The sequence below is a fragment of the Girardinichthys multiradiatus genome, chromosome X (genome assembly GCF_021462225.1).
Source record: "Girardinichthys multiradiatus isolate DD_20200921_A chromosome X, DD_fGirMul_XY1, whole genome shotgun sequence".
NCBI lineage: Eukaryota > Metazoa > Chordata > Actinopteri > Cyprinodontiformes > Goodeidae > Girardinichthys > Girardinichthys multiradiatus.
Window position 1 is genome coordinate 26,851,065 of NC_061817.1, and position 129,374 is coordinate 26,980,438.

General features: G+C 40.5%; 5 protein-coding genes across 7 annotated transcripts; 1 reads left to right on the forward strand and 4 right to left on the reverse strand.

Annotated features, from left to right (window-relative positions):
• The first annotated feature begins 661 nt into the window (after nt 1-661).
• LOC124862874 (calmodulin-regulated spectrin-associated protein 3-like) lies at nt 662-29,575 on the forward strand. 3 transcript variants are annotated; one of them, XM_047357055.1, is made up of 18 exons: nt 662-1,191; nt 7,843-8,105; nt 14,444-14,584; nt 14,772-14,858; nt 15,518-15,550; nt 16,273-16,411; nt 17,557-17,696; nt 17,779-17,863; nt 17,954-17,996; nt 18,093-18,148; nt 18,356-18,428; nt 18,505-20,602; nt 20,692-20,816; nt 26,108-26,373; nt 26,471-26,564; nt 26,830-26,954; nt 27,053-27,171; nt 27,278-29,575. In XM_047357055.1, the coding sequence occupies exons 1-18, from the start codon at nt 1,059-1,061 to the stop codon at nt 27,575-27,577; spliced, it is 4,320 nt and encodes a 1,439-aa protein (XP_047213011.1). In that variant the 5' UTR covers nt 662-1,058; the 3' UTR covers nt 27,578-29,575. The 3 variants fall into 3 exon arrangements, with proteins under 3 accessions (XP_047213011.1, XP_047213013.1, XP_047213012.1); XM_047357057.1 differs by having other exon boundaries at nt 18,392-18,428; XM_047357056.1 differs by lacking the exon at nt 15,518-15,550.
• Nucleotides 29,576-29,736: 161 nt separating this feature from the next.
• On the reverse strand, nt 29,737-33,743 carry LOC124862886 (nuclear receptor subfamily 5 group A member 2-like). Its single transcript, XM_047357077.1, has 7 exons — nt 33,419-33,743; nt 32,862-32,977; nt 32,608-32,749; nt 30,884-31,614; nt 30,619-30,738; nt 30,349-30,496; nt 29,737-30,207 (listed from the first exon to the last, which is right to left on the reverse strand). The coding sequence occupies exons 1-7, from the start codon at nt 33,516-33,518 to the stop codon at nt 29,963-29,965; spliced, it is 1,602 nt and encodes a 533-aa protein (XP_047213033.1). The 5' UTR covers nt 33,519-33,743; the 3' UTR covers nt 29,737-29,962.
• Nucleotides 33,744-35,610: 1,867 nt separating this feature from the next.
• Nucleotides 35,611-37,499, reverse strand: LOC124862909 (heme-binding protein 2-like). Its single transcript, XM_047357111.1, has 7 exons — nt 37,404-37,499; nt 37,241-37,300; nt 37,046-37,127; nt 36,790-36,910; nt 36,253-36,389; nt 36,004-36,167; nt 35,611-35,901 (listed from the first exon to the last, which is right to left on the reverse strand). Coding segments are annotated over exons 1-7 (645 nt in total). The 5' UTR covers nt 37,406-37,499; the 3' UTR covers nt 35,611-35,822.
• A 12,895-nt stretch (nt 37,500-50,394) lies between these two features.
• LOC124862867 (neurogenic locus notch homolog protein 2-like) lies at nt 50,395-77,452 on the reverse strand. The gene is made up of 33 exons (XM_047357047.1): nt 77,212-77,452; nt 76,316-76,388; nt 66,161-66,303; nt 65,750-66,085; nt 64,989-65,111; nt 64,671-64,904; nt 64,425-64,580; nt 64,145-64,330; nt 62,912-63,025; nt 61,837-61,950; nt 60,700-60,933; nt 60,465-60,575; nt 60,175-60,367; nt 59,734-59,879; nt 59,360-59,587; nt 59,102-59,254; nt 58,755-58,983; nt 58,467-58,668; nt 58,222-58,378; nt 57,950-58,134; nt 57,675-57,807; nt 57,303-57,560; nt 57,104-57,216; nt 56,460-56,986; nt 56,042-56,368; nt 55,804-55,952; nt 55,488-55,713; nt 55,281-55,371; nt 55,023-55,191; nt 54,595-54,899; nt 54,329-54,476; nt 54,141-54,238; nt 50,395-54,023 (listed from the first exon to the last, which is right to left on the reverse strand). The coding sequence occupies exons 1-33, from the start codon at nt 77,270-77,272 to the stop codon at nt 52,554-52,556; spliced, it is 7,392 nt and encodes a 2,463-aa protein (XP_047213003.1). The 5' UTR covers nt 77,273-77,452; the 3' UTR covers nt 50,395-52,553.
• Nucleotides 77,453-119,492: 42,040 nt separating this feature from the next.
• LOC124863027 (retinol dehydrogenase 8-like) lies at nt 119,493-128,395 on the reverse strand. Its single transcript, XM_047357267.1, has 6 exons — nt 128,027-128,395; nt 125,353-125,514; nt 124,303-124,482; nt 120,834-120,927; nt 120,544-120,727; nt 119,493-120,416 (listed from the first exon to the last, which is right to left on the reverse strand). The coding sequence occupies exons 1-6, from the start codon at nt 128,130-128,132 to the stop codon at nt 120,189-120,191; spliced, it is 954 nt and encodes a 317-aa protein (XP_047213223.1). The 5' UTR covers nt 128,133-128,395; the 3' UTR covers nt 119,493-120,188.
• Between the last annotated feature and the right edge of the window lie 979 nt (nt 128,396-129,374).

Below are 129,374 nucleotides of genomic sequence, written 5' to 3' on the forward strand. Positions count from 1 at the left end.
TCATGTGATGACGTGCTCTTGGGTCTGCTGTTTACCGAGGCTGTAGGTGCTGCAGGAAATGGCTATTTTGCCGTCATTGCCTGACATAAAAGTACATTTGTTTTTTTTTGCTGGAATGATATATTTTAGTGTACAAAATGATAAAGATGGGGAAGTATCAAAAAAATTTAATAAAATACACCATGTTGTGATGGGTCCATTAGCTTCTAACTAAAATATATTTAATTTCTGCATATATATATCCATTCACAATAGAGCAGTTTCCTACCAAGTTAGTTAATATGACAGACTATTTTAATAAAATATTGTGAATTAACTCCAGCAAAACACACCGCTGCAATATTGCAATTCATTATATTCAGTTCTGGGTTGGAGGAAACTTGCTTGTTGACTTCCTTTTAGCATGTTTTACTATGTCCTTTTGTATATGATTACGATTATTTTGAATTCAGTACTTTGGCTTTGTTAATGGAGTTTGTAACACTTTAAAAAGTAATACTACAAGGATTGCACTCCTCTCCCCTCGGGTTCAACCACATACCAAATGCACCTGTAGCAAAACTACCACCACACCTCTACCTGCTGTCTGCTTGCACAAGGAGGGCCCGCCCTCATTGTGCAGGCTCAATTTCTATTGGCCGGTGGGGTGAGCGAGCGATTCCAGTGTGGAGCACCTGGTGGTCACTCATCGGCTGGACTAAAGTGGAGCTGTGTACGGTGAAGTGACAACGCAGCAATGCGGACGAAGAGGGGCAGAAACAAGAGGGAATAGTCCGGCTTTCTGGAGCATCTCGGCATCTTTTAGCTTCGTTCGGTGGTAAACTGTAACTGTAACGGACATTTTTGTCGCAGAGAAGTACATTAGCTGGCTTTGAAGCAAGACCGGGGCGGATATTTCCCGAGGAAAACCTGGAACCACATCCGTATTCCCAGCCCTGCGGTCGTGTGGAATACTGACCTGAAATAATGATTGCCTGAGGATTTTTATACCTTCTTGAATACCTTTTTTTTTTGCCCGCATCGCTTGCTATTTTTTTTTTTTTTTTTACAGTGTCGCTATGGTGGACTCCCCCACTAAGAAGAAGACTTTTTTGGTCCGAGACATAAAGCCATTGGATTTGTATGACTGCAGTAAATCAAAAATATGTGCAAGTGTAGGATGGCTGCTGGCGAAGTCCTACGGGAGTTCAGGTAGGGTTTTTTTTTTTGTTTTTTGTTCGGGCCTGGTGGCTTAAAATCCAGTTTTACTCAGGACCATCATTCTTTTGTTGTCTGGTAGTGTGTTTACATTATATTAGTGAAACGCACATGCTCTGAAAGCAACTGCAGTGCTTGTGTTGTTCGGTGATTTTAGCACAAAGAGCCGCAGTTGAAAAGAGGACGCTGGCACTGTATGCATTTTTGGACTGTGACACATGTCATTTGTTCTGTTTCTATGGGTATGTATGTAAGAGGAACGGGCCTCCTCATGTAGGCCTCCCTTATCAAGCTAACCACTCTGTTCTAATACCAGTCCTGAGGTCTGAAATGACAGGCTACACAGACATGGTACACAGGGCATTTGTGTTCTCAAATATGTTCTTTCATCTGTGACAATGGGAGTTTACACCGGACAGACTAAACTATAGTCTCTGCTGTATTTATTACCAATGCATATAAATTAAATCCAGTGTTTGGAAGTATTCAGCATTATTCTATGGCAACTTAATTTACTAGACGTTCTCCTCCAGTATCTTCAGTCAGTAAAATTCCTGATTGACAAACCACTCAGTCACTGTGATGCAAAAAAAAAAACTTCCAACGTTATATAAGTAGTATTTTACACACCACACAAAGATCTATGTTTGGGTTGCTTGAAATATTGTCAGTTTTAACCCTGATATGTTGACACGTGGGTTTGTTTTAGAATACCAGCTTGGAAAAGATTATAACTTCAGGAAAGGAGACACCATACGTGCCTTTTCATTCCAGTTGACTTTACATTTTACAAGACTACTTTCTCACCAGTCAAATGATATGTCATTGACTTGAAGGTAATGTAATCGTATGTTCTAAAAAGGGTTGGAGAAGATCACAAGTGTTGCTCATCTGGCCAGTAAAGGTTTTTTTTTTTTTGTGAACTCCGTTTTTCTTCAGTAATTTAACCTTTGTGTTACACAATCCCACACAAGTCTTGGGTATAAGACTGCAGGCTGTTGCCACCTTTGTGTACTCAATTTAGCACCTTAGCCACACCCTATGGTCAAAGTCATGTCAAGCCACAGGGATATGACAACAAACACTCATCATGTTTAGTTTCTGTCTTAATCAACTCAGTAGCCTTGATGATAGTCATGCAAATTCAGGGTGACATCACCAGATCCTTTCCCAGAAATTCAGCTGGTTAGGAAGGGTAGCCAAGGAGGAGCCAGGCTAGGTCATCTTAGCTTTTCAAGCGCAATTAACTTGATTAAAGTAACAACAGGCAACATTTTAAAACATTTCTAATGAACCAGTGTGTTAAATAAATCAAGTTCTTTTTAAGATATGTGGCAAAACCAAATGCTCTGTCATCTAATATATAAGCTACTCAAACATAAATCTCTATTTAGTTATGAAATGCTTAAAGGGTTGAATTAAAATATTTATGTTGGCACTAAAAAAAGGTATTAAGGCTTAGAGACCAGGACAGCCAGAAGGTTGAACAAAATTCCACCATCAGTATTCATTTATGCCTAAACAAAGTAGCATGGAGGGTAATGATTAAAAAGCTAAAGCAATGAAATGAAATTCCAATTTCCTGTTTTACCTTTAGGCAAGGACTGGCAGGTGTGTGGCTTTTATACATAGGAGATTATAACATTCATTAGTGAACTTGTATTCTAAATATGTAGCAAAACAACTGATCCAGCTTGAAGGTTGAGGGGGGAAATGATTGACTAATTATCTAAGGGTGACTCAAGCTAGTTTGTTCCATTAGGCTGGAATGAAACTCGAGACTTACCTGTTTAGGCTAGGAGGAAGCTTGTTTTTAATAAGCAACACTTACAGGCCTTCAGTTTTTCTCCTGAGTTCACGCCATTGGTTTAAACTGTGCGTCAGTGTTATGTCTATTTTACTGCCGTTAAGTAAAACCAGGGTGTACTTTAAAACAAAAAAATTGTTAAATTGTGATAAATAGTAAAATCCTGGAAAAACCAACCAGTGTTAGTTTTATGGTCCAGATGAAATACAGGCCCATGAGGATGTATGCTTGTTGTTAGTGTTCAGTCAGAATGTTTAAATTGTGTACAAGGTGATATTCCTTAAGGCCAATCCCTGGACACGGTTGCTGTATTTTATTTTGTATTTCAGTGGCTCCAAGCCAGTTTTTCCCTTTGCCAAGTCATGCTGCCATTTTGTGCCTATATATTCCCATTTCTAACCTATAAACAAATCATTGTCTATCCATGGTCTTGAACCATTTTTTATCAGTGTTAATGGAAAAAACAAAATGCAACTTAAAAAACTCGCTTAACAAGGAGAACGATGACAATCAAAGTGGCACTTTTATTAAATTACTGCAAGATCAGTGTAAATTTAATTGTAGTTAGGTATTTTCATGAGTGGTAGACATGTTATGGTATAAATAACTATAAGAACATTCACTCTACTTATTAAAGGTCCAAGTAGGCTTTAAGTAATTGCATCCAGATATATTTTAGCGTTTGATTCTAACATCTCTTTAAAGTTCTAGCATCTCTTTATATTGCATCTCAATTATTTTTATATTTACTTGCCTTCTCCTCTAGTGTTGTCCTGTTTACTTCTGAAGCGGCTGTAATGTAATCACTTTCACTCTGTAGGATGTTATTCAGTGTACACCGGCCCTTTAATGCAATTAAGCCTACTGTGCTGCAGTGGAGCAGTTCCTGTGTTAATGTTACAGGATATGATGGGCTTTCAGGGATAGCATGTTTATGGTAAGTGGATCTTTGAGGGCATGTGAAGACGAGGAGCTTCATATGTTGTGTGCTTTATCTCCCAATCAGACTGTGGTCCAGTGATCAATAGCTGATTGCTGTCTATGCCATTTTAGCCTCTGACCAATAAAGAAAAGGTACTCCTTTTGTTTTGTTTTTTTTCTTAAAATAAATTAACAGTAATTTTTTAACTCACAGACCTGGCCACTGCACATTGATAGTGATGTCGATCAGGGTGTGCTGCATTTTGAAACATTCTGAAATAAAGTTATTAAAAATGAGCTAAGGTGACCTCCTTGATGCCATTTTTCTGAGTTTGAGTGGTTACATGGAGTGTGGGCTGCTAAAATTGCTCTTCTGACTAAAGCTAAAGGTTTTTGCGTAACAGAACAGTACCTACTTTGTTCTTAAAATAAAACCAGATAATCATATGTGTTTGATCTTTTCAACCACATGATGAACATTTAAAACAACAAGCAGGAATACACTGGGTGTCACTGAATTATTTAGTAAATAGCAGAGTTCCTGAAAGTTTTCAGTTGGCATCTTGTCTTCTAAAGGGATCATGAAGCCTTCTTAAAATCAGCGTACATTTTTATTCTTAAAGGGTAATAACACAAAGGCCGCTGGTTCTTGCTGAGCTATTTCATTCTGAAGAACCTTACTCACCTTGAACATTTGCTAGGTGCTAATGCTTTGTATAGAAGCCTGTCTTGCTGTGTGTTATGAGCACTTTGAGACATGTGGTGATGTTCTATGACCCAGCCAGTATACAAGCTCAATCAGTCAATGAAAAGGGACATGTCTCCTGTTATCTAACTTTGCATGTCAGTTTTAGATACCAGCTAACAGAGCAAACCTGACTGCAGCGTTGCTTGTAAACTATAACAGTTCCACTAGACCTTTTTAAAACTTGTCCAATTTTACATAAATAACTGTTTTGCATATCTGCTCAGTTGCTTCTTCTCCCAGTCTGAATAGTAAGAAGTCAGTGAGCTGTTGGGGTTGTCAGGGTTTACCATGTTTTGTGCTCAGATGGAAAGTTGCTGGACTACTTTTTACCTGGACTGATCTGCCAGTGGTACTGACTGAGTCAATAAACTTTGCACACGTTTGACTTTTGCCTGTTCACTCAAACCAATAGATAAAGCACTGACTCCATGACCTGTAAAAATGACAGGGAGGTTCTTGCACCAGTTTAAGCAAATACGTATTTTTGTAAAAATGAAAATACATCCAAAGAGTTGTATTTAATTCAGTGTTATGTTAGCTTTTCTTGTCTTTTTACCATTATTTATACAGCTTTAAGCTGCATTTTTTTCATACCTTCCCATCGGTTTGCTGTCATTACTTGAGGTTTATGTAGTAAACATTTGACTTATGGGCAGTTCTTTATGGACCTGCTACTTGAAACTTGTACCTAGTTTTATATTTAATATGTCATGGACTGTCATTGTTTATGGTAAGTCACACAGGGAAATTATTTTCATAACAGTCTTTCTCATATCACCAAGCTGTGGCATTTGCATCTGCTTTGCCTTCTAGGGGAGTTTTTAGCACATCATTCCCGGGACCTATTTTTCTTACATATACATTAATTACTTCAGCTTTCTGTTTTGTTAATATGGAAAAGAATATAACAAGTTATAATCAGTTTTAGACTCAAAGTTTAAAATATGTTTTCTGTTTTTATGACTGATTTTTCAATTTCTGAAGACCTTTTAAACTCTTAGACACTTAAGAAGGTTTATACAGACACACAAATGGATTCGGTGAAACTGGTTTCTTTGTGGGTTTGTCAAATACAGTCATAAAACATTTGGTGTAGGATAATTGTGATAGTTTAGGTCTTAAGTAGTCATTGACCAGTCTAAAAGCATTGTCTACAATTACACCTAACAAAATCTTTTAACAAAATAATCTACTATTAATAATCTATTTACTTTTAAGTTATTCAGATTTGCAGGGGAGAGGTCTGTCACCACTCGTGGTGCGTTATCTGTTAGTGGGAAATGGGAAGTTAAAACATTTGGTTTGTTGCTTATGTTTGGATTCTTTTCATTTTTTTTATTTGACATTTCTCTTTAATGTTCTTTCCAGTAAGCTTAGTCATTTAAAATTTAGAAAGTGTTATTTATGTATTTTTGTGTTTTAATTTGAATCATAAGTTTTAAAAATCAATTTCTGTCAGTTGTTTAATACCCAAATTAATATGCAGCTACAGAAGAACAGAATTATGATGTACATTTTGGCGTCCACTATTGTTCTGGATGTTACTTTACTTGGGCTTTTGAGACTGTCGTATTTTTTTTTGGTCAAGCAAATGTGATAAGATTGCGCCTGCGATCAGTAAACATGGCAAAGAAACTTGTATCTGCCTGAAAGCAACTTTTTAAACTAGCCAACATGTTTGTGTTCATCCTTGCCTGAAGAGTTAGTTAAAATTGGTAAGGGTGAGCATTTTTGTTTTTAAATTTTTAGACTTATGCTTTGGTGTAATAAAAAAAACCATAGATGCCAAGCGACTGTTTATTGAAGTTTTTTGTTAATTATTAAGGTAAGTCATGAAATGCAGGGGTTGGACAATGAAACTGAAACGCCTGTCATTTTAGTGTGGGAGGTTTCATGGCTAAATTGGATCAGCCTGGTAGCCAGTCTTCATTGATTGCACATTGCACCAGTAAGAGCAGAGTGTGAAGATTCAATTAGCAGGGTAAGAGCACAGTTTTGCTCAAAATATTGAAATGCACACAACATTATGGGTGACATACCAGAGTTCAAAAGAGGACAAATTGTTGGTGCACGTCTTGCTGGCGCATCTGTGACCAAGACAGCAAGTCTTTGTGATGTATCAAGAGCCACGGTATCCACGGTAATGTCAGCATACCACCAAGAAGGACGAACCACATCCAGAACTGTCCGTTGGGAGCTCCACAGGGTCAATATACACGGCCGGGCTGCTATAGCCAAACCTTTGGTCACTCATGCCAATGCCAAACGTTGGTTTCAATGGTGCAAGGAGCACAAATCTTGGTCTGTGGACAATGTGAAACATGTATTGTTCTCTGATGAGTCCACCTTTACTGTTTTCCCCACATCCGGGAGAGTTACGGTGTGGAGAAGCCCCAAAGTACCACCCAGACTGTTGCATGCCCAGAGTGAAGCATGGGGGTGGATGGGTGATGGTTTAGGCTGCCATATCATGGCTTTCCCTTTGCCCAATACGTGTGCTACATGGACTGCCAAGGACTACCGAACCATTCTTGAGGACCATGTGCATCCAATGGTTCAAACATTGTATCCTGAAGGCGGTGCCGTGTATCAGGATGACAATGCACCAATACACACAGCAAGACTGGTGAAAGATTGGTTTGATGAACATGAAAGTGAAGTTGAACATCTCCCATGGCCTGCACAGTCACCAGATCCAATAGGCTTTGAGTTGTGTGTAAAATAATTTTGTTGTTGCAAAACGTGTTTTGTTTATTTATGGCTAAATTAAATGTGCTTTCTGCCACTTGTTAAAGTGTAGTTTTGCTCATTTAGTTGAATGGCTCATCTAAAAATTCCTCAGGCCTGTTTGTTTTTTTGTTTGTGAGCAGGTGTGGTTAACAGTGCACCACTTCTTCGACCTCTGAATCTTCCTAAAGGTGTTTCCTGGTTAAACAGGATCCTAGATTTGCCCTTTTTGTATTTTGCTTTGTTCATGTTTTATTTTTATTTCAAAGGTGATTTAAGATAGCCGGTTTATGCAAATTATTTGCCGAGTGATTTTTTTTTTTTTTTTTTTGTCACTGTTTTCCAGTTTGTTACATTGACCTTTACCAACAATGACTGTTACCAAGCGATAGTTTTAAAATTCTAATCAGTCTAATCATTATCTGTTTTTCTCCATCAATAGAAAATGTCCCTGCAGAGCTGCGTGACCCCTTCTACTGTGACCAGTATGAACAGGAGCATCTCAAACCTCCAGTCACGCGCCTGCTGCAGTCCTCAGAGTTATATTGTCGCACCTACAGCATTATTATTGGGAGTACTGGATCTGAGGCACAGCCCAAAGACAACATCGCCCTGCTGCAGCTCCTCACACAGAGAGGCATAGTCGCCAAAGATCAGGAAGCCACAGTTACTGAGGCAGACCTTCAACATAAACCCATCAAAATGGTAATGTCTGATATGTGATTCGCCAAACTCTTTCAGTACTTTTTGTGCAGAATATAAATATTTTGTGGGATTAAAGCAGGATATACCTTTAAAAGCCACCTGAATTTGCCTGCACGTCTACATGTGGTACCAAAATTAAATACATATCCTATGGTTTTCAAAGTGTCCACAATCTGACTGGTCACGTCGCGTTTCATCCGACTTCTACGTTATTGTCCTGGCTCCAACTACGCATCCAAACAGACTTTTCTACAGAAGTAGCAGCCACTGCTTCACAAAATGCCATTGTTAATAGATGGACTCTCTGTTTTCATACCTTTGTCTTGTTATTATGTGGTCCTAATATTGCATTGCCCAACAAGTTAAAAGATGATACACAGACGCCGACATCCGTTTTTGTTTCGGTAAACTGTGCGTTTGGGTCGTTATGGGGTCCTGAACCATTCTGACTGAAGTCCGATGGTAGCTGCGATTAAATAGTAGTGTAAACCACCATGCAAAAAAACGGATTTCAGCAAAAAATCAGAAATGAGCTTCAAGACCTGCAGTGTGATTGTAGCCTTCCTTGCTCACCCCACTGCCCACAAACTCCAGTGTTAGTGTTCAAATTGAGAAAAGTAATGTAAGGAACAGTGGTACGTTGTGTGCACGGTTTCCTTATTCTTATATTTTTGCGTTAGGTTTATTTACTGAAACCAACTCTGTTATTTAGAAATCTGCAGAAAAAAACAGGAGGTCAGGATCACGTGGTTGCTGTTATTGGGCCATGTTTAGGCTTTGATTCTGGGGATTAAAGGACATCAAAAAGACCCTTCAGCCATTCAGCCCTTCCCCCAACGTCGTATACTTCCTCAACTGATCTCAAAACATGAGTGGTTCCAGCTGCGAGGACAACGGCATGACTACTTTACTTTCAGGGTGTGAGAGGGAGATGGAGTATATGTACAATTGATTCAGATCACAACAAAAGCTAGAGATTTCTAGTGAAACTTTAGCTCCTGTGTTGAGAGAATACAATGAGCTGGCTCAGTGAGTTTAAATCAAGAGAAACAGGTTTGTCCTCTTAGCCACTGGCAAAAGATCTCTATATGTCTTTCAGTCTTGTAACATTATATTGCTCCAAACTCTTCACCCGGAAAATGATTACAAACTACATTTATTAAATCCTAAAAATTGAATTTCTGTATACAGTTTGTATTTGGCTGATGAAATTTGAAACCGCTTACAGTAGAATTGGTATTAGCCATACTTTTCACTCTGATCAGAAAGACCCCAAATCTGTGCACATACACGCTGTTTTTGAAAGTGATGGCCTCCTCAGGGATTTGTTGTGTACAGTGTTGTGTTGTTAGCTCCCCTGCAGCTGAATGCTTGGTACCACAACTTGTACTGTACACCTGATGACTGCACCGTTTTTTCCTTTCCTTTTTCACTAGTCATTTGTTGCATCTCAACAACATAAAAATGAAACTCCTTTGGAAGCCAGGGCTGTTCACGTATGGTAATTTACATGAACCAAACAGAGATGGCTCAATGCAGTGCCAATATGTGCTTACACACAACAAAAGGCAGGAATGCTCAATCACAGGACTGACATTGTCATTGGCTATAGTACAGTCCTGGTATGTTTGCCTCCATATGCAGCACTTTGAGTTTGCGTGACCTGGGCAAAGGATGCTTATTAGGCATACGAGTTGATGTTTAAAAGGAGCTAGTTTTCTGATGGTGAGCTAAATCATGAGCTTGGATCAATATGCCCTTTTCTAAGCCGAAACGGTTCTGGGAGAAAGCTGGTTAGTACACATTTCTTTTTCCTTAATTTTAGTTTCTTTACCCTTTTTTTGATAATTTTAATTTACATCGAATCCCTGTTTGCTCTTTAAAGCTGGATCCTTATTCTAGTAGAGAGACGTCCTAAGCAGTTCACGGCTGTATAAAGCTGTTTACTGTGTTATTTACCCATTAACATACATCTGTACAGTTTTTCTTTTTCTTTACATAAAGCACCTCATGCTTGTACCATGGCAAGTGCATTGGAACATCAAGAGTTTTCTTAAACCTTATACAAGCTTTCTGATAATTACCATTGGTGTAGATAGTTTAGGCTTTATTTCATACTGTTTCACTAAAACACATTAAACAACTAACCATTTTAAATGAAAGCAAAAAGGTAGCTAAATTTAAAGACACAGGTATCTGTTGTTCATGGTCCTTTAATGCACAATATTTAATTTCTTCTGCCCAGTTAAGTTAGGTCTTTCTAGTTGAGACAATGCCTGGTCGGTTTCTGATGCTGCTGCAGTTGCTATGTGCTACTTTAGTGTATGATCCCCCAGTTACTGACTGCTCTCTGAGTTTGTCTGCGAGTGACTGGCAATGCAGCTTGTATGGCAAGTGAAGAAAGTGGGTCATGCTGCAGTGTTACAGGGATGGAGCATCAGTGTGGGCCCTGGCCAGTAAAACAGCTTTGCAGCAGTGGCAATCTGCTGCAGGTTGACTGTTTAAGGCTTCACATTTTTCTAGATTAAATGCATGGTTATGCTTGTCACCAATACTACTGTCAAGTAATCTGCCTTCTCATTGTTGGTTTCTTTTGGATAAGTAAAGGTTGTTGCCTTAATGCTGTTTACTAATGTTTGTGAAATTAGGTTTACATTTAAATCCAAACACAACAGATCAAATAAAGTGGCTGTTGTTTTGGCTCGTCTTGATGCACCTACCTATACCTAAGGTGGAGTATTTGTAATCTGCATAAAAGAGAGACATAGCCACCCTGTTATTTATTTCTATATATATATATATATATATATATAGAAATATAGAAAAAAAGGTTATTTGTTTTGTCATGATCAGGTCTTATGTATTTTTAGTGACTGAGGTTCTATAAATATTTGGGTTGTCCTGCTTGCATCTGCCCAGCCCCCATCACTCCTCCATTTGAGGATAAAGATCTTTGAAGATTACACATAATCCACTACATAGGCTGAATGTCGTCATTCATGATTGGTTGACATCCCAGAGATGACCAATGACCCCCTCTATACCCCAGTTTGTCTCATGTTGAGTGCCCGATTACAGTGCTCTTGAAACAATAATTGTGCCACAAAATGCTCTCTGATGCCTTTACTTCAGTAAATCTGAGCTGAACAACCATGTGCTTTATAACAGGAGTTATGTTGCTGGGATTGTGAAATGAGAGGTGTGACTTCTTACCCAACAGCCTTGTTGTCTAGCTGGCTTCTCCCGCCATGCCAGCTATTCCTCTCATCTTCACGTTGGGTGGTTGCTAGGATGGGTGGTTGCAACAAAAACCCTGCAGTCACACCTTGAACGAGTTTTACAAACTCTGATATTAACAGTGAAGATGTGATTAATGTTAACTATAATGTATCTAGATTTTACTCTGGTCCGCTGTTTCTTTCGTAGTGCCAGGGACACTTCGGCAGGTTTTTGGTCAAGTGAACATCAGTCAAGAGCTTAGCTGGAAACAGAAGTGGCAGATTATCAGAAACGCTAACCATCATCTTGCATCATTTATTTTTCTTTGGTCTGTTGCTGCTCTGAACATAATTGGTTTTCAATTCAATTCGGTTTTATTTATATAGCGCTAATTCACAACACATGTCGTCTCAAGGCACTTCACAAAGTCAATTTGCTAGAATCATACAGATTTCAAGTCGGGTACACACATTCCAAATATTCCTAACTATCAAACTGCAGTTGGATTCAGTTTATTATTCAAATTGATTAAAGGGTTTTTTATCTAAGGAAATTTTGGTAATTATGCTTTGAAATGTGCCCCAAATTTGGTGTAAATTCATTTTGAGCTATATTACCTTATGTAAGTGTACACTTCATATACATATGAGTATTAACCTCTTTTCCAAAATCCCTAGTTGGGCCCCAGGCCTGCTTGATCCCCCTGTTTGTCTCCCCATCATACAGGAACAAGGCAGGGATGGGGGATGGGGTTAAGTCATATTTCAGACAAAATCCCCTCAACATGAATTTGTCTGATGATATAACTTTTTCTTACTTTCGTTAACAAAGATCACATACGAGCAGTTTTTTTGTCTCCCAAATTATGTTTTAAATGTCAACGGGATTAATCGATGTTTATTTTTCCTCTCTACAAGATATTGCAGAGGTGCAGGATGTTTCAGAGCTGAGAATCGGGGCTAAGCCAGGAGCACAGATAAGTACTGCAGTCAGGCTTGTACTCGGATGCATTATGGGTCAGCTGGTTGGTTGTTATGGTGATCTGGCAGGCTCAGAGCTGTGTGCTGGAGTAGCTTCTCTCTTTACTCATTAGGGAACCTTGTGATTTAGCTTAGCAAACTCCCCTGGGTCTGCAGTGGCAAATCCGCAAGTGGCTACAACTCATTCGTCCTGTTTCATTTAGCTTTTTTATTGTCTTAAATTATCTTCCACTGTCATTTGAAAACTACAGAACAACACAGCAAAGGTTTTATAGATCTTAATTACATTTCTGTACTTTATTCTAATTTTTTCTAGAATATTTCTCTTTTGAGTACGTCTTACAGTATACATTTTAAATACTTCTTGTTTTCTTTTTTTATTACTTATTGTACTGTGCATGAATAAAATGATGAGTACATTTTACTGCATATTTTAATTGTATGACAGTGCATGAATCTATTAGATCAATAAGCAAATTTGGGAATAATGATGTGCATAGTATTTTATGTAATATTGATGTTGGTTAACAGCACCATGCGAACATTTCTCAAATCCTTTCAATTTCTTGATACCCAACATATCATGGCATTTGTAAAGTCACCCTTTGTATTTGCTGAAAAGGCAAGCCGTATTTCATGAACACAGAAGCGACAGCCTCCTATTTTGTCAACAGTATTTGGAGGGCAAACCAGCTATGGCCGCAATCCTTGCAGTGAATGACACATCGACAGAGCTTGCCCCAAAACTATCTGACAAGCCTTTCCTGGCATAGCCTGCTCTGCCAGGGGTCTGCCCAGGTCAGCGCTTTGCAGCCGGGTTCTGTAGGCAGACATGTATACCGCGCTCATTTGCACAGCTAAACTGCTACTAGTCCCTATCTGGGCAAGCATAAAAGGCTGGCAAAGAATGTCTGGCAACTGAGGTAGAATTTGTTAGTATTTAAAGGGTCAAGGTATTGATTTTCACAGATTAGGCTCAAACGTGTGGATTAACTGAGTAGGCCTTTGGCTGGAATGGATTGCTTTTTGACCAGTCTTTTCTCTACTAAGTTCAAATGAATACTCATCCCTAAGGGCTTTTGCAGTGAACTATTCAGGAGGGAGATATACTGATGACTACTAAAAAAATAAAGACTGAAACAGAAACAAATTTAGAAACTCATTATAGATTTGAGGCAAAGGCTTTCTTGATAAAGGACGATGAGCTATTAAAAGAATAACATTACATAGAAAATTATTTTAAGCTTTTTAAACTTTTTTGATAATTGGATAACTCTATAAAGTCTAGTCCAAATGTAAATTTCTCGTTTCTGGAAATATACTGATGAATAAAAACAATAGGTATGAAATTTGAATAAACGCTATCAAAATAGGTTAAGAAAGTTTAAGTTGTAACGCTGCGGTGCAGACAGAGCACAGCTTCTAACAAGTTAACAGGTTTAAAGAATTAACATTCTCGCTTTGACTGAGCTGTTAATGTTGGTACTACATTTTAATGAGCTCAGAGTATTTGATCAGACTCTGTAAGGGTCTCCTGTGCATGAAGAAAAAACCTAAAGGTAATGGTTTTAAATATAAATATGTTTGTATTTATGTTCTAAAATTTATTTCATAATAATATTTATTGTAATAAAAATAATACAATTAGATATGAACACATTCTTTTCTAATTATGTTTTCTTGTCGTCAAGTAACAGCCTCTCATTTCATCTGGCATATCCTGCATGTTTGTTTTAAGTGAGTCATATTGAAATGTTTTACTGTGCAAAAGGTAAGTCAATTAAAGGGAAAGTAGCTGAAGAATGACAGTTCCAGGTCTTGTGTGTAATCATATTACAGGTCTGCTGCCTATTTAATGATTTAATGGATGCACAAACATGGGTCCAAAGTTCACCCACATCTACTGTTGTCTGTGTTTGCCTGGTGAAAAAGTTTGTTGAAAGTTTTTGCTGGTCAACCACTGGATTGTAGTGACCTCTAGAGGATACTGCCAGTATACAATGAAAAGGGCTGCAGCACACGAGATAATATCCGCTGTGAAGTAAACACTGTCTTTCAAAACTAATCAAGCGATTTTCCAGCAATATTGGTTTCTCTAATTGGTTGTCGCCTTATCTTTTTCCTTTGGGATGTTTGCAGAGTGCTCATCTGGCCGTGATAGATGCCTTGATGACAGTGGGAGCCATAGAGACTGTGACTGCAGTGAAGACATGTGGCTCTGCTGATCTTCTAGACGGAGCTGCCAGTTGGGAGGATGCTCTGCTTCATTGGGTTAATGCGGTAAGGAGCAATTCAGAAGAAACACGGCATGTTTTAAATTCACATTTTTGTTGTATTTCCCAGGTTTCTGTTGCAGACGATGTAGTATTTATTTAATATTTTCTAGTAATGTATGACTTATTGTATGTTTTATTAAAAATATCTATGATTGGTATGGATTTTAACAGTTGTTATATTCTGTCCTTAGTTAAACCAGAAGCTGCGAGAACGTACAGAAGGAGCTCAGAATGACTCGCCTCAGTCAGCAGCAGAACCCCAACCTGTTGAGCCTTCTGTGAGTACTGCCGATATCCCGAACAACATTCAGCACATAAACCTTTATAATCTGTTTTAGGATAATTCAAGAGAGTTCTGTTTAAATGGGAAGAAAGAACATTTGCCAAAAGAAGCACAATCCTGAAATGGTGTTTTTGGGAGCAACCAGATATTTTCGCTTTTGCAAATCAATTTTTTTTTATTTTGTTTTTCGAGGTGCAGTTAACTCTGGTAATCTGAAGAGGTTAAAGTGCGCTTCAGTAATGGCCAGTACTTATACTAATGTCATGAAGACTAGTTTATGCCTTTTTAAAGATAAAATACTCAAGTTTACACAAGAACTGCTTTTTTTTTCTCCATTGGAACAAAAACTGTTTATAGAAATGCAGAATCCGTAAAATCTTTTTTATAAAATAAATCAACAGAGCAACAGGAGAAAAAAACACAAATGTAGGGTAAAATTAAACCTCTGCAAACCTTACAAGCAGAGTTTTACCAACTCAAATATTGAGCACCTGATAAGCAAATTTCCTTTGCAATTTTAAGAAACATTTGTGATCTCTTGTCCGGTTTGTCTTGTTCTTCTACTGCATACTTAATAGCTGTCCCTGTGCTCCTGTTTTCCATTCCTCTTTCTTTGTCTATTTTTTTTTGTTACTTTTTCCTTTGCTCTGACAGTGTCCTACACGCTGGTATTGGAAACTTGTTCCTGTAAGTTCCCTCCTTTTCTCTGCATCCTCCCTATCCGTCCATCCTTCCAGTGTCCTCATCAAATTTCTCAAAATTCTGATCAGGTCGGTTTTTTGTTTTTAAATCCCCATGAGCTGGTTTGAGTTTGCATTTTGCATCAAATATATTTGTCTGCACTGAACAGCAACTGCAGTATAAAACTAATGCTGTTGCAGGACGGGGCCAAAAGTTATTATTTATAAAGGCATGAGTGATGCATGAATCATTGTTTAAAAAAAGCTGGACTTTGAAGCTGCCATGTGTAAACTGGTTTCTCAGGTGCTGTGTGTTTGCATGGGGTTTTATCAGAGATGAGTTTAGTCAGATGGCCCCTGCTTTGTTTTTTCTGCAGTTAGACCTGAAATGTTTTCTCTCTCCTACTTCTCTACCTCTTGAGACCCTCTTGACCCCATTTCTCGACTTCTTTTAGCACTGATTTAGTGTTTGTCTTCTGTCACCAACTCAACCATGCTCATCCCATTTTGCATTTCCTTAGCATGACTTTTTGTTTGTCCTCTTTGTCTCACAAAGTAATTCCTGACGTGTCATAAGCAACACTAAGTCATAAAATTAGGGGTGCCCATTTGTGTTTTTAAAATTTTTACTTTGAATTTTAATAAAAACATTAACCAATACATAATTTGATTCTGGCGTTTGTAAAGTCACAGTATTTCATTTGATTTTCTTGTTTGTGTATTTTGTAGCTCCGATACAGGAAGGATAAAATTCCGTTCAAAGTGAAGCCGATCTTTCCAGAGGTGAAGGAAGTTAAAGACCTCTCCAGTGGTTGTGCTCTGGCTGCTGTCATACATTACTATTACCCTGGGCTACTAAGGCTTGAAGGTACTGACACGCTTTTTTAACCTGTGCATTAAGAGGCTTTTCAGCAGGATGCAAATAATAACTCAAAAGTTGGTGAAGGGTCAGCTTTTTTCCAGATTATGAAAACAGACTAATGCCACACAGGCATGTACTTCAGTCTTATTAAAGTACTTTTATCTGGAGCAAAACCGATAAAATCAGACCTTCAACAACAAGAGCCGTCAGGTATACTCTGCCACATCCAAAAACCACAAACAGGACAAAGAGGGAGATGTTACTCACAAGGAATCCAGTATTTGTTTTAATTTCCTGTTGGGGTTAATAAAATATATTTGAAGTTGAATTTAATTTAGAGCAACTTTGCTCCTCACCAGCAATAAAAGCATGGTCCAATAGTTTTTCGCCAGCTGTTTAATTAATTATATAAATGAGGACAAAACACAATGTTCTGTTTTTTAACCTAATAACAATAAGAGACCTATAAAGATTCAAATTATTAGTGAAACATATTTGGTAAGTTAACAACTGATGAAATTGAACTTAAAATAATGAAAAGCTTGATCTTGAGTGTCACGTTTAGCAAAAGACAAAAAGAAAGACTTATTCTTTATGCTTAACAAGTTTAATATAAATGAATAGTTAAAATAATCTGTGTATTTTTACATCTAGAGAACACAAAACATGAATGATGATGGGTCTAGACATTTAGAAGTTTTTTTGAAAGCTATTAATTTATTTTCAACCTGCCATGGATTCTCCTTGGCCTGCTCACAGAGGAAAAGCAAATCAGAAACCATTCACCTGGTTTACACCTGTGAGGATGTTCACACTTTCAGTCCCACTGATGTGGGTACAGTGAAGTCAGCATCTTATTTTAAGCTTCTAGTTCAATAATTAAATGAATGAAACAGCTCTTCAAATAGCTACCTCAGAAACCACAGGCTGTTTACTTATGTCAGCTCATAATTAAATTCATTTTTTATAGCCCCAGTTTACAACAAATGTGATCTCAGGGCACTTTACAAAAGAAAGTAAAATCAGTACAATTGACAGTAAGATTTCAAGTCAATTACATACATTCCAAATTGATTCTAGTTATTCATTCAGTTTATATAATGATAACAGGCCATGCCTGGAAAGGTAACATTTTTACTCCTGTGTGCAAGATGTTTCAATGAAGGACTCCATGTCAGCAGCAGACAGCCTGTACAACCTGCAGTTCATCCGTGAGTTCTGTGACAGCTGTTTGAAGGGCTGCTGTCACCTGGCACTGGAGGACATGCTATACACACCACAGGAGCTTCAGGTACCCTCTCTATCATTATTTGACTTGTACATTAAACAATGCATAATAGTTCTGATGTCTGGCCTAATGTGTCATCCTGTAGCTCAATTTTCTGAGTTTCCTGTCTGAGCTGCTTTACTGGTTAGAAGTGCAAAGGCCAGAATTTGTTCAGCCAATAGATACGTTAGGTAAGTGTCACAGGTTTGTGTTCACCGTTACCCCAGGATAGAATTTAATTGGTCTTACATAGTCATAATGGGGGTCTCCCATTTCATCAGATGGATCCACACCAGTGACACAACATGGCATCAGTGGTAACAGGTACAAAAATATCTGAATTTGAGTTTAGAAGTTATCAAACAATTGTTGAGAATGTTTGTTTAAGCTAGACTAAAACTACATTTTTCCACTTTTCAGTACTTCTCCTTCCATCTTCAAGAAGCCTTTTCTCCCCATTTCATCTTCTGCATCAGGTACAAAGGCAGCACTTGTCACCATTAAGTCAATCAGTTTGATACCCCTATTTCCCTCAGTCATTTTCTTTGTTTCGGTTGTTTTGTGGTGTTGTTTACTTATTTTTGTACAGTTTTGTTTTCCATTGATATTTATTTTGAATATTGTGTGCATCCCTGTGATGTTTGCATGCCTTTACATGTTTGTCTGTGTCCCATTGTACTCAGGACCTTTGACTCAGTCTACCTCAATGTCTCATATAGAAGGAGTTGGAAAGACATGGAGCAAGAAACCTCTCAGGTAGTGCCAAAACATTAAAAAACTGTTAAGTCAACTACTTTAATTTTAGTTTAACTTGCTTTTCACGTTTTCCTAGCCGGCCCTTGTCAGCGGTGTCCTTCAGCATTCCTTTTGGTCTCGACAGTGATGTAGATATAGTGATGGGCAACCCTGTAATAACCCGCTCTATGAGCTCAGATCAACTTAACCCAGCAGGCCAAAACATGAATCAGAAATACACTCCTGCTGAAGACATCAGTCATTTGGTTGGTAAAGCCCCTGGACCAAATGGTCCACAGAGGGCATCATGGGCCTCACAGACTCCTGTTATCCCAAGGCTGGCTGAGGAGAATGGACTTGAGACAAGTGAAACTGGTGAGCTGCCTACCATTGAAGAGGCTCTCCAAATAATTCACAATGAAGGCAAGATGGAACCTCGATTACACCCTGATGGTGCTCCTGATGGCTTCTACCTCCACTCACCTGATGATTCTGTTAGTTCTAGATATGATAGCAATCTGGCACCCATTAGCTGCTCTGCCCCTACACGTTCAGGAATGATGTACCAGCCTAAAGAGTCCATGGAGCCAGTTCGTACCAGAAACACCTCAGGATGTTCACGGGATGACGACTCAGTCTTGAGAGATGGCAGTGTAGATTCAGATGCCTTAGAAGACCTGCCAAAGGCCCAATCGACTCCAAACACACCAGCTTCCCGTGCAAATTCTGTCATTGGCTATATTAAGGACGCACCTGACAGTGGAGTGAAGATGACCAACTTTGCGGAGCGCAAAAAGAGACATAACATGGATTCTCCTAAAGCTAGCGACCCATCTTCCGCTCAGGTGACCACATGGGCACAAAAGTCTGAAGAAAGCCCGAGCAAGAGCCCACAACTAAATAATGAGATGTCTGAACTAGGAGCTCGGCTTGAAGAAAAGCGAAAAGCCATTGAAGCCCAGAAAAAACGCATTGAGGCAATTTTTGCAAAGCACCGCCAAAAGCTGGGGGAACGTGCCTTTATACAGTTAAAAAATGAGCAGTATGAGGTTGGCAGTGGAGAGAAAGGAGAAAATGGTCAAGTTAGTGCCTCATCCACAGAGGAGGATCTCTCATGTTTGGCTTTGGAGGAAGGGCTTGCTCGAATGGAAGAAGAGAAAGAACAAGCTCAACAGCGCCCCTTTGTGGCATATGACTTAAGTGTTGGAGAAGGACCTGTTCTCATAAAAGAGGGCAGTCAGTTTAAAGAAAAGGCAGCTTTGCCAGGGCCGAAGAGCTCTGGGACACCTGGTGAAAAAATGGGAGCTCCTTTAGGAGATTATAACAATGCTGTGTCCAAGTTAACCGCTGCGCTGTCCTCCCTGCAAACGGACATGCAGCGGCTGAGTGACCAGCAAAATCAACTCGTCAAGAAGACACCTGCAGCATCCACGAACCAATCCTGGGTTATTCCTGCCAAACCTAAACCTTCCAGCCCAGCTCCTCCACGCCTCTCACGAGAATCCACCCGTGGTTTAAACGTAACCTCCTCCTCTCCATCACCATCCCGCAAAATGACAAACCATACCGCTCCTCCAAAATCTCAAGTTCATCGGAGAGCTCAGTCTGTACCCCCTAAAAGTCCGAAACACAGTCGCCAAATGGACACAAAATTTCCAACCTTGTCAAGGGTTCTCACCCCACCTCAGAATGTGGACCGCATCCCTCATCTTCGTCGAGTAAATCCTTGGCAGTCTCAAGTTCAGACTTCATCATCCTTTTCTATAGGGGACTCTGGCAGCCTGGATGAGCTGCGCTCATTTGGAGCGACTCCTATCCCCACACCTTCATTGACTCCTATACCAACTCCACCTCCGCATACTGCAGCAGATGACACCCTGTCAGAAGTAGGCTCCAATGATGGACAGAGTATTTTTAGCATGGACATGGAGGCAGGGCGCTTTATCAGTCCTCTGATAAAGAAAGAAGGCCTTGCTAGTGCAGGCTGCAGCTCTGGTGCCCCTTCAGAGTGCTCCTTTGAGAGTGAAGCCCCTGCTGGAGTGTCAAATGGCAATCGCAGTAGTTTAATAGAGAGTTCTCTCTCTGCTTTGGGAGCAGAGAAGGAGGAGGATGATCAAGTGCCTGATGCATTATCAGATTCAATGAGTGACCGAACTGAGCCAGAATGGAACGCAGGAGTTGTTTTGTTTTTTAAGGTTGGTATTACCTCACGTTTTTCTGTTAAGTCATGTTTTATTTGAGTGCATTCATGCTTATTCACCACTACTTGTTGTCCGGATGATAGGATGATAAGGACCGACCAGAGGATGAAATGGCACAGCGAAAAAAAGCTCTGCTTGACAAACAGCAAAGGAGAACAGAAGAGATGAAGAGACGCAAACTTGAGCAGGAAAAGGAAAAAGAATCAAAGTAAGACTTCATTATTTTTCCTCTTATATAAACTGCTCAAAAAAAATAAAGGGAACACTCAAATAACAAATCCTAGATCTGAATGAATGAAATATTCTTATTGAATGCTTCGTTCTGTACAAAGCTGAATGTGCCGACAACAAAATCACACAAAAATCATCAATGGAAATCAAATTTATTAACCAATGGAGGCCTGGATTTGGAGTCACACACAAAATTAAAGTGGAAAAACACACTACAGGCTGATCCAACTTAGATGTAATGTCCTTAAAACAAGTCAAAATGAGGCTCAGTATTGTGTGTGACCTCCACGTTCCTATATGACCTCCCTACAACGCCTGGACATGCTCCTGATGAGACGGTGGATGGTCTCCTGAGGGATCTTCTTCCAGACCTGGACTAAAGCATCCGCCAACTCCTGGACAGTCTGTGGTGCAACGTGACGTTGGTGGATGGAGCGAGACATGATGTTCCAGATGTGCCCAATTGGATTCAGGTCTGGGGAACTGGAGGGCCAGTCCATAGCTTCAATGTCTTCATCTTGCAGGAACTGCTGACACACTCCAGCCACATGAGGTCTAGCATTGTCCTGCATTAGGAGGAACCCAGGGCCAACCGCACCAGCATATGGTCTCACAAGGAGTCTGAGGATCTCATCTCGGTATCTAATGGCAGTCAGGCTACCTCTGGCGAGCACATGGAGGGCCTTGCAGCCCTCCAAAGAAATGCCACCTCACACCATTACTGACCCACTGCCTGTCATGCTGAAGGATGTTGCAGGCAGCAGATCACTCTCCATAGTGTCTCCAGACTCTGTCACGTCTGTCACATGTGCTCAGTGTGAACCTGCTTTCATCTGTGAAGAGCACAGGGCGCCAGTGGCGAATTTGCCAATCCTGGTGTTCTCTGGCAAATGCCAAGCGTCCTGCACGGGTTGGGCTGTGAGCACAACCCCCATTTGTGGACGTCGGGCCCTCATACCATCCTCATGGAGTCGGTTTCTAACCGTTTGTGCAGACACATGCACATTTGTGGCCTGCTGGAGGTCATTTTGCAGGGCTCTGGCAGTGCTCCTCCTGTTCCTCCTTGCACAAAGGTGGAGGTAGCGGTCCTGCTGCTGGGTTGTTGCCCTCCTACGGCCTCCTCCACGTCTCCTGGTGTACTGGTCTGTCTCCTGGCAGCGCCTCCAGGTTCTGGACACTACGCTGACAGACACAGCAAACCTTGCCACAGCCCGCATTGATGTCCCATCCTGGAGGAGCTGCACTACCTGAGCCACTTGTGTGGGTTGTAGAGTCCGTCTTATGCTACCATGAGTGTGAAAGCACCACCAACATTCAAAAGTGACCAAAACATCAGCCAGAAAGCATAGGTACTGAGAAGTGGTCTGTGGTCCCCACCTGCAGAACCACTCCTTTATTGAGTGTTTCTTGCTAATCGCCAAAGATTTCCTCCTGTTGTCTATTCCATTTGAATAACAACATGTGAAATTGATTGTCAATCATTGTTGCTTCCTAAGTGGACAGTTTAATTTCACAGAAGTTTGATTTACTTGGAGTTATATTGTGTTGTTTAAGTGTTCTCTTTATTGTTTTGAGCAGTGTACTTGGATGCATTAACAGATATGGACAGAAATAGCAGTGCATACGATAAAAACACTTCAAGGTTAATCAGCGTTCCTAAGTGATGATAGTACAGACATACAATGGATATATTTTTTAGGTAATGGTTTTTAATTCTGCAAGGTGGCGCAGTTGGTAGCACTGTTGCCTTGCAGCAAGAAGGTCCTGGGTTCGATTCCCGGCCTGGGGTCTTTCTGCATGGAGTTTGCATGTTCTCCCCGTGCATGTGTGGGTTCTCACCGGGTACTCCGGCTTCCTCCCACAGTCCAAGGACATGCCTGTTAGGTTAATTGGTCACTCTAAATTGACCTTAGGTGTATGAATGACTGTGTGCGTGGTTGTTTGTGTGTTGCCCTGCGATGGACTGGCAACCTGTCCAGGGTGTACCCTGCCTCTCGCCCATAGACTGCTGGAGATGGGCACCAGCTCCCCCGCAACCCATTATGGAATAAGCGGTAGAAAATGACTGACTGACTGGTTTTTAATTCATTCAATTCAATTCAAAAATACTTTATTAATCCCAAAGGGAAATTAAATGTTGTAGCTCATATTATGCAGGTTTCCTCAAAGAGACGTTGTAGATGCTGATGGCTGTGGGCAGGAAGGATCTCCTGTAGCGCTCCGTCTTACAGCAGATCTGAAGACGCCTTTGACTGAAGACACTCTGTTGTTGTAGGACAGTCTCATGAAGAGGATGCTCAGGGTTCTCCATAATGTTCTTCATTTTATGAAGAATCCGTCTTTCCACAATGATCTCCAGAGGAGTCCCCAGAACAGAGCCAGCCTTTTTTATCAGCTTGTTGAGCTTTTTTAAGTCCCTGGCTCTGATGCTGCTTCCCCAGCAGATAATGGTAGAGATCACACTCTCCACAACAGACTTATAGAAGATATGCAGCATCTTGCTGCAAACACCAAAGGACCTAAGCTTCCTCAAGAAGTACAGTCTGCTCTGTCCCTTCTTGTAGATGGCTTCACAGTTGCATCTCCACTCTAGTCTGTTGTCCAGGTGAACACCGAGGTATTTATACTCCTCCACCACCTCCACTTCTTCTCCCATGATAGAAATAGTTTTTGAGTTATTCCTGTTTCTCTTAAAATCTACAATTATCTCCTTTGTTTTAGTCACGTTCAAAATGAGATGATTGTTTCCACACCATGCCACAAAGCGGTCCACCACCTTCCTATACTCAGCTTCTTGTCCATCTCTGATCCACCCCACGACTGCAGAATCATCCCGAGTATTTCTGCAGATGACAGGATTCTGTCTTGTACTGGAAGTCTGAGGTGTACAGAGTGAAAAGTAATGGTGAGAGTACAGTCCCTGTGGTGCCCCTGTGCTGCTGACTACCTGGTTAGACTCACAACCCTTCAGTCTCACAAACTGTGGTCTGTTTGTCAGGTAGTCTTTGATCCAGGAGATTGTTGAGGCCTCCACCTGAGTCTTCTGGAGTTTCTGACAAAGCAAATCAGGTTGGATTGTATTAAATGCACTGGAAAAATCAAAGAATATGATCCTCACAGTGCTGCTGGCTTTGTCCTGATGATAGTGGGTTTGTTGAAGCAGGTGTATGATGGCATCTTCAACTCCAACTCCACAGCGATAAGCAAACTGAAGGGGGTCCTGATGGTTTACTGTTTGCTTACTCAGGTGGGCCAACAGGAGTCTCTCTAGGACCTTCATGATGTGAGATGTCAGGGCAACAGGTCTATAGTCATTGAGGACTGGTGGGTGAGTTTTCTTTGGTACCGGAACAAGACAGGAGGTCTTCCACAACACAAGAACCTTCTTCTGGGCCAGGCTAAAGTTGAAGAGGTGCTGCAGAATTCCACAGAGCTGCTCTGCACAGGCCTTCAGGACTCTAGGGCTGACATGATCTGGACCTGCAGCCTTATTCATATTCAGTCTCTCCAGTTGTCTCTTCACCTGACTTCTTGAGACACACAGGTGGAAGGGGGAAGCAAAGAAAGTATCAGCATCTTCTGATATGGTTGAAGGCAAACATGTAGAAGCAGAAGGGTCTAGGGCTGAGGTGGAAGATAAAAAATGTGAGGTGTTACTGGACAGCTGTGGGTCCTGTGGGTCAAAGGAAGGTGGGATGTCTGTTTGGCTGTGAGCAGGAGAGGAGGATGCGAAGCTTGTTTCTGAACTGAACCTATTGAAGAATGTGTTCAGTTCATTGGCTCTGTCCAGACCTCCATCGGTCTGATCATCCTTCTGCTTGAAGCCTGTGATCTTCTTCATCCCTGTCCACACATCTCTGATATTGTTTTGCTGGAGCTTGCTCTCCAGCTTCTTCTTGTACACCTCCTTGCTGTCTCTTATCTTGACTTTAAGTTGCTTCTGTAAACTCCTCAATAATTCTCTGTCTCCCTCTCTGAAGGCTCTTTTTTTTCTTGTTAAGCAGGTCCTTCAGGTCACTGGTGATCCAAGGTTTGTTATTGGGGAAGCATCTCACGGTTCTGGTGGGGATGATGTTATCCACACAGACGTTTATATAGTCTGTTACACACTCAGTCATGGCATTGATGTCCTCTCCATGTGGCTGGCACAGTGCGTCCCAGTCTGTACCCTCAAAGCAACCTTGCAGAGCTTCTTCAGCTTCCTGTGACCATTTTCTCACAGTCCTCTTTATTACAGGTTGCCTCTGAACAAGGGGCTTATATTTCGAGTAGAGAAAAACAAGATTGTGATCTGATTTGCCTAGAGGAGGTCTTGCTGTAGAGATGTATGAGTCCTTGACATTTGCATAAAACAGATCCAATATTTTGTTTTCTCTGGTAGAGCAGCTGACAAACTGTTGAAACATTGGAAGTGTAGCAGAGAGTGAAGCGTGGTTAAAATCACCAGAAATTGCCACAAAAGCATTGGGGTTTTGTGTCTGTAGCTTAGCAACAACTGAGTTGATGGCATCACATGCAGCGTTGGCAACAGCGGAAGGTGGAACGTAAACAGTTGCCAAAATAACACTGGTGAACTCTCTGGGTAAATAATATGGACGAAAATTTACTGCCAACAGTTCAATATCTGGACTGCAGAGATGACACTTCACAGTTACATGTCCTGGATTACACCATCTGTTGATACTGCCAGTCCACCTCCTTTACATTTGCCGCTCCTCTTTAAATCTCTGTCTGCTCGTATGGTTAAAAAGCCCTGCAGAGAGACGCTGGAGTCGGGGATATGATCCTGCAGCCATGTCTCAGTAAAACACATGATACTGCATGCCCGGTACTCTGGCTGGGTCTTTTGTAGGGCTTGGAGTTCATCCAACTTGTTTCCCAACTCACATTTCCCATCATAATCAACGGAAGAGATGGTTTGAACTTCCTCCTTCTCTCTCTTCTCTTAGCTCCTGCTCTGCATCCACGGTGTCTCCTTTTCAACTCATCAGGGATCTGGGGTTGTAGTTGAAGTATTATTTGAGCTTTTGAGATATTAATCAGCTGCTCCCGGTTGTGAGAAACAACCCCGTTGCCATGGCAATGCATCATAACAAATGTCCAAAAATAGAAAGTATTAGGAAAAATCCTCCAAGCTGCACAGCATCTGACACCGGAGAGGACAGTTGTCCAAAAAAAAAAAAGAAAATCATATTTGCGTGTGTAATTTTTGTATTGTCAGTAATCATACATTTTGATGTTGTATTCCATATCTCACTCTGCTTTTAGCAAACCCCAGTGGATGATCATTGAAGGCTGGAGCAATAAGAATGAAGAAACACCCCAGACCCCAACCACCCCACCAGCAGAAGGGACTCCCCAGCGCAGAGGAGACTTCACCAGGCAGGAGTATGAGAGGCGACAGCAACTGAAGATTATGGAAGATCTGGACAAAGTGCTGAGGCAGAAACCCACCACAGTCCGTGGTGTAAAGAAACAGAGACCTAAGACAGTTTTCAGAGATGATTCAGTCTTGTCCAATAGTCCTGTCAAGGGTAAATGCTTTTGACACTACCACCATAATGTTTAAGGTATAGTTACCTTATCTCTGCTCTTGCTTTTTATTGTAATGTGCTCCGGTTCTCTCTGTAGGAAATAGATTGAACAAAGTGTACTCCCACTCAACGTTGAACCTGTCCTCAATGGCTAATGACTCTCGAGGTCTGACTGTCAGGAAATCTCCAAGGTAACCTGCACAGACATTATGGTGGAGGTTTATTTATGTGGGGGCTTTAAAAGTTGGAGCTGTGGATATTTGCTGTTGGAAGCTCAAATAACATTACAATAAATGTCAGAGAAAGAGGACCTGGATAATGGATTTTTACAATGACCATGTATTTGCTTGTGTTTATCCGTCTCTAGCTGCAGTTGCTTTGGTAATTATCAGGTGCAAAGGTGATTGGGACAAATAATGTCTGTAATAAACTTCTGTGACTAAACCTTTGTTTTAGCCAATCACACTCTCCCTCTCGGTCACGGCTAATGTCACCAGGGCGAATGAGTGCCCAGAATGGTGAAAAGGACTGGGAAAATGGTTCCACCATTTCCTCCCCAGCCTCCATCCCAGAATACACAGGTCAGTGACAAGTTTGAGGCTAAAGATTGTTTAAATAAAAAAAGTGAGCACTGTTTTATATTTAGAACAGAATACCATGTGTGAAAACTGTTTTTCAGGACCAAAGCTATACAAGGAACCTAGCTTTAAGTCCAACAAGTTCATCATCCATAATGCAATCACTCGGTGCTGCCTGGCTGGCAAGGTCAATGAACCACAAAAAAACAAGATTGTGGAGGTAAACAATGCTGTAATGTCACAGTCCTACTAATATGCCCACGCTACCATGGTTAACATTCTAATACTTACCAACTCTTTTTCTCTGTTGATGTTTGGCTTTTCAGGAAATGGAAAAAAGCACAGCCAACCACTTCCTAATCCTCTTCCGAGATACCAGTTGCCAGTTCAGAGCAGTTTACACCATGAACCCTGAAACTGAGGAGATGGTACGGCTCACTGGCATTGGCCCACGTAACATCACACCTGAGATGGTGGAGTCTATTTACAAGTATAGCTCGGACCGTAAACAGTTCACTGTCATCCCGTCCAAAACCATGTCAATGAGTGTTGACGCCTTCACTATCCCTAACCACTTCTGGCAGAAGCGCCCAGGAACTCCTAAAAAGCTTAGCACTCCAAAATAAAGATTTGCCTAAAGTTGGGACGGATGGTATTTTTCAGGAAATCAACCCAAATTGACTCAGCTTCTTTTTTATTTTGGTTTCCTGGCCAGTGTGGAGTGTCAGATTGTTGTGTTGGAAAAAATGGCATGACTTCTCAGACATTGGTCAATTATCAACTTGGACCCGGAGAACCAAACAGGTAAAAGAGAGAAAAATGAGACAATAGAAAATGAGTCAATCGCTCCTTAAATGTAAGTAAAATAATTAATCTACAGAGATTCTAACAGGCTCTGCATGATCCACTCAGATTGTAAAATGTGATGGGACAAATTTCATTTGGATAAAAAAAAAAAAACTACTCTTTTCCCCTTTTCTCCTCATGCCTTGCCTTACCTTGCCATGTCTGAGTCATGTTTTTTGACTCGAAAAGGGAGGGGGAAATTACACTACCTTGGCCCGCACAACAGTAGTTTGGGCAAACGCAGCTCCCACTTCCTCTCAGTTTTGCCAGGATTTCCTTTTGCTGCCTTTTCTTCTTCCAGGGCTCCGTTTCCCTCCAGTCTACTGAGACAAAAGGCTCAGCTGTGATTGGAAATGTATAGGTAGTTAACGCTGCTCTCATCTGAATGTAGGGCGCACACTACCCGCTCTTTGTCAGGACCAGAAAATACATGTACCATCATAGGTGGTCCCACAGTGGACTGCACTGTCAGAGGCTACTTCCACTGCAGATCATTTGACGCATAAGAAACTGCTTGTGCCCCATACTTTCTGCACTCCAGTCCAACTCTTCTTCAGCCGTAGACATCTGGATGTTTTTTTGATACTTTTTTGACATGTTTTGCTAGCCACTGATTGAGTCTTTGGGAGCTGGTATAAGAAAAAATCTTCTGTGATGTTTATGTCTTCATTTGCTTTTTCATGGAAATAATACTTGAGAAAACGGAAAAAAGACAGACATGAAGGAGGGCTTCGTGTTTCTCAGTACCAGAATAAAGCTCTGTATGACAATGATAATCAGTCTTAATTTAATATATTCTGAATGCTGAATTCATTTTTTGATGATTTGTAAAAATTAAGTTGACCTTTGTAAGCTACAAATAAGCTAGCCTGCTGCTTAAGCATTAGTAAGATGTATGTTTGAGATGACGGTGAGTGAATGAGAATGAATATGAGTTGTTCAACAGGAGAAATTGCTGATTCTGTTTTAGGATAAATAAATCCTTTAGGTCACTGATCTTGTTTCCAAATGCATTATTCCCTGTTTATATGTCCAGGCATATGAACAGTAGGTTTCTTAATGAAGGATCATTTTGGACTGTAACAGCCCTCGTCTACCCCACAGTCTCTTGAGACTCCTTCATGTACAACTGGGGAATGTAAAATGCCAAGTTTTGTTTCACAGAAGAAGAAAAAACTCCAGAATTGTTTGTTTGATTAATTTAATATTGGCACAAAATCTTGTAAATTAGTTTTTTGTTTGCAGTCTTGCAGCACTACCACAGTTGCCATAGGGCAGCTATGTTCTTTTAAAATCACAGAATGCCTCCATGTAATGTGGTGATTGAAGGGGATTCCTGTGGATGAAATGTTGAAATCGTAAATGAGAAATAAACTGTTTAAAGAAGTGTTTGTTGGGGATTGCATGTAGATTAAATGGATATTTGTATTTATGTACTTGTGAAGCTGCATATGTGGTAGTAAAGACCATATATTGATTCTGTGCAATTCTCCCCAAAGTTCCCTACATCACCCAGAGGTATATTTATTTCCTTTTGATTTATTTGACAAATTTATTTTTTAGTTTAAGGTTCTACTTTGTCCTTTTCTCACCATTTCTTCTCTGTTGCTTTTTTTTAAAATTAGGGTTATGTGTCAAATTTCCATTTCAAAGAAAATGTCATACATTTGTTTTGTTTCTTCTGTTTTCTAATCTGTGCCAGCACATTTTGTATGTTTATTTCATCAAGTGACTCCTTGGCAACTGGACCAGAAAAATAAAATCCTTTTTAAATCATCCATATAGATTTATTTTTATATATCTGTATAATCATACTTATTTTTTAAGACATAGAATCTGCATGTAGACGGGAGACCTTTTTTTTTTTTTTTTTTTAAGAGATTATCCTGCAAAGTGAACATTCTCTATGCACTTAAGTGAAACAAAAGTTATTCGTAGACACAAGATTACTTGCCTTTATTAACAGTGTATTTTATTTGCATTTGAACAGTTTTGCTTTTCCAGTTTATATAAAGTAAGATGATGCTTGGATCCTAATTTTTACAACTCTGCCAAAAGAGTACAGGATTATTTGGTTGTGGTAACACTGATAGAAACCTTCTCATAGCATGATCCATCATCTTCATAGAACATCTTTGAAGTTGATGACAAACCGCAACACCGTCCTAGTGCTTGCCATGCAGCATCTCCGCAATTAGAGAGTTGCAGGGTAAATCTCCAAGGAGGTGGCGCTGGTACAAATAGTCCTCGACTTGCAAGCTAATGCTGCGTACTTCTGGGAGACGAAGAAGCAACTGCCCAAACTTGTCTGAGTGTCCCGGGTGTCTTTGCTGGGTATGTTCCATGAGAGCCCTGTTCACCCTCTCCTGAGTCTGCTCTACTTGTCTGCGGTTCTGCACTGACTTCACATCTGATGCATTCAAAAACAAAAATGGTTTGAGCACTGACAGCAGCTGCGTTTAAGACAGACAATATGGTCAACGATAAATACATGACTTTAATGTGTTAAAATTAACTAGTTTAACAACTGTATTTGAATAAAAACACTAACCTGGGTTGAATAGGACAAGGTATTTAAGACAGACAAACTCATGCCTGTCAAACTGGAGTGCCTTAAGTTTGAATACAAGGTCTTGGGTCCTTAATACTAAGCTACTTAATGTCATTCCAGCCTGGGAAATAATGGTTGACACTTCAATCTGCGTCAGAATAAACCATAGTTAGTAATCAAATATGTGAGTGATGAAAATAAGCACAATTATTCTAAAACTGTCGAGTGCAAGATTGCAGCTCTTAGTGCAATGTGTGTCTTATACTTAACCTGTTGACCTGTGACCAGATAAATACAACCTTCTTTGCCGTAAGTGACTTGTCTGCAGAGGTGATCTAGGACCAGCAGCTCACTCCAACAGCTTTGCAGCAGCACCATCTGATCATCCACCTATCAGAAGCACCATGTTGTAGTGTAAATTAAAGACTAAAACCCCCAGTGCACAGGAAAATACAGAACTCCAGAAGCTACTATAGATATAATGCTGCTGCTAATGGGTATGTGTGTATATTCTAATAAAGCAAAGTTTTCTCACCTTGAGCTCTTTGAAGAGATTGCTGTTTCTGGCCCACTCCACAAGTCCAAATAGAGTCTGGTCAGCTATTTTGCACATGATACTGAATGTATTTAGACAGTCATGCTTTCCTCGATTGGCCTGCTCCCTTTGTAGACTAGCCAGGACTTTGGTGCATAGCTGACCCTCATCTTGTTCACCCTCCAAAAGCTGGTTAAGAAACCTGGGAGGAGTGGTCGGTGGAGGAGTTGTTGATGTCTGAGTCGCAGCCTGGGAAATAGCAGGGGCTGAGCTTGGTGTGCAGCAGGGGGGTGTTGTTGGTGTTAATGAATGTTTTGGGTTTGAATGGACTGGATAGTGTGAGGGAACTGGGCTATAGCTAAAGCTGGGCTTCCCTTTATCCTGTGAGTATTCAGGGACGGTGCAACAAAGTCCACGGAAAGGCATGGATGGAGGTGTTAGCACTCGATGATTGCTGATTGTACAGTCCAGAGTTATAGGTTGACAACTTTGCTCCATTCCAGATGGATACACAATGTGGGATAAATGAAGAGCAGCAGAAGATGATGAATTGCTTGTTGGGCCACTTATCCGATGAAAGTCATTTGAAGACTGGGGACCAGGTGTTTGCCTAGTGTCTATCTTAATTCTGTAGGGATCAGTATTCGCCTTTTGCTGTTTCATCTGCCTGTCCCGTCTGTACAGGGGCCCAAATCTATTCCTGCCACCTCTCATACGATCTGCTCGTACAGCTGAAGGCAGAACAGAAGTCATATTTAAAAGGGTTTTAACCAGGACTTAAAGCATCTTTGGCAAAAGTTTGAAAATATTTGTCAGTGCCTAAATGCAGTAACACACTAAATTAAGGTATTATACTAAACCCACAATACACATTCCTTGTACGTAAATTTAGCTGACTCTAGAATGATTTATTACTTTACCAAGAGATTTGCAAGAACTGTAGTTTTGTTTTTTGTTTTTTAACATCACTATGGAGAAATTCGTCCCACTCTTTATTTTCAAATTCTTTTAATTTTCCTATCTCAATCCAGGCTTTGACTAGGCCATTCCAAAACTTTAATTTTTGCTTGCTATTCTGGGATGGCCTTGCTGGTGTCCTTTAAATGCCCTTCTGTGTAATCCAAGTCTGTCTGAGGTTACAAACTAAAGTCATACATGTACATGAAGAACATGCAAACTCTATGCAGAAAGACCCCTGGCCAGTCGAACCCAGGACCTTCTTGCTGCAAGTCAACAGTGCTACCAAATATGCCACTGTGCAGCAGCAAAAGTCCCACTTTTGTTTTATCTGTCTACACAATATTTTCCCAAAAATCATGAAGATGCTTTTTTGGTAAATGTGAAACAGGCATTTGGATTTTGTTGGCCAGCACTGCTTTTTATCCCTATAGGTTTTATTTTGCCCAGATTTTTTTTAATATGGAACAATGAGCACTGCCGTCAATCAGATATAATTAATGATTTTTTAAAGGGGGCAATTTATTTTCACAAAAGATCAGATTGGTTTTGGTAAGCATGTTTCCCTTAATAGATGAAATCCTGCATTTAGTACATACTCAGGTTATCTTTGTCTGATATTACAATTAATTTGAGGATCTGAAAAACTTTAAGTATAACAAAAACAATTTTGAAGAATACATCTGTAATAGCAGAAATGCTTTTACACAACCTTGCGTGTCACAAAGAAGCAGAAATCATGTTAAAAGTGGTGAGAGCTTAAATACCTTCTTTCCTCATGCCTACAGCCAAACACTTCTGGAAGCGGCAGAAAGGACAGCGCTTTCTTTGGGAAAGGTTCATTGGGCAGCTTTGTTGCTCTGAACAGGTATAATGCTTGTTATTCTGAACTGAGCGTTTAAAGAAGCCCTGTGAGAGAAAGAAACATTGCTAGTACATGGCTTCTGTGGTAGGCGAAAAACTAATAAATTTGGATCCCCTTGATCACAGAAAGACAGCAAATCAACAGCTTATCCCATACCTTGCAACTCTCACAGGTAAGCAGTCCATAGTGGTATCCTGATACTTTGTCACCACAAACCGGACAGCTCTCCTCTGACTCTGGCCTGCTGCCTGCTGCAGTCTTTTGTTCCTGAGCTGCCCAAAAGACAGCAGAAACATTAAACGTTTCATTTTTTTTTTTTTGACACTGATTATGGGTGAAGGAATGTAGTAAGACCAATGCCGTTGACATGAAATGAGGTTTATTGCTCAGCTGTGGAGAGAACATTGAATAGTGCAGGACCATCCCTCTGTTGCACAAAGTACCTTATCACTCATCTAGATTTGTTCGACTCTGATAACATGTATGACCCTTACATAATTTCTAGACCCTGTAACAAGTGAAAACTGTTGCATTTACTTTAAAGTTTCAAAAAACCAAAATATTTTTAAGTAATTATTTTCTATGCAAAACAAACAAGGTGTTTTAAAAGCACTCATTGTTTTTTGTCAGCAATACATGTACATTTTATGAAATAATTAATATAAAAAGTATTTTTACAGATCCAATAAACGTGCAATCTATCTTGTACTTACGTGTTGATGAGCCCTCCTGTATTAATAAAACTTCTGGATGGTTACCAGAGTAATGGGCAGGAGGCTGGGGCTGTTGTACGAAAAAACCATCTATGTCCATCTTCTTTGGACATTAACTTCTCAGTCAGCTCAGTTTGATCTTCATTGTTGCAAAGCCCAGGAGACAAGACAGTCACAACGGGACAGCCAGAAAAAAGCCAGGCAGTGGTCAGGCCCAGCAACTTTGATGGACTGACAAGTGTTAGAGGCCCACATTTGGACTTTGGTCCTTAGTGGGTGTCATAAAACCTCTCCTGATTGGCACTCCTAACCAGTCAGTATGTCAGCAAGCAAGCTAGTCGACCGACCCCGTCATAGGAGACAGATAGCCACCTGCTGGAATCCTACTAAAGTGAAATCACTTCTGGATCACTGAACCATTCTGAAACCCAGCAGATAAGATAAGAGCCCATTAAACAGAACACAGGACCACTGCCAAACTACAGACATTCTGAATTTATGTCAGGTTCTCTTGTAATCCTGTTTTTTAGGCTTTGCTAATTGTGGAAAAAAGGTGAAGGAGCACCAAAATTACATTTAAGCACAAGCACTGTACTTTCCAAAACATACTATAACATTCTATCCAGCTTCCTGCAAAAATGTGCAGTGCATAAAAATTTCAGAAACACCGCAATAAAATTGCTCATTAATTTACTAAAATGCGAATTCAGATTTTCCATTTGCTTGCTAAAGTCTCAGCTACTTCATTTGCTAATTTTTTTTATTAGTGTTCAGTGTAAGAGTAGAGTTAGTTCTTTATTGCACTGAGCATCAGAGGTTTTGCAAAAATCACTTGTTTCTAAATGTCACCAACACTGATGATAAGTGTGTTTAGGTGTTAAGGAGAGTTTGATATTCTCTGAAAGATTTGTTTATGTTTGGTGTGATAAAACACCCTTCCAAGATTCATTCTTACCTTTTATAATCTCATACGAGGTCACCATAAAACCCTTAACTATACTCTAGCTGTTGCATAGAAAACAATTTCTGCAAAAACATCTGGTTATAAATGTTTTAATGCACTGCCCGTTATATTTTCTAGTCATCAGTCAGTCATTTTCTTCCGCTTATTCCATAGTGGGTCGCGGGGAAGCTGGTGCCTATCTCCAGCAGTCTATGGGCGAGAGGCAGGGTACACCCTGGACAGGTCGCCAGTCCATCACAGGGCAACACACAAACAACCATGCACACACTCATTCATACACCTAAGGGCAATTTAGAGAGACCAATTAACCTAACAGGCATGTCTTTGGACTGTGGGAGGAAGCCGGAGTACCCGGTGAGAACCCACGCATACACGGAGAGAACATGCAAACTCCATGCAGGAAGACCCCCAGCTGGGAATCAAACCCAGGACCTTCTTGTTGCAAGGCAACAGTGCTACCAACTGCACCACTGCCACCAATATTTTCTATTGAACATTAAACATTTAATTTTAGTGGAAACCTGTTGAAAGAACATAGTAGCAACTGTTTTAATATTTTGCCGTGTATTTGAAAAGCAAGCATTTATTTAAAACTGTATGGTTACAGTAATTTGTATATAAATGAAAGGGACATATTTTCCCTGCAGAGTAGCAATATTGCAAAGGTAAGGCTATACTCCCATTTAGTTCTACAGAAAATTTATAAATTGAGATTTGGTAAATTCGTCCAACATTTTTCAGGGTCAGCTGAGGTTAGACAAACCCCAAACTTCAAACCAATAAATGTGTTATTGCATTGCAGTATATAACAGGTTGTATAACAAAATTTGAATATATTATCTTAACCTTCCAGACAGTGCTGCTAGTGATAAGATACGCTCAAACACATGAACCTAAACTGATCCAGTCGCAGAGTGACGTCAACAACCTAGGGCAACATAAGTGAATGGTTAACAAGGCAACCTTCAAATATTATATATCATTTCAAAATAAGTTCTCGATTTTCTTTCTTAAATTAAATATTCAACATAAGGTTGCATGTATATAATTTTCCTAAAATTGCTTCATAAAAGGTTTTTATGGAATCCAGGTTGCATGAACTTGTTCGACCTTAGTAGTGCCATCTTTTGGTTTGGATGTGCAAAGCTCTAGTATACATATCTTTACCCATTTGCTTTTTAGCATGTCTAAAATCATTCAAAAATACAGGACTTGAAGAATAAAACAATTGCTGCAAAAGACTACTTTATTTTCCAACAACACCAAAAATGAAAGCAAACACAAAAGTTAAACTACAAAATTCTTGTAATCATGTATTTGTTGTTTTTGTATTCAAATAGGGGTTATATTTTATTTTAGGTGAAGTTTAGCCACACCATAGGCATTTCCTGCAGTGATATATGCAAAGGATGTGTCCTAGGGATAGGGGGGTTGACCTTGTCACTCACTGCCGAAGCACACTGGATCCCCCTCAACAACGTACCACACCTCACTGTGTCTGTTTTTCTTGGGCTTTGGACTGCCAGAGAAACATTAAAAAAACACACAGAAATGTTAGAATATGAGTTCCATACACTAGGCTTGTTTTAAACTTTGTTTCCAATTGTTGTCATTTTATTACCTGTCATATCCGGCTGTGTAGTGGAATCCTTTCCTGTACTGTGCTCTGGCAGTGTCAAGAGCGGTGGAGAGTTCCTTAGAGTACTTATTATCAGAGAAGGTGTGCATCATTTCTCCATGGCTGAGCACATAGACATTCATAGCTGGCATCTCTTGGATGTAAACCTGCAAGTCAGCAAATTTTCCTGATCAGCAGGAGCCAAAAGAATGATCTCAGAGAAAAAGATTAAAGCTTCATCATAAGGTTTACAGCATTATTAGTTGGTTTTGGGGGATTCATCTGATATTCCTCTGGCAGCAAGAAACTCATGGTATAGACATCCCTCTTAAAAATGCTCTTTTCTGGAATTTTCATAAGAACAGGAGCAGTCATATTGATTTTTTGGCCTGCAAGAGAACACAAATCACAACAAAATATTGTAAATTGCATTTATTTACCAAAAAGCAAATACATATATTGTGTCAATATACAAAACAATTGGGTTAAATAAAATTCAAAATTTAGACAGAACCCATATTTACAAAGAGTGAAAAATGACCTCAATCTTTCAATATGTCAAATCAAACCATTCACTGACAACTTTTGAATGAAAGACACCAAAGAAATGAGATCAAATGTTTTCTGCAGTGTGTTCTGTATGCAAATGTTATGTTGATGTTATCTCTATTGTTGTTTATGTGTCACGTTGTGTGGAGTTTTATTCTTCAAATTAAATCTTTTGTCTCAGCAATAGCTGTAAAAAACAGGGTGAGTGAAAACAATGGTATGCTCCAGTCACATACTAACCTTTTTCATTTTCACCAGTGATATACCCATACAGTCGCCAAAAAGATGGTACCATCATCAATTCCATAGAGAAGGTGGTGTAATCAGTTGAAACCCATTTCACAGAGTCATAATGACGCACCTGAAACATTTTGTGTCATATTTGAAAACACTCTCCATCAAACAATGATAGATATAGGCACCAGACAATGAATGCGCTTCCAAACATATATGCACCATTTTCATTTTCATTCAATTTGTTCTCAGAGACTCGCACCTCATATTTAGGGGTCTTGCAAATCAAGTCAAACAGCAGGCACTGCTCTGTCTCACGACAGAATTCCAGCAGGGAAGAGTTTCTGTAAAGTCAGAAAATAAATAATATTGTCTATGCATACATAAGAACATGTTAAAGGACTAACTACTTGTGGCAGATGCTGAGTTAAAGCGTTACTGAGTTAAACATTCATACCCAACTCTTGCCTCAGCTGTTAGAACCAGCAGAAGACCAATAAAACCTGAAAGACAAATCCTGAAACACACATGTGAAGTTTTTTTTTTCTTTTTCTTTACTAAATTGAACTTTAATGCATTTCAGGTAACCAAGAACAGTGGTAATGTAAAAATGTACTTACATTGCAGCTCAGTGTTGAGTTGTCAGTGTCCCAAACAGGAATCTCCTTACACTGACCCAAAGCAAGTATTTATTCCCCTCTGGTTATGAAAGGAAAACAAGCCACTCCCTTAACTCCTAACTCAAACCAGACAACAGAGAGGCAGGACAAATCTCCAGAAATATAAGAATGTGGAAATACTTGTCTCATTTATATGTTTTGGAACCTAGCCTTTTTATAAAATAAAACTATAGATATTCACATAACTTAACATAACTTCACAGAATGTTGCAGAAAGTCCTTTGGTTGACTTCAGACAATGTGACATAAAGGTCAACAACAGTAACCTTGACTGTCACATTATGCAGTCATCAAACCAGTAACAATTATGCACCATATTCCTGTCTCTTTGGACTAACAAGAGAAGTGTGATTTTCTTCTGGCTGTACTGTAGCTTCTGGCAGAAATGCACAAATGCTTTTTTAAACCAGAAATACCAAACAATCTAAATATGATCTTTCTAAAAGTTCAATTTGCTTTAAATATTACCAGATATTTCTTTCTTGTTTCTCCTGCCAAGACATAATTAAGTGGGCACAGCTTGTTGGATTGACACTTTATTTTACAAAGATAAATAAATACATTGTCATGACAGAACATTCTCTGATTGTCTTGTTCACACGCAGTTTTATTTAACAATGGACTGTAGACAAAATATTCTAAAAACACCTCGGATCAGGTTCGCAAGTAGACTAAAGGAATTAGTAACACTGATAAGACCTTTTCTAAAACTCTCACAATACCTGTTTTGTTCCTGCAGGACACCCAATCTGAACTGGGAGACAGAATGGTCAGCTACGCCCACGTGTATAATGGACAAGAAACTATTATGCAACTGAAAATACTAAAAGATAGTAAGAATGTTAATAATGAATATAAATTTTAAATATATAAATATAGCTAAAATATTCAGTAGGGAAGCAGTTACTACCACTGTGGGCTCCATCCTCACCGACCACTGGAGTTTGAGGCTAGCCCCTCACAACCATTTAAGAATTAGGTGGGTGAAGAAGATGGATGGAAGGACAAATGGATGAGTCTTCTTTTTTTTTTTCTAAACTGACACAATGAAAAAACTATATATAACAATGTTACATTTTAACAAAATCAAAATAAGTAAGAAATAAGAGCTCAACGAAATACAAATATCTACAATTGACAGCATCTCTTAGTGTTGCAAGGCACATTTTTTGAAGTTTTCATAACACTGAAAAAAACTACTGTCAGCAGAATGGTTTGTGTTATAATGTGTACTTTTTCAATGATGAAATGTTATTTTAACAAGTGTGGGTGCTTCTAGGGAATGTATTACCACACTCCCTATTCTTGCAGAAAGGAAACCTCTTAAAAAATTACAATTGCAATAAAATGATCACACAACAGGGGTGTCACATTCATTATTTTAACTCCAGGGAGAACTATACCTGTTACAGTGACTGATTAATTTTTCTTTTGTTCAAATGATTCAGGGAGCAGGAGATGTTTCAAACCTTTTGGCAAAGACAAACAGCTGTTAAACATCTAATTCAAATAAATATATGCTTCTTTGTCCAACAGTTTGCCCAACCCTTAATCAAGGAAAATAACTGCAAAAAACTGGTTTAGAGCAGTTTAAATTGCATACTAGTGGGGATATGTAGATGTTATGTAACCTTCCAGAAAGGCGTGATTGATTTTGCTTTTGTCACTGAGAAAAAGGATAGAAATGAAAACACTCCCAGGGTTACAAAACAAACATGTGGCAGTTTTTCCTAATCCTAAAACAAAGTATTTATTTGAACTAAAAGTGCAAAAATAATGTCATGTAACGTGTTTCATAAAGGTCCAGTGGTTGTGCAAGTTACTGCATTGTTTTGGCCTTCTGGGAGCAGTGAAGCTGAGTCATTAATAAATTCACTAGCACCATCTGTTCTTTATCCATATGAAACTCAACATGGGAACTTCTTTTTTTTTTTAATCTTTAACACTTCTCTGTGACACAGCTGACCCTGAAAATGATCTCTTTTGGCATCAGCTGTAAAATATACATTGATTTTTGATATTTATTAACCTAATTTTACTTTGGGCTTTGGATAATGTGTTGGGAGTAAATAATTGTTATTATAACTTCAATTAAGATAGCTTTTTGAGAATTGTTGGAAATTATTATTATTGTGATTACTGTAAGGTCAGAAATATTCATATAGGCTTAAATGTTAATTATACATTAGTCCTTACTTTGACAAGATCAAGGCCTGTTACCTTTTTAGTATAATGACTGACGGTAGCTGGTAGTCTCATTTTGCCAGCAATAATAGGATTGCATTGTCTAAAAAGCATAAAAAGGATTGCATTGTTTGATAGCACTCTCTGGGCTGAATAACAACATTCAAAACACTGGGAAAGTCCAAGAAACACTGTTAAGCTTCAAGAAGGAGAATTGGAGATTCAAACAAAATGGCGTCATTTGAGCCATCTCATTAACAACAGCAGATTCCAACATGATCAGGTTAAACAACTGTATGCAAGTACTAGTTATTCATCCTTGCTACCACTTTGGTAAGGTGTGAAAGACACAAGCTATTCTATATTTTACATTTTCATGGACTGACAAGATGTGGATGAACCACAAAGCCCCTGTTTCAAAACAAACCCCTTCAAACCAGACTGAAATCTGCTGCTGCTCACATGTAAAAGCCCAATATCATCTGGAGAAAGGTTCTATGGTCAGACAAGACAAACATTCAGCTCTTTGGTCTACATTATAACAAAAGGTATATTTTTAAGGTGTCAAACTTAGACCTTTGGACCTCAAAACGCCATAGCCACAGTCAAGCATGGTGGTGGTAGAATCATGCTAGTGTCATTTCACATTTCACAGTAATAATTTCATTGCTTCTGACAGTGAGTCCATTACTTCTTTTTTGAAAAAGTATGAAGAACATAGAAGAAATTCACAAATGTTATCTATACAATATGTCTGCTAGACACTCTGGTAACATACCTAAGTAATTTAAAGTGATCTTGGGGAACTAGTGCAAAAAATAAGATTTCAAAACATAAAATGCTTAATAAAAAACTACTTTGCTCACCTCAGTGCTTTCAGTAAAATGCTCTGGTGATGGACATTATATTTGTTGAAGAGAAAGAGGAAGTTTCCTGAACCCTAACCCTATAATTCTGGTGTCATTTAAAAGTGCTAAATGTCCTCTACAGAGAACAAACTAAACAGTTAGCATGTGTTCAGCATGCTTGGACCTTTTTAGCATGGCCTTTGTTCACATTTGTTTACATGAATGACAGGAGCCAGACAGATTTCATTTGAGAAGTGTTATATAGATACAATAAGATATTGGGAGCACATCTCAACAAAAGGGAAACTAACTCCACCTGGGGTAACAGTAAGCTATCATTTTACCAGATTACAGGAGGGAGGGTTGAACATGAACTGTATTATTACACTGAAAAGACAGAGAATAAAATAACATTTGATTCAATTGTTAAACTGGGACTATGATTATTGTATTTGTTCATTCTCTGGACCTTGTGCTGACATGTGGCATTGAGTGTAAAGACATAACAATATTTTCTCTTAACCCTGTCCTGTCTGACCATTTTTTAATAACCTTTGAGTTTAATTTAACCGAGTACTCCACACCTGAAAGAAAATTTCATTATAGTAGATCTTTATCAGACAATGCTGTAACAACCTTTAAAGAATCTGTTCCACTTTTAATTTCCTCATTATCACAGAAAAGCACAATAGAGGGCAATAAGTTTGTTTCTTCCCCTTCACAAATTGATTCTCTTGTTCATATTGTTACTTCATCATTGTGTGGTGCATTAGACAATGCAGCCCCCTTGAAAAAGAAGGTAATTATTCATAGGAGGCTAGCTCCTTGGTTTAAATCAGAGCTGCGTACTTTAAATCAGAATCAGAATCAGCTTTATTGCCAAGTTCGTGCATACAAACAAGGAATTTGACTCCGGTACACTTTGCTCTTTTGTTCTGTTTTTGCATTACAGAATATACATATTTACAATGTACAATATACAATGTACAATGCAATATTCTGCATTACAGAATATACAAATGTACAATTTACAATGTACAATATACACATATCTAATAGAAAAGGTGCATTTGCAACGTCTGTATGCTGTTGTTCTGTACTGTATTGAATGTTCAACAGAGAAGCAGCCTGGGGGAAGAAACTGTCTCTGTGGCGGCTGCTTTTAGTAAACAGTGCTCTGTAGCGGCGGCCTGAAGGTAAAACTCTAAACAGTTTATGTGCAGGGTGTGTGGGGGTCTGCAGAGATTTTGGCAGCTCTTTTCTTGACCCTAGACCTGTATAAGTCCTGGATGGAGGGAAGGTCAGCCCTGATTATTCTCTCTGCAGTCCTGATTATTCGTTGCAGTCTGGACCTGTCCTGTTTTGTGGATGAGCTAAACCACACTGAGATGGATGAAGACAGGACAGATTGAATGATGGCAGTGTAGAAGATGACCAGCAGCTCCTGTGGAAGGTTGAACTTCTTGAGTTGCCTCAGGAAGTACAGTCTCTGCTGGGCCTTCTTTCGAACAGTGTCTATGTGTGAAGACCATCTCAGGTCCTCAGAGATGGTGGTTCCTAAGAACCTGAAGTGGTCCACGGCCGATACAGTGTTGTTGAGGATGGTGAGGGGGGTGTATGGGGGTGGTGTTCTCCGAAAGTCCACCACCATTTCCACAGTCTTGAGTGGGTTGAGTTCCAGGTAGTTCTGACCGCACCAGTGTACCAGCCGATCCACCTGCTGTCTGTATGCTGACTCATTACCGTCCTGGATCAGACCAATGACAGTGGTGTCGTCTGCAAACGTAAGGAGTTTCACGGACGAGTCCGATGAGGTGCAGTCATTTGTGTACAGAGAGAAGAGGAGTGGGGATAGAACACACCCCTGGGGGGCACCAGTACTTATTGATCTGGATCGGGAGAAGATGCTCCCCAGTCTCACCTGCTGCTGTCGGTCCGTCAGGAAGCTGTTGATCCACTGACAGGTGGAGGCTGGGACGTTGAGCTGGGTGAGCTTCTGGTGGAGGATGTCTCGTAAGATAGTGTTGAAGGCCGAGCTGAAGTCTACAAACAGGATCCTGGCGTACGTCCCTGGGTGGTCGAGGTGTTGCAGGATGAAGTGTAGACCTAAGTTAACAGCATCATCTGCCGACCTGTTTGCTCGGTAAGCAAATTGCAGGGGTTCCCGCAGGGGGCCTGTGATGTCTTTCAGGTGCTTCAACACCAGCCGCTCAAAGGAAGTTAGAAAATTGGAGAGAAAATGGCGCTCTACACACCTAGAGGATTCCTACTTACTCTGGAAAAATGGCCTACTGTTGTATAAAAAGACACTTCGCCAATCCAGAACAGCTTATTTCTCATCATTAATAGAAGAGAACAAGAATAATCCTAGGTTTCTCTTTAGTACAGTAGCTAAACTTACAGAGTCATAACTCTGTTGAGCCATCCATTTCCTTAGCTCTCAGGAGTCATGACTTAATAGGATTCTTCCAAAATAAAACTGATTCTATTAAAAAGAAAATTTTTGACATACTCCCGAAGATAATTACTTCATCCTCAGCAAGTGAGACAACATTGGAAAGAACTGTAGAACCTGATCTGTGTTTGGACTGTTTTGATCCTGTGAAGCTTCCTGAGTTATCAGAAATATTAGCTTCATCTAAACCTTCAACTTGTATGTTAGACCCAATCCCAACCAAATTATTTAAGGAAGTGTTCCCACTGATTAACAGCCCCATTTTAGATATGATTAATCTATCTTTAGTAAATGGATATGTACCACAAGCTTTTAAGGTAGCTGTAATTAAACCTTTACTTAAGAAACCTTCGCTTGATCGAGATGACTTGAAAAATTACAGACCTATATCCAATCTTCCATTCTTATCTAAAATTCTTGAGAAAACAGTAGTTAATCAAATGTGTGAGCATTTACACAGCAATGACCTGTTTGAAGAGTTTCAGTCAGGCTTCAGAGCTCATCATAGCACTGAAACAGCTCTGCTGAAAGTCACTAATGATATTCTTATGGCCTTAGATAATGGACTTGTGTCTGTTCTGGTTCTGTTAGATCTCAGTGCTGCATTTGATACAGTCGACCATAATATTCTCTTAGAAAGGCTGGAATAAGCTGTAGGGATCAGGGGAACAGCGCTAGGCTGGTTTAAATCTTATCTGTCTGACAGATTCCAGTTTGTTCATGTAAATGATAAATCATCTTTAAACTCCAGGGTTAATTGTGGAGTACCACAGGGTTCAGTACTTGGGCCAATTCTCTTTACTATATATATGCTTTCAATTGGTCAAATTATCAGGCAGCATAGGATACATTTTCACTGTTATGCTGATGATACTCAGCTTTACTTATCCATAAATCCTGATGAGCCCAACCAGTTTGATAGACTACAAGCATGTCTTGAAGATATAAAAACTTGGATGACTTTAAATTTTTTGCTTCTAAATTCAGACAAGACAGAAGTTGTCGTCTTTGGACCGGAGTCTTTAAAAAAGAAACTGCTCAGTCAATCACTTAACCTGGATGGCATTAAATTGACCTCCGATAATAAAGTAAAAAACCTTGGTGTTATTTTTGACTAGGACATGCCATTTAAATCCCATATTAAACAGGTTTCAAGGATTTCCTTCTTTCACCTCTGGAACATTGCCAAAATTAGAAATATCCTGTCCAGGAGTGACGGTGAAAAACTAGTCCATGCATTTGTTACTTCAAGGCTGGACTATTGTAATTGTTTACTATCAGGATGTCCACAAAATGCAGTTAAAAGCCTTCAGCTGATTCAAAATGCTGCAGCAAGAGTTCTGATGAAAATTAAAAAGAGAGATCATATTTCTCCTATTTTAGCTTCCCTTCATTGGCTCCCTGTTAAATCCAGAATAGAATTTAAAATTATCCTCCTTAATGATCTAGCTCCATCATACATCAAAGATCTGATTGTTCCATATGTTCCAAACAGAGCACTTTGTTCTCAGACTGCAGGTTTACTGGTGGTTCCTAGAGTCTCTAGAAGTAGAATGGGAAGCAGATCCTTTAGTTATCAGGCTCCTCTCCTGTGGAACCAGCTCCCAGTTTTAGTCCGTGAGGCAGACACCCTGTCTACTTTTAAGGCTAGGCTTAAAACTTTCCTTTTTGATAAAGCTTATAGTTCGAGTGGTTTAGGTTATCCTGAGCTATCTCTGTAGTTATGCTGCTGTAGGCTTAGGCTGCTGGAGGTTTCTTCCTGTTAAAAGGGAGTTTTTCCTCTCCACTGTCGCTACATGCATGCTCAGTATGAGCGACTGGTGCAAAGTCAACGCCAGTGACTGTCCACTGTCTCTACATGCTCATCCAGGAGGAGTGAATGCTACAAGTCACTGACTGGATGCAATCTGCTGGGTTTCCTAAAATAGAAAAACTTTTTATCCAATTTGAATAAATACCTGAATCTGAGTGTACTGTTCAATGGTTAGTTATTAATTGGAATGCATGTGCCGGACTTGAAATCTATATGATTCGATTGAATTGACTGCCCATTTTAACGCTACCCACCTTTCACACAATGCAACAGGAAACAACACTCTCCAATTATTTTTACCTCTGCCTTCCTCCCTCCCTGCTGGATGGAGTAAGGGGGAGTCAGGTTTAGCCTAAACCGGCTCAGTTATGGTTGAGGTGCCAACACACCCTCCATTTCTGCTACCTGTATGACCCCTTCTCTTTTCTACTGGTTATAATCAGTCTGACAGAGAGAGGTATCCCCAATCCTTGTGGTTTTTAGTATAACAGTGGCCACCAGTGGGCTCTACATGGACACACTTTATCAGTGTATTATTTTACTTAGTACCCCTAAACATGCCCCATTCTAAAATGGCCACACCCTAACGCTAGGGTTAGAGCAGAGCACTAGCGTTCTGGAAATGCTGCAAGTACCTTGGTTAGAATCCCACAGACTGCCACTTTGGATCCCTGAGCAAGACCCGAAATGCTTCCCGGGCGCTGCACCGCCGCCCACTGCTCCCTAAGGGATGGTTTAATGCAGAGGACATATTTCATTGGAAGTTACAATTGCAATGACAAATGCAGCTGTATACTGCAGTAAAATAATCTGCCTCCGGGAGTGATGAACTATCTGTTTTAAGAAATATCACTGACAGTGACAGGAAGTGTAGAGGCAACAAAAGCTCACTCTTTCTGAGCCTAAAGATACGGTTCTCGAAAAAGAACCGTAGTTTCGCTCATTGCATAACAGAGTAATGGAATGATGAGTCTGCCCTCCAGTGGCGAAAGCAAGAACGGCAGCACTGAGTGACATTTTCTGAGTTCGGGGCGGTGTTTTTCATAAAGCACATTTTGAAATATTTAGAATTTTTGTGTACACAGTAGAGGGAAATTTTCGTATTTTAAATAAGATGCCATGAAGTGTTGAAGGATGAAAAACTAAATTTAAAAGATACACAGAATGTCCTTCAGAATGGAAAATGCCCACCAAGAAAAAAACATTAACAGTAATGATAATTTTTCCAAAGTTTGTTTAGTTGTCAACCAAAAACTACAACTCTCATAGTGGATCAATAAACCAACACAGAATGACAAAAATAGTCATAGTTTATCTTTATGATTAGGTATGCATAGGCAATGGGCCTCTATACCACAGCTTAGATTGGTAAAATCGACATTTTGTTCATAAAAACCTATACAATGGATAATTTGGCATACAGACCATCATAACCCAGAATGCTTAATTCAAATTGGAACAGGATTATTCTTAAATGGAAGAAGATTTGAATCAGTTTGTGGTTTGTCAAACCTTTCTAAGACAAAATTTCCATGGTTATAGGATTAAAATCAGCAGAAAAATCCAGATCAGATAGAACAATATATTGTACAACAGTTTTTAAAATGGACCACGTCTGAGGTGGTCTACATGACTTTTTCTATTTCTTGTCTTATTACAAAATAACAACAATTTCTTTAATAATTTAAGATTTCATTATGCAGTGCAGGATATTCCTGTGCAAACCTGACCAATTTATATGTATCCTGTACACTATGTCCTATGTGTATGTATATATATATTATTTCATTTGGTCATGAACATTTGTTGATGTTGCCTCTGCTTTTACTTGCTGAACCTCTCATTTGGATGACTTTTCTTTTGTTGGTTTTTGTTCATTTGCCTTATTGCACTTTAGGATCTTTTATTATTTTATGTTAAGGGGATGTTCGACCTTGCTATTGCAAGGACTTTAACTTTTAGTATCCTAGTAGTAGTTTTTTGGTACTCCCCCCCCGAAACTATACACAAATGCTTATAGTGAATATGCATGCTGTTTACGATGTCTTTCACTGGGCTGTTGTTAGTGATTTTCTTTAATCTGCTGGCGTAACTTTAAGATAAAAACAAGAATCATCTGCAGCGTATTTTAAACGAATGCAGTAAAATTGCTGGCATATCCCTGAACGAACTGCGTGACCTCTACAATACTAGATTTTTAAAGAAGGCTAAAATATTCTTGACATACCCCAGCCATCCATTATGGGAGAATATTCCCTGCTATCTCTAGGAAGGGGGTACAGGACACCATGGTATAGAACAATCAGACTAAAAAAACATATTTATGTTTCTGTCAGCTTGGTGAACTCGAAAATATGAGGAAGAACTTAGATTTCTTCTTCTTTTAATATTGTTGCTGTGTGATTGTTTTTATGTGACTGCTGTCCTCACAACTTTCTCCTCAGAGATAATAAAGTTTATCTTTGACCTTTAACCTTTAATATTCCACCACACTTTAATCAAGCTGTGATGGACTGCCGACCTGTACAGGTTGTACCCGCCTCTCGCCCATAGACTGCTGGAGATAGGCAACAGCTTCCCCACGACCCACTATGGAATAAGCGGTAGAAAATGACTGACTGACTGACTTTAATCAGGTTATGAACAATGTGCTCTTTGCACATAAAAAACAGATTATGTGCTTATTGGTGACCAACAATAAAAATAAAGTTTATTTCAACATATGAAATAATTGTTTCTTTTGAGGGTAAGGATTTATTTTTAAATAAACAGAAAAAATGTTGTTATTGGTACCTTTCCTATTATATACTCTAAGAAATTTGTATGTATGTTCTAAAAGTCTTTTTGAATTTATATGTATCATATTTTAGTTGTTACAACGAGCAATGAATGTGAGTAAAAAATAAAAAAAGGAAAGCTACAAGCTTTGACTCACTTAGAGCATAGGGAAAACACCAGTAGATTTAAGTAAGTTATTCCAAACCTTTGGCTTCTCACACTTTGAAGCACAAAATAGCCATAACAGTGTGGCAAGGTTCTTTGAGCTATTTTTTTCTTTTCATTTATCAGAGTTATAAAGAGTCCGCTTTAGGTTTGAGGTTCAACATTGACACTGTGGGGACCATGAGAGTGCTGTTTACAGGTTGCTCCTCCGGCATTGGCTTGGCTGAGGCAGTACGCTTGGCCAAGAATGAGACCAAACAGTTTAAAGGTCAGTTCTTAATGTTCCTTGCTGCACCTAAAAACATATGCAGTAGATAAGGACAAGTATCTAAAATGAGTGACATCCTGTGTGTTTGTCTGAGCCAGTAGTTGCCACAATGAGGGACCCTGAGAAATGTGACCCTTTGGAAAAAGCAGCAGGTGATGCATAAAATAAAGTTGAATGCCTACAGTGAAGAATTCATTAGAGTGCATCAACAGACTTTTCAACTGACAAGTGGATGTCCTTAGTCTGTTTCCTTCGCTAAGGAATGTTCAAAGGGAACATCACTAAACAAGCAGAGATTATTGAAAGAGGACATTGTTTTCTTGTAGTGAGCAATGCCAGTGTTGGCATTGGGCCATTCGAGTGCCAAAGTATTACTAAAATGAAGGAGCTCCTTGACGTCAACCTTTTTGGCCAAGTGAGGTTGGTGACAGAGGTGATGCCAGACATGAAGCAAAGACAGAGTGGCCATGTTGTGGTAATGGGCAGTGTCATGGCAATACAAGGTGTGTTTTTTGACTGAATTTCAGACTAACCTAATAATTGAAAAACACATCTGATGTTGTTATTAACTCTCCTAAAGTTTCCACAAAGGACTTATGTTCAATGACATCTACTCTGCCTCCAGGGTTGCTCTGGCAGGATTTTGTGAGCATCTGGCAGTACAAGAAATGAAATTTATCATTGAGCGATTACATGTCCTGAATAATACTGCATACTACAGTGGTGGAACCTGGTCCTGTGATGACAGAGTTTGAAAGAAAAGTGTATGAGGATGTGGAGAACATAGATTTGTCTGAGATAGATAAGACTGCCAGAATCTATTTATTTAGTCTAAAAAAGGTCTTCACAGCATTAGGTCATACACCAGAAGAAGCGGCTGAGGCAAGTGATAACAATGTTCTCCTTAAATCTCAGATTTAAAGATCGCAAATGTCTTTTTCAGTTAAATAATAAAAAAAAAAGAAGTTGGCTTGTTCCGATATAAAGTTATTTTCTTTTCCCACTATTTAGCAAACAAATAAAGTTTTTTACAGCCAAGGACCAAACGACCAACCAACTGTACATGCCCACGACTGCACTGAAGCATGCAGATCCGACTGGCAGACTCCCCTACAGGCTTTCTATAAGATGATCTTTAAACAAGACAAGTGTTTTTAATGCCACATGGGGGGTTTTGCACATGGTGCACAGGAGGGGAAGTAAAGGCAAGACATTTTTGATTAGGGTTCATGCAGTGTACTACACCTTAAAGAGGATTTTTTGGCGCGGCGCTGATTTTAAAGCTAGTAAAGAAAAGTACACTTATAATGTTATTTTGACAGATTCCCTGCACTGTGACCCAAAATCAGATGTTCATATTTTAAATAATTAAACTACAGATCAATAAATATCACTGCAATCACTTTCAAAGTATTTCTACATCTATTCTTAAAAATCAATTTCTCTTCAGTATGTAACATTTGTTTCCTGTGCAGAAAGCATTTTTTTTTTTTTTTTGCTTGGAATCCATAAAGCCTGTCTTACATCTGTTACAGTTTTACTGTCTTTAAATGTGTCTTTCACTCAGGCTGCTCAAGGATTATATAGATCATCTCTTAAAAGTAGGTCAACAAATTTTCAATCTGAGCCTTAATCTGGACCAGTTTCCATATTTGCTTATTTTTTCAACTTGTTTATTTTCTTTGTTATTTACATACAAATTATTAAAGTATATTTCACAGCATGTTAAATTAGGAAGGTATTTTAGCCTGTTAAACCTGTCTTACATTTTAAGAAAAGAGATAGAGCCTTTATTTTAAAGTGGACAAAAGTCTATGGCATTATTTATCTTATAGCATCTTATCTGAAGCTATGTGCTGCACATAGGTGTGATGCTGGCGTCTTTGTCTTATTCTAATTACCCCAATGAAGAATACACCGAACCAATAACAGTGTGCCGATACGTTCTGTTGATCCATCTTCTAAGGCACAGCTTTTACATTCACAAACTCCTCCAGTTTTGAGTTTGCAAAACAGAAATTATACATGCATTCTAAAGTCATAACAAATAGCTCTTATATTTCTGCAGAAGACTCTTGTGTTTTGGCGATTTCTGCTACTTAACTTACTTTTACCCAATTTGAATAATAAACTGAATCCGACTGCATTGCTTGATGGTTAGGATTAATGGGAATGTATGTATCTGACTTGAAATCTGTATAATGCGACTGAATTGACTTGTGCCTTGAGACGACATGTTTTGTGAATTGGCGCTATGTAAATAAAACTGAATTGAATATTATTATTAATATTACTTTTTGTAAATAAGATGAGAGATCTCAACTCTGTAAGATATAAATTGCATATGCTGTTTTAATATTTTCTTTGGAGCTTTTTCACAGCTAAAAACAAGAAACAACACTAACAATAATATACTGAAATGTAGTTCCCTATAGTTTTTATTATAAACGTATTAAACAAGTTTGACCAAAAAAAGAAAAACCGCTGAGAAATGTTGTTGACAATGACGTTAAACTACTTTTGAACAATTATAGAAATAATATTAAGATATATCAACATGTGCTGTTGTAACAAGATTACTAAAAAATGTTCATTACAGTCTCAGCTTCAAATAATGCTAAATGAAATACACTTTATTTCTGTCATTTTAGTACATAACAATCACTTTAGGAAAATAAGACTTCTTAAGCAATGATCTACCCAAAACAAACATATTTACAGTCTGTAACTGAAATTCTGTAATTGAAATGGTGAATGTACAAAACACTTAGTGCGAGCTGGCAGGGAAGTTTTAAGACCAGTTATAAGAAATTAGAACAAAGTCAGACAAACCAAATGTTTCACCTGCAAATAAAATGCAAACTGGTACTGTAGATCAGTACCTGGTTCTACAATGGACAAGATAACAGGAAAACAAAGATAAACTCAGTTGATAACTCAACTAAAGGCAGTGTTTAGGCAGTGCCACTGTAAAAGGAACAACTAGAAGTGGTGGGGAATTTCATCTCTGCTCATAAGAATGAAATGAAAATGCAAAAGATTCTGTCTTAATATGTTTTGATAAAAGAAGTCTGGGATGTGTACAATATGTTATTGAGATGTGACCCCCCACCCCCACCTATATGCCCAGGTTACATAAAAACAAAATATTTGTTCAGACACAATACAAGTGTTAGCTGAATGACTCTGAGTTTCTTCTTAGAATTATGCAACAACAAAAACGCTACATAGTAGTGTTTTTCCCCCCTCATTCTTTTTTCACCACCACACATCTTTATGGGCCCTGGATGTGTTATCTACTGGAATATGCAAGGGAACCATCCCTCTGCATGCCATAAAAGACCTCCCTGAGGAGTGACAGGGCATCAGCAGTCACAGCCCAGCAGCCCCACCTTCACACCGACCACCACTCCCAACTTGATCTCAGCTGCAACAGTCCATTTAGTCCATTTTAGGTAACGGGGTCAACAATTTCAACAGGTTTGTTGTCTAGTTCGGTCATCTTTTAGTCACCTTAAGGCAGCCATCCAAATGTGTGAAGATAGGAACAGCGGAGGAATGTTTGCAGGGATGAGTGACAAAATAGCAGCGGATATAAGCATAGCTTAATACATCTGAAGTGATGTTTAACAAAGAAAAAAGGTATTTATGCTTTTCCACAAATATACAGAGTAAAATAATAAAAAAATATAATGTAAGGGCAGTGAAAAGCTGATTTTTAAAGGCCAAAAGTTTTTTTTGTGAAACATAAATAAAACAAATGCTTAATAACTAAAAGGTAATAGATTCAGCAGTAAAACTGTCAGAAAATACTCTAGTGTCAATGAATAGTTATATAAAATAGATGTATCACACTTAATATTTTCTCTGATTTTTTTAAAAGATTATATGTAAAATTCACAGCGATTAAATGCCCCTTATATTATAAATATCCAATGATGTCAAATGTTGTATTTGACGAAGACTTGCCCTTTGAGGCTGGTCAGTTGAAGTGCTTTAAAGACACTCATCTACATTCTTGTTCATAACACTCATATAGAAAGTAATTATTTAAACTCAAACGTGACTACTGCAGAGCAATTTATGAAATGTAGTTGCTAGAACCATTTTAACATTATGATGGCAGTTTATATGAGAGGCTATAACAGAAATTAAACTAAAGAGCAGTTCAGATACATAAAAACAATAAATAAAAATAAACAAATTCCCTTCAACATTTCACTTTTTCTCTGTTCTACTTTTTAAATGTTTGTTAGTTTTTTCGGAGAGTTTCCCTAAGTCTTTGAAATTAAAGACTTGGTTTTCTTCATATACTTTTTTAATAATAAAAAATAGTCCATCTGTGACAGAATTACTTCATTAAATTGTCTGCAGTTTTTTCAGACAACACACATTTCCCTTTACTTATTTTTTTCTCTGCTGTATTCACTAGCAGACGGTCCTCTTATACACATTGCCAGCCCAAATCCAAAGAAAATCTTGGAAACATGCTGACAGATAAAACACAGACAGACCCTAGAGCCAGTCTAAGAACTCTTTTTTTGCCCAGTTCCTTTTTCAGGTTCAATCGCAATGATCTTCATGCAAACACCTGCATCTTGCCATTGGCCTCTGGGATTTGAGTAATTTGGGTCTGGTTGGTGACAGCAACGGCTGGGCTAGGTGTGGAATCTGACCAGTCAGAGACACAGTGGGGAGAGGGACTGGACCAGTGCTCTGGAGACTCTGGAGAGGGGGTCAGGTAGGGATGCTCACTGGGCAAATTGTGGAAATGCTTGGGTGTGGCATCTAACGTGGATGAATAGCTGTGTTGGGAAGGAGGAGTGGGATAATCATCGTTCCCTGCAGCACTCCCACTTGGCTGGGAGGAAAGGGCCTGAGCTGGCTGGGCTGCTGGCGCTGCTCCTTGGGTGGGCTGAGCAGGAGGCTGAGAGGACTGCTGAGCCAATTGCTGCTGCTGGAAGAATGATGGTTGAGGCTGTGAGGTCTGTGGTGTCGGTGGAGTAGAAGTGCCCATGGGAGCCATGCTTGGCTGGTTAGTAATGTTGTGATTAATAAGCTGCTGTTGCTCTGCAATCGAAGGCAGCTTTACTGGGCTGATGGTGGGTGTGGAAGTAATAGGTGTGGGCTGCAGCATTGGACTGCGGTAGAGCTGCTGTTGGTGCATCAGTATGTTCTGCTGCTGCATTGCTGGGCTCTGGACATGCATGCCTGCCTGGGTACTCTGCACAATATTCACAACCTGCTGACCACACCGAGAGGATGGAGGCATGCGGCTGTGCCAGTCAAATGGCACAGTGACAGGACTGACCATGCCCATGTTGACCCCCAGCTGGCCAGAGTTAAGCACATAGCCATGGTTGACATCTGAAGCCATAGAGACACGACCCTGCATGGACATTCCTCCAGTTCCAATGTCATTAATTTGGGCAAGAGAAACAGCGAATGGCCTCCCTCCTTCCAACATGCTAGTGTGTACCATAGGGGTGTTTGGGACAGACATGGAGGAATGGAAAAGACCTGCTGTCTGCATGGCCACCGGTGACGTTGGATTGGTGATGTAACCAGCATTGCTAGCTCCCCCGTGAGGTGAGTCCAGGGAGTCCACTGGGGACAGAGTTACTGAGCTATCCAGTAAGGCACTCTGCATGTCCAGAGTCAGCTTCTTATTACGAGCCTTCACTGACTCCTTCAGACTTGCAGCATGCTGGCCTCCCAAGCTGGAACCTTTGGTCCCAGGCCGACGATTCTTCTTGCCCTGCGGGGTACTCTTCAGACTAGGGAGGAAGGCACTGGGAGGGCACATGAGGGGGGACAGAGTGTGCCCCCCTGTGAGTTGGTGTCCAGCTGCTCCATGGCTCTGGGGACTCCTTACTGTGTTGTATTCATCAAGAAGCTGTACAATGTCGTGGTGCATGCGCTCAAGAGCAATGTCTCTTGGCAGTCTGTCCATGTGGTCTGTGATTTCTCTGTTTGCAAAGTGAGCGAGCAGCACTTTCACAGCCTCACAGCTACCTTCACGGGCTGCAAGGAACAGAGGGGTCTCCTCCTGTGAAAACAGTCAGAAAGCATACCAAAATGAAAAAGCTAAACATATACATATATACATATAAAAGCTAAACATATACAACATGAATGGAATCAATGCTTGTGTTTTTAAAACTACCTTGAGATCTTGCATGTCTTTGTTGGCTCCATTTTTCAGCAGAGCAACTGTCGCATCTACATTGTTTACAGCTCCAGCCCAGTGCAGGGCAGATTTACCTAAGAAACAAACCAACCATTAGGAAACATTGGTTGTGTTTAAGTCTTGACATGAAATTATTGCAAAGGATTTGGAGTTCTGACACTTACCCAATTCATCAACTGCATTAACATCTGCATGACAAGTAATAAGCTCCTCAACCATCCCCTCCACTGCCAGTCGTGCAGCCAGGATCAGTGCAGTAGAGCCATCGTACATGCGGGAGTCTAGATCAGTGGCTCGATTTCGAATCAGAATCTAGATGAGTGGAAAGAATTGCATAAAACTTAATTTATACCATACATTTTGGGAAAAAGTGAAAAGTCTTTCTACAGCTGATGTTATAAACAAACACAATGTATTAACGATTGATCACCTGGAAAACACCCTGTGCGTCTGCAGCCACAGCAGCATGTAGGGGTGTGCGACCCGTGTTGTCTTGAGCATTAGCGTCTGCTCCGGCATCCAGCAGGCGCTTAGCAGCATCAGCACGTGCATAGCGAGCTGCCAAGTGGAGTGCTGTCTCACCGGTTCGGTCTGTTTGTGCAGCGAGTGATGCACCCTGATAGATTAAGTCAGAGATAATGTTGGCAGAACACTCTTCATTCTCCTCCTCCTCTGTCACCTCAGGTTCTAGGCCGCCTCCACAGAATGATGCCAGCATCAGAGGTGTAAAACCATCTGGGATGTGATCAAGTCAAAAAAGAAGTTCTTGTTAATTCAAGTAACCATCACGATAATTTATGAAGAAAGTGTCAAATGTATTTGCAAAATACAACTTGTACCCTTAACTTCTATACCAACCTGGGCCTCGGACATTAACGTCCATGCAGTCACTTTCAAATTCTCCTTGAGGTGGAGTGAGGGCCATTGTGGGTGGTACACGAATGTCTGCAGCTGCGAGATGGTGCTGTGTCCACTGTCTGCAGTCCACGGCATCTTCACTGTCTGAGAGCATGCTTGGCTCCTCAACCTGAATTCATAGAGAGATTTGGTAATATAAATTCTGGTGCTTGTGTCAACTCTGTAAAAAATGTACTGTAAAGAACCTGAGTGACAAACCTTGAGTCGTTTTGCTTCAGGGCAATCTGAATCTATCCACTGATTACTGTGATCTCCGAGGAGAGATTCCTCAACAGTTTTTGGCATGTGTCTGATGACAAATCAGCAACATAAATCAAAGGAAAACCATTGAAATTCAAAACAGATTCCTACTGCAACAGCAAGCCATTTTGCATTAATAGTAAACTCAATTGACAAATAACTTACTTCATTCCAAGAGCATCCTGACCCACGGGTTCCCTGCGGTTTTTGTTACTGCTGGGTTCCTTCTTTAGAAAGAAGCCTTCAGGGAACCAGAGGGTGCTATGTTCACGCTTTCGACGAGTTATCAACATGCCGATCACAAGGATGACCAAAACAAAAAGAGACGCTATCCCTGCCTGCATCAACTTGACCCAAGTTGGTATCGTTACAACGGTATTCATCGTTTCCCCTGTTGTGGCACAAGAAAACTTTGATTTAAATATATTAGCCCCATTAGAGTAACCCCTCATCCTTATATTAACTCAGGATTCCCACTCACCTCGGGCTTCTTGAAGGGGATACGGGAAGTTGAGCATATCTGTTGCAGATAGGGCTCCCAGATAATCTGCTGCACTGTGAGCTGTAGGGAAACAGTCCTCTATTTCCTGAGAACACAAACGGTTGTCTATCTCAAGATAGACAATGGACCTACAAAAAGGCATAGAAGAAGGTGTTTTTGTCAAGAACATTCTCCATTTAATGATTTGGCTTTTATATTTACTGTGTGTCAGACTGACCCAACAACTTCATGTTGATGTTCGAGTTCTCGCTTGAGGCGTGCCTCTCGACGGGTGTAGGGACGGATCATTGCGTCTCCATTTTGGTCCAACCTGAAGCGTACTGAAGTGTGCAGAATAGCACTTAATTTCTGCAAAAATGCTTTGCTGGTGCTGAGGAGCTTGTCTGGAGGCAAAAGGACTACCAAAACCAAAACACCATCAGCAAGATCTTCTGGAACCTTCTGTGCACAATCTAAGCCATCCCAACTACACTCTGCTGTGTTGCAGCCCTGGTCACACAGACCATCAGCGTAATGGTCGTCGCAGTAGTTTGCATATATTGGACTGGAGAAAACATAGGAACAAGGATCAGCTTAAGTATTCTATGCTTAGATTAAGCAAAAGGAATCAAGTTCATCAATCAAATCAAACTCACTTGCAAACTTTCTCTTTGCTTCTGCAGTCAAAGTTGTCATACAAACAGTCAGCGTTGTTACAGAATTCATCGCAGTGGCTATTGTTGAAGACCCGCCAACAGCGGGGTTCTGCGCAACGAGCCCAGGGATTCACTGCCAGGGAGCAGTCACCACCATCCCAACGACAAGGAAGTGTATTACATTCCTTGTCGCAAACACCATCATTGGCTTTGCTATGACAGTCTGCCTTAGGGCAGGAGAGAGCCGGAAGCTCAGATTTAGTGCTTTCCTCGCACCGTTTCCCCATAAACCCACTTGGACACTGGCAATGAAAAAACGGGAAACTGGTTTCTTCAGTGCAGAGGCCCCCATTCCGGCATGGCTTAGAAGAACACCCGTCATTACTGCGATGCTGACACTGGGGCCCGCCAAAGCCTGTCAGGCATGCACAGCGCGCTCCCCTTGTGGTGAGGGCACAGCTTCCTCCATTGTAGCAGGACAGCTCCCGACAGGACATGCTCCTTTCACAGGTTGGACCAGTATAACCCTGGAGATAAATATTGTACAAGTAGTTTGTGATTACAACCTTTTAATTCTGTCGTGTCATTTGCAAATTGCAGTATGACATTATATGTTTGAACACTTAAAGAAATTATAAACTTACAAGTTGACATGTACAGGTGTATCCCAGGGGAGAGCTCCTGGTTACAGAACAGGCCCCCCCGTTTTGACAAGGCTGAGATTCACACATACTGAACCTGTTCTGACACCTTCGACCTGAAAGCAATTCATCAGTTGTTAGGTTTTATCTTAGGCAAACATAATACAGTGTGACAGGCCATCCAGAAGGATAATTGTCTAACCTGTGAACCCAGGCTTGCAGACACACAGGTAATCATTGGGCAGCTGGATGCAGTCAAGACTGTCGGTGGTACTACATGGGTTTGAAAGACACTCATTTATGTCTCCCTCACATCTTTCTCCTGTGAAACCAGGTGGACAATTGCAGCGATAACCACCAACTCTGTCTACACAGGTTCCATTATTGAGGCACTTCGGGGGAGCACCGCGCAGCCTCAGCGGTGGGGCACAGTCATCCTCATTGATCTCACAGAGAACACCTTTAAAACAGAATATTATCACACACTAATCAATATAGGTAATAGCTGTTCAACATTGATACTAAACGCTTTAGCATTGTATTATAGGCTTCTGTTGCATTTGTGCTTGCATACCTAGTGTGCCGGGGGGACAGGAGCAAATATAATGTCCTACTAGATCGATACAAGTCCCTCCATTCTGGCATGGATGGGACTGGCATTCATTGATTTCTATCTCGCAGTTCTGTCCAGTATAGCCAGGCATGCACTGTAATGACACGACAAGCACGTAATCTTTAAATATGTGGAAAAGAAAAATAAACAAACTAAAATACCTTTGCAAAAATTATCTTTGTTAAATTTTGACACTGAAGAATTTAATAGCTGTAAAGTAGAAGGGTTTTACTTACATCACACTGGTACCCGCCGACATATGACCTGCAGGTGGCACCATTGTGACAAGGTTTGTCTTCACATTGGTCCACTTGAATTTCACAATAGCTTCCAGTGTAGTCAGCAGGGCATTTACAAAAGTGTGTATTGCCAGTGTTCACACAGTGACCACCATGATGGCATAGCTCGTCAGTTTGGATTCCTAATAAGAAAGATATAGGTTAAAATATTAGTTAACTCGCTCAGAGCACAGACTCAAAGAGATCAAGAGCATAGAAAAGTAAAATACCCCGCTGGCGAGCCGCTGTTTCACAAGAGACTCTTGGGATGTCACAGTAACGCCCAGACCAACCATTAGAACAATCACAGATGAAAGAAGCATCCTTTTGGCGACAACGTCCTCCATTCTGGCACAGAGATGAGCGTCGGCACAAGTCAACTGGTGTCTGGTCAACCAAAGAACAGAAATCAGAAACAAAGGCAGAAAGACTGGAAATATTACACAACATTTGAACTAAATTTAAGTTCTTGTACCTGGCACCGGTTGCCTGTATAGCCCTTAGGGCATGAGCAGCGGAAGGACTCCAGGGCATCTTGACAGATGCCACCATTTAGACAGGGCTGGGAGTCACACTCATTTACTTCATACTGGCAGTGGGAGCCGGTGAAGCTGGAGCGACAGGTGCAGGTATAGCCATTGATTTTGTCTGTGCAGGTCCCTCCATTGAAACAAGAGCTGTCAAGATGTAAAAATAAGAGGAGTTAAAGTTTATACTTTTTATTAGAAAATTCTGTGCAGACTTACCTTAAGCACACACTTACCTTTCAGTGCAATCAGGGATGTTAGTTTCACAGTAGATGCCAGTGAAGCCAGGTGGACAGGTGCATGTGTAAGAGTTAACATAGTCTGTACAGGTGCCTCCATTTTTACAAGGGGAACTCTGACATTCATTTATCTCTTGAGCACATCGGGGCCCTGTGAAGCCTGGCAAGCAACTACAGTGGAAGGAGTTCACACCATCTGTACATGAACCTCCACTTAAGCAGGGGTCTGAAAGGACAAGGGGATTAAATGACTTCGGTCAAATACAGTAAATGTACCAATATTGGGACAGACCGGTGCTGACAGATATATTATTTGTGCACAGTATATTTATAATGTCACTTACTGGGAATACAGTCATTAAAATCAGTTTCACAAGTCAGCCCAGTAAATCCTGCCCTACAAGAACACAAAAAGCCTCCAAGCGTGTTGGTGCAGGTCCCACGGTTTTTGCAGGGGTTCGACATGCATTCATTCACATCTATGTTACACAACTGACCTGCAGATTGCAAAAGATCAAAACAATGAGATTTGCTTTGTAAGCCTAAAAACAGATTATCGCTAATCAGTGTAAGTAGTGATGCGACTGAATGGAGTTTCTAACCTTGCCACCCTGGCTGGCAGTTACACTGATAACCCAGGTAGTCTGGGGTGTGGGTGCAGACTGCATGATTGGCACAGGGGTTAGGGACGCAAGGTGTGTCAGCACAGGTAGGTCCGCTATAGGGGAGCTCACACAGACATGTGAAACTTGCGACACCATCCACACAAGTTCCCTTATTCAGACAGGGGCTGGAAGCACATTCATTGATGTTCACCTGGCAGAGGTTACCTGTAAACAGAACCAAAAAAATTGTAACACTTTGACCCTACAACTTGTGATGGCTAGATGTAGCCACGTGTTTATCTTCACCACTAGGGTGAGCCACACAACTGAAACTGGAAAGTTTGTTTTTGGCTAAATTGCTCAGTTCTCACCTCTGAACCCTTGTCGACACTTGCAGGTAAAACGATTGAGCAGATCAATGCATGTCCCAGCGTTCTGACAAGGACTTGGTAAACAGTCATTTCTGTCCAGGTCACAGTTCTTCCCAACCCATCCAGGTTCACAGTCACAACGGTATCTGAAAACACAGAAGAATAATTAGCAAGCCAAAGATACAAGTTTGTAAAAGTGAACTAATCAAGACTGGAGACCTGTGCTATAAAGCAGGATTAGATGCTGAGGGAGAACTTTTCTAGAAAGTTTGCAGTGTTTAAATATTAACATTCCTATATTATTTGGTGTAATAGCTGGTACTTGTGGTTGCAAAAATATATCCCAGGTGTCCCAAACCTGCTTTATTGAAAAGGCTCTTAATGTACAGTCTGACAAGCAGGATTAGTCACAATGTTTTAAAAAGTTAAAGCTATTCATACCCGTTTATGTCCTCCCTGCAGGAGCCATGGACACATGGGCTGCTGCCACACTCATCCACTTGGGAGTAACAGTAAGGGGGCTTAAAGCCTTCAGGACACTGGCAGTGAAATCCATTTTCTTCATCAACACATGTTCCCCCATTTCTGCAGGGGCTAGAGGCACACTCATCTATTTCCACATTACATTTAGGACCTGGATTGAGAGACAACAGACACATGTCAGCATTTCTAGTTTGAAATATGTTTTTTTTACATGAAACTGTGGTTTTTTTGTCCAGAGAGAGACTTACCTGTAAAGCCAGGTTTGCAAACACAGTCATAGCGATTGATGCCATCTTTGCAGATTCCATAATCGCATGGGTTACTGGCACAATCATCAAAGTTCATTTCACAGTTGGTACCTGGGTTTAGAAAGGAGTTTCACATTATTCTATTAAATAAGTCAATGTTTTAATGATGAATGAATGTGTGATTCAGCACATTCCATGACCACTTGAACAATTTGTTGAATAAGATTTATCCTACCTGAAGTTCCATGCTGGCACTGACAGATGTACTTATTGACCCGGTCCACACACTTGCCCCCATTCTGACAAGGATTGCTGTGGCACTCATTAAGCTGGTTCTCACAGCGATAGCCTGTATATCCAGGATCACAATTGCATGTGTAGCTAGCAATGCCATCTATGCAAGTACCATGGTGGCATGGGTCAGGTTGACAGTTGTTGATATTACTCTCACAGAGTCTCCCTTCATAACCTAAAAAGGTAAATTGCATACAAACAGGTTAGGTTTTCTGTGCAACAAGTTGCATTGCAGTTGTTTGTGTTCTCCCCTTGTTCATATTGTATTCTTTTTGACAGCTTGTCCATTGTTATGTTGAAAATCTTCATTATGCTTCTTTTTCTTCATAAAGTCTTCCTTAATTTTGTGATCTGACCACTACGGTTTCCATTTTACGATGTGTTTGTCTGCATACCATCTAACTGTTGGTTTGTGTTGTGTGTGTAGTGAAATGTTAAGTTGGCCAAATAAAAAAAAAGCGCCCTGCACCGCCTTTCCAGTCCTGTGCCTTTGTTCTCAGTGGTCCAGTGAACAATAGACAGCACCATGTCAAACAGGGCCACTTCACTCAACAGAAGGGGCCCACAAACACAGCGAATGCCAAGCAGCTGGCCACTGAAACAATGAAGCAGGCTCCTCCACTGGCATAAGTATAAATAAACATTTTAAAGACACAGTCAGCCAGCTTACACAAACAGATTTTATGACAAACAGTACATGTCATTGTATTGTAACATAGTCCTGTGTTTAAGAATATGGATGTGACTAAATGCAAAAATGCAAGATATTGTATGGTATTGGTATTGTGTGGGGTTTTAAGGAATGAACAGATGTCTGGGTGATGACCAAGTCTCTTTTCTTAGCAAACTACTGGTTCTCTGTGACCCCATGATCCTGACAGCCAATGAGGGAAAAGGGGGGATTAGGGGCCACTTGGCCAGCAGACACCCAAAGAAATAATTCACACCCCAAACAATGAATGCTTATTAAGCACAAAATAACTGGTTAAGGATCATCTGCTCCACCGTGTGAGGAGACATTGGACTGTGTAGTGCTAACACCTATCCACTGAGCACAATTAGATAAATAAGCTCTTACCTTCAGCGCAGCGGCACTCAAACCCATTGGGCCGGTCGTAGCATTTTGCTCCATTCTGGCAGGGAGTGCTGGCACACTCATCTATGTCAATCTGACACATGGTACCAGTAAACCCTGGGACATGCAAACACAAAGGTTAAGGGTCAGACAGACGGTCCAGTGAAAGGGTCCCTGCCTAGGTCAGAGGGCATTTAGTAGAGGCCAGTAGTTTGGTTTGTCATGTCTGGTTAAGGTACTTTTAAAAGCTTCTTTACTGGTTAAGGACTTGTGATCTTGGCATTGCAACCAGGACATAGCTGACCATCACAAAGTGGCAATTTTACATATTGTGTGAACAATTTACATTCAATAATAATAATAACAATAACTGTAATAATAATATTAATAATAATAATAATGTCGCAATAGGAAGATTTTCAGAGCTTAGAGAACTGAACAGACTTGAAATCTTTGAACACGGCACCCATTAAGAAGTGAATTGGTGCATTGGTATCACAGTGTTCAGTTGATTAACAGTGTCAAAATGGTTTCTGTGTTTTGGTGCTTGGACTGCTAAAGGCGTGTTAAGAGGAGACAGTGGGATTGTTTTTTTTTTTTTTTCTTTTTGGGACCCCCACACCTCCTCTCCTACAACTTGCTTTAGCTCCACTGTCTCAATAGCTAGATAGGGGGTGAAGTGGGTGGGGGGACGTCTGTCCCAGATGTAAATTGGGGACCTGGAAAAGAATCTCATTAGCAGAACTGCTGTCCCCCCTTAGCACTGCAACCAGGGCAGGATGAGGGAGAGCTGTCCCTTCCACATTCCACAGAGGAGGGAAGCAAGGGTCACAATAGTGCCTTTGTTCAGGCAGGAGGATCTGCAGTCTTTAGCGCAAGCCTTTTTATATGAGTGGTGGCTCTGTATACCATCAGACAGAAGTAGTGTGTAGCCCGTAGCTACTTCGGTTTTACATATTTATAAATATGTAATATATATTTAAAATTGTTTCACTATTTAATCAGAATTAGAAATGTTAACAGACAACATGGATCCAAAGAGAAGCAACTCATATTAGAGCAATCCCCTTAAGCCTACCTGGCTGGCAGGTGCACGTGAAGCCGTTGACAACGTCATGACAGCTGCCATCATTCACACATGGGTTGCTTTCACAGTCATCAATGTCAATCTCACAGAAAATCCCCGTGTAGCCTGGAAGATAGAAGTTCAAACTGGATTACTTACTTTGCACATTGTTGCTGGAAATTCAGTATTAATGTAAAAGTAAGTCCATTCAAGAAGGTATGGACAGCATCCTGATTTAAACATGGAGGAAGATCTAGAAGGAACTTTTTGGAATTTTTCTAAACAGGTCTCTGTCAAGTCATGAGATGGACCAAATGATCCCAAAACCATTCCCAGTGGTGCCACTTCACTGACCTGGAATTACCACACCCTGCTGTCCACAAAATGTCCCCTCCCAGGGTCAATGTCCCTTTCACCAGATACATGTTATACATTCTATGTTAGCTAACTATGGAGGGCTACTCCTTTGAGATGAAACAGAATGTGAATGAGAGTGTTGCCCCTGGGGAGAGGCTAGCGTGGAATCAGAAATAATCAGGAGCTCGACATGAGCTTTGCTAGGCTGACGATGAGAACGGTGATGAGGAAGGTCCTGTCTCTGGAAATTAAGGTGGGGGTGGGGGACTGAGCTCTGGGAAAAAGCCTCTTTCCCTAACCGTGTCTATGAGGGGTGCAAAGTGGAGCACAGAGGGGCCCTATTGTTCCACTTCATTCCCACCACTCTACCTCTCATTAGTATTCACAGCACACTCCTCCCCCTAACTGTTTGCCCTCTCTCACATCCAGTCCTATAGACCAAACTCCCAGCTCTAATTTGTATAGCACCAAAGACCCTAGGACATACGCGAAGGACTGTGTGTGTAATTGTAACTGTGTTTTAGGGTCCAAATTAAAACTCCATACAAACTAACACCCATTGTAAGTACAGTGTGGTGCAGAGAGCAGAGAAGCAACTGAACCCCTAATGTTCGGGGGACTAGGTTACCTAACAGCCTACAGTTAACGTCTGCATGGCAGAACTACCAATAGTGTTTAAGGTCAAGTTTAAAGACATTAATCCATTATACTGACATAACTCTAGCCTTCTGGTTTACAAATTTTCAATCCAAATATTTTTTGCTCAGATCTGTAAGATGGATTATTAAGGGACATCTCTTTGGTTTTAAAAGTTACCTAAATTTACAGCTTTAAGTAAAGAATTGTTCTTTTATCTTAATGAAGGGAAAGTTTACTATGTATGAATACCTGGCATGCATATGCAAGTGAACTCTCCAATGCGGTCCAGGCAGGTGGCATCATTCTGACAGGGCATGGAAACGCATTCGTTGATGTCAATTTCACAGCGTGGGCCAGTATATCCCCGACCACACTGGCACTGAAAGGAGCCCTCTGTGTTTACACATTTTCCAAAATGCTCACATGGATTTGCCCCTGTCATCAAAAGGTCAAGGATCAGCAACTTTAACAGATTTTGTGTAATCACAGGTTGAATTCTAAAAACAAAAGCATTTAGCAGCAGCCTTACCAATGGAACATTCATCCATGTCCTGGTTGCAGGCACCACCCACAAAACCAGCAGGACAGGTGCAAATGGCACGGCCATTAAGGGGGTTGGTGTCACACACTGCCCCCTCATTGCAAGGGTTACTCACACATGCATCATCCAGATGACAAAGCAGACCTGGTCAAACAGCAAAAAAAAGACAATATATTGACTTATTTAGCTGACACATTGAGACAAACAGGTACAACATTCAGCTAAACGGCATACCTGTCTTCCCAACTGGACACTCGCAGAAGAAGGATGCTACACGGTCATGGCAGGTGGCGCCATTGAAGCAAACAGCTATTGCGCAGTCATCAATGTTCTCACTACAGTCATCTCCAGTCCAACCATTAACACAGACACAGGTATGACCACCAATAGTGTTGAAGCAAGTGCCTCCATTATGGCACGCATTGGGCTGCATGAGACACTCATTGACATCTTCAGCGCAGTATTGTCCTACAGTGGTAAAGTGACACATCGGTTTAAATAGGCTCATTGTGTCATAAACAACAAATTTAAAATATATGTCATAAGATGTACCGGTCCATTCTGGTGGACATTGGCAGTTGTATGTATTGACTCCATCCACACATATCCCCCCATTCATGCACTTGTGGCCTGGACAGTCGTCGACATTATTCTCACAGTTGTGTCCCTCAAACCCTAAAGATTAACAGAGAACCAAATGAGGACACACAGACAGCCACACACTCCAGATGAGAGTTTATCACATATATGGTGTCACATAATGAACATGCTAAGCAATTCTACTCTTATGCACAAGTTACATTTCCCACACAAGAGAAGGTGTGGGGCAATGTGTGTATTAAGAATTCAGAAGGTGAGTGAATGTTTACATCTTGACTTTTCCCATATAATGTCAGCTACGGGAGTGATTCCTGGCTCCTTCAGAGGTCTGCCCTCCCTTCCATGTTTGCTTGTTTTATAATCTCTCACAGTTTCAATGACTTCCTCTCTGGCAGGAGACATTTCCTGTCAGGTCCCCAGTGGGAAACCAGAAGGCTCAAAAAAGTAAATTCCTTCTGTTGTGAAAATAGATGAGTGGAGAAGAAAGCACACATGCTGCCTCTTCGACTCTCCCACTGCCCCATCTACCACCATAAACTGCTATTAGCGGACAGGAAGTGGACCTAATAAATAGGATAAAATCCCAGGCAACAGCTCTACTAGATAAATTACAGAACAGGGAAAATTTATTTAATTCTAGTACCCTGCAAAGAATGTGAAAAACAAATAGAAAGACTGAGTGTGTTTGTTCTACAGACAGAGAGCTATTGTACCTGGTAGGCAAGCACATTCATAGGAATGGTCGCCTGTCTGGCGACAGGTGCCCCCATTAAGACACTGAGATGGGGCACAGGGTAAGGTGGACACCTCACATGTACGACCACTGTACCCAGGCGGACACTGGCAGCGGAAAGACCCAAGTGTGTTAGAGCAGAGGCCACCATTCAGACAAATGCCAGGTTTGCGACACTCGTCAATGTCATTGCGGCAGTTCTTTCCCTGGTAGCCAGGTGGACAGGAACAGTTGTAATGGTTATTCCAATTGACACAGCGAGCCCCGTTAGCACAGGGACTTGTGGCACACATATCGATGAGAAAGCAGTCTTGACCTGAGGGTCATGAAAATGCATCCAATTAATACAAATGTAAAATTGCTAAACCAAATTGTTCTAATAAAGACTTACCTCTGAAACCTCTTTGGCACACACATTTGTACTGTGGGATACCATTGACCACATCACTCTTGCAAGCTGCCCCATTCAGACATTGTGACCGATGACAGGGATCCAGGTGCTGACAGTTAGGCCCAATAAATCCAGGACGGCATCTGTAAAAATAACATTAAAACAAATGATATCTTGATTTCCAACATGCTAATAATCTGGTAATTCTGTCTCTATATCTCCTTTGAACAGTCGGATACTTGCTAAGCATTTTCAAAAATTACTCTTAGCCCTGAAATGATTATGTATTTACTGCACAAGTACACATCGTGCCATTCAATATTCTAGCAATTATAACAAAGACGAACATCAAATATTTAAAAAAACAGGTTTTAGTGGATTTATCAGGATAAATCTGTTACTTTAAGATTAAGAGATTAATTTTCTCCATGTAATCTAACATTCTTCCACTGTCATTTTTTTTCCTGATGATGGTTTATACATTTTCCCAGACAGAAAAAAAACACACAGACATACCGAAACAGCACTTTAGAAACGTAGCAAATGCCAACAAACCTGTCCTAAGGAAATAAGAACTATAAAGTTACTGTTTAAAAAAAGAAAAGCAGCTTTGGTGTCTAAATAAAATACCACATCCAGCTCCAAGTGATTATTGTAAAGCACATGTTGGTGAGTGAGCTTTATCTGTTAGATATCTCTGATATGTGGGTCAATCAGAATAAGTATATTTTATATCATTGCAAACATCTAAAGAGATTTTGTATAAATATTTTACCTGGAGATTTTTTTGGTTGTTGTGCTATTGCACTAACAGCAAGGCTTCGATCAGTGCTAAAACATGGCTAGCCTATGCTTCTTCTTCACAAAACCTACATAGACACAGCTGAAGACCTGCTGTTGGAGTAGGTGAACATAGTCTAAGACTGAAATAAGCAAGTTACATCTAAAAGGCAGGATTTCTGGCACGCAGTGGAAGCAAGGGTAGAATGTACAGAGGCCTTATTACTCAACGCAGGGTCTCGTGGGTTCGAGTCCCGGCCCATTGACATTTACTGCATGTCCTGCATGTCAAAAATAAAGGCTACTAGTGCCTAAAAATGCAGGATTTTCTTTGGTCTATCCATAAAATACTGAATTGCAGTCATCATCACAATATCAGTGTGTGCAATATCTTAACTACAAAAGACTGCTTGTATTCAATATTTGGTACAATACTATACAGCAAGCACCATGCATTCACGCTCAGCTTATCAATAATATATTTTACCAGTTATAAGAACTCAATCTGCCCTTAAATTTAACACCTAATGTATATTTTTATTAGCTAAGATAATGAAACTCATGTAGATTGGTGGGGGCATTTTGTAAAGACAGAAAAGACTCAGGAAATATCGGTTAATTGTAATCGATATTCTCATCGCAATTTTTGGCAGTACTATCACAATTATTTATCTTTCTGATACTGTGCAGCCCTACTCTATGGTCATTTGTAGCATTCTTATGGGACTTTATTAGAGTTGGTAACACTATATCCACAAACCCTTGCTTCAAACAGACTGGGCAGCGATAGCTGGGTTCTGGCTCCCTGTAGATTATTTTATTTGAAGGCAACTCTTTAGATAAACAGTGTTGTTTTTAGTGTTCTTCTTATAGGCTAGGGCTGCCCAAAATCAAGAAAATATGTAAATTCAATGTATAATTGCAATAATATGTAAATGAAATAATTTAGCTGAAAATAGTGATGACAGTACTGATTAAAAACCAACCCACTTTTTTATGACTTCTATTCTTTCTTTATCACACAGTTTCTCACCTCTCTTTGTGTGCTTTAGCATTTCAACCACCAGAATACATACGGTATGAACATTGGGGGAGTTAGACTTATAGTGCATGACGGTGGAAATATAAAATCCTCCCAAATAATACATGATTAGGGATTGCAATATTGCACACTCTGATAGATGCAATTAGGATTGCATTTTGATATATTGTGCAGCAATTTTACAAGCTTTACTACTACTGTTCATTGCTATGTGCATGTTGTGCATTTATCCTATAAGCTGATATGTAAAAACTGAACTGCTATTATCTCCTCTAATTAGACATGTTAAAGTTATGCTGAAGAGAATGAGAAGCTCAGAATCAACACCTTTATAAACTGTCATTTTCAGAAAGACAGAAATAAAAGAGATTTTTCAGTTTAATTAGTCTTTTTTCTGCTTTACATAGAAGTTAAAGGACAGTTACCATGATTAATGCACATACCTGTTAGTACATTCACAAATATAAACAAAATCAGCTGTGAAAATGTGCAATATGTCCACAGAAACTGATTTTATGTATTAAAAAAACCAATAAATGCCTTGGGGAATTAAAAACACAACACAATAATCGTCCCAAGGTAGGAAGTAAAGAGCTGATAATTTGTTGGGGTTGTTAATATGAGCCTGCATTTGAGTAATCATGCTGAGAAAAAGTGTCTGCACAGATACTACAGCATCTCTTCCTTCCTGCAAATCCCCTCTGAACACACGCTTGACTTTCCCTTCCACAGCTCCCTCCTCTCACGCGCTGAAAGGTCAGATGTCAGAGGTCCTCGGTCTTATTGTGATGATAATGTCATTTGGGCCGCCGAGTGTGGCGTGGTTCTGCTATGGAGGATAAAATTGCCTTTTATAAGATGCAATTGGTGGTAAGAAAGACTAAGAAAGAGAAGAAGATAGTGGTCTGGTCCAGCAGAAATGTCATGTCATATTTCCTGTAATCCTTGGTTCCTTGTTCTGAAAACATGGCACTCACTCCTAGTGCACAATCGCTGTTGCCCTAGCAACCACACAGACAAACAAGTGAGCCTGATACCCAACCAATCTGCTCCTCCCCCACCCTTCGTCCCATGGCTATTTGTCATGGCTTGGCTGGGTTTATTTAGAGGCAAATTAACTATGTCTGGAATCTGGAGTTTTACAAAAAATGAAACACAAATGTGGCACAAAGAGCCTTGAAACTTCCAAAGAAGAAAATTGCATACAGAGCTGCAAAATACAAAAAGAATTTTGACATTCTTCTGAAATCCCTCTGTATTATAGATAGTTGGATGTGAATGAAATCAAATAGCTAGAAAAATATCAAGTTCTTGTTCCCAATCACAAATAACCAACTCAACAATTCAATCTCAGAAGCACTCTGAATGTCAATGCACACTGATAAGTCAAAAATATTAGGTGGGTAGAAAAAGATTGGTCTATCTTTCTGTGAGAATGAAGTGTAATGATATATATTTTGTCTGCATTAGCTGAAGATAATAGTAAAGCCTGCTAAATTATTTGCCCTTCCTTACAAATGCAGCCAAACCACACATTTGTGTCTAGACTTGACTCAATGCCAACATTCTACTCCCATAACAGACAAATTGGAGTGCTATCTGAGCAGAGAATGTGAAAGAAATGCAACTTCCCTGTTTTTGCTGTTCATACCGCTATGAAAAGTTTGCTTATCAAGCTCCCTTTAACCTTGTGGATTTCATAGCCCATGACAACAGCAGCCCTGGATCTATGGTTTTGTCTTTCTACTTATTTGTGCCAAATTTTTGCAACAGGTGCAGGGCTGCTGTTGTGCAACAGGCTCCTTAGTCATACTTTTGATTGCCAACATCTGACTTTTGAGGAAGCGAATACTGCAGATGACAAGGAGGGGTCCGAGTGCTGCCTTGTGATGGTCAGAATGGATAATCTCTCCCTGTCAACACATATGATTGCTCTTGCCAGCTGCACTCCTACCATCTGTCCACATCTGTCAGAGTGACTCTGGATGTCCGGTATTTACATCTTTGGACAAACTTTAAGCCAAAACAACTGGGCTGTTTTGCCCATGGGACTGGAGCATTAACCAACACACATAGCTGCAAACTCAAGAAATGTGGTCTTTTCTCACTGATACATGCATTAGCTGTTCTACAGTTTCAACATTTTGTAGGACTCGCACGCAAAATCACACTGCAACCAAGTAAAACCATGCAGCACTCAATACACTTTCAAACTCTCAGAGGGGAAACTTACAACAAGGCTCAGCCCCTTAGGAACATGGAATGCTCAAAAGAGATGACCCTCTGAGAAAATTATCGAAGAAGAAATGATGAGACATTGTAATCTTAAATATGGCATTCACAATGTTTGCAGTGATGTTTTTAATTTTCAGTTTCAAACATAGACACTCTCTATCCAAAATGCATTGATTTATGTGAGTGAGTTATATCACCTATGCTTGTGTAATACAATGCTAATTTTCTTGCTTTCTGGTTCACTTGAGCAAGGTAACCTGAGCTCATCCTCTTCCACACAATAGTAGCTATTCTGCCAGAGGTCAGAAGGTGGCTCACCTGTGAACAAAGAGGCTGTAATCTCTTACATGCTTCATACACACTGTCATGCTCCACAAGACAACAAGTATAAGAGGAGGAAGAGAAGCAACAAAACAATGTTTTGACTTGGAGCAATGTTTCAAGTTGTCCATTACATGAGTGGAAGTGATGAATGTTTTGTAAATTATTTTACAATTGCTAGAAAGAAATGGTAAAGTCTGTCTCATTTTCCCAACACAGCCTTCTTTCCCACCGTTCTTTCCGCAAGCAAGCAGGAACCGGCTCCTCTCCTTTATAAGAGTCCATACTGACACAACACTGCCAACAAGAGCCCATGGTTGCCCCCTCCCTTTGGCAGTCTCTAAGGCTCGGCTCCTCTCAGCTTGGCTCTCCCTTCTTCACCAAAGAGCCAGATTGGGGGTTGGGAATGTTTTGTGGCCCAAATAAAAGAGCTAAAGTAGTTAGAAACCCTTTGTATAAAAGTGTTGGGGGGCCATGGCTGTGCAAGGGGGGGGTGGGGGGGGGGGTGCAGTGACCCAAACAGCTAGTCTTTAAAGTCCTCAGCCGTAGCCTGGCAACAGTAACCCATGGCGAGACAGGTTCAAAATGAGAAAAAGAGGTTGATGAGAGACAGGGTTTCATAAGGACAGTTAGAACTGTTCAGAAGACTGGTCCAAGTCAATATGCAGGTAGCTCTGTGTAGAACTGCAGGAACAATTTAGTCTTGTAATCATACACAACCATATCCAAAAGCATGTGTTTGTGTTTCACAAAATGGATAACTAGATTTGTTTAAACACTTGTGTTTACATGCACACTGAGTGATCCCTGGAGGCCTTCCATCTTATCCAATGGGTGTAGGACGTGTGGCTACAAGAACGTTTTTATAATAAATAAATTGAATTTCAGGAAAAAAACAAAAACTGAAGATAATCCTTCTCCCCTCTGATAGCTTCCCAGTAGTCAAGTCAACATGTTTAACAGTTAAAATCTGAATCCTGAGCAAATGCCAGAAAGTTTGGAGAACACTACAGATCGAACCCTGAAAGAAAAGTAAAACCTTGTGTTGCTATGCGCTCAACATAACTGCTGTGTAAAGATCCAAACATATGTTCACAATTTTATTACTCTACTTCACCGTCTTTAAAAATGTGAAGCCAATGTCAATTTGGAAGAGTCCACCAACACATTTTTCAAACAGCAATGTGTTTGCCCATAACCACATTGCATGAATCCTAGAGTCGAGGTCCTTTAAAGCATTCTTAACTGAGCTCAACCACAAAACCCCTCCCAATCACCTAACCCGAAACAGATTCACGTTAGTTTCACTAGAAAACCTAAAATATAAATGTAGGTATATTAGACCTCAAAAATATTTTTCGCTATGCAGCAAAAACCTTCTGCACATTGAAAGAGCAATATATGGAGATAAAAAAACATCTGATAAGTCGCCCTCTACACCTAAATCTGTTGACAGAAACTGTCCCACTGATTGACTGAAGCCAGCGCAACCATGCTTATAGTCTTGAAAGAAATGAAGTTTGTTTGTGGGGCACTGGCAAAGGTTCTTTATGATAAGCAAAGGAAAGCAGCCAGAGAATGTTGACTATCTCAAGAGCTGTCACCCAAAGAAGTACTGGAGATGTTACAAAAGTGCGTGTCAGTCATCTGTGAATCGTTTTGTGAAAATGGAACAAATTTAAATAGAGCAGCAAGGTTTTCTTGACTCCAGTCTTCAGTTCCAACACATATTGGAAAAGAAATTGAAACCATATACATTGGCTTAATGTTGCCTGGTAGAGTCAGGGTGTCTGTAGAACGGCTGCTTATTTTAACTGTGAATGTCTTTTCCTGAATCATTTAGAGTTGGAACATCCCTAAAGGGAGGGAAACACTGGGAAATTTTGCTGACAGAGCTCACTAATTCCAATCAGATCTCTCTAAATGTATCTACAGAAAAGACAGTCTTTCAGAAAAGAACAAACACAGTGGATCAGACTTCAAAGGCAGGCTCATCCCTACACAGGCAAGTAGTTCGCACATATAATGACACTAGAGGGAACATTACATAGATTCCAACAAGATGTTCCTAAACCAATTCAAAGTTATTTTACATATTAATTTTGTGACGAGCCTCACGTTCAAGAGATTACAAGTTTCACCGCAACGAACTTCAAAATAAGAAAGGGATACAAAAATTATCAAAGTCTAGTCATAAGGTAAGAAAAAGTATAGATGAAACAAACTAAGGCAAACTGCAAAATAAAGGCCTCAATACACTCAGTACGCTGCTTAAGCTACTGAGATAAGACAGGATGTGCATAGCAGGGAGGTCAGAAGGCACCACTTCCTTGACAGAGCCTGGGAACCAGAGTTCCTCATCTCCAAACATGACCCAGAGAGAAGTCATGTTAAGAGGCTGGGGCAGAACTCATCTCCTGAAAGATGATGCCATTTAAATCGACTCAGTCTGCAATGAATCAGTTTTCTTGAGTAATGACATGACAATGGATCCATCCGCCTGCTGGGGCTCCGTGAGTGATGGGAACCTTATGTTGCTTTACAACATTGCAGAGTAACTAATTGCAAATCAAACAAGTTACTCCAAAACATCTAATTTTCAAAGAGACCGGGCTAACGGTATTGTTAAAGGCATTCCTGAAGGGGCAAACATGGTGAAAGGAGGGGAGACAGAGACAATAACCTGAAACCACCAGAGGGAGAGGAGGAATCTTCCTCACTAAGCATTCCTTTCTAATCCACCATAAAGATGGCAAAGAAAACACTAGCCCTGAGGTGCTGTGAACTAAACTAACAATATAATCTGTCTCTTTGCTATGGTCTTTCTCTAAATACATGCCTTGGCATGTACGTATAGTTCTACTGATTAATAAAAAATGCATTTTTACCTTTCATGTCACAAAAAAAAATCACGTATCATTTTTTTTTTATTTGTAAATTGCTTTTTCTGCAAAGTTAAAACTTCCTAACAGGTGCTACGGTTTCTTTCAAGCCACTTGTCTATTTTCTTGGTTATTTTCCAAAAGTTAAACAGAGTAAGAAAGCAGTTTGAGGTTATTAAAAAAAGAAACAGCACTCAAAATGGTCTAGCCAGCATGTTCCTTATCAAAAGCAAAAGTCCTCTGTTATCGTGCTTTAAGTGGCTGGAAGTTGCCATGGGGTCATGACAAAACACCCACTATTTATTTGCCGTCTCTGCTACTGAGGCTAAGGACCACTGCATCTGTAGGTCTCAGACAGCAAAGCTGACACAAATTTATTTCCAGTCAGCTTTGTAGATTTATGAGGGAAGAGCTGGTTGCAGTCTGTGGTCTGATTCTGTGTTGAAGCCAGAAAATGTGAAGTATGAGGTGGGACAAGATGCAAGTAGAGAAAAGGGGACCTGGAAGCTGTTGCACTGTGAGAGGCAACATGTGCTTCAGGGTCTGTGGGCTACCAGCTTCATTCCTCCACAAGCTTGTCTCTCACAGTATGGGGGCGGCTGACTGCTCAATGGCAGCACCTGGCCCTGTGCTTTCTCTTTGTCAAGATCTGACTTCACTGGATTACCATCACAACATCCACCAGCTGTCCTATAGGCAGCCCCTCCCGCCCAGTACCTCCTCCATCCCACTCAGCCTCCCTCTAGCCATTCCCTACCCCCTAGTTCAGTCCCTCCAGCTGGATCCTCTCTGAATGACACCCTCTCGATCTGCCTAATTATTACTCCTTCGGCAGTGTCGCAGTGGCCCTCTTCACACAGTATTCTCAGCAGAGTTGAGGGCCAATGGCTCTTCAGTTGGACTTCCTGGCTGGTCACCTTGAAGGCCACACTACCCATGACATCACTAGCCATTCACTGTCAAGTTCAACAATTTAATACACTGAAGGATCAAAGAATCAGAACACTGGGGAGGGGGTATCATGGAAAGTAGATCAGGGTAATTGATATTTTAGTGTTTGGATGCAGAGCTAAGAAATTTACTTGAACTTTATGCTAGCTTTATGCATAATATGAGAAGATTAGTTTCAGGATTACTGTTTCTTTTCAAATTTGGCTTTAAGTAGACACTCCAAACTGTTATCAGTCTGTTTAAACCTGCAGACCATTCTGACGTTTTAAACATCAGAATGGGTCAGTACATTGTAAATATATGTTAATCAATATCTGTCAACAATCTTTTCTAAAGACCATGATTAGAGAGCCAGGTCAAAAAGTTGAATTTTTCAAACTAAGGAAATTATCCGAGGTATTTTTTGGCAGCTAAACAGAGGATGTATCTGTATCTGGGACAGCAACAATGACACCTGCCATACCCACACAGCAGTTCAATTACTAGTAAGGCCATTTCCTGACCTAGAAATTAAATACTACTAATAGCTTCAAAACAACATAGTCTCTACCAAACAATGTGTGCTAGAACATACAAGCCAGTTGTATGTTCTGGCTTATTTTCAACTGTTATTTTATTGTTTACAAATATAGCAACACATTTATCTGAATCTGCTTTATGTTTTCATTTCACTTCATATTGCTTTCCTTTTTGCTGTGGCCTAACTTCTCTCCTTCCCTTTACCCTGTGCTGTGGTGCCAGGTTACAGCTAGGTATCTGGGGAAAGAAAGGATCTTTTCTGCTGTTTTGGATCTCCCGTTTCTGTAGGCTCCCATGGGAAGGGGTGGGGTGCCTCCACCACTCATAGGACTGGTCTGACCACTCTCATGTGTCCATGCTTTGCTCCACTGCTCTGCACAGCTTTTCTACAGTCTGATATTTTATGTCCCGTTCCATTAGAAACGCTTTGCCTTAAAGCTCAGTATTTTTCAGAACAGTCACTGTAACTGTAGATCCTTTATTGTTTTGAAATATGTGCACATACATGAGAACAAAAAAATAGAAATCTGTCTGGCTAAAATTATACATTTACAAAATGACAATTGTCTTGGCTGTGGGTAATGATTGATGAAATGTGGGTAGCGGTTACTTGTTTACATGCATCCAGGTTACACATTGGCCAGCATGGAATAACTACTCTAGGCACGATAAAGACTTTACAGAACTATAGACTGCAATAACATGGATGCCTGCAACAAGTCAATTCATGGTCTTGGAGAAACTTTGACCCTTCCAACTGAATAAACTAAAAAATACCACTTAAAAAATATATTCAAAGTTTTGGAGCCAAGCAGGAGGAAAGACAGGGATTCTTTTCTACCACTGTATCTCCTTCATCTGAAACACCCAATGCTTCCTAAATGAAGGAGGAAGAAAAGAAGGGCCCTGAGGCAAACACTGTAGGCTATTTGACTTGACTATTGTAAGGAGCTCCCACACACCCCCACCCTCACCAACTGGAAAAACAAAAGCCTTATCATTGTCAGAAGATCCAAGAGCTCAATGGAGCATGGAGCGGGAAACTGAGACAATTCACCGCAGAGTTCAAAAAGGTTTCAAACAAACTAATTATAGTACCACACAATAAAAATAACATCTACCAAGAAAAAAAGGTAAGAAAGAGAAAAAAGAGAAAAGCTTGTGATTTAGTTTCATTAAGCCCTTTAACAGGTGCAAGAGATGGTTCATGGAGGACAAAGATTCCTAAGGCTTGGTGATGCTCATCAGTGAAGGCCTAATCAATTAGACATTGCAGACAGACAACAGGATATGACAACACAAAAAGGCACTTTCTTGACGATTTGAAGAACCACCTGACAACAATTGAACCCATTTTCACACACTCAATCAATAATTTGAAAGTTTATCATCTGTATGTTCATGTCTGTGTTATGTTTTACTTACATGCATCGAGAGGTGGAATCTATGCATGTCCCTCCATTTTCACAAGGACTGTATTTATCCGCACAGCTGAACCCTGTGGAATTTCAGGAAATTTGTTAGAAAACCCGCAGATGATAAACTTCTGTGCCATCCAACTCAGCTTTTGAAGAGACCTCTTTCCTAACTACAATCTGAATAATGGAGCAAAGATCTGGATTTCTTTCATCAAAGTTGTAGAAAAAAATGATTGAGCCAAAGATTCAGAGGACTCACATGTTGTGATTTCAGATTAAAGGCTGGAACACTTGTCCAAAGCATATAAACTTTGTTTCCTTGACAGCGGTACAAACTCACAATAATCATGAGCTTATAAAAGGGCTTTCTTTAAACATATAAATATTCATATTTAACAAGCATTACCCAGACCTATAAAATCTATTTAAATGGGTCTTTTAAACCCACCTCCTCTACAATTAGGGTTTAGAGGCTCAGCATGGATAATGGGCTAATGCACTGATTTACTACAGAATAAAAACTACTTTTCTTTAAGGCTTGGATCTACTTTATTTTCCAGCATGTAAAATTAATATGTATTAAAAAGATTTTGGCATGTGAGTTCCATTGTGTTAACTAGCATGCTGTTATCTGTTGCGGTTCTGTTTATTCCTAGAAGTTTAAGAAAATGTAGCCACTTACATCTGAAAGTTACGTTTTAATAAAACGAACTACTAAAGGTAAATGAACTAAATAAACCAATACAATCATCTCGTAAAAGCGCTTGGTCAAGAATAGGGCAATTACCCTATAATGTGGACACCGGACAATAGGTTCGCTGTCCTGACATGCCCAGGCTACCTGTGGATTTAAAGCACACTTGCATACTTTGGGTGGCTGTTACAGAGTTTTACTTTACTCACCTTCACCAGTATGCATGCACAATAAAAACGACAAAATAATCCATTGCATATTCCCTTCCATTTCTGTGGAAAAGTTTCCAACGTTGCGAGGAGCGCTTTTAATAGAAATACATCCTCTTTTTAATTTGCAAGAAAAAACTAAGCCTCCAAAAAGTTTTCGTTAAATCAGCCGGGAAGCGAAGCGTTAAGTCCCAATCCCGTAATATCCTCCGTAGCACGGCCACGGGTGCTGTGATTCTCCTCTCACCTCCTGAAACTTTTGAAAAAGTTTTCATTCCCCAATGATTTCCAGCTTCTGGTATCACTCCGCCTCCTCCTCCTCCTCCTCCTCCTCCTCCTCGTCTCACTCTCTCTCTCTCTCTCTCTCTCTCTCTCTCTCTCTCTCTCTGTCTGTCATATGTACCAACTCGCACAAGCACACAAACATTCATGTCTACATTCTCCATGACTTGGCACAAGTATTACAATAGGTAAAAGCTGGATAAATATTTATTACCCTTCAACGCAAATGAAAAGCAAGGCCCATAGTTGAGAGGTTTAAATGTAACATTTTGTGAGAGGCTTTCCAGAGATAATGTATGACATAAAATTAAATTCCTTTAGGAGACATCGATAAATGTGAAAAAAAATAGTCTATGCTCAGTTGTTTCTGTAACATTGGAGCATACTGGACAGTGTCCAATACTCTGTAAGCTTGTTTGTTTGTGTGTTTAGAACTGATTAACTGCTGATAAGGGAGTAAATTGTGTTTATATGGTAGCAGACACGCAGTCTGCAGGCAGCTTTGTTGTCCCCATGGCCAGTGTACTGAATCTGAGTCCTAATTTCTTAGTTCATCTCAATCTCAATTCAGCCAGCATTATCCAATGAACTCTTTTTCTGCAGCCGGCACATAGTGCCCCAGTTGTTCTGCTGCACAGCACAGAGCCTTTCGCTTTCAGAAACAATAGCCTTGATTTGAATCATAAAAGCTGTGCGGCATTATGACACAGTTTTGCTCTGCAGGGGAGGGTTGCACGCTAATATTCAAGTGTACTGCCTCTATGCCTCCGTTTCTACTCTCTGTTATTCAATTCCTGGACCTGGCCTTGCATAAATTATAGGCAGGAGTTGGGCCATGAATGCAGCAGGGTGGTTTGGAGACAGCTTCGTTAGTGCATGTGTCTTCATGTAGAAGGGCTGGTTAGGCCTCGCAGACACCTGCTTTATTTGGCACTCACCGTGTGATTTAACAAAATATATTCTTAATAGCTGCATTTAAGTTTTTGCGTAAATTATACTGTCCTGTCTTCTAGCTAATACTTGAATAATGCTGCAACAGAGCAAAGATCATTACAATGTCTCCAGATGATGAAATAATTACTCAGATTAAGAGTTTGCAACTGCGTAGCAGCAAGTGCAAACAAGTTGCGTGGATAAGGGTGCCATACTGTTTTAGTATGTTACAGGTAGGTGCAATAAGATTTGTTTTTTTGTTTTAATCTGGGTGTGAAAATATCTCTCACACTCAGGTTTAAAGTTACTTACTCAAACTCTGGCAGGTGTCGGCAGTATTTTGACTGACTTCCAGTTGGAGGAGATCCCAGGGAGAGTGAGCTCACTGCACTTGAGGCCTGCCATGTGCATTTATGAAAACCTTGTTATTTGTACACTGACAAATCAAATGTTGCATGTACTTAATTAGTAGTTTCTTTTCAGGAAAACAATTGTTTTCCAATTGGTTCTATAATTTGTAAACACAATTTAGTAAATGTAATCAACTTCTAATCATGTGAAGCAATTGTCTTGTTAGCTCCTATGCATCACACCTTTAGACAAAGACACATACATTGAACAAATAAGTCCGATTTGTTTGTGCTGGAGAGAACCTGTGAGAGTCAGAGCCTTGGTGACAAAGTTCTCACACAAGACTCAGGGGAAATCTCCGGTCACAAAAACAAAGTAGAGACAAGCCAGAATTTACAACTCTCTTCTCTGTTGAAAACAGAGCTGTGCTTCCCTTTGATCAGTGTTAGCACTGTCCTTAGATGATAAACACAAAGAAGAAACAGCTATTCTAAATTTAACTGGGACATATACTAGCAAAAGCTTTCACTGTATAAACTATTTTTCAAAGCACCTCTTTGCATTTCTGGATCCAGCTGTACTAGCACTAATGTGAGGGACAGTGCTAATGGAAAGGCTGCTAGTGAATGACTAAGTTTGTGGTCTTCAGAATAAAAGTTGACAAAAGCTTCTTAAAGAAGGACCACTTATTGGTAAAAACAGAATTTGTAGAAATATGCTGTCACTGTATTTCTTAACCCAGCTGGGCTTTTTTGACAGCAGGCAAGTATGTTTAGATGCATTAGGATCTTAGATCGACTCATACGATGTCATGTGGTCAAATCTTCATGAAAGCTACAAACAATTAAATTTTATGGTATCTTTCAAAACAGTTTATATATTGTCCTGTTTATTATAAGTAATGCAAATACAGGTTGGTACCACTATAAAAACAAAATAGATTAACTTAAGCAGTACGAGAGTACTGGGTATATACAATAAAGCCAGTATGGGAGAACTAGGTATGTACAATAAAACCTGTGATGCCAGTTGGCATTTGATAATTACAAGAAACATCCAGTAACATACAGCATTCTACAGCTTCCTAATACTGGAAAATCAACCAAATTACAGTCAAAAACATGTAAGATTTTTTTCAGTTTGCAATTGGTTGAAAGCATTTTGTAAGCAGGAACTTCAGTTTGCAAAACCAATTCTCCAATATGACACATTGACCATAAAAGGTTTTTTTTTTTCCCTTTTTGACTGAAAGTGTAATTTCAGTTTATCAAAGCATCTTTCATGAAAATGGACAGATACATTTAAGCCAATAAAATTAAGCTTTTGGTCAGGCAGTTAGACAGCTGATATTACTTGAAGTACTTGTTCAAAGGTATTAGTCCCAAAGGACCAACGATTAAATAGAAGAGCTCAAAATTATTGATAATGTGATTAATCACTGGGCATATTTAATACATACAAAATATAGTGTTTTATAACTGATTCAAGAAGAAGTGGCCATTACCCTCCCTTTAGGCTTGGTGGCCTTTCAGAGCTAAAGTTATCCTAGTGATAGGGGCAGTAATGGACCATGTGTGTGGACACAGTGGACCTGATGACTTCACCACCCAGACCAGACTGATTTATGTGGGAAAAGCCGGAGGAGCGTCCACAGAGTGTGCGGAGAGGATTAGAGGGCCCTCTGCAAAACAGGTCACGGCCAATCAGCAGCCGAGACCCCCTACAGACAGAGGTTGGGGCCAATTGTAGAGCAGGATTCAGACTGTTTAAAGACATGTTGTATACTTAAAGTTTTCTAGTATATATATATATTTTAAATGTTTACCGTTTTTAGTGTTACTATCTGTCTTTTTTCTTTTATTTATTCATTTATTTTAATGTAATTGTAGATGTTTTTTTTTGTATTTACAAGCAGCAGAAATAATGTTCAAGGCAATAAATAATTTACTATCACATAAAATAAAGAAACTGTTTTCAGAGATGGGGAAGATAGTTTAACAGGGGAACTGAACTTAAAAATGTAATGTGTCGGAATAGTTGATGTTTTTTTTGTCCTGTCTTGGCATTTCAGGCATACCATATTAAGAAACTGGTTGCCTACATTTTGCTCTACAAAAAATAAATCTCAAGATGGAAATCCTAACTTTGTGTCTGAAATGCTTTTGTTTTTCACTTTCAGGGATACAAATGTGGAACAGTCCAGCAGATTAATGTAAGCAAAGTACAAAAAATAAATTAAGAAAAAATACAAATTACAGATGTTAAATAACTTCAAGACAAAGAGCAATTAAATCCAATACATTACTGTTAAAATACAATATTGTTATTACATTGTGTTTTTCTTTTTTATTTAGCTATTTTGCAATAAGAAATCTTAACATTGTTTTTATACTGTAAGTTATGCAAATTGAAAAATAAATGGGAATATGAATATACAAGTTTAAACTTCCATCTACTCCTCTGTTAACACATTAGAAGGAAATGCCTTGCTTTGACATGTATGCAACAAATAAAATATATAAAATACGATAAATATCAGTAAAAATAAAATAACCTGATTCAAAAAGAGCTTGCTGTCACCATCATTAAGGGATGTTAGTGCTTATGTTTTAAGCTCTTTCACTCTCTGAGTTGTGAATGAATAGGGGCATACTCTTGGTGTTGTCTGAGTGTTTCAGCCCCAGCAGCCCAAACTGAAACTCACACCCAACTGTAGCCCAAAGTGATAAGATTAGAGCTCTTTGGTTCTGCTCTGTTAAAGACAAGCAACCATTTTCACAGTGGAAAGAAACACCTCTGCGTTTCCCAAGATTTTACAGAGTTGTTTGTGCAGACACCTTCCCACTGCTGTAAGTTTTTCCACAAAGAGAGACACTAACAACACAGAAGAAGGCCATTGTACCACTTGGCAGATGTGTATTTAAAAAGTTTGACATCATATGTTATTAAACATTACTTCTCTTCCTAATGTAGTCTATTTTAAACATTTTTGAATATGTGTGGCTTTGTTGCATTACACATGGTATTTTTGTTGCTCATACTATATCTCCTATTCCACAGCTGAATAATTTGTCATAAGGTTGTCATAAGTTTCTGATGCTTTGTTTGTATTCATACATTGTGTATCTTGATTTGCTGTGATTCTTTGGTTTCTTTTTTTTCCTTCCACCCACTCTCTGACATACACACAGGGTAACCTAGAGACTGGAATTTTCTTTTTTTGCCCAAAGTAAACATACAGGAATGATGGATCTTTCTTTGGATTGTGGGAAGAAGTTCTTGACTTTCACACAATGTCTCTAAGCAGCTATTAAATTGTGGATGTGTGCACAGGTCTTGGTTCTACTGAAAACTGGGACAGACAGTAGAAAAAATTGTTTTCTGAACTTTGTGTTTCATGCTGGATTGGTGTCTTATCGTGCAAAAGTATATCATACAGAGGCAATACAGCACCTTGGAAGTTTATGTTCATAGTGGAAGTAAACACAGCTCTCAATCTTCCAAAGATAAACCTACGTTTTGGTGGACAGTGGATTGGTCCTCAGAGAAAAAATGGATGCATGTGTATCCACACATTTGAAAAGCAGCAATCAATATCACTGTGAAGGAATTGAATTCGGAAAGAGCTGGAGGCTCAGCAGCTGGGGGGAAATCAGAGCATTATGGGTCTGCTTCCGTGTGAAATAGCTGCTTAAGACCACTATAAACAGCTGCTGGACAGCGTACCCCCACTTCCACCCCCTATACAATGTTCCAGGTCCTCTCACCCTCTATGAAGCTGTAAATCTAAAAGAAGAACAGAAGTGTTGGTGACTTGCTGAAAGGGATCCAGGGAGAATCCTGGGGTTCAGAGCAAAAGGTCAGGTTTGTATTGGTATGTCCTGGTGCAGAGATTTTGGGTTGAGACCAAAATGACCTGACACACACTTCAGGTCACAACACTGTCCATCCTCGTTGAGCCATGTATCCTGGCCCTGTGTTTCAAAGATCAATTGACATTTTTACAACAAAGAGGGGACTAGAATCCTATATACTTCTCTTAATGAAAAGTTCACTTGAGTCATTTCAGAAAATCATGTTCGAATATATGTGGTCTAGCTAACAGAAAATGACTTGAGTTTGTTTACAGGTTTCTGACAGTGACAGCCTTTAAAAGTCTTTCGGGTGGCATATGCTGCACTAAAAATGTCCAATAAAAGACATGTTGAGAAAAATGAGTGAATTATAACTGAGTCTGATCCCACATTTGCCTCTGAAAACCAGAAGAGAAAGACATGGAGGGGTCCCCTGCTCTCTGTTCATCCTCTATCCCTTCTGAGTCAATTGTTGGTGAAGTATGGTGTCAACCCTGCGCCATCAATCACCCCTTTTCAGTGGAGGGCAGACAAGGCAGGGACCCGCCCCCCAGGACAGAGGGGTGGAAGTTCTCATGCCCTCCCCGCCTCCTGAAGCCCTCCGCCCCTACAGACAGAACTCCGACAGCTGGTCTGGCCATTAGGGGTAGGCCAAGACCTGAGGGCCCCCGCACAGCAGCAACAGCTGCCAGCCTACTGCACCCCACCATCACCCCAGCAAAGCTGCTCTATAAAATCTGTATAAGGACAATTTATTTTCTTTCTTTTACATTTCTGCAAAAACATTATTGCATGTGATAACCAATTCTTTTTGCTTCAACCCACAGACCAGGGTGTTAGTGAAAAAATTATGGTTAATATTTTGTTGCATTGTATTTATCCACACCCCTTATTAACAATTTTACCAAGTGTTTCCATTAGTGTGCAGCTGTTCTTCTGTTGTTTTGATGTCGGATTTTTAACCTCTTCTCTGTTGGGTTTTAAAAAAATAAATTAGGATTCTGGAAAAAAAATCTTGCATCATCAAGCACGACAATTTAACAGAATTGTTGGACCCAGCCATTAATGGAGAACAACCACTGAACTACACAAACTACACAAACTGATAAAAACTCTGAATCCCAGAATGCACAGCATTAACTTATTTTCCGGATAACTCCCAGGAAGGAAACGTCACAGCTGTAATCCCCCATGACATTTTAGTACAAAACTCTGGTGGACTGCATCATACGTCCTCTTTACCCGCAGCTCTTTACCAGAGCGGCATAGGAGAGAAACATGCATGGATGTCTGATTTTGCTGGTCGAGTTAGACTACCTTACTGAAGAACCTTGGATCCCAAAAGCCTTGCTAGAAATAAAACTTGCTGTCTTAAACTTTCTGAGCTTATGCCGAAAAATAATCTGAGCTAGTGATTCTCCAAGAAGAGACAGTGTCTCTGATCATGTCAACGACACAGATTTCTCCCTTCCTGCCTGAGAGAAGACGGCATAAGAACTGCGTGTGCCAGTCCGAGAATATGTTAATCCCAGCCCGGCACTCTGCCCATGTGTCCAGTCCATTCTGACGCCTCCCCCTATGTGGCTGAAGAGCCGCCGCCAGTCATGTAATTCATCGCCACTTGGACCTCCTGTCCTCCTGTTGTTCAAGGTTCACGTAAGAGGTTGTGTCTGGGCAGAGAAAATTTGTTTAGGATAAAACAATGTAAATATTTATTTCATTGTGTTTTGCTTTGTTTGTGGTGCTAAAAAGCTAAACTATTTAAGTGCTAGCAGGCTACCTGGCCTTGATGCTATAAATTTGTTTTGGGTTGTGTTCTAAAGTTAACTTTATTTTAATGAATAGTTTAAAACACTTATGGTCCGATAACCTGAGTTTGCCCATTTAATCTGGGTTTACCCTTCATTCCCTCTCGCTAATCTACTTTAAAGCATGCAAAACCACATCTATGTTAGCTGCAATGCTAAAAACTATTATTTAAAGTAAGACATGGTAGCTATGTTTACAGCATAAGTGATTTACTCTGACCTACAATCATTCCATAATGTGCTGATGGCACTCATATACACATTAATATTTGTAATAATGATAAAGGCACATGTGGAACTTAGAGGGATGCTAAATACATTTCTTCCCTTTGTTAGCTTAACTGCTCATTCTGGATGTGACATCCGCATCCCTGCCGTAAGGGTGGTCGGATTTATATCCGTTCATTTACCCTCTTTTGTGAGGCCACAAACGTTCCTCGTCGCCATTTTTAGAAGTCCATCAGTCCCTGTGACGGCTGGTTAATAACTTTTAGGAATCACATTTCAAAAGGGTTATTGACATCTAGTTCAGCAAATTATTCTTAAAATATTGTTTTATTGAAATAATATTTTATTTACCGTGCTGGTTTGCATTGTGAATTGGTTGTTGAATACAAATTCGTACTCGTCTCGTACTCGTCGTCTTCCGCTTATCCGGGACCGGGTCGCGGGGGCAGCAGACTCAGCAGAGACGCCCAGACGTCCCTCTCTCCAGACACCTCCTCCAGTTCCTCCAGGGGGAGCCCAAGGCGTTCCCAGGCCAGCCGAGAGACATAGTCCCTTCAGCGTGCCTCCTCCCGGTGGGACGTGCCTGGAACACCTCCCGAGGAAGGCGTCCAGGAGGCATCCGGTATAGATGCCCGAGCCACCTCAACTGGCTCTTCTCGATGTGGAGGAGCAGCGGCTCTACTCCGAGCCCCTCCCGGATGGCCGAGCTCCTCACCCTATCTCTAAGGGAGTGCCCGGCCACCCTACGGAGGAAGCTCATTTCAGCCGCTTGTATCCGGGATCTCGTTCTTTTGGTCATGACCCAAAGTTCATGGCCATAGGTGAGGGTAGGAACGTAGACCGACCGGTAAATTGAGAGCTTTGCTTTTCGGCTCAGCTCTCTCTTCACCACAACGGACCGGCACAGCACCCCCATTACTGTGGCAGCCACACCGATCCGTCTGTTGATCTCCCGCTCCATTCTTCCCTCACTCGTGAACAAGACCCCGAGATACTTAAACTCCTCCACTTGAGGCAAGAACTCCCCTCCAACCTGAAGAGGACAATCCACCCTTTTCCGGTCGAGTACCATGGCCTCAGACTTGGAGGAGCTGATCCTCATCCCAGCCGCTTCACACTCGGCTGCGAACCGCCACAGCGCATGCTGTAGGTCTTGGCTAGAGGGAGCCAATAGGACCACGTCATCCACAAAAAGAAGAGACGAAATCCACTGGTCCCCAAACCAGACCCCTCCGGCCCTTGGCTGCGTCTAGAAATCCTGTCCATAAAAGTTATGAACAGGACCGGTGACAAAGGGCAGCCCTGCCGGAGTCCAACATGCACTGGGAACAGGTCCGACTTAGTGCCGGCAATGCGGAACAAACTCCTGCTCCGCTCGTACAGGGACCGGATGGCCCCTAAGAAAGGGACCCCGATTCCATACTCCTGGAGCACCCCCCACAGGGCATCACGAGGGACACAGTCGAATGCCTTCTCCAGGTCCACAAAACACATGTGAACCGGTTGGGCAAACTCCCATGAACCCTCGAGCACCCTGTAGAGGGTATAGAGCTGGTCCAGTGTTCCACGGCTGGGACGAAAACCGCACTGCTCCTGCTGAAGCCGAGGTTCGACTATCGGTCGGACTCTCCTCTCCAATACCCTGGCGTAGGCCTTACCAGGAAGGCTGAGGAGTGTGATCCCCCTGTAGTTGGAACACACCCTCCGGTCACCCTTCTTATGAAGGGGGACCACCACCCCAGTCTGCCAGTCCAGAGGCACTGTCCCCGACCGCCATGCAATGTTGAAGAGGCGTGTCAACCATGACAGCCCTACAACATCCAGAGACTTGAGGTACTCAGGGCGGATCTCATCCACCCCCGAAGCCTTGCCACCGCGGAACTTTTTAACCACCTCGGTGACTTCAGCCTGGGTGATGAAAGAGTCCAACCCCGAGTCCCCAGCCTCTGTTTACACCACGGAATGCGTGATGGCAGGATTGAGGAGATCCTCGAAGTACTCCTTCCACCGCCCGATAATGTCCTCAGTCGAGGTCAGCAGTCTCCCACTCCCACTATAAACAGTGTTGGCGAAGCACTGCTTCCCCCTCCTGAGGCGCTGGACGGTTTGCCAGAATCGCTTCGAGGCCAACCGGTAGTCCTTCTCCATGGCCTCACCGAACTCCTCCCAGGCCCGAGTTTTTGCCCCTGCCACAGCCCGGGCCGCAGCACGCTTGGCCTCACGGTACCCGTCAGCCGCCTCAGGAGTCCCACAAGCCAACCACAGCCGATAGGACTCCTTCTTCAGCTTGACAGCATCCCTTACTGCCGGTGTCCACCACCGGGTTCTGGGATTGCCGCCGCGACAGGCACCACAGACCTTACGGCCGCAGCTACGGGCAGCAGCATCGACAATAGATGCGGAGAACATGGTCCACCAAGTCTGTCCGGCTTTCTCCTCCTCCAGCGGATCCAACTCACCACCACGTGGTGATCAGTGGACAGCTCAGCCCCTCTCTTCACCCGAGTGTCCAAAACATGCGGCCGAAGGTCTGATGATACGACAACAAAGTCGATCATCGACCTCCTGCCTAGGGTGTCCTGGTGCCAAGTGCACTGATGGACACCCTTATGTTTGAACATGGTGTTCATTATGGACAATCCGTGACTAGCACAGAAGTCCAATAAACACCACTCGGATTCAGATCGGGGAGGCCATTCCTCCCGATCACGCCTCTCCAGGTGTCACTGTCGTTCCCCACGTGGGCGTTGAAGTCTCTTAGCAGAATAATGGAGTCCCTAGAATAATGGGGGCACTATCCAGCACCCCCAACAGGGACACCAAGAAGGCCGGGTACTCGGCACTACCTCTCGGCCCATAGGCTGAAATGATAGGCAGAGACCTCTCCCCAACCCGAAGGCGCAGGGATACGACCCTCTCATCCACTGGGGTAAACCCCAACACGAGACGGCTGAGCTGGGGGGCAACAAGCAAACCCACACCAGCCCGCCGCCTCTCCCCGTGGGCCACTCCAGAGTAGAAGAGAGTCCAACCCCTCGCAAGGAGATGGGTTCCAGAGCCCACGCTGTGCGTGGAGGCGAGCCCGACTATTTCTAGTTGATATCTCTCGACCTCCCGCACAAGCTCAGGCTCCTTCCCCCCCAGCGAGGTGACATTCCACGTCCCTAGAGCCAGCCTAAGCATCCGGGGATCGGGCCGCTGAGGTCTCCACCTTCGTCCGCCACCCAATCCTCTTTGCACCGGTCCCTGAATACAAATTGTTGCTCTTAATTAGTTTTAAAAGTAATTTGACCTCACTCCAAATTTCTCAAGACAAACCCTTGTTCTTTTGAGTGTTGGTGAGTTCGATCATTTTTACTTAGTAATGTAAATGAGTGTTACTAGTCTAGAAGAAGAATTTGTCAACTGAAATATTTTAAGTTGAAGTTCAATTATTTTTGTTAATAAATTCTTACAATTTAGAGAGAAGTTTTCATTTTGTGCAGGGCTTGATGTTTTGAACTCCAGTGCGTAAATTCCCTCTTTCACCAATTGTTTAATAATAAAACCACATTGTACTGGTATTCACCTGACAATCCCTGACAGACCGAAAGTTGTTTGGCTAAAATTAAATATTCAAACGCTGTTAATGATTTTGTTAAAAATTATCAATTCTATTTATCAATAGTTGCTGATAGCTAAACCAAACATATTGTTGCACAACAGAATAAACAGACAACAATGAGAGGATTTGACCACATATTTATTGTAATTTTTTTAAATGTTCATCAAATGTCATGTCAGGGTCTGCTCAAGACAAAAAAGGAAAATAAATACAGCAATATTGCTGGAATCCTGTAATATTATTAAGTGCACTTTGCAGGATCTATTTTCCCTGGGAAAAATGTCAGCAAGTTTGTTCTTGAGTGACTTTTTGTATCCATAACTTTATGTCACAGTTAATTTAATGAGACTTACAAGCTTCCTCAGCAAAGATCTGCTTTTTTAACAATGAAATGTTTACCTGGCTGAGACTAGATTTACAATACAAATATGTCTTTATGTGTCTATGTGTATGTGTGTGCATATGTTTTCGGAGTGGGCTTTCATTTGATGATTGCTGTTTGCAATACATGTTGAGTGAGATAAATGCATGAGTGTACTTAGTCTTCTGGCTAAATGTGTGTGTTCCAATGAGTGAGAGAAAGACAAGAGCGTTAGAGATTACTCCACACTCCCTCAGGTTTTTTGTTATTCATGCACTACTGGCAGCTCCAAGGTTCCCACACTTATACCCTAAGGTGAGTGAGGCTGCACCCACAGCCCCACCTGTCCCACTTCATGTTCCAGCAGAGCCCTTCTGATCCAGAATCGTCATTACGTAAAGAGCGGGGAGAAAAACAACTCTAAATATGGCCGGTGTTCAATCAAAACAAGCCAGTGCCTAACAATGCAAGTTTACCACTAAGATATTAGTAATTCTGAAGCAACCAAGAATGGGTTTATAAACAGGTACCTGCTAAAGCACCTTCTATTAAGATAATTTGAAACTATTTACATTCTGTTTTATCCCCGACTGATAAGTTTTCACTCAATTTAAATTTGTGATCTTATCAAATACTGACAACCACCATTTTTACAAGTTTAATCTTCCAAGTTTTATTGTTTGCTTATATTACACAGTGTCTTTGTAAAAAGCCATCAGTCTTCTGATATTTACCACACGTCTTTTGTTAACCTGCTTAGATCGAAATTAACTTCTTACTAAATTAAACAGGCCACCTTAGACCATTGAGGCACAAGGTGTTCAATGCGGAAGTGAACAATAACTGAAACAAAACAGTTTACATTTTATAAAATCTACCAATTGTCTGGACTTTAGTCATTTGTGATTAAACTGAATTTCTTAATGTTTTATCACTATTAGTTTTACCATACATACATATGTAAGATTCATATTTTTTTCTGTTTATCACTGCCTTCTCCTTTATTTTTTCATGTAACAGATACTATCAAGTATTTGTCAAATTTTAATTAGGGCCACTCCCATTTTTTACAGTGTACTTTTTCAGCCAAACATTCTTTCAATCCACAATGGAAGCCCCCCTGCACCAAGGCCAGTGGTCTCTGATTACATTTGTGCTACCCTCATCTTCATCACATTAGACTAGTTGTGAAGCAGGACCAAATCTAGTGAAAGATGGTATTGTACACAGACATGCCAGAGAGGAGGCTGGACTTCATTAAAAGTGACCAGTTAATAACTGTGGTCATTTTAGGGAGAGAAAGCAGGGATCAAGTGGGAAATGGCAGGCTTACTGGACACAGATTGAAAGGTGGATGCACATTCCTTTCTCATTCTCTGGATAGCCTCGAGGCACGCTTAAAGGATAAGGCAGTACTGAAATACGACAGGGCTGGGCTACTGTTGGGGGTCAAAATGGCTTTAGGTCTGTGTGCCTTGGGCTACTTTAGTAAGAAGCCTTTTTTATTGCACTCCATTTGTAATTTAGTCAGAAGTCAACAGTTATGCACAGTAGGAGAGAAACTGTGTTCTTACGAATATTGTGATACTGTTTTGACCATTCTTTTTATGTCTGAAGGAAAACACTTTTTATCTTAGGGTTTTTATTTTTGAGCTTAAGTCTGACTTTTAGTATGACTTAGTGATTTCAAAAAAATGTCAAAATGGGTCAATTGGGTAGCATTTCTTAAATATTAATAGCAGAGGAGTTGTTGCATTGAGAGAGTGAAATAAGAGTTGGTTTCTGCAGACATTCCACACCACAAGATCAAGGGGCAAAGAGGAGAAGAGGAGTTGCAGTAATTCCACTTTTATTGAAAAAATTGAGCAAAAACAATATGCTGGTCTACGGCAAGAAAATAACTAAATCTGAATGACAGGGAGATAAAGGTTTCTAGATTCAGCATGCTCCATGAACATCTTATCTTTCCATTTTAAAGCTCTCATTCTTCATTCCCATCTTCCCTTAATACATTTATTTAGAACTGCTCAAACAGCAGCCCAGCAATCACTAATGAGCCCACGACTTCAATCAATCTTGCTTAGTTTGTACTATCCAAACCTTCCTCCCACCCATACACTTTCATGTTTCTCATTCTCCTCTTTATCTTTTATGGCCTCAGCAATTGTGATCGAAATGACACCCATTTACTGTCTGGAAACTCTGAACCCCCCACCACAAACACAATTCCTGCAGCTTTAGGTAAAGGTTGTGCTCCTGGGTGGGTCCCAGGCTATGTCCTGCTAATCTCTCCTAAATGGCCCCTACATCATTATTGACGGTGGCTTTATTGTGTAGGCAATTTTACAACTATGCCTGCAACCACACTGACCCCGTGGCCTGGTCACTGTCTCTCTGGCAACCACTGAAGGAAGCTTGATAATGCACCATAGAGGATTTTTTTGGATGATCTGATTGTTGGGCCTGTTACAAAAAAAAACAAAAAAAAAACTGATATGCTCAGTTAATCTGTTCCTGCTGTTAGGATCATGAATCTGAGATTACTAAATATTAATATTTTATCAAATAATATTTCAGTTAAGGGTTGTCCTATGAATACCAGCCCAGTAAGGCGATGGTATTAGGACAAAGTAGAAAGGTGTGAGACGAGCTCTGACATTATTGAACAGCAAAACTCTGTACACACATGGAATGAATTCACACAATTTCTTAAAATAGAATTTATTAACAAAAATAAGTCAACTCAAAGTCAAACATATTTCAATCAACAAACTCTTTACTATGCTAAAACAATCCAACTAAACTACCAAGCAGAATTAAAGAATGATGAAGACTAATGGACTATGAACAATATAAACAAGTTGATTAAAGATGATTGGAAACCATGACTGAAGGAGTGATGCAACATTACCATGCAATGTTTATGTTGGAGAACCAAGGATTATCTTGAAGAATCTGGAAATGGAGTTAAGTTAGTCTTGGAACCAACTTAGGCAATAATCAGCAACATTTAGACAACCATTCACAATGCAAGATCAGATAAAATATTTTAATAAAACAATGTTTTAAATAATGATCTGCTGAATAAAACCAACCTTCAGGATGACCATTTCTCAATGGTCTCTAATTAGCTGTCTCTATTTCTTTAAATAATATTTGAAGAAATATTATTAAGGGAGTATTTTGGAAAAGAGCCAAATCTTTCTGGAGAAATTGGGTTTAATGGTATTTACTTAGTTATCAAATCTAGTAAATGATGTTCAGGGACTATTATTCATTAGCTTGAAAACTAACAACCTTTCTGTTAAATACTCCTTAGTAGCAAGCACGTGTTCTTACCGGTTAGCATTTGAGCTAACAAAAGAAGCTAATAGCTTAGCACCAGAATCAAACACACACACCTTTAAAATACAGTTAATAAAAGGGTTAAAATGCATAAGGACGGCGCGTTATGGCCGATCTTCTGTTTAAAATCATCCTTCAAGTAAAGTTTGTCTTAACTTTAAAAACACACAAAGAACACAACCTGAACACGTGTGCTGCAGATAGCCTGCTAGCACCAAGATAGCTGAGTTCAACACAAACAAAACTTCATAAAATGAAAAACGTTTTGATCATTTCATTCTAAATCTGTCTCTGCCCAAAACACCTAACCTCATGAACCATGGTGAGGACACATTGTCCCAAGGGGCGAAGCTTGAAGAAACGTCCAGTCAACAAACGGTTAGCTTTCAGCTAACCTCGGGGTTGAAGGTGCGTTCGCTCTGAGAACAAAATGGTTAGCTCCGGAGCTGTAGCTGGGCGGCCCGTCCTGTCCGCTACGGTCTCTGCTGTCTTCCTTCCAGGCTGGGAGACCGCGTCTTTGAAGGGGGTTTCTCTCGAACACCGTTTGCGTCTGCGGGGGCTCAGAGAGACAGTCAAGCAATGCTTGTACCTTAATTATCCCCGTTCATGAATGAAATTACCGGATACACAGACAGTATTTCATTCGTACTTAACTTTGCATATGATCGATGATCGTATGACATCCTTGGATCCAGTTGAAGAGTTTATGTCTGTTTGCCAGCAAAGAGACATCAGCGCGCTTTGTCTCCCCTATCTGGTCCCTCTGGAAGGCCGTCTGGAAGAAGGCGGATGTAGCAACAGCTGTGTTTTTTTCGGGTAGTGGCGTCACAAGAAGTCCGCAGTTATCCCGTTTCCTGGCTGTGCCGGAAGACGGTTAATGCACTTTATTTTGAAAGTTCCAGAAAAGTCCGTACCGGAGTTTAATGTTGAAATCCGTGTCTGTGGGTCCCAACACTGCTGTTCAGTTATGTTTTTCCCCTTTAATATTTATTGTCTGGATATGGGCCACTTATGCTCTCAAGCAGGCAAAAAAAAAAAAAAAAAAATCTAAATAAAAGTCATGAGGTCAGGAATGTAGAGATATGATACACCGGATTATCCAGGATCCTGTCAAAACTATGTCTTAGGTATAGCTATTTTCCCAAGACACTGCGGAAGAGAAAGGCAGTCTAGACAATCCAGACATTCCTGGGTCTTGTAGTGTTCCCTCGTAGTCTCTAATTTGAGAGCAGCTGTCAGACCCTGCAGACCCTACATCATCAAAGCTAGGTGAGGAGGTGGGGTTTGTGAGCATAACTAATGCCCTTTCACACTCTTCTGGTTTGTGGCACTTACACCCGACTGAACAACTGTAGTGTGAAAGATGCACAGTAGATTACAGGACATAGAATTGTCACTGCAGGCCTCAGCAGTGAAAACAGAAGTCACATAGCTGATTATGGTTAGAACAACAGCTTTAACAATTATTTTTCCTCCACTACCAACAAGTCCTTCATACATTTTTGGATTTTCCACCAAGGACAAAACATCAAATCTAAAATACTGGCAACTTTTTATTGTTTAAAAGTTTGACAGCTCTTTGTTTCCTGCTGAATAGTCTATAGACATTTACAAAAATCCTTGACAAAAACCCAAAATATATTGGGACAATATATTTTGAAATAAATAAGTAAATAAAACTGCTCCATAAGTTAAGTAGATATATTCTTCTATTGCTCTTCTTGTCTGCAGCAAAAAAATGTTACAGACTTTTCTTCTCAGTTCTTTTTACTGCACTTTTGTATTAAGAATAACAAGGAATGACGTTATCCAGATGTTATTTGTTTTATTGTAGCTGCAAACACATCAGCTGTGAAGTGGTACCAGGTCAACTGCATTTCACGACCAGTCAGGACTGCTGGAAAGGTCAGTCCTGTGCACTTACTTGCTTCTTGACAGAATGTGGTGTAGCATATGCAGAATGTGGTTTTGCATTGCCACATTGAAAAATGCATGGATGTTCCTAAAAAACATGTTTTAAAAGCAATCAGAATCAGCTTTATTGGCCAAGATGGTGTGCACAAACAATGAATTTGACTTAAGTATAAATATATAAACTTTAATGGAAATAACACAATTATGGTCATCATCACCTGGCGATATTACATACAAAATTTCTATTTTTTTATCTTTATCACCACTAGTAAATAGACTGAATTAATATAGTCATGCCAACCACTCAACGTTTACTGTTTTACACTAAAGCTCCATTCACCCCAGTTGCACCTGCAAATGTACACACATTCATACACCAATACGCAGATAAGTGGGCAACTTGCACAGAAGCACATGATCATGTGGCAGGACGCTTTAAAAATAGATTTTAAAGGCTAATGATTGGTGGAAATATTGCTTCACTGCAGTATTGCAAAATAAGTATTCACTTACTTTTCTGTTTTTCTTTCAGGAGTTTAACCCTGTAGCATTGTTTTCAGGTCAGAGTGGGTTTCGACTACATATAAATCAACACAAAGGTTATAATGCTAATTATATCAGTTCTTATTTATTTGATGATTTGAATGATGGTATGTTTAATCCAATCCTAATTAACATTTTCATTGGATTACTGGACTGAAGCTTACAGGACTTGAATTGACATATTACCTGATTAAAATTTCTTGGTAATAAAATTGGGATTATTGTTTATTGTGTTATATGTTATTGGTTTTTGTCAGATTAAAAAATCAGTAGTTTTTATATTTAATTACTGACACTCTATTGGAATTGTCTCAGTGACAATTTAAAAACATAACTAGAAGGAAATGTTTGATTTTTCTCATTAAACTGTGGCATGTGTAGTTGAGCATATCATGCATGATCATAATGTGGAGTTGTGTTTGGAAGAACTGTGTTTTTAGGTGTGCTTATAGGTTAAGTTCTCACACTATGGCAAACATGCAGAGACACGAAGTCCTTGGGGGATCCCAGATGTGGGCCACACTCTGCTTTGTGCTAACCCCTAATTACACTATTGGTTGCCTTATGGGACGTAATTGCTAGGAATATGTCTGTGATTTTAACTTGTGGCTTCCAATTGATTTATTTCCCTTGTCTTCACTTCCAGTGCAGAAATGTACCTTCCCATAAAGCCATGCATTTAGACATATTAGTTCCAAAATAGGAATGCTAGAGGGTAAACGATGTAGACTGGGAACTAAAGGTTTTACACAATAACACAGTTGAGCATTTCAACCCAAGGTTTACCCTGTTTATCTGGTTAGGTTCACTGTTTGGGAATAGATTGCATGATAACTCACTGCCAGAGGATCTGTATCAACTTAAAATGTATTCCTCATGTCCAATTTGATCTAAGTCTGAACTTTGACTGGAGCATTTTAACATATGACTACTCTTTCATCTAAACCATTCCACTATAAATCTGGTTGTATGTTTAGTGTTGCTTTCTGTTGGAAGGTGAACATCTGCTCCAGTCTCAAGTCTTTTTCAGGATCTAACATGTTTGTATTTCAGGATTGGCCTATGGCATTCATCTTGACCAGTTTTCCTGTCCCTGCAGAAGAAACATTTGACCACAGCATGATCCTACCACAACAATGGTTTACAGTGGAAATGATGTGCTCAGTTAGTGTCCAACCACACATCAGGGTTTTCATATATATGTCACTTTCTTCCACCTGTTCGCTGTGTCTCCTACATGGTAAGTTGCAAATGAGACAGATGGCTTTCTTTCAACGAAAACTCATTTCAGGGCATTCTTTCAAAAAGCCAGTTTTGAAGACTGCACAGTTAATAACTGTATTTTCAACAGATTTCCCCACCGCACTGGAGATGTGGATCTTTGCAGATGTAATCTAACCTTGCTCTTAACACATTCACAACTTCATCCCTGACCTGCTGGGTGTTCCTTGGTCTTCATGATACAGTTTGGTCACTGATGCTCTCTAACCTTCACAGAACAACTGCATTCATACTGGGGTTAATTTATGTACAGGTGTACTCTATTTACTGATTAGATGATTTCTAAAATGAGTAAGTTGCACTGGATTTTATTGAGGGCTATAACAATAAAGGTCTGAATGTGCAAGCTACAGATTTCAGGTTTTTATTTGTAAAAACAAAACTGAGAACTGTGTATCATTCTCTGCCCACTTTAGAATTAGGCACTACTTTGTGCTGATCTAAAAGTGCATTAAAGATTCTGGTGGAATTAAACAAAATGTGAAAAATGTTAAAGGGATATGAATACTTTTGTGACGCATAGTATATTGCTAAACATTTTGTGCTGCAGTTGTTAAAAAAATACAAGAAAACCAAACATTGTTTGAGAACAAAGTTTCTCAATATTTTGTGAGGAAAGATTGATATTAAATCTGCTTTTACTCTTCCATACTCTCCAGTTATCCATGAAACAGTTTCAGTTTGCCACTGAGCTTCACCCGTTTCCTGTTTTTAGTTCCACAGACTCAATATTATTTTTAGAATCTTTACAAATATAAGGGATCCAAACATCTTGTTCTTAAGATTTTGGAGTTGAATTTCCCACACATATATTATAAGGGCCACCTTGGGGGTCTTCTTGACTTGCGTTCCCATGAAACTGATGTTCAACAGCTTGTTTTAATTCCCGTTTCTCCTCCAGGAAAGAAAGGGAGGCGGAAGCACTGAAGGCCAACATTGCAACAATAAGAGTAGCCTCGGGGCACACGGAGGAAAAGGGTCATTGGAATCACAGTGGTGCTGGAGGCACAGGATTGAATGAATCGCAAAAAAGAGAAGCAGTTAGCTCACACCCTTATGTAGGGATTTCTCATTTTAACACGGAGTCTGATCTTTTTCTCCTTTTAGACAAGACACCCCCCCCGTTCCTGCCCCACAACCCCCCCATGCACAGTAAGACAGTTTTAAGCTCTTTTGTAGTTAAAATCCTTGACTCTTCTGAGTGCACTGGTCTTAACCTCAGATTTCCTTTGTTTTTTGATAATCTCAGAGGCAATCATTTAAAGTAATCTTTATAAAGCAGTGAGCTAACCATCTAAAGCAGCACTGCAAGAAAGAAAAGAAAGAAACATCTATATCTGAAGTCAACTTCTGGATTCCTTAAAAAAAAAAAAAAAAAAAAAAAACACTATTCAAAGGCCTCAATCAGGCACCGCCACCCCTGTGGTTGCTGAAATCAAGGCAGCATGACTGAATGCAAAGCACAGTTTTAAAAAAGGATCTCATATGATTCTCTGTACAGAGACATCAAAGAAAGACAGAATGCAACAAGTACTTAGGAATCCTTTCATTTTCTTGAAAAAAACTGAAGGTCTTTCCTGCTACACCACTGAAGGGGCCTGGGTGACTAATGCCTAGATTTCCTCTTCAGCGCAAGGCACACAGAGTACATCTTCCATCATGTCATGTCTTATCCTGGCAGGGCTGAGTGGATTGTTGAATCTACCTAGTGTTTCCTGCATTGAAGAAACATAGTTAGGAGCGTAGTTTTTTTGTTTGTGAAGAAAAGAGGTTTGACATTAACAGAGATGAGTGAAACCTCTGGACAGGTGACGATTTCATTGATAGACACACTGGATTTGGATGTCGAAGGTCTTGTCTGCACACATCTGTGGCTCACGCAAGATCTAAATCCCTGCTTTAATGAGGCTAAAACCTGCTTCATCTTCCTGTTCTGTTGAGGGCTGTGGCAAAAATACTGCCATGTTCAAAGCAATGAGAACAAATTGCAGGAAAGCTGGACATGCAATCTACGTGATGATTGAAACACATGCTCTGTTTGGGCCAGTTACTAGCTTCATGACAAAGTGACTCAGCCTGCCACTCTGTACATTCCAAGATTTTCATCAACATCTAGTCACCAGTAAGGTCCATCTCCCTCCATTCTTCCATAAGCAATCATCTATCTTCTCTTCTCTGAGATCTTGGTAGCTCTGATTTTTCAGTGATTGACCTCTCAGTGTGTCTCATATTGGACATCCAGATGGCGGGCTGTGTGTGTTTGTTTAGACTGCTGAGTGCAGAGACTTCATGTGGGAAAAAAACTGCTTTCTGCAACTGGATCGATGACGAAGAGATAAGAACACCCATTGCCCTTGGGTCAACATGCAGAAAAAATCTTGTTTTGCGTGAGAACTTTTCTCCTCATTCTGCTTCATTTCTTCTAATCATGTAATGCAGCAAGGTCCCCGTGCTAAGCCCTCCACAGAACCACCTGAAAAGTAGCAATTCAGAGATGAAGGAACACATAAAGATGTTTACATAGTTTGTTTTGCACCAGTAATTTATGTCACCATTCCACGTGCTGTTACTATTTTTTTGCAAAACAACTGCAACGAACATGTGCAAGAAAAAAAAATTAAAAATTATTCTACAAGGAAATATCTCTTCCAACTATAATACACTGGTTACAAAATTATAATTCAAATCTATTATCCTTTTTTGGCATGTGAAAAAATTTGAGAGTTGCCAACACTACTTAACAGAAAAAAGAATGTAGATGCATCATTCAATGGTACCACATTACATTTTTCTTTCTCTGAATGACTGTAAATAGATTCTAAAACAAAAAATTAGCATTTGCAGTTTGTAATTGTGCCCATCTTTCCTTGCTCTACAAAGCCACAACTAATTTGTAAACACCACAAGAGTCCTGGAATTTGAGTGTCCCTGTATTTTTGGATCTTTCCCATCACCGCTGGTGCTCAGCGTGGGAATCAAGGGCAGAGATAGGAGAATGTGGGAGAAAAAGAACTCTCTGCCCTTTGAACATACTAACATTTAGAATGGGCACAGATGGGGAAAGCATCCTAACCTTTTGTTTTCCCAACCATCATAATCACCTATAAATTCTTGAGAAAATTGTTGCTAATCAAATGTGTGAGCATTTATGCAGCAATGACCTGTTTGAAGAGTTTCAGTCAGGTTTCAGAGCTCATCATAGCACTGAAACAGCTCTGCTGAAAGTCACTAATGATATTCTTATGGCCTCAGATAATGGACTTGTGTCTGTTCTGGTTCTGTTAGATCTCAGTGCTGCATTTGATATAGTTGATCACAAAATTCTCTTAGAAAGGCTAGAACATGCTGTAGGGATCAGGGGAACAGCGCTAGGCTGGTTTAAATCTTATCTGTCTGACAGATTCCAGTTTGTTCATGTAAATGATAAATCATCTTTAAACTCCAGGGTTAATTGTGGAGTACCACAGGGTTCAGTACTTGGGCCAATTCTCTTTACTATATATATGCTTCCAATAGGTCAAATTATTAGGCAGCATAGGATAAATATTCACTGTTACGCTGATGATACTCAGCTTTACTTATCCATAAATCCTGATGAGCCCAACCAGTTAGATAGACTACAAGCATGTTTTGAAGATATAAAAACTTGGATGACGTTACATTTTTTGCTTCTAAATTCAGACAAGACAGAGGTTGTCGTCTTTGGACCGGAGTCTTTAAAAAAGAAACTGCTTAGTCAATCACTTAACCTGGATGGCATTAAATTGACCTCTGATAATAAAGTAAAAAACCTTGGTGTTATTTTTGGCCAGGTCATGTCATTTAAATCCCATATTAAACAGGTTTCTAGGATTTCCTTCTTTCACCTCTGGAACATTGCCAAAATTAGAAATATCCTATCCAGGAGTGACGCTGAAAAACTAGTCCATGCATTTGTTACTTCAAGGCTGGACTATTGTAATTCTTTACTATCAGGATGTCCACAAAATGCAGTTAAAAGCCTTCAGCTGATTCAAAATGCTGCAGCAAGAATTCTGATGAAAATTAAAAAGAGAGATCATATTTCTCCTATTTTAGCTTCCCTTCATTGGCTCCCTGTTAAATCCAGAATAGAATTTAAAATTCTCCTCCTCACATATAAAGCCCTTAATGATCTAGCTCCATCATACATCAGAGATCTGATTGTTCCATATGTTCCTAACAGAGCACTTCGTTCTCAGACTGCAGGTTTACTGGTGGTTCCTAGAGTCTCTAGAAGTAGAATGGGAGGCAGATCCTTTAATTATCAGGCTTCTCTCCTGTGGAACCAGCTCCCAGCTTTAGTCCGTGAGGCAGACACCCTGTCTACTTTTAAGGCTAGGCTTAAAACTTTCCTTTTTGATAAAGCTTATAGTTAGAGTGGCTTAGTTTATCCTGAGCTATCTTCCTTGTTTTTTTTTTACCTCCGTCTTCTTCCCTCCCTGTTGGTTGGAGTAAGGGGGAGTCAGATTTAGCCTAAACCGGCTCAGTTATGGTTGAGGTGCAAACCTGTATGACCCCTTCTCTTTTCCAATGGTTATAATCAGTCTGACAGAGGGAGGTATCCCAATCCTTGTGGTTTTTAGTATAACAATGACCATCAGTGGGACCCTTTGTGGGGTTCATTGAGACGACATTGTTGTAAATAAGCGCCGCTTAACTAAATAATCTGAACTGAAACTATCTGTGTAGTTATGCTGCTATAGGCTTAGGCTGCTGGAGGACATAACGACCACTTTCACCCTCTTCGCTACATTCTCACACTACTCTCCAATTTTGCATTGTTTGCTGTTATTTCAGCTTTTAACCTTGTTCTCTCTTTTCTCTTCCTAGAAGCTACACCTGGCCTGGCTCTGTGTCTACCTGTGACACATTTCTGGAGAGGGGGATCGTCTGAGCTTCTGCTGGCAACAACTTAATGCTCACCCTCTACCGATGATCCACATAGCCCTGTCTTTTAGTGTTTAACCCTATCTCTCTCCTAGACATAGCAATTGACTGAGCTTAACTGTAACAAACTCTATGTGCTCTCTTTCAGACTCTAACCTTGAAAACTGGCTCAGAGTTTATCTGTTCTTTCTTTCTAGGTGAAACGACTAAAGGAGCTACATCCACTAACATTTACTTTTCCTTCCCATAGAAAGTACTCCTGGATCAGTGCTTCTGTGTTCTTTTTGTGTCTCTGCTCTGTTCTCTCAAACCCCCAGTCGGTCGTGGCAGATGGCCGCTCACACTGAGCCTGGTTCTGCTGGAGGTTTCTTCCTGTTAAAAAGGAGTTTTTCCTCTCCACTGTCGCTACATGCATGCTCAGTATGAGGGATTGCTGCAAAGTCAACGCCAGTGACTGTCCACTGTCTCTACATGCTCATCCGGGAGGAGGGAATGCTGTAAGTCACTGACTGGATGCAATCTGCTGGGTTTCCTTAGATAGAAAAACCTTTTATCCAATTTGAATAAAAAAGCTAACTCCGACTGCACTGTTCAATTGTTAGGATTAATTGGAATGTATGTACCTGACTGTTGTGAAGTGCCTTGAGACAACATGTGTTGTGAATTGGCGCTATGTAAATAAAACTGAATTGAATTGAATTGAAATCCTCTTGATACCTGCCATTTTTCAGTGCTAGTAAGTCTCTGGGATCCCAATAGTTGATGTTACTGATAAGTTGCCAACCTGTCTATACCTGATCTTCCACACAGTCCTAATAGGCAGATCACTTTATCTCACTTACCACACATGAGTTATTAGAAAACACTGACACTTCCTGGGTGCTATGCTGCTGTCATGTTGTTGCTAGATCTCCCAATGGGACTCAATTGTCTGAAAATATATCGTTTCAGGAAAAAAAGAAGAAGCTGCTGAATAATGTCTTGAGGTGCTGCTTTTCAGCTTTTTATTTTTTCAGGCAATGATGAAGGCCTTCTTATTCAGCCCACAGGCAAAGATAGACTACCTGAAACAGGCACACATTGCAGTATTACTATCATGGAAAAGCACCAATTAGGATAGGGACATTAGTTTTAGTGAGCATTAAAACAGAAAGAACAAACATCTGTGTTTGAAAGATAAAAAAAAAAAATTACTTTGACACTTTATGTAAGTTAAAATAAAGTTGCAATGATAACATGTGCAAAGTTTGTCAGCCGCCGTTATGGTCTTCCTTTGTGGTGGAACAAGAGGACGTGTGTGGTCTGAGTGGCTCCCGTCTTCAAGGAGGGAACCGATCTCTCACACACTTCAGACTGCAGTCCCACACATGGCCACTGATGAGTGCAAAGAAAAAGAAGTGGTCCAATAAGCAGGGCCTGTTTGAACCGACCGCAGCCAAGCAGCCTGCCAGGCTGCCTTTGTCTTAGAGAGTACACCGCAGACTGCTGTCTACCCGGTGCTCTCTGCAATGAGGAGCATCATTCACATGCTGCTGTGCTAGAGGCAGCTAGAGAGGAAAGCACAAAAAAGCACAGAGAATTTGGGAAGCAAAGGCAACAATCTGAGTGTATATTGCATCATTATGCGACCAAATGTTATTCTGTCTCTGCTCAATGTTCTCTGCGAAGTTGCACAAAAACAGTTGTGCAACATGCAGGTGATTACATTGTCATGCTTTTTCAGAGCTATTGCGCTTGGGTTGAGTCAAGCATGCTATTGAATCAGACCTTCGCTGTGTGGGAGACACTGAAGGGGGGGGGATGAGTTTGTCTTGCAAAATACAAAGCCAAACTCAGTAAATCTGATATTTGACATAATTGAAACCCGAACATTTTGACTTTTGCTCTACTGGACAGAATATTGCAATAAAATCAGTTTTTTTTCCTGTCCATCTAAAAAAGACTAAGCTGTAACACTGACAGCTCAATAAAGTGGATATCTAGATATTAAAAATACATTGAGTTTAATGTTTTCTATGCATATGTGGGAGGCTTCAATAGAGAGACAGAGTATTGCTTTGTTTTCAAAATTGGGTTTGAGCTGTAAAACTATCCTGATTCAGCTCAGAAAGCACACAACTCTAAAGAGAGCTGTGGATCCGGTGTAACAGCAAGCCTATTTCCCACAGTCAAAATCCAGAATGCAACAGCTAGATATTTGACACTTAGCACCCATTAAAACTCCAATGCTGGTCCTGCCATGCTGGAATGAGCGACACTGGCAGCTGTTGTTGCCACATCTTACTAGGCAGAGGAGTTGCCTCCCTGGAAGATGAAGAATTTGGGATGTTGTCTTTTTTTTGTTTCCTAAAATATTTATTCTATATTTCTAGATAAAATTTGAGTGCAAGAGATTGATTTAAGTATACAACAAAATGATATGGACATGGTTATATGATGAAAATTAAAACAGACCTTTAATGATCTAAAAGATGAATAAGCAAAGTGAATTATAGGTTCATCATCAGATCTTGCTCTTGCATTAGTTTTTCCTATTTCCAGTCTGTTACCTTTAGTGACCCTCTTCAAGTCAGATCTATTGCCAGCCTCTACTCTGGAAACAGATGTTTATTGGATTCTAACAGCAAGCCTGTGACAGTGCGATTAGACAAGTCTCTGCAAGTGAAGATCAACTCTAAGACCAGGGTTTTGGGCAGTTTTGGAGCACCTGTTAGGGCTCAGCTCAGACCCAGGATTCTGCCAGACCAGACCGGTGCAGCTGTTGGCCCAATGTTAAACCCCAGCCTGGAACATCATCCTGGACAAGTCTTCTCTCTTCTGTCTGGCTTGTGATCTGAAAACATGCACAACAATGAAGCTTCTCTGTAGGCGCTTTGACCTCAACAAGCATCTAATCTCATGATATGGAATATGTCTATGGTGATCTAGTAGGCCCTGGAATGTAACTTGCACAATAAAACATGGTTTCCAAAAAGGACAGTGGAGCTGCAGCTTGCAGCCCCCATTCACTGCATGTGAGCAACAAGCTCAATATCTGTAGAACATTCCCACTTTGCTGTTTTCTAGCTGTTCTCAGTCATTTCATTCATTGTGAATATCATAAGTGTACTATCCTAAGGAATTATGCAACTAAACAAGTGAAAAAACCAAACTGCTAAAGTTCACAAGTTTGTTAGACAATCCAAATCAGCACTGTAAACATCTTAAACATTCGCATGGATTCCCCCCCCTGCTCTGTTGAATGGAAAATATGTGTGGCCCCCAGCACCTCTCTCCTAGAACTTGGGTCTCTTGAGATGGGGAATATTTAAGAGGCTAATGTGACTGGGTTGTCCTTTATGGGCTGCCTCCTTGTGAATGTCCATTTATAACCAGATTGGTCCAAATAAGCAGAGGAAACGCTGCACTTTCCCACAGTACTGCAGGAGCACAACACGACTTCGCCTTTAGAGTTCATGACTGCATGGAAACTGCACTCCCACTAAGAGCTCATAGAATGGGCAGACTAGTGGAGCATAGCAGCCCAGATAACTTGACTAACACCGGATCTGATTAACTCGAAATCAAGCATACACATTGTTCACAGTGCTGAAAAAAATAATATATTATTATGAAATTATACTCCCACCAAATATCTATTTAAATGTTTCCTTGTTTATTCTTGTTTGTTGCAACAATCCTTATCAGTTGATGTGATTATGTAGTTTAACTGCCTCTAAAACCCTGATATTCAAGTCCACTTTAAAGTACAAGAAAATATGAAATGTCTGTACTGAGTTTAACTGTGTGTTAGCTTTTTAGAGACAGCTTCACCCAGCAGCACTTTGAAATCATGAGTGCTCTGGAGTCCAGGTAACATAATCTGACAGCCACCTGCTTCCACCCACTTGATTCCTGCTTTTCTCTCTAAGACAAAGCCAGTGTGACCTCTACATTAGTAGAATCTCTGTTCTCTTCTCAACATGACTCCTCATCTGCATGCCTGTGTATTTGAAGACCCTTTTGTTCTTTTTTTTTTTGAAGTCAGTTTTGTGGGTATCTGATTTCTAATGCTGTGGCTCGAGGCATGCTGCTGGACTTTGACATTTTCGTTCTGGTTTTTAAAACTTCGGTAGCCATACAGCGGGGAGGTTGCGACCTCTGCGTGCATGTGAGTGACAGGAAGGAACGGAGTCTTTTGAGGGGATTTACTGTGAATTTGCATGCTGATTTGATGCTCTTTTTCAATGTGCTGTGTTCCATTCTGTGCTGGACCATATGGGCAGATTACCGTTCAGCTACTAAATACAAATGCAAGTAAAACAAATATTTATAACACAAATTCTTTTAAAAACATGAAAACTGTACAAAAATTGTTTCTCCATTTTAATTTTTTTCATTTCTCTATTCTGAATTGACAAGTCATCTGGATTTAAGCAATACCTTTAGACAAAAAATAATGAAAAACAGCACCAAAGTTGTATTTTTTTAGACTTTGCTCAAGCTTAGATTGGATAAAAGAGCACAATGGTGGCCGGTAAAGTGAGCCAGATTGCTCTAATCAGTTTGGAGGGCAGCTGTGCAGGACTTTGACAGCAACTATCCAGCTGGCTCAGACTCTGGGAACCAGCAAGAAGGGCTAAGATGCACTTTATGCCATTACAGACATGCATGGCCTCTGTCTCCTGATTCATTTTTTTCTTACAGTACATCAAGATCACACCATTTTTTATTTTACTCTACCCCCTGGTTAAACTGTAATCTGTGTTTCTGTTCCAGGCCTTCTTCCAGCATTTGCAGTTTCATGTGGTTCAAGATTCCCACATTACAGAGAGCTGCATGTGGTGTGGGCTGCATGTTCCGCTTCCTGCAGATTAACTTTGTGAGCCTCTCTCCTCTCTTTACTGTGACAGACTGCATCAGGCTAATGTAAATAAGCATTCCTAACTTTCAACAAACCTATGGACCCCAAACCCCCAAAGCCCCTCATGGTTGAAAGTGGGAAAATTCCACCAGGAGACCTAAATTTCCCTCTTTCCCAGATCTCAAGCTCTCTTTTTCACAGACGCCTCAGGCTCAAAGAGTTTGACTTCCCACATTTAAGAGTGACTAAAAAAAAGCATCCTCAAATTGCAACCATAAGTTGCCCCTCTTTCCCTCCTCCCACACACACATGTTCTTGCGAGGGGGGTCCTAAACACTTGGGAAATTCAATTCTCAAGTGAATAAATTAGCTGGACTTCCCATTTCACCAGCCATTCCCAGCACAGTAACACTCTGAGAAAAGCCAGCAGTGTTGCTCTGTGGGATGCATACTGAGTTCGAACCCAAGGTAGAAAACAAAGGGGAGGACTGTAGGCTCACTGCACAAAAGAGACAGAGGCCTCCTTCTTGTAGGGATATATGCTTGAAAAATTGAAATCACGCTCTTTTAGTGCATTGTACAGCTAAAGCAACATTTCAGAAGGTTAGTCTGCCACTGTATAAAGAATCAATTTGACAGTGAGAAATGATTTTGTGCATATGCTGTGAAGTCATTTTTATACCTTTTGTAAATGTATCTACGTTGCAAGCTTCATCCTGCTTCAGTAGGCTTTTTTAGGCCTGACAGTGTGGTATGGAACTTGATCTCTGTGGGACAGTTTGACAGTTTATCCTTCATACTCATTCCAGCAGAGAAAGAGGGGGAATCGAGTGTGTTAGATGTGTTATTGTTGCACTTTCAGTAGAACTATGCTGGCTCATTCATAGAGCTTGTCAGATTAAGGTGGCATCAGACAAACTGTTCCACATCCAAAGTCTTATCATTCGTACCATAATGTAGACCCACATCAGGGTTCATGAAAGTGCGTAAAAAAAGGGTTTCATGCAAGAAAAGCTACTGACAGCTGAGAAGGGTGAAAATGCATCAGTAGTAGACACTACACCACACAGGAGGTGGAAGACTTCATGGTCTGTAAGACCACCTAAATTTTTGTAATGGAGTGGAATGCAGCCTACGTCTTCAAACAAACTTTTGACCTATTTTGTGCTATTTTACATATAAAATTCTGTACATTTTTCAAAAAACATTTTATTATGGTTTAATTGTTTAAAATAAAATGTAAAACAATTGACTGAAATGACATCAACTCCATTTGCTAAAGTGGAGAATTTAGCTTGAACAGCAATACAATGCTGTATCAGTTGTTTTTGTTTAGCATGATTGGACTGTAGGAGGAAATCAGAGCATCAAGAGAGAACCAACACATGCACAAGAGAACATGCACATTCCACACATGGAGCCCCCAGTCAGGATTTGAACTCAGGACCTTCTTGTTGCTATGAAACAATGCAAAACAACTGCACCACCATGCTGCCAGAATATTTTTGTTTTTAAGTGTTGCACCGAAATAATCATTCACATGATTAAATGTTCCTTTAAAATGGTTCCTTCCTAATTTTTAATGTAAAACTGTGTAAAATCAAATGCTTTTTGTTGCGCAGGACTCACAAACAACCTATTATCAACATAAATTTATACAAAAGACAGTTCCAGCATATTTTCCTTTGAGAAAAGTGTGGAAGTAGCGTAACAAGACTTTAGCTTCTGGATGTCATTAATTATACCTAAAGTTGGAAACTGAGCATTTTTATTGGACATGGGAGTTAACCTGTCCTATTTTTAATACTGTTAGAGACATGAGTTTGAAGTCATTGTACAGCTGTCAACAGTCCCAAAAAAACGTGCCACACATCACTGATGCTGAAAGCCCCCTGTGTCTTCCCGTTGAATGTTTTAAAAACACACAAGTCAATGAGGGCCTTAGTCAGACAGAAATATTTAATAAAGTCTGTCACAGTTCATAGCTCGCAATCCAAATGACACTCTTTGACCCTGTCATCTTTGTACTTTAACACATATTATTTGTACTCTCACCAAAACATCATTAGGTACATGAAAGCAAAAGACTTGTTGAGGTATAAAGCAGTTTCCTGCACACAACTTGAATCATGCAAGCGGCAGAACAGATTTTCCGCCAGAATAAACACTATATAATGTTGTGTCTCACACCTATATTCAGACAAAAGAAATTGGAAAATAAATTTACGTTATTACCTCATTCTTAGCCCTCTCTATCAAGACTGTGAGAAAGGTTTCAATCCTGAGGGTCTCCCTTAGTTTACACCCATGGCAGCCCCAACCCCAACCCTCGTCCTCTTCTATAACCATATTAACAGCCTCATTACACTTCCAAAATTTAATCTCTGTCATACGGTCATGCGTTGTAACTGGCGTTACGGTGCAGACTGCTTTGGCTGTAGGTTACAGTCATGAAAGTTTAGTCATGACTCTTTGGGTAAGGCCTCAGATTTCCAAATGTAAAAAAAATTGTTCAAGCAGTAGTCAGACTCAGACATGCAGACACTCACACCCCTTTTCCTCCCTTCTCTTTCACTAAAAGGCCAAAAACAACTAATATGCCTCTCTTGGGCTTCATTAGACGGAAAAACATAAAAGATAAATAAATGAACTAAAAGTCCAAAATTGTTGTGCTTGCGTGGGAGACTTCAGAATGCCCCAAAATAGCCTGTCGTAAGACATTCGGAATGAGGGTCTGCAACTTTTCACCATACATGGGCCTGTTTTCTATACCCACTTCACTGTTGAAACACTCCACCACCCTCACCACTGTGACCAGGCTGCTGCCACAGACTGCTGCGGCTTGTGCACAATTTCTTTGTGCTTTTGTTCTCAGAACGTTGTCATTTGAGTGAGCACACGAAGCCATATTTGATGGGCCGTCCAGTTTTTGTTTTGCAGTACGTTCCTGGTTTCTATTGAGTGAAGTGGCTCCTTGTAGACTGGCTGTGTTGAAAGATGTTCCTGTTTCTACACGCACATGCTGTGGAGCAAACATAAAACACAGAAACTGAGAGATGTGAGTCAGAAACACGAATGGCAACAGGTTGCACACAGCACACGTTTCTTAAAAACGGGAGTGTGCATTTATAAAGCAAGCTGAGGAGTCTTTTGACATTGCCCAAGCAGAAGTGAAGGAGGCCTTTACTGTGTGTTAGCAGCCAAATAATCCCACACCACTGACCTTTTACACAGAAAATTCATGCAAACAACCAACTCTCATCAAGTTCAGACAGCCTTTGTTTTGTCGCTTCAATCCTTCTGTAGTGACATTGCTCTGTGGTTACATTAGGTGTGCTTGTGCTCTTGTGCTTTTATAACCTTCTGTCAATCTGTCATTCAGTATTTCTGTCATAGCCTTTTGGAAACATAATCAACCAACAATGATTGCTATGTTTATCTGCTGATGACCTACAGATGGGCTCAAGTGCTACAAATGTATATACAGTTAGAGCCCACAAAAAAAACATGTCAGACCCGAGAGAGTCAGAAGGGGTAATCCTGTGTTCCTAGACCCTCTGACCTGCAGTTGTTTCGTAGTGTTGGCACGTAGCTGTAGCTGTCACCCCACCATCTATGGGAGATCTGTGTTTAATTTGCAAAAGCAGACTTTGCCAGAATACTGAGGGAGAATAAAAAAGAGGGAAAGAGTGGAGGGGGTAGGGGTTGAAGCCAGTACTTTTTCCTTTGTATTTGAGAGAACATTTCTGTGTTTCTGAATGCGCCTCTGAATGCTGATGAGGCTAAGGCTAGACATCTTTTGGGTATGCAACTGAGGTGCTTTGAGTCTTTAGCAGCTCTTTGGCTATATTGTGCACGAAAGAGTTTTGTATGTCTTGTGCTAAAGTTTGTCGTTGTGTGTGAGTATGGAGAAAAGAGGCAGTTACTGCAGATTAGTCTGTATTTGCCTGCACATTTATCTGGCATAAGTATAAGCACCGGCCCTCACAAACAGCTTTGGGACGCCTTCACTGGAAGATGTTTAGCACTTAACTGTAAGTAGTGAATAAGACATGACGAATATTCCTTACAGAATGTCAGATTGATTGTTTTAATCTCTGTTTCTTCGATTATGTGTCCGGACTTGTAAAGAGGCGTGAAGGTGTGTAGTAAGTCTTGGCATAAAAGTGACAGGTAACGGTGATTTCTGAGGTGTTTTTCTGGTTTTGGGTAGTGAACAAGGAGTCAAGCCCGGGCCCGTCCTCTTGCTTCGAGCCTGGGAACCAGAGCAGTGAATCCCACTTGTCTAAGTGGGTGGATGCTTCTAGAAGGACCTGTTCCCATCCTACTCATGTTTATTATTTTCCTGTGAGGACTTGTGTTGTTAGAAGAGAAAGGAAGAAGGGTAAGGGTGGTGGAGGTCAAGATGGAGGGAACGTTCTCCCATGTTTCATTGACAACCCTTCTGGAGAGTTGATCATGATGGAAACATGCCCTCAGACTTGGAGGAGCTGGTCTTCATCCCAGCCGCTTCACACTCGGCTGTGAACCGCTCCAGTGCATGCTGTAGGTCTCGGCTAGAGGGGGCCAGCAGAACCACGTCATCTGCAAAAAGAAGAGACAAAATTCAATTGTCCCCAAACCAGACCCCCTCCGGCCCTTGGCTGCGCCTAGAAATCCTGTCATTAAAAGTTATGGACAGGGCCGGTGACAAAGGGCAGTCCTGCCTGAGTCCAACATACACCGGGAACAGGTCCAACTTATTGCCGGGAATACAGACCAAACTCCTAATCCGCTTGTGCAGACACCGGATGGCTCCTAATAAAGGGCCCCCGACTCCGTACTCCTGGAGCACCCGCCACAGGGCACCACAAGGGACACAGTCGAATGCCTTCTCTAGGTCCAGAAAACACATGTGGACCGGTTGGGCAAACTCCCATGAACCCTCGAGTGCCCTGCAGAGTGTGTAGAGCTGGTCCAGTATTCCACGGCCAGGACGAAAACCACACTGCTCCTCCTGAAGCTGAGGTTCGACTATCAGCTGGACTTTCCTTTCCAATACCATGGCATAGGCCTTACCAGGGAGGTTGAGGTGGGTGATCCCCCTGTAGTTGGAACACACCCTCCGGTCACCCTTCTTATGAAGGGGGACCACAACCCCGGTCTGCGAGTCCAGAGGCACTGTCCCTGACAGTGTCCAACTTCCCCCAGAATCCGGTCAAAGCTCTCCCCGAGGTGGGAGTTGAATACATCCCTGGCCGAGGGCTTCGCCAGACATTCCCAGCAGACCCTCACTATACGCTTGGGCCTGCCAAGTCTGTCTGACTTTCTCCTCTTCCAGCGGATCCAACTCACCACCAGGTGGTGATCGGTGGACAGTTCAGCACCTCTCTTCACCCGAGTGTCCAAAACATGCGACCGAAGGTCTGAAGAAAACGACAACAAAGTCAGTCATCGACCTCCTGCCATAGGTGTGCTGGTGCCAAGTGCATTGATGAACACCCTTATGCCTGAACATGGTGTTCACTATGAACAATCCGTGACTAGCACAGAGGTACAAAAATTAAAACACCACTCAGAATTGTTTAAACACCTTTTTTTGTATAATAATTAATTACTGACGTCTAAGTCTTACAGTCAAGTTGAGGGGCTTTAAACTCACTTTAACCTTCCCTGTAACATTCTCTCACAGATACATTTGTTTTATTTTTTTAAGGTTGGGTACATGAAGAATTGCATGGCCCTGCTGTCAATTATTCCCACTTCTGCCCTCAGGAATTGCAACATCATCTGTGGGTTTTGTACATTGCAGAGAGTGGGCACAGAATACGCCTGACCCCTGACTTTCCCAAAGTCTCAAGAGAGGTGGCTTTTTTACTGAGAAAGGCAAGACCCGGTTGATGGTCCCACACAGTCCTCTCAAAATCACATACTAGGGGATGCTTTTCCCACCATGAACCAAATACATCACTCTGTTCTTTCCTGGTTTATAGCCAAGGGAGTGGGCGAGCTCATGAGTGGGGTCCTGCCCAGTGTTCATGGTAGACCTGACCTCCAGCAAGTTCCACAGTAAGGGCATTCTTTGTAGGTCAGGGGAAATATGGAGAGGGGAAAGATCAAGTGCCGTTAAAAAGACAAAAACATTTTGTTCTTGTTTCATCGAAAACTTTTTCATTTTAAAATGTTTTTATGACCCAATTTCAAGGCCCGAGAAACCAATATATGAGATGTATGACTTTAGCTTTTACTTTATCATATTAAGAGCAAAAATATTGTACTAGAAAGTGTTTTGAAAGCTATACTTGAAATCTTTGACCAAACATCTATTTCATTGTTGGGTTTCATTTCAGGGTGTAATGTTTGTAAAATTCCCAATGAACAGTTAATTCACTGACCAGTATTAGTGGTGCTAATATCATCTAAAATGCATGTATTTTTTATTGTGGTTGCAACTAAGGCAGGTTTAATAAACTTGGACAGTAAACTTGGTCATTAAGACTAGTTTGAGTAGATAGAAAGGCAGCAGCAATTCAAATAACTACTCATTACAACCAAGGTTTGTAGAGTACCATCTCTGAATGCAAAACGTTGAACCACTGAAGAGGATGTGCTACAGATTTAAGAAGATTAGTTTGTGTCTGGTGAATCCTATCTGTGTTAATTGGGTCATATATTTTGGACTATGATCCTGCTAAAGACCAAATTACAGAGCATGTTCAGTTTACTGATAGAATAAACTAGGTTCTTGTTTAAAACGTCCTAATATTTTTAATATTCCAATAACTTCACTAAGCCATACACTCTAACAAGGTTTCCAGGGCCTTTGGAAGAGAAGCAGGTCTACAACATTATAGATACTCCACCATATTAAACAAATAGCATGGTGACTTTTCCACATAGTCACCCTTTGTGTCAAGCTAAATGCAATTTTGTGACCTCCTGGATGAGACATGCATGCAACGTCATTTTGGTAGGGCAGCAACTCCCGGGAAGGTTCAGTATTGTTTCATGATTTCTCCATTTGTGGATAATGGCTCTCACTGTGGCTAGCGTGAGTCTCAAAGTCTTCGAAATGGCTTTGTAACCATTTTTGGCTCATAGATAATGAATTTGTTTTTCATCTGTTTATGAATATCTTTAGATCAGGGTATGATTTATTTTATTAGATTTTATTAGATCTATAACCAGACAAGCTAAGATATTATTTTTTACAGGTCTTGCAGTAATCAGGTCTAAGCATGGCTAGTGAAACTGAAACACAATTAACTCATGATTTAAAAATAGATGTAATTATATTTTCACACTCATCCAGGTTGGCTTGGTTAGGTTTTCCCCAAAATTTTCATCTGAAATCTGACTTTCGTATTTACCCAGGTTATTATTGTCATATACTAAAATATGTTTGATGATCTAAAACATTGAAGTTTGACAAAAAAGAAAAAACAAAACAAATCTTGAAAGGGGCAAAAACTTTTTCCAAGCACTATATCCCTATAAGACAGAAGCAGCATGAACCACAAAATCTCAACAATATCACATTTTACCCCACAGCCCACAGAGTTTGGAGTCATATGCAATACATCATCTGGAAAATACACTGACAAGTGCCAACTCTGTAAATGTACTAATGTCTTATTTTCTTCCAAATCAAAAGAAAATGTATCATTTTAATATTCAGGTACTGCATAGATAATAACTGCTATGAATACGTTTAGTTGACATTTTCAAGGTCTTATAAATTTATTTTGTAAAACCTCAATATACTGCTACACAACTTTTAATGTGGTCTGCATAGCGGTGCAGTTTAAAGCACTTTTGCTTTGCAGCTAGAAGGTCCTAGGTTTGAATCCTGAATCTGGGGTCTTTCTGCAAGAAGTTTGCATGTTCTGCCTGTTCATGTGTAGGTTCTCTCCAGGTATTCTGGCTGCCTTCCACAGTCCAAAAACATGACTGTTAGGTTATTTGGTTACTCTAAACTGTCCATGTGTGTGAATGCATGGTTGTTTGCTGTGTGTGTCTCTGTTTTTGTCTGGTGAAATAACCAGTGTGTACCCCACCTTGTGCGCTAATGACTGTTGGAGACAGGCACCAGCCACCCCCCGCGACCCTGCATGCACAAACAGGCATAGACTATGGATGGAAGAAGGGAAACACGTTCAAACTTTATTTTCTTTTTTTATTTACCATTTTTACATAAATTTCATGTAATTGCACATGATAGCTGTTTTGGTGGTAAGTAGCACAGCCTGGATGTTTTCATTGTTTTGTTTCTGTCAACAGAAAAAAAAGGTAACTAAAACATGCTTATAATGAAACCTCATTGCTAACATAGAATACAGGATTTCGCAGTTCTTCCCTGGAGCAACAGAAACAGGGCAATGCACAGACAAGCAGAATTAATATATATCTCATCTTATTACAGTTTGTGTTTCGTGGGGAGACAGCTATAATATAGACGAGAACATTTGATGGGAGCAAAATAAATTGACAAAACAACTACTAATTACAATCACAGGTGTGGGAAGAAGTTAGAAAAAAACATACATGTGATGTAGAAATTTCTTTTTTTGGTTCATTTGTGTACAAGCACAGATCCCCATAAACCAATGTCAGCATGTGAGGTAAAAAATAAAAGAAATCGAAAATGAAATGAGGAGGAAAATGTCCCTAAGTTTGTAGTGTTGATAAATACAGAGTGAGGAAGAGGGGAAAATGTGGGGGAAGAGAGGGACAGCAGCCAAATGACAGAGGCGTGTTTGTGTTCTGATTAGACTGAGCCAAATGAAGGCGGCACACCAATAGAGATAACAACAAAGACATCTCTTCACATCGGACAAATCTGTGTACATCTTTTCACAGTCAATAGAGGTGGGTACATTTGTGTTTTCATAATAAAAAATGAAGGATAAGTTAGACTTTATGGAGGCATTTTGGAGTCTGGTTTTCACAAGAACCATTTACATTATTCAAAATGCTGAAGCTGGCCCAAAAGCTATGTTATCATTATGTTCTGATGAACTTCCACTCTGCATATCTAGCCATTCTCACCCTGGCTGCCAAGATGGGATGCATTCCAGCTGAATAAACAATGATGTGGGCTCTTTGGGCTAAGACAGGCTTCCTGGCATGGGTGTGCCTGCACCGCGTTTGGTTTCTCATCTTTATGGTTGGCGACAGTGAATAGATCAAATCAGTGGCAGTGTGGATTAGGTCCTGAGTGAAGTTTTCTCTCTGGCAGGGAAATTAGGCCAGGGTTGCCTTGCCTGGCAACCCTGGCTGTATCCCAGGACACTATTGGTGTCTTGTCTTCTGAGTCCTCTCTGATTCGTACACACATGCACACAAACGCCCAGTAAGCTTGCTCTCACGCAGCAAGAGGCATGAGAAAAAAACTGTGCCATCTTTAGGAAACAAATTAAAAGGATGTTCCCCTGGTTGAAAGTACTCCCTCATTGGTGTTGGTCAAACCAAAGGGAGAGCATGTTATGATTTGTCTGTAAATTAAAAAAACAACATATTCCCAGACATCTAATTATAACATTGAAAGAGAGAAACAACTGAACCGTGGTAGCACAGGTTAAAAACCAAAAGAGAAATGATATGTTTGAGACAAAAATGTGAGGACACAAGTGAAAAGAGAGCATGTTTGTCTCACTTAAGTCTTCATTTTTTTTAATATGTTTTCTAGATTTTGTTTCGTATTGTTTGACTCAGTCAGGGATCTTGTCTTGTCTTGCAAAGAAACAGGAATTTCAAGTTTTTAAGTAATATCATCACACCGCAACGTTGGTGTTCATCCAATGGAATATTACACCCATCTGACCTCATTGTTGGACTCTTTGTTTCCAGAATAAAAAAAAAATGATCAATTTACCACAACTCAGATTACATCATCTTTAAATCCCTGGACAATGAACCACTAAAGCTCTTCTTTAAGATCTACAATGCATTCACACAGACTAAAACCCTCTAATCACAGGGTTTAACTCTGAATTGAACTGGTAGTTTTGAGAGAGTGAAAAGAGCGGAACAAAACAACATGGTAGAGGGCAAAGCCGAGTCCCAGTCTGGAAATTCCTGTTAGATTGTTTATGTTGTGGAAAAACAGTGGGGAAAGAGAACAGCACTGATGTTAGAATGATTGTTACAATACCACCTCTGTGTCCGTAACAATGCGTATGGCTGGGCAGAGCGAGCCGAGATACTTCAGATTTGTGCTCCAGTCGGCTCCTGAATGGCTTTATGAACACGTAAATAGACTCAGGATGAGAAATGATGACCACCCTGTACATGTGTGAATAACCACAAGTGACCCACACTGGGTCTGTGAGTGGTTTCTACATGTGGAGATATGGATAAAAGAGACAACAAATGTGCCTCAAAAGAGTGAGGATAAAAAAGTAAAGAAATGGAAGTAAGAGGGGACAGGGGAGAAAAGACGTGTTTGTTTTTCCTTGTGGAGTCTGCTGTCACATGGCAACCTGGGCTTCCCACATTTTGACTGCATAAAGATTAATAGTCCCCCTTAGGTCTGGGTTCAACTCTGTTGATAGTAATGTGTCCCATGTGGCTACATTTGTAGTCACATGCAGTCATGCCAAATGATGATAAACTGCCAACTTGTTGTTTTTTTTTCAGCTGTCATTTGTTTTTTCTTTGACATCCATTCTGTTAACTATGACCTTTTTTGGAAAATACGTTATCTTTAAAAATGCAAATAGCTCATTTGTAAATACGGATGCAGACAAACCAAATATTTGATAATTGGCTTGTGACAAGACACATTATATTGCAAACACATTCTTGATTCTAAAACAAAGGTACACAACATTGGTTTGATAAGACCTCTTGTTTAATGAGAGTTTGCTGTAACCTCTGTACAGGTCCTTCTCAAAATATTAGCATGTTGTGATAAAGTTCATTATTTTCCATAATGTCATGATGAAAATTTAACAGTCATATTTTAGATTCATTGCACACTAACTGAAATATTTCAGGTCTTTTATTGTCTTAATACGGATGATTTTGGCATACAGCTCATGAAAACCCAAAATTCCTCTCTCACAAAATTAGCATATTTCATCCGACCAATAAAAGAAAAGTGTTTTTAATACAAAAAACGTCAACCTTCAAATAATCATGTACAGTTATGCACTCAATACTTGGTCGGGAATCCTTTGGCAGAAATGACTGCTTCAATGCGGCGTGGCATGGAGGCAATCAGCCTGTGGCACTGCTGAGGTCTTATGGAGGCCCAGGATGCTTCGATAGCGGCCTTTAGCTCATCCAGAGTGTTGGGTCTTGAGTCTCTCAACGTTCTCTTCACAATATCCCACAGATTCTCTATGGGGTTCAGGTCAGGAGAGTTGGCAGGTCAATTGAGCACAGTGATACCATGGTCAGTAAACCATTTACCAGTGGTTTTGGCACTGTGAGCAGGTGCCAGGTCGTGCTGAAAAATGAAATATTCATCTCCATAAAGTTTTTCAGCAGATGGAAGCATGAAGTGCTCCAAAATCTCCTGATAGCTAGCTGCATTGACCCTGCCCTTGATAAAACACAGTGGACCAACACCAGCAGCTGACACGGCACCCCAGACTATCACTGACTGTGGGTACTTGACACTGGACTTCTGGCATTTTGGCATTTCCTTCTCCCCAGTCTTCCTCCAGACTCTGGCACCTTGATTTCCGAATGACATGCAGAATTTGCTTTCATCCGAAAATAGTACTTTGGACCACTGAGCAACAGTCCAGTGCTGCTTCTCTGTAGCCCAGGTCAGGCGCTTCTGCCGCTGTTTCTGGTTCAAAAGTGGCTTGACCTGGGGAATGCAGCACCTGTAGCCCATTTCCTGCACACGCCTGTGCACGGTGGCTCTGGATGTTTCTACTCCAGACTCAGTCCACTGCTTCCGCAGGTCCCCCAAGGTCTGAAATCGGCCCTTCTCCACAATCTTCCTCAGGGTCCGGTCACCTCTTCTCGTTGTGCAGCGTTTTCTGCCACACTTTTTCCTTCCCACAGACTTCCCACTGAGGTGCCTTGATACAGCACTCTGGGGACAGCCTATTCGTTCAGAAATTTCTTTCTGTGTCTTACCCTCTTGCTTGAGGGTGTCAATAGTGGCCTTCTGGACAGCACTCAGGTCGGCAGTCTTACCCATGATTGGGGTTTTGAGTGATGAACCAGGCTGGGAGTTTTAAAGGCCTCAGGAATCTTTTGCAGGTGTTTAGAGTTAACTCGTTGATTCAGATGATTAGGTTCATAGCTCGTTTAGAGACCCTTTTAATGATATGCTAATTTTGTGAGATAGGAATTTTGGGTTTTCATGAGCTGTTTGCCAAAATCATCCGTATTAAGACAATAAAAGACCTGAAATATTTCAGTTAGTGTGCAATGAATCTAAAATATATGAATGTTAAATTTTCATCATGACATTATGGAAAATAATGAACTTTATCACAATATGCTAATATTTTGAGAAGGACCTGTATTTATTAAAGTCTTCCATTCAATTCCAGGCGTCCCGTTTCTCATTTTCCCAATGCAACGTCCCACCCCTTGCTGACCAAAATTCTCTGCCCACCCCCTGCCAATAGCCCTCCATGTCCCACTTTGGGTCTTGGCACCCCTCTGAACATTCAGGACATCAGGACTCCTCCCCCACCCTCCTCAGATTCCCTATCCTCCTTCCTCACCAACCCGCACACACACCCGTTTGATTGTGATTGACAGTGTCTTTGTTCCATTGTGTAGAGCTGTCGCCTCTGATGAAGACACATTCTCAGAACTGAGGCGCAGAATTAATTGTGCTCTGCTCAGACACTACAGGTTTAGCACCAGTTGCACTATCATCTTGCAATGAGCTCCATGCATTCTAAGTCAGTATGACTAGCTTAGGCATATTACTATGGCAGGAGTTGGAGTATGGTATGTTAAGTTAGTGTATGCTACACTGGACAGACCACACGACGGCAGGCCCATTGGAGTCTGGACTAGGACCAGGGGGTCCGGGCATGATGGGCTAAGGGGGGCAGCTGGAGAGGGAGGCTCAAGGCTGTGCAATGTGTCTGAAGTTGTCATTAGTTTTCACCCCTCCTCAGGGATGGGAACCAGGTCACATTCTCTCACACGACACAAAGCCGTGTGTGTGTGTGAGAGGGTTGGGGGTTCAAGGGAGGGTTTCTGATGGGGTGGCGGGGGGGCAGGCCATGACCTCTTTATATCCATCAACAGATCACTAACTTGGCCCATCGGCATACTCATACAACACATTCCCAAACACACACATTATCATGCATGCAAATTCATGCTAATATGTCTGCATGTGCACCACCGGGCACACTCGCAAAATGCATATGCAAAGACTAGAATGTGCTCTGCTGGTGGCCTTATGCATGTGCTGTATGGAAATATGTTCCAAAGGTCTTTGTGTAGCGAGATATCATTTTTTTTTTCTGTTGCTCACATCTACTGCTAACAAATATCTGTCTTCCCAAATGCATCAGTCAAAAAGGTCAATATATATAACTACTGAGGCTGTGTCATTGAAATGTGATCTGTTAAATGATGAGTAAATGAATCCAGTCAGACTATGAATACATGATGGTTGCTACACAACATAATGACTGCACCTGTCTGTTTAAGAAAACATAACAGATGAATGCAACACTTGAAAAAATCAAATGACAAAACCCAACACAACCTATGGAAATCTTTCAAGAAACTGTGTCCAAGAGTGCCAGTAATAACCCAGAAAATCAAGAGACTCTTAAAAATGTACATATAATACAAACATAATAAGGCACTGATTTTAAATACTATTGTGTTATGACATGCAAAAGTTTCTGCATAAAAACTGGTGGTTTTTAAATTCAGTCAGTAAAAAAAGCAAACACTGTGAAATACTGCCCCCTCTTGGTACAACATATGTCCTACAGACGGAATTATAAATGCCAACAACTTGCTTACCTTTTAGTTTTAAGCAAGCATTCTGGTGAAATTTTGTAATTTGCATTTTTTTGTAAAAAAATAATAAAACCTTTTGGGGTAAGTCAGAACACTGTTTATTTTAAAATCAAACTTCAAAATTAAAACAAAAAATCTAGCTTGGACCTTTTGAACTTTTAAAAACCAAAACCATTCAATTTACCAAAAGATTAAAAACATGACTAAACAGCAGTTATGACCACAAGAACACTACATTAAAGCAAACATAAAATTATAGACACAATACATTAAAAGCAGATTTGTATGTTCTGACTGTTATAAAAGCCATAACTCTGAGACTTAACATAAAGTTATCTTGGCTACTAGTTATTACTTACCTGACATTTCTTATAATTTCATAGTTTCACATATTAACTGAGTTCAGTTTTTGTGCTTTTGCATTTGTCCATGAGATTTATATCTTGTGGATTTTGTTTCCTCTGAGCTCCTCATTTAAAAATAAGTGAGATATGGCTTTTTTTTCAGCAAATATATGCAATAAGCCAATGTTAGTTTTGTTTGTATTACCATTTCTTGACGTATGCCTCTCTACTTAGATCACCTTGGATATACCATCCCCTCAGAAGAAAACTTGTGCAATTGTGCATATCATCTGTCAAAGCTTATCATAGTAGTTTCTTAGAACTAAATCTAGCCCCCTCACTTTGAGCTTCATGTTCTACATTACCTGCTCAGCTCAGAACCTCAAATAAAGACACTGAGGGGTTAGGGCAGTGGACACAACTCAACACTGTATTTAGTTGGGAGAGATGGTGCGTCTGCGAAGGCAGCTACACGTCAGGCACTTTAGGATGCTCATGGTGATGTGCATGAGAGGGCCAAAATTGAAAAGCAAGTTGTAGAAGGTGTTCACAGACAGGCCGCCAGTCTCATCTGCGTATTTTAAGGCCACAATGGGTGTGTAGAGGCTGTTGGTCAGATTCCTAAAGCGAGGCCTCTCCGACTCAATAACCATCTTAGTGCACTGGAGAAATAAAACAGTCAATTTTAGGTGAGGATTATTCGGACTTCATATCAGTCAGTGAGCACAAAACAACTCAAACTTTAAATCCTAAACAAGTTTTGGCTCAAACAGGCTCCCGTTGCCTTACTTTAGCTATGTCCTCTGGAGTCTGGCCCATGGCTTCAAATATATCTATGGATGATGGAAGGTAAACATCTTTAAAATATCGAACTGTGTCTGCATCGACTCCTGGAAAATCCATCTTAGCCACGTCTTCCATCATTTTCGTCTCAAACTCAGTGTGCACAGGGCCAGGTTCAATCATGGACAACCTGAGGCAAGCAGATACAGCAAGGCATAGATGAAACAGCAAAAAATAAAGAAATGAAAAAATATATAAATCTATCAAGACGGGAGGGAAGAAAGAGGTCAATTTACCGTATATTGAACTTCAGCAGCTGCACAGCCATACTCTCACAGAACCCTTCCATTGCAAACTTAGAGGCTGTGTAAACATCATTAAACACCACTCCTGGTTTGAGAACAAAACAAAGTGAAATAAAGAATATCAATACATCACATTACTAAATCAGTAAATTACAGTTACATCTCAAAAAATTTGAATATCATGAAAAAGTTATATATATTTTGTTACCTATTTCAGAAAGTAAAACTCATATATTATATAGATTTAATACACAGAGTGAAATATTTGAAGCACTTATTTCTTGTAATTTTGATGATTATGGCTTACAGAAAATAAAACCCCAAAAATTTTGTGTCTCAGAAAATTAGAACATTGTGAAAAGTTAAATATTGGAAACTCATAGTGTCACACCCTAATCAGCTAATTAATTCCAACCACCTGCAAAGGTTTCCTGAGCCTCTAAATGGTCTCCAAGTCTGGGTCAGTAGGCTACACAATCATGGGGAATACTGCTGACTTGACAGATATCAAGAAGACAGTTACTGACACCCTCCACAAGGAGGCTAAGCCACAAAATGTCATTGCTAAAGAAGCTGCTTGCTCCCAAAGGGCTGTATCCAAGTACATTCATAGAAAGTTGAGTGGGAGGAAAAAGAGTGGTATGATAAAGTGAACCACAACAGAGTTGACCGGAACCATGGGAGGATTGTCAAGCAAAATTCATTCAAGGATCTGGGGGAGCTTCACAAGGAGTGGACAGGAGTGGGAGTCAGCATATCAAGATAGACAATGCAGAGATGAGTACTACCCATGGGCTACAAGCATAGGATCCACATTGTTCAAAGTCCAGCATGAAGTTTCCACAGTCAGTGATGATTTGGGTTGCCATGTTATCTGCTAATGTTGGTCTACTGTGTTTTCTGAAGTCCACAGTCAACACAGCCGTCTACCAGGAAATGTTAGAGCACTTCATGCTCCCTTAAGCTGACAAGCATTATGTAGATGCTGATTCCATGGGACGTGGCACCTGCCCACACTGCCAAAGGTACCAAAAGCTGGTTCAATCACCATGCTTTTACTGTGCTTGATTGCCTAATCTGAACTCCACAGCATCTATAGGATCTTGTCAAGAGGAAGATAGAGGAAAATAATTTTTAGAATCCTGACATTTAGCCTGCATCAGTGTTGATGCAGTACTCATTTCAATGTATATACAAGTCCTTCTCAAAATATTAGGATATTGTGATAAAGTTCATTATTTTCCATAATGTCATGATGAAAATTTAACATTCATATATTTTAGATTCATTGCACACTAACTGAAATATTTCAGGTCTTTTATTGTCTTAATACGGATGATTTTGGCATACAGCTCATGAAAACCCAAAATTCCTATCTCACAAAATTAGCATATCATTAAAAGGGTCTCTAAACGAGCTATGAACCTAATCATCTGAATCAACAAGTTAACTCTAAACACCTGCAAAAGATTCCTGAGGCCTTTAAAACTCCCAGCCTGGTTCATCACTCAAAACCCCAATCATGGGTAAGACTGCTGACCTGACTGCTGTCCAGAAGGCAACTATTGACACCCTCAAGCAAGAGGGTAAGACACAGAAAGAAATTTCTGAACGAATAGGCTGTTCCCAGAGTGCTGTATCAAGGCACCTCAGTGGGAAGTCTGCGGGAAGGAAAAAGTGTGGCAGAAAACGCTGCACAACGAGAAGAGGTGACCGGACCCTGAGGAAGATTGTGGAGAAGGGCCGATTCCAGACCTTGGGGGACCTGCGGAAGCATTGGACTGAGTCTGGAGTAGAAACATCCAGAGCCACCGTGCACAGGCGTGTGCAGGAAATGGGCTACAGGTGCCGCATTCCCCAGGTCAAGCCACTTTTGAACCAGAAACAGCGGCAGAAGCGCCTGACCTGGGCTACAGAGAAGCAGCACTGGACTGTTGCTCAGTGGTCCAAAGTACTTTTTTCAGATGAAAGCAAATTCTGCATGTCATTCGGAAATCAAGGTGCCAGAGTCTGGAGGAAGACTGGGGAGAAGGAAATGCCAAAATGCCAGAAGTCCGGTGTCAAGTACCCACAGTCAGTGATGGTCTGGGGTGCCGTGTCAGCTGCTGGTGTTGGTCCACTGTGTTTTATCAAGGGCAGGGTCAATGCAGCTAGCTATCAGGAGATTTTGGAGCACTTCATGCTTCCATCTGCTGAAAAGCTTTATGGAGATGAATATTTCATTTTTCAGCACGACCTGGCACCTGCTCACAGTGCCAAAACCACTGGTAAATGGTTTACTGACCATGGTATCACTGTGCTCAATTGGCCTGCCAACTCTCCTGACCTGAACCCCATAGAGAATCTGTGGGATATTGTGAAGAGAACGTTGAGAGACTCAAGACCCAACACTCTGGATGAGCTAAAGGCCGCTATTGAAGCATCCTGGGCCTCCATAAGACCTCAGCAGTGCCACAGGCTGATTGCCTCCATGCCACGCCGCATTGAAGCAGTCATTTCTGCCAAAGGATTCCCGACCAAGTATTGAGTGCATAACTGTACATGATTATTAGAAGGTTGACGTTTTTTGTATTAAAAACACTTTTCTTTTATTGGTCGGATGAAATATGCTAATTTTGTGAGATAGGAATTTTGAGTTTTCATGAGCTGTATGCCAAAATCCTCCGTATTAAGACAATAAAAGACCTGAAATATTTCAGTTAGTGTGCAATGAATCTAAAATATATAAATGTTAAATTTTCATCATGACATTGTGGAAAATAATGAACTTTATCCCAATATGCTAATATTTTGGGAAGGACCTGTAATGACCTTTTTACCAGCTTCAGTCAGAATCTTCAGAAGGTCTTTTTGTTTTCTTCAGGAGTTAATACGCACATTTTGCACAAAAACACGTTCTTCTCTAGGGCACAGAACCTGTCTCCTTCCTGAATAATATGACAGCTGACCATTCCCATGGTGTTTATACTCAGGAGTAACTGTTTGGCCAGATGAATATGGCACCTTCAGGCATCAGCATGCTTTCTTTGATTTTTGCATGATGTAGCACAAGAAGGCAGTGTGTTTAAGGTGTTACCTTGAAAAATATTGACATGTGTGGCTCCAATTCACTTAGGCGTTGTGAATTGACCAATCAGAAGCTTACAAAGCAGAGTCTTATTTTAAGCATTTTTTTAAACAAGCCTTTTTTGTAAGTTTGAATATTCAATAATTAGCTAATAAACAAAGATTGGACTTTTGCCTGGACTTGTCATCTGTCCTACTCTTGTGAAAAAGTCCTGCTTTTGGTAAGGTTTAAGTATGTCAAACTACAATGTAAAGTCTAAGAAGAATTTACTTGTCTTTTATAATAATCTATATTTTGACCCCATGCATCAGAACTGTGAAGTGTGAACACCTCTTTCTTGGATCATATTTCATAATACAGAGATTTTGTTATATTTGTTTTAGAAATTCATACCTTGGAGACCCATAACGCTGCTCATGACCACGATGTGTCCTGAACGCCTCTTCTTCATGTCTGGCATCACTTCTTTGATCATGCGAACCACACCGAAGAAGTTGGTGTCAAAAACTCTTTTCATTTCGTCGATGCTGATGCTCTCCACTGGTCCAAGCAAGCCCACACCTGCATTGTTGACTGAGAAGAAGCACAGAGACACAGATGAGACTTACCTTACATAGGCAATAATCCAGCAGTGTCAGCTTTTAAACAGTTCAGTTTGTTTAGTCCATTTAATAAGAATAAACACACATTGATCATAAAGGTTATAACTTGCTGATGCCACCAGATGTCAGTGTGTGAAAGTTTCAGGGAGGTGTGATGTAACAGGAGTCTTTGCTAAGGGGCCTCAGGGTTTTGAGTAATTATGTGAAGGGAGAGTAATATGGGATGGAAGCAGGTTTATAAATAGATGCTTTATCCAGACTAAAGGTTTTAACAAGAACTGAAAAGAGGTTCTTGCTCAAGGGTCACTAATCTGAAAACATACAACACACTGCACATTAAAATCCATTAAATGTGCTATTGACAAAGATTTATCAGTTCTGGAACATATTTCCTGCTTAGTTTCTCCCATAAGGAAGCCAGTTAGGGCAATAAGTGTCTTTAAACCATGAAACTTTAGGACAGATGTTTCTAACTATATGTGTGATGGTATATGACAGGCTTTTTTTGAATTTGAAGACTTCCAATCCCCTCCTTTCACCCACCCCAGTGCAAAACCAGAGCGGGTGGAACAACAGTCTCAACAGTCTTAAACACTGCTGTTATAAGACTTTACAAGCTTTAATAACAATTAAATTACAAAAAGGTTGTATTAAGCATTGAATATTGTGGCAGGGAGGTGAGTGTCCGCGCTTTTGCTAATTTAAGATATGAATGAAACAAATATACGAACTGTTCTAAAATACAAAACACATGTAACAACATATTTATACACATACACATGTGTAGTAGATCTGAAAGAGAAAAAGCAGGTCTGCGTCCTCCTTAGTAAATGCCACTCACTCAGAATATCAATGTGGCGGTCTTTAACATTGTTGATACACTCCTTGACAGAGTCATCGCTGCATACGTCCAATGGGAGCAACATCAAGGTCTTCCCAAATACATCTCCAGCTGCTTCCAGAAGCTTATCCTTCTTCTTTAGGTCCCGCATGGTGGCAATGACTGGTTGATGGGGACAAAGGGTAATATGTAAGTAAAATGGCAGAAAAAATTTAAAACTGAAAAGAAATACTTGCATTTCATCTAAAGAAGTTAAAGATACTTCAAAATCCTCCAACACTGCATTATTCCTTTATCATCATTTTATGTTGGAAATACGTCTGAGACTGCTATGAGATCCACACTGTCAGGCTTATGCCTCTTTAGTCCAGGCCTTGGCAAATCTTTACAGACTTTTCAATTTATAGCCAAATAACTGCTCTGTTTAAGGCCCTTTGTAAAGTGCCTTGAGACGAAGTGGTGCAACACAAATAAACTGAATTGAACTAAAGGCACCAAACATACAGGGTTGGGTTAAATGAAAGAAAAAACCTAAATGATTTGGCATAAAAACTGTAGAAAATCTGGAAGTCCCTTACTAATTTCCACTAAAACAACTTTTGTTTTGTTTTGTCACTCGCCTTTTATTCAAAATGGTGATCTTTTTTTTCCAGTGACTGGGCAGTCTGTTCCAGCAACTAATATGAATGGATGTGCAGGACATGCTGAATTAGAAGATCTGAAACCAACAACACTATCGATGAGTCACTGCTATGCGTTACTTCGGACAGAGTGACACATAGAACTGCGCAAGCACAAGCAAATGAAACCTTCAAAATGGAAAGATAAGGTGAAACAGTCGGGGGTGGAGGGGGAGGTCAAAGTTTCTAAAAGACAGCCACACCTGTAACAGGTCACAGAATTGATTTCCTTTGAACTTTAATCACAGGACACCGCTAACCTACATACGACGCCGAAATCTATCATGAGCAGCTGTTATCAGCACACTGCTGCGGTCATGTATTCTGATGGTGCTTAACAGACGAATGAGTGGCAGTGCTGTTGCACAATGACAATAAGCACAAGTAAACAACCTTTAAATCCCACATTCATCTAAATCTACCTGTTCTCTGTATATAAAAGGGAAGCCTAATATAATTCCTCTGTGAACAAAAAATGGGCTGGATGACTATGGTAAAAATGGGATTACTTACAAACTTTATGGCAATATTTCATAAAACACACCAATGAAGGTGGACCTGTATCTCTAAAATGACTTTGTATAAAACTTGCTTTTTGTGTCTTCACATGCTACACCTTGTTATTTCTACATAAAGCAAATATTATCTTTATTTCAGAAGCCAGCATCCATGTAAGCAACAGAAGGATTTACGTGTTGAAAGAGAGGTAAACAAGGGATCCATTGTTCTTCTGGTTCCTGAAGGAAATAGTTCTGGGCAGCTCAAACATTCTGGAAAGAGCCGCATTTGAGTGAAAAAAACAAAGGCTTTTCAGAGTCCTTCTTAGAGCTTACTGCATGTCACTGTAGCAAATTGTAACTCAATGTACAATGCAATATCTAATCTCTGCTGGGTTTCCTAATGAACAGAGCAGATCAGTTCAATTTCTCAGATGTGGTTTTACTGAAAGCAGCTCAAAGCAAGAAACACACTCAGGCTGTGGTGGGAGGGAGCGAGAAATGAACTGTTTTTGTTTTGCTCATCTACTTCACAGCAATAAATTTCATCAGATCCCAATGGCTCAAAGAAGAAAAGGAGATTTAAAACCAAGCACTGCAGAGTTGTCTAAATACTGATAGTCGTGGCTTCATTCACCTATGATTGTAATCGCAGGACACAGACCATAACAGGAGTGATGGATGGTTTCTCTACGGACACTTTCATTGTAGAACTACAAGCAATGTCAGTTCTGTGGAGATTCACAGCTAACAACAAAATCTTTTCACACTGGTCTTGAGGGAAACTCCCACAATGTCCACAAAGCAAAAAAGAAAAAGAAGATTTTGAATTCAGTTTAATTTCTAAACTCATATTAATGATGTCTGGGAAGCTGAGAGGAAACACAGACAAACAATGCCAAAGTGGGACACCATAACTCCCCTGTGTATCAATGGAGACTTCAAACAAGGCCCTTGCTCTAGAGTGAACCCATGCTTGTACAGGTCTCAAACTTTGTCCCCCCTTTTCACACTCACTCCAGTGTGGGGACTATAGGCACATTAGACACGGCATTAAACTGGAGCAGGCCCTCTACAATTCACAGCAATAAAAGATGGCTTTGTGCAAGAGAAGTCACTTGAAAAAGAACTGACAAGACTCCTTTTCTGAGTCCTGCATGGCAAGCGGCATCCTTGCAGAGCCCTACCCTGAAGCAACCCTTTCAGATGACAATAGGTGAGCCGGGGCGACTGGATCTCGTTCTGACTAAACTGTATGATTCCCATATTGGATTGGCAAACTACAATAATGGGCTCCACATAAAATCACATATGAGCGTGTGCATGCAACTCAGTCAAAACAAACTGTATGGGGGTGCGACAGCAGACTGTTGCAGGAAAGTAAACACGGACAAACCAGTGTTTCAAACGACCCACTGTATTACAGCCCTACTACTGATAGGTCTGATCAAAGAAACAATGAAGAATAAAGCGTTTTTTTTTTTTTTGTTTTTTTACCATGGTAACGCTTCTTTTCATCTTTGGCCAGCGTGACGGCGATTCGTAACCCGATGCCCGAGGAGCAGCCGGTGATCAGCACAACTTTCTGCCCACTGTTCGCCATGATCCGTCCGGGTAGGCGCTGTGTTTTCCAGCGTTCCTCTGCCCCTGATGGTCGCTTAGCTGCTGCAGGAGCTACCGATCACCGGACTTTTAAAAAACCAAAGCGGATCATGAAGCCACTGCGGCCATGTGAGCGCCCAGACCAGTCACATGTTCATGTTGAGCGCAATCTGGAACCCAAAATGACGTGACATAAGACCTCCTGTAGTTTAAAGCTCAATAGATGCCTCTGGACTAGAAAAGCGTAGCCCTGTTAATCATGCAGGAAAGTGTGGACGTGCATGCGCGCAAGTGCGTGTTTTTGTGAGGGGGCAGAGTTTATTTGATTTGTGAGCTGTTGACCCCACCAACACATAACTGTAATATTCACTCAGTATTCCCACACTATTTCTCTAGTGTTGACACTATATTTAGTTAACATGTCATTTTCAGTCTAATATTTCAACAAGCTGAAGACCATTTTTAGGAACATTAATCAGTTTTGTAATATTTACATACATTATTCCTATTCTTAAGGTTTATTGTATCAGCAGTAACAGCAGGTAAATGCTATGATTTTTTTTTTTTTAAGTTCAGGGTCCATTCGTTGTAACTCCTTTCGTCTACTGACCTGTTGTTTTTAAGGTGGTGTTAAAATGTAATATGGTTTACTGTGCTGTACTGCCATCTTGTGTTTAGAAAGCGAGTTCCACAGTCAGGCAGCATTTTTCTTTCTTTCTTTCTTTCTTTCTTTCTTTCTTTCTTTCTATTTAACGTGTTCTGTCCTGTTCCAAAGTGGAGCTGGAGCCTATCTCCAGTCTTTTGCAGTATACGGGCAAGAGGCAGGGTACACCCTGGACAGGTCACCTATAATCAGCTGGCTTGTGGCCTAGGCTATAAGAGGTCAACTTTGCCAAGATACACACTCAGCCAAGTCTTCCCTTCTATTTTCCAGTGAATTATGTAGCCTCCCCAAATAGCCTGTCTAGTCCAGGCTTGTGCTAAATGTGATGCAATTACTTGTAAACTGCAGTGTGCAGCTTCTGGTGTCAGACTGCTGAGTTTCCATTCAGGGTCTTTGCTGCAAGCATAAATACATCAATGGCTTAAAATAGTTCTTATAATCTGGGTTGTTTGTAATTGAACATGGTGTTAGCTTGTATGTATTTCATGCCTTTATGTTTTAAGATTTTTAAGGCTTAGTATCTGCATAGGTGCCGCTTGAGTTGAAATAATACCATCTGTTATTCTGATTAATACTTTT

Coding starts and splice junctions, on each gene's coding strand:
- LOC124862874 (XM_047357055.1), top strand. CDS start 1,059: ATGGTGGACTCCCCCACTAAGAAGAAGACTTTTTTGGTCCGAGACATA. Junction 15,551..16,272: donor GGTATTGGAAACTTGTTCCT/GTAAGTTCCCTC, acceptor TGTATTTTGTAG/CTCCGATACAGGAAGGATAA. Junction 17,864..17,953: donor TCAGCCAATAGATACGTTAG/GTAAGTGTCACA, acceptor CCATTTCATCAG/ATGGATCCACACCAGTGACA.
- LOC124862886 (XM_047357077.1), bottom strand. CDS start 33,518: ATGGACATAGATGGTTTTTTCGTACAACAGCCCCAGCCTCCTGCCCAT. Junction 32,978..33,418: donor ACAGGAGGGCTCATCAACAC/GTAAGTACAAGA, acceptor TCTTTTGGGCAG/CTCAGGAACAAAAGACTGCA. Junction 30,497..30,618: donor ATCTGGTCACAGGTCAACAG/GTTAAGTATAAG, acceptor ATTCTGACGCAG/ATTGAAGTGTCAACCATTAT.
- LOC124862909 (XM_047357111.1), bottom strand. Junction 37,128..37,240: donor ACAGCTGAGGCAAGAGTTGG/GTATGAATGTTT, acceptor CTGACTTTACAG/AAACTCTTCCCTGCTGGAAT. Junction 35,902..36,003: donor TACACAGCCGGATATGACAG/GTAATAAAATGA, acceptor TTTCTCTGGCAG/TCCAAAGCCCAAGAAAAACA.
- LOC124862867 (XM_047357047.1), bottom strand. CDS start 77,272: ATGGAAGGGAATATGCAATGGATTATTTTGTCGTTTTTATTGTGCATG. Junction 64,905..64,988: donor ATGTCCACCAGAATGGACCG/GTACATCTTATG, acceptor TTACCACTGTAG/GACAATACTGCGCTGAAGAT. Junction 54,024..54,140: donor AAGACATGCAAGATCTCAAG/GTAGTTTTAAAA, acceptor CTGTTTTCACAG/GAGGAGACCCCTCTGTTCCT.
- LOC124863027 (XM_047357267.1), bottom strand. CDS start 128,132: ATGGCGAACAGTGGGCAGAAAGTTGTGCTGATCACCGGCTGCTCCTCG. Junction 125,515..128,026: donor TGAAAAGAAGCGTTACCATG/GTAAAAAAACAA, acceptor CCCATCAACCAG/TCATTGCCACCATGCGGGAC. Junction 120,728..120,833: donor CTGCTGAAGTTCAATATACG/GTAAATTGACCT, acceptor TGCTTGCCTCAG/GTTGTCCATGATTGAACCTG.